The sequence below is a fragment of the Lutra lutra genome, chromosome 11 (assembly GCF_902655055.1).
Source record: "Lutra lutra chromosome 11, mLutLut1.2, whole genome shotgun sequence".
Lineage (NCBI taxonomy): Eukaryota > Metazoa > Chordata > Mammalia > Carnivora > Mustelidae > Lutra > Lutra lutra.
The window spans coordinates 81593600-81737778 of record NC_062288.1 but is presented as its reverse complement, the minus strand read 5'-3'; the positions used below and the strand labels follow the sequence as shown (position 1 = coordinate 81737778).

At 37.1% G+C, this 144179-nt stretch overlaps 1 protein-coding gene across 4 annotated transcripts; it reads right to left on the bottom strand.

Annotated features, from left to right (window-relative positions):
* Positions 1-23570: 23570 nt before the first annotated feature.
* Positions 23571-141428, bottom strand: LOC125080849 (uncharacterized). 4 transcript variants are annotated; one of them, XM_047694995.1, is made up of 7 exons: positions 141303-141428; positions 140247-140295; positions 130375-130468; positions 82267-82458; positions 59316-59424; positions 52940-53019; positions 23571-24113 (listed from the first exon to the last, which is right to left on the bottom strand). In XM_047694995.1, the coding sequence occupies exons 1-7, from the start codon at positions 141333-141335 to the stop codon at positions 24053-24055; spliced, it is 618 nt and encodes a 205-aa protein (XP_047550951.1). In that variant the 5' UTR covers positions 141336-141428; the 3' UTR covers positions 23571-24052. The 4 variants fall into 4 exon arrangements, 1 of the variants encoding a protein (XP_047550951.1); XR_007121510.1 differs by lacking the exons at positions 23571-24113; positions 52940-53019; positions 59316-59424 and adding exons at positions 89950-90044; positions 91247-91397 and having other exon boundaries at positions 82332-82458; positions 130275-130465; positions 140243-140295; positions 141303-141334; XR_007121512.1 differs by lacking the exons at positions 23571-24113; positions 52940-53019; positions 59316-59424 and adding exons at positions 89950-90044; positions 91247-91394 and having other exon boundaries at positions 82332-82458; positions 130375-130465; positions 140243-140295; positions 141303-141334.
* Positions 141429-144179: the final 2751 nt, after the last annotated feature.

The window sequence follows — 144179 nt, the reverse complement described above, 5'->3', positions numbered from 1 at the left end:
TTTTCATAGTATTTGTTCTTCCAGTCCATGTGCATGGAATACTTTTCCATTTCTCTCTGTCTTCCTCAATTTCTTTCATGAGTACTTTATACTTTTCTGAGTACAGATTCTTTGCCTCTTTGGTTAGGTTTATTGCTAGGTATCTTATGGTTTTGGGTGCAGTTGTAAATGGGATTGACTCCTTAATTTCTCTTCTGTCTTGTTGTTAGTGTATAGAAATGCAATTGATTTCTGTACATTGATCTTATATCCTTATACTTTACTGAATTCCTCTACAAGTTCTAGCAGTTTTGAAGTGGAGTCTTTTGGGTTTTCTGCTTAAAGTATCATATCATCTGCAAAGAGTGATAGTTTGACTTCTTCTTTGCCCATTTGGATGCCTTTAATTTCTTTTTGTTGTCTGGTTGCTAAGGCCAAAACTTCTAGTACTATGTTGAATAGCAGTGGTGATAGTGGACATCCCTGCTGTGTTCCTCACCTTAGGGGAAAAGCTGTCTTCCCCATTGAGAATGATATTCACTGTGGGTTTTTCATAGATGGCTTTGATGATATTGAGGTATATACCCTCTGTTCCTACACTTTGAAGAGTTTTGATCAAGAAAGCCTGCTGTACTTTGTCAGATGTTTTTTCAGCATCTATTGAGAGTATCATATGGTTCTTGTTCTTTCTTTTATTAATGTGTTGTATCACGTTGATTGATTTGCGGATGTTGAACCAACCTTGCAGCCCTGGAATAAATCCCACTTAGTCGTGGTGAATAATCCTTTTAATGTACTGTTGGATCCTATTGGCTAATATTTTGGTGAGAATTTTCACATCTGTGTTCATCAAGGATATTGATCTATAGTTCTCTTTTATGATGGGGTTTTTGTCTGGTTTTGGGATCAAGGTAATGCTGGCCTCATAAAATGAGTTTGGAAGTTTCCCTTCCATTTCTATTTTTTGGAACAGTTTCAGGAGACTAGGTATTAATTCTTCTTTAAATGTTTTGTAGAATTCCCCTGGGAAACTGTCTGGCCCTGGACTCTTGTTTGTTGGAAGATTTTTGATGACTGCTTCAATCTCCTTACTGGTTATGGGTCTGTTCAGGTTTTCTATTTCTTCCTGGTTCAGTTCTGGTAGTTTATATATCTTTGCTTAGATATCTTAGAAATTCATCCATTTCTTCCAGATTGCCAAATTTGGTGGTGTATAGTTGCTCATTATATATTCTTATAATTGTTTGTATTTCTTTGGTGTTGGTTGTGATCTCTCCTCTTTCATTCATGACTTTATTTATTTGGGTCCTTTCTCTTTTCTTTTTGATAAGTCTGGCCAGGGTTTTCTCAATCTTATTAATCTTATTAATCTTTCTCAATCTTATTAATTCTTTCAAAGAACCAGCTCCTAGTTTCATTAATTTGTTCTACTGTTCTTTTTGTTTCTATTTCATTGATTTCTGCTCTGATCTTTATGATTTATCTTCTCCTGCTGGGTTTAGGCTTTCTTTGCTGTTCTTTCTCCAGCTCCTTTAGGTGTAGGGTTAGGTTGTATACTTGAGACCTTTCTTGTTTCTTGAGAAAGGTTTGTATGGGTATATACTTTCCTCTCGGGACAGGCTTTGCTGTGTCCCACAGATTTTGAACAATTGTCTTTTTCTTAAAGATTTTATTTATTTATTTGACAGACGGAGATCACAAGTAGGCAGAGAAGCAGGCAGAGAGAGAGGAGGAAGCAGGTTCCCTGCTGAGGAGAGCCCGATGTGGGGCTCAATCCCAGGACTCTGGTATCATGACCTGAGCCGAAGGCAGAGGCTTTAACCCACTGAGCCACCCAGGTGCCTCAAACAATTGTCTTTTCATTATCATTTGTTTCCATGAATTTTTTTTCAATTCTTCTTTAATTTCCTGGTTGACCCATTCATTCTTTATTAGGATGCTCTTTAGCCTCCATGTATTTGAGTTCTTTCCAACTTTCCTCTTGTGATTGAGTTCTAGCTTCAGAGGTTTGTGGTCTGAAAATATGCAGGGAATGATCCCAGTCTTTTGGTACCAGTTGAGACCTGATTTGTGACCCAGGATGTGATCTATTCTGGAGAATGTTCCATGTGCACTAGAGAAGTATGTGTATTCTGTTGCTTTGCGATGGAATGTTTTGAATATATCTGTGATGTCCATCTGCTCCAGTGTGTCATTTAAGGCCTTTATTTCCTTGTTGATCTTTTGCTTGGATGATCTGTCCATTTCAGTGAGGGGGGTGTTAAAGTCCTCTACTATTATTGTATTCTTGTCAATGTGTTTCTTTGATTTTGTTATTATTTGGTTTATATAGTTGGCTGTTCCCATATAGGGACATAAAATTGTTAGATCTTCTTGTTGGACAGACCCTTTGAGTATTACATAGTGTCCTTCCTCATCTCTTATTATAGTCTTTGGCTTAAAATCTTATTTATCTGATAGAAGGATTGCCACCACAGCTTTCTTTTGATGTCCATTAGCATGGTATATTGTTTTTCAGCCCCTCACTTTAAGTCTGGAGGTGTCTTTGGGTCTAAAATGAGTTTCTTGTAGACAGCATATTGATGGGTTTTGGTTTTTTATCCATTCTGATGCCCTGTGTCTTTTCAGTGGGGCATTTAACCCATTTACATTCATGGTAACTGTTGAAAGATATGAATTTAGTGCCACTGTAATGCCTGAAAGGTGACTGTTACTGTATATTGTCTCTGTTCCTTTCTGGTCTGTTACTTTTAGGCTCTCTCTTTGCTTAGAGGACCCCTTGCAATATTTCCTGTAGGGCTGGTTTGGTGTTTGCAGATTCTTTTAATTTTTGTTTGTCCTGGAAGCTTTTTATCTCTCCTTCTATTTTCAATGACAGCTTAGCTGGATATAGTATTCTTGGCTACATATTTTTCTCATTTAGTGCTCTGAATATATCATGCCAGTTCTTTCTGGCCTGCCAGGTCTCTGTGGATAAGTCTGCTGCCAATCTAATATTTCTACTATTGTATGTTACAGACTTTTTGTCCCAGGCTACTTTCAGGATTTTCTCTTTGTCACTAAGACTAGTAAGTTTTAATATTGGATGACAAGGTGTGGACCTATTTTTATTGATTTTGAGGGGGATTCTCTATGCCTCCTGGATTTTGATGCTTGTTCCCTTTGCCATATTAGGGAAATTCTCTATTATAATTTGCTGCAATATACCTTCTGCCCTCTCTCTCTTTCTTCTTCTTCTGGAATCCCAATTATTCTAATATTGTTTCATCTTATGATATCACGTATCTCTCTAATTCTCCCCTTATGGTCCAGTAGTTGCTTGTCTCTCTTTTGCTCAGCTTCAATATTCCCCATCATTTGATCTTCTATATCACCAATTCTCTCTTCTGCCTCATTTATCCTAGCAGTAAGAGCCTCCATTCTTGATTACACCTCATTAATACCTTTTTTAATTTCAGTTTGATAAGGTTTTAGTTCTTTTATTTCTCCAGAAAGTGATTTTATTTCTCCAGACAGGGTTTCTCTAATATCTTTCATGCCTTTTTTGAGCCCAGCTAGCACCTTGAGAATCGTCATTCTGAACTCTAGATCTGACATATTACTGCTGTCTGTATTGATTAGGTCCCTAGCTGTTGGTACTACCTCTTGTTCTTTTTTTTTGTGGAGAGTTTTTCCACCTTGTCATTTTATCCAGATAAGAATATATGAACAAGAGAATAAAATACTAAAAGGGTGGCAAAGACCCCAGAAAAATATATGCTAACCAAATAAGAAGAGACCCCAAATGGGGGGTGGGGGAGAAAGGAGGTAAAAAGAAATAAAAATACACACACACACATATTATATAAAATTATATATATATTAGACTGGTGAATAGAACAGAGACATCCACTTGATTTTGGGTATATTTTGGTCTCTTAGAAGAAACTACCTCCCAAAATTTTAAAGAAAGAAAAATATATATACAAAAAAGAAAAAAAAAATATATATATATATATACACACACACACACAAAAATAAGGGTAAATACAATGAAGGGATGGAATATGACTATAAAGATGAAAATTTAAAAATAATTCTAAAAGAGGAATTGATAAGATAAGTTGGTTGGAAAAAGAAAGAAGAAGAAGGAAAATAAGAGGAGAGAATGTGCTCAGGCTGGAGACTAGAACAAAACCATAGGTTTTGTTTAGGGTATATTTTGATCTATTAGAAGAAATTGTATCCCAAAATTTTTTAGGAAAAAAAGACCCTTATGTATACAAAAAATAAAGTTAAATACAATGAAGGATAAAATATGACTATAATAAAGGTTTAAAAAGATTTTTTTAAAGAAAGGTATTGTTAAGATAAACTAGTAAAAAAACGTTAAAAGGGGAAAGAGGAAAAGTTAAAAAAAATTTAGAATAAGGGGCGCCTGGGTGGCTCAGTGGGTTAAAGCCTCTGCCTTCCACTCGGGTCATGATCCCAGGGTCCTGGGATTGAGCCCTGCATGGGGCTCTCTGCTCAGCAGGGAGCCTGCTTTCCCCTCTCTCTCTGCCTGCCTGTCTACTTGTGATCTCTCTCTGTCAAATAAATAAATAAAATCTTTTAAAAAATAAGAATAAGAAAAAAAATAAAATTAAAAAAATTTAATTTAACTTTGCAAGACTAAAGGATCATAGGGAGAAAGCCATGAATTCCATGCATTGGTTTTACCCTAGCTCTGGAGACCTACTGTTCTACTTGATCAGTAAGCTTGGTCTTGACTGGATGTTCTTACTGATCTTCTGGGTGGGGGGCTGTTGTAGTGATTCTCAAATATCTTTGCCCGAGGTAGAATTGCACCGTCCTTGCCAGGGGCCAGGCTAAGAAAGCTGCTCGAGTTTGCTCTCGGGAGTTTTTGCTCCCTGAATGCTTTCTGTAGAGCTCTGGAGGACAGAAATGAAAATGGTGGCCTCCTAATTTCCAGCCCAGAGGAGCCAAGACCTCAGGGCCCCACTCCTCAATGCACCCTCGGAGAAAAGGGGTCAATCACTCCTGTCTCCCTCGTCTCAGGCCGCGCTGTGGGCTCACCCAGCCTGTGACCGATTGTTTCTCTCGTTGGCGCATGCCCCAATTGGAGTCTCCAAACCCAGCAGATTCCTGCCTCCAGAGGAAGGTGAGTCTCCCTGAATCTGCCACTCGTGGGGTCTCTTCTCAAAGAGCAGTGGCCTGACTATTCCTTGGATCACAGTTTATGGTAACCCTGAGCTGAGAGCTTACTCCTCGGCTCTGTCTCTGTAGTCAGCTTTCCCGCTCTAATACCTGGGTGCTTTGCCATACTCAGATGCCCCTGATCTTACAGTGACTCCGCAAGTCCTGAGATCATACTGTCCCCACAAGGGCTCCACCCCTGCTTAGCCTCTAGAGTGATGTCCATCTGTGGAGCAGACTTCTAAAAGTTCTGATTTTGTGCCACACTGCTCCATCACTTGCAAAGAGCCGGCCCCTCCCCTCCTCAGTCCATCTTCCCATCACTTCAGATTCACTTCTCTGCATGTCCTACCTCTGAGAAAGTGGTCAATTTTCTGTTCCTAGAATTGCTGCTCTTCTTTTCTTTGATCTCCTGTTGAGTTTGTAGGCATTCAGAAAGGTTTGATAACTCTCTAGCTGAACTCCTGTGACCTAATGTCATTTCAGTCTGCTATTCCTCCGCCATCTTGCCTCTCTCCTTCATTTGTGTTTTACTTATGTCCGTTTCTGTCTGGAAAAAATTATTTGCTGAGCTTTTACTTAGAAGATAGTTCTGGTGAAAAAAGTGTAAGCAGGACTTTTATTTTTTAGGATGGTTGTGTTATTTCCTCTCTCCTTTCAGTATATATAGGTGCACACAGAAAAAAATGGACTAGCTAAAATTTTCAGATAATAAACCATTTTTATATTTTCTCATTAAATATAACATACCCTTTTAGGATCCTGATTATTAAGTAGCTGTTATAAATTTCTTCTTCTATGTAATCAATAGATTATGAAAGTAAAATTTCTTAGTGGAATTATTTTCCTATTGATTCAGAATTAACTTAAGCACAGAGGTGGAGCAATAGGTGTAACACTGATCACAAAGTATAACATGATTTAAAAAAAAAACTAATAGTTCATATTTTTATAAATGTCCTCTTTCATAAAAAATTACTCAGAAAAAATACTGTATTTTACAACATATCTATTTTATTAACTGATACCACAAGCATGCATGATACATGGGTTAGTGTCCTACTTTATGACAGTCTTAAAGACAATCAGTTAATTGATTTTTAAATTGATTCAAAAGCCCTTTTTGATAGTTATGGAATTCAATAAAGCTAACATTATTTAAAGCAAGGGGGGAAAGTGGATTTAAATCTCATTTGAAATAGCATGACAAACCCCCATAGCTTAATGAAAATAAACTTGGATGCAAGTTTTAGCCTTCCAGTGGAAATCTGCCAAAAAAGCTTTCACTAGATAACAATCACTATAATTACAATAGCAACTGACAATGGTTTAAATACGACCCCCCCAATACATCCTTTTAAAAATCACAATGCTCTTAAACAGTAACATGGTCAATGACAGGGTTATGGGTATGAGGGTAGGAAGCCAGGAAGGATGACAAGAATGGGGAAAGCAGGTGGCCAGTACAAAGACCACCAAACCTGCTGGGATAATTTAGGTAATTAATTTTGTCCTTGAATTGACATGATTGTTTTAAATTTGCCATATTTTGCCACCCTATTATATTTTACCTATAATTTTAAAAAACTTTTCTACGAGTTGATATGACTAGTTTGAAATTAGGGCATTAATGGTATTTTGCTAACATGGCCCCTCGCTTTATAATCCTTTGGTTTGCATTACTCCAAACTAGTAATCAGTTGAAATATTTAAAAAGAAAGCTTACAATTTCAGTAACAGATGTACTTATTTTTCTCATTAAATTTAACACATTCTCTGTGTATGCCTACACACATAGGTATACAGGGTATACCTATGTGTCACACACATGTATACACACATAGGTACACACATATATACATGTATGTATTAATACAGCCAAACATTTGTTTTCTACTTTGTCTTTTCATGTTCCATGAGTTCTCCTCAAGTACAATCCTATCTTTTCTGACATTCTATATTTTAGCTTAGTTTTAGAATCTCCTATACAAAAATGCCTCTTTAATTAATTTTATCCTATTCTGAACCCCTGCTTCATTTAGCATTTACATTCATATTATTTACATAGACTAATATTGTTTTTTACTTGCTCTTAATATAATTATGGAATCATTTAGGTCATCGAGGAATTCTATTTTTTTACATAATTTAAAACACTTATACTTATTTATAGTGATTTAGTATCATAAAATAAAGCACTGCATTTAGAAGCAAAATGCTTTTTCTTTCCCATAGAAATGTTAAATTAGATTCTATCATAACAGTCACAAAATTTTGATGATGTTTAGCTTTTAAGGAATTTAAGAATAGTCATTTTTAATGAAGAAGTCCTTCAATTTCAGAACAAGAAAGAACCAGTTCTGAAAATTGAGTTTGAATGTACTAAAAGTGGGAATACAAATAGATCAGATGGCCAATTTTTTTTTTTTTTTTTTCTGGGAACATCCCAAACTGCTTTCTGTTAATATTGATATATTTATAAACACTTTCAGATAAAACCAAAGTTAGAGCTTATAATAGTCCTTTCTAGCTCTAATAAACTTAGGCTAATACCAGATAAAAATTTCTCAACAAGGGCTCCCAGGTGGCTCAGTCCTCAAGCATCTGCCTTCAGCTCAGTTCATGATTCCAGGGTCCTGGGATCAAGCCCCACAGTGGGCTCCCTGCTTGGTGGGAAACCTGCTTCTACCTCTCCCACTCCCCCTGCTTGTGTTTCCTCTCTCTCTCTCTCTCTCTCTCTCTCTCTGGCAATTAAATAAATAAACAAAATCTTAAAATATATATATATATATTTCTCAACAAAGGCAGTACCGCCCCCTAGAGGGTATTTTGGAAATCTGTGGGAGTTTTTTAGTTGTCACAGTGATTGGAGTGGCAACAATTATGATTAATGAAAAGGTGCTAAAGTTTCTAGATAACCTGTAATGAATAATACTGTTCCACCCAAAAGTTCTTCACACATCAGTACACAAATTTGGGATATCCCGCTGAACATTACTGTAGATGAAAAACTTGCTTATAATTGTGTCCACCTGGAATGTATCTTCATTTTACATATAAAGATTTTCTACCCAGTTTTAATTTACACTAAATCTTCCAGGAATGGGAACTACCATTTACCATTATGGAAGATTGTACTGTGTTCTGTTTAGAAATTTGGAGTCATTCCACATTTTAGAAAATCCCCTTACCAACCACACTAGCTCTCTAGCTGAGTTGCAGTAAAGCATATCTTCATCAGCCTGCCTTTGCAGCTCTCATATTCTGATGATTCCACATGTCATTGCAAACACCTAATCCTTCATATGTCACCTAGTGTTGTCATGCCTGAATGGTAACAGACACACAGAGTAGTCTGTTACAAATAAAATTATTTCATTTTGCTTTATAATAAATAATTTTTATTTTCCCTTTATATTACCCCAGCATGATTGTTTTTAACTGTGTATACATGTAGGTTGTATTGCCTACAAATTTCATTCCAGGAGAGTAAAGCGAGCACTAGAAAATATTTGTTTTAGTAGCAGGACATTGGATCTAATGAGGTCAAGAACCACTAGATATGATGGGAATGGCAGCTTGAACCTCCCTTGGAGCTTCTAAGGTCAACATTTTGACTGCTCACATATTCCTTTTCTAATAAAGGGATGATCTGGGAAGTTTGGAATTCATTTAGTGGCTAAAGTGAATAGGAAAATAGAGCATGAGAGAGTTAGTTGTGATAGTTTCTTAAGGGGGCGTGGGTATGAGTACAAATAAAAGACTCTGGAGTTGGTCTGTCAGTGAGTTTACCATGGCGAGCCTGCTAGTACTGGGGGAAGATAGGGTGTGTTGATAGAGGCAAGCTCTCTGGGTTTCCCCTGCAGACCTTTTGAGGGTAGCAAGGAGTAGAATGAAAAGGCTGTAAAAATGATATGTGATTTCTCTCCTGTCATTCTATTGATGCTTTACATTTTCTATGATTTCTTATTATTGGCTTTTTATTGCTCTTTGTATATTATTCATCTAGCAGGCTAGATAGACAGTTTTGCTATTCTCTTTTCCAGTAATAGTCTCAATGCAAAATCTTTTTCTCTTTACGTTATCCACATCTTAAGCTCTGTATTTTGGTGTTATGTGACTGGAAAAAGCCTTCAAAACCTTTTAAAAAGAGCAATGGCAGGGGCACCTGGGTGGCTCAGTCTCTCTCTTAAATAAATAAAGTCTCTAAAAACAGAGGGGGGAGCATGTGGGTGATGTTCTTTCACATCCACTTCATATTAAAGATTACCCATTTCTTTTACTTATGAAAGACAGTTTGGATATGTATAGAATTATTAAGGTGCCAAGTCTGTAGGTGTATATAGAAACATGTTCAAATTAAAACATATATTTGGGAAAGAGAGAAGAGTGTGTGTTTTCTCATTTGGTGGATAGTTTCAAATTTGTTTCTCCTTAGAATTAAATATTTTTGATGAGATGTTTTTGATGAAGTTGTCTAGAATGTGTTTGACCTTTTTGACATTCTTATTTTAACTTCAGAAAAATGAGTTTGAGTTGTATTCTCTGTTGTTCCTTAACTATTTCTCAAAAAGCCTTCTTTATACCCATGAATAGTGCTTAACTTGCATTTCCATTTTCTTATCTATGATGTTTTTTCTCATTAATTTCACGTTTTGACTTTTCCCTGTGCATTCTAGGAGGACTCTTAGATCTTATTCTTTTACTATACACTGTCAGTTCTAACCCATCTGCCTTATCTAGGCTTTAAAATTTGCTATTGTGGTTTTATTTACCTTGTAATTCTTCCTCATGTCTCTTATATACCTTTATAACTCATTCTTTTATCCATTTATCTCCTTGGGGATTTCTGCTCCTGTTTAATAAACACTTCCCTCATGGTGGGGAGGGGGCCAAAATACCCTTCCCTTTATTCTTGACTGATGAGGATCAACAAATTTTCTAATTTTTATTTTGAATTTCAGGACGATTATTTCCTGGGAGTTGCTTTTTCTCTAATACTTGCTGATGTTTCTGATTTCTTATTTGGGGACGTTTTCCTTTGTGCTTTTTGTTTTTCCATGGGTCCCTTGGTTTTTCTGGCCTCCACTGGATTCCATGCAGTGCTTGTAGGATTCCTGTCTTATATGCATAAATGCATAGATATAAGCAGTTTCTGTTTCAATTCCTGGTGTCTGTAAGGTTTTCAGTTAAGACTTAAGATAATTCCCTACAAGGTGTCCCAGTGCTGTGATGCCATGAGAGGCACAATGCATAAAAATCTGATTTCCTCCAAATGGACCACTCTTGGGCAGCAATGTGCCATGTAAGTTACCACATGCTTTCTGCACAGTTGTTTTCTGGAAAGAGAAAGGGAGATGTATAGATGATAAACGGCCCTCTAACTGCCCACAAAAACCTCCATCTTGCATTAGAAGAATGGCTGCTAAGTTTCCTGTTTAGAACAGTCCTTTTTCTTATTCAAGGGCCAGAGTGTGGCAAAGGGATGAAGCAAGGCCCATTTATATGGCCAGGTTTTCTGTGTTCTGAATATAAACTATGGGTGGACAACTGAGTGGATATTTCATTCATATTCAATCAAGTTGTAATTCATAAAACAGGCCTACCAAATTTCAACAATAATTTTAATATCACAATTTTCAGTGTAGTGAATTTTCATTTTGTGTATTTTCATAGGGAAGGTGTTCTTTTGAGAGCAGTGAGAAGAGAATATTGTACAACATGCCACAGATCATGAGGGTCTGGGTGTGGGTCACAGCTGCATACATTCTGTTTTTGGAGATGGGAGGTAATGATTTAAATTTTCACACACAAACATGGAGGTCTTGTGAGAATGAGATAAAGGTGTTTATCAGGCAGCTTGATCTCTGGGACCTCACCAAAAGAAATGATAACATTGGAGGCATGGACTTAGGAGTCTTAGTATACATGTGACAGTTGAAGCATAGGGCTAAGGACAAAAGCCTATGATATACAAATCTTTAATTCATTAAAAGCAGTTGGAAACAGAACCAAAAGTTGTGTGATAAAATCTAAGAGAAAAGAGAACTTCAGAAAGACCATATTTTCAATAAAGTCATGAGCTGAAGAGAGGTTAAAAACAGGATGAACCCAAAATATTTGACATTTTAAAAATCTTGGTAATGTTTTAGAGTATAAAAGGAGTCATGGATACTGAATCCATAATTCAGTGAATTGAAGGTGAATGAAAAGCGAGGTCGTGATTGTTCAGTGTACTTGTAAGAAATTTGTCTTTGGTGGGGGAGTAAGATAAAAGTCTACAGAGAGGTCACGAACCTTTTTAGAAACAAACAAATAAAAATAAAACCTCACAGCACAGAGAGGTTCAGTCGACGATTAAATGTACTCAAAAGGTTGAAAAGTAAAAGGACTGAATGTGTTGTCCTTAAAGTCTGTTTGTTCCTATCAGAAGAAACAAAACAGTCAGAACTGACTGATTGTATTGGGTCTCTGCAATGTTTCTTTTTTTAGCAGTATAAGTGAAGACATGCATAACTATGAAAAGGTGGGCTTCCAACAGATGGAAGTGGTTAACAGCGTGGATTCAGGAACTAAACTACCTGCAGTTGAATCCTGGCTCTGCCACGTACAAGCTGTGTGATCTTGTGGAAGTTAAATCTATCTTAACCTCTCTGTGTTGCAATCCCTCATTGTGAAATGGGGAAAATAATTATACCCAACTCGTTGGTTAAATGAGTTAATATTAGAACCCTGGAAGAAAGTAAAAGTTATACAGTGCTTATTAAATAAATAAAAATCAATTATCAGTCACACCTATTATTTAACCTATTAGGTTGGTTTAATAAGTTAATTGACTAGCAATTTTCATTAAGTTTAAGATTTTTCTCAGAAACGATTAACTTGGATGGTCTATAACAAATATAGTCATTGATATTTATTTAAACCATTAATTATATTTGCCAAACCCAAAACTCATAAAAGATTTTTGGAGAGCAAAGGCAGTTTTCTCATGGTCAGCATAGCTTTTTAAAATAATTTCAAGCCTACAAGAATGTAGCTGCAAAAAGAATACAAAGAATTTTTTTCCTGAACCTTTGAGAGTAATTTTCCAATATCATATCCAATTAACCTTGGATACCTCAGTGACATTTTCCTATAAACAAGAAAATTCTCCTACATAAACATCCATCAAAATGGGAAGATTAACAATGAAACAGTACATTCCTACTTCTACCATTCCTTCTACAACTATCAGTTGATATTCTACTGTAAGGAAAGGCTGTTTCTTCTCATCTCTTTGTTCATTTGTTTTATTTCATCGGTATGGACTCATGGATTCCTATGCTGTTGGATGGGTTATAAGTAGTTACTACTATTATTTCTTTTAATGCCCAAATTTTGCCCAGTTTGGCCAGTGGGAGCTCCTTTAGGCTGGCCTTGTGTCCTTTAAACATATATCCATCATCCTTAGATCACACTATCCTATTTTCCAACACAATAGAGCCTGAGTTCATTTTGTACCAGCCATTTCTCCAAGAAACTCTAGTTTCTTTTAGTGGAGCATAGTATTTAGAAGCCAAAATCTGGTACTGTGTATGCTTACTGTGATTGGGGTGTCAGTGCTATGCACCATTTCAGTAGATCAAGCTAGGAAACACACACACACACACACACACACACATATTTTTTTCTCCATTTACCCATGCGTATTGAAAACAGTTCTAATTCCAATGCACCACACCAGGTTCATCCTTTCCATCTTTATAACTTTATAACTTCTTTGGCAATGAGAAACCTAGCTCCCATTGTTCTGAATGTATTTATATATTTTATCAATATCTCCTATGTAACATATCTCCACCAGATCACTACCCTGGAGGACCACTTTTCTCACTTGGGCTTCAAAGTCTGGCCACTTTCCTTACTTAGGCTCTAAACTCTGATAGTAGGATCACCCACAGTTTCACCTGGAAACCTTGACCTCATCCTCTGGCTTTTAGAGTTAATTATTCAGAAAGGAAAAAGGAAGGAGGAAGAATGAAAGAAAAGAGAGCAGAAAGATAAGCTGGAAGTACAATCAATATACTTTAAATGTGGGTTTCAAGTTGCAAAATTAAAATGTCAAGACTGTATCTACTTTAAAGAAATTCCATTACTAAGGCTAAAAAATGTTCTTATAAATGAAATAATCAAAATGCCAGGGCATACAATATCTCAAAAGGGCACTACTTAACAGTATACATTTGATCTTAGATAAGGACTCCATTTATTGCCCATATAATTCATAATGCTAAGTATCTGCAGTAACACTTTATACTTGTTATGTTTGACATTTTCACTAAAGTGGCTAAATCAAATACCTGGAAAATCAGCTACTGTGAAGTTAGTCAACGATATATCGAGCAAACGAGGATTTGCATGAGGTAACTATTTCTAGAATTCTCTTAGTTCCTTACATCATCCCGGGACCATGAAAGAAATTTCTTTGATTGACCCTACCTAGCTCTGAACTCACTATAAATAAATTATTGAGTCTTTCCATCTCTGTAAAGTACCAAAGAGCTCTTGGGTATGATGCATTTTTAAAATTTCAAGAAAATCAATTTCTTTTCATGACAGATTACTAATAGCTTCCACCCTTCTTTTTAGGGAGCATACATCTCTAGTAACACAGGAAGTAACACACAAATTGACAGAATGGTGCCAGGTCAGTAGATATTTTTATGCTCAACTTGAATTAGCAATTTCAAAAATATTTCCTTCTCTCTTTCCTTTTGTGTTACGTGTGCTACAAACATAGAGTAGCTATGCACAGTGTCCCATGAGACAGCTCCAGAGATTTTTACAAAGACAGTCTAGAAAGTGCTCCCTAAGGTAAGACTGATCTCAACTAATCTTTTTTATCAATTTCCTTAAACTTTGTATTCTTTAGTATTCTAAAGCCAAGAATTCTTTATCCATAGCATTATCATTTGTCAACCTTATTATCAGCAAGTTTCTGATAGCTCAGGAACTTAATACTGTTGAAATACTTGTATTAGAAATCTTTAGCTATCAATCAGAGCTTCATCAGCTTTAAATTCAATTTTAGCCAATTTCCTCTTTAAGTCTTGTTTTAAAACAACACTTGAGGAAGATTGTCAATATATTTTTTCCTCATGTAGTCACAGCAATATCCTTAATTTGTTATATGTGGAAGCTTAAATATATGTATTCTAAACTCTGGCCACCAGCTTGCTTTTCTGTTTCTAGCTGTTTTATCGCTTCCCTCAGGTTGCTTTGATGTTCAGTTACACAAACCCCAAGCTCTTGATCTTTCCCCATCCTCGATATACTTCTGGTCTTACTTTATTTCCTACACAGTCTTGACTCCATGATTGATCATGTAAAGTAAGACTCCCCTCTTTCTTGTCCATTTGGCTTATATACCTCCAAGAAGAGGAAAAAATCCACATTTCCTTACTCTGCTTGCCATAAGTGGTACAGGAGAAAAAGGCATATACAACTTCAGACTGGTGCAAATACCAATGTATGTTTTGTAGGTTTTGCAACTTCATTTGATCTTACAACACCTTTCATTCTTTTATATTATTTCTATTATAACATCTCCAATTTTTCTAAAACATTCCAAAATGTTGACGCTGCCCTCATAACATCAAGAAATTATTTCACTGAGAAAACAAGTACCAGATAAAAAAATGACATTGGGTCAAATTTGACCTTCAAATTTGATGAAGGTCAAGTGTATGACCTTCATCATACATATGCTATTACTCCTCCTTTCCTCCACTCTCAAGAGATCAGTTGGTACCCCCTCCATTCATAAGTCATCCGCCTTTTCATGCCCTGATTGCATGGTTCCTGTTTCCTCCAGCACCCTGCTCTGGTCCCCACCTATAACTCTTTACTACTTATTGGCTTTTTCTCTCAGGTTATAGAGATACTTAAATCTCTATTCTCTGATAAGCAAACAAGCAAATGAACAAAACTACCATAAGCGTCTGTGATTCTATCATTCTGTCTAAACATTGCCTTCTGTTTCTTTCCTTTCTCTGCTAAGCTCCTCTGCTATTCACTCCTTTTCTGACAGCCTCCTTTTATTTATTCCACAAATGACCTTGGAAATGCCACCACTGTCCTGCTAATATCCAAGGCCACTGGATATGTCTTGGCCTTCAACTTACTAGACTTCTTTGAGGGTCTTAAGGCTTTGTGCTACTGTCTCCCATGTTGTCAATTCTCTACTGCATTATCTAGCAAGCTACCGTGCTCTCCTATAACTTCTCTTCCTACCCTTCTTATTATTAGTTTTCTGATTCCTTAATTAGGATTTGTTCTCTAAACACCCCTTTTATGCTGCTGTCCAGTAACCTTACATGGGTGGCTTTTATCTATTTTGGGGACATCTGGGTGGCTCATTTGGTTAAGCCTGCAACTCTTGGTTTCTGCTCAGGTCATGGTCCTGTGGTCATGGGATAGAGCCCTGAGTCAGGCCCTGCACTCAGCCTGGAGTCAGCTTCAGGTTCTCTCTCCCACTCCCTCTCCCTCTCCTTCTCCCTCACTTTCTCTCTTTCAAATAAATAAATAAAATACTTTTAAAAAAAATTTGTATTTGGCAGAGCACTGGAGGTTAACAGAAAAACATCAAGGATAGTGTTAAAATGTGGTGTTTACACAGAAGATTACTTGAAAATAATAACTTCAGTGTTTTATTTATATGTATTTTGCATTTTTCTGAGTGTGTTACTATGAAAATATTTTTTTAAAAAGCAGGAAAGAGAGTAAAACACAAATTTCAGCATTGTAATTACCTCAGGTGGAAAAACAGAGTGATGTCCTAGGAGAAAAATACTGTTAAGTGCAAATATAGCAGAAAAACAACATTGCAAAAATAAATTGTTATTGTTTAGAAAGAAGTTAAAATATATGTTTTTAGATTAAAAAAAGGAAATTAAAATGCAGTATGCACAGATGGATTTTATTTTTATATATTTTTTTTAACTTTTATAAGAAATACTACTTGGTGATTAGGGAAAAAAGTTATTTTAAAGATTCCACGAAATATATTATGATTGGAAATGTCATTAAAGTGATGTAAGAGTATATATGTTGAAAAGCGTATGAGTTTAATTTTTAATGTTAATCCCCCCCCCCAAATTCTATTACATATAATCTGTGAAGAGATCATGTAAAATAGTACAGCCAGCTGGAATTCTCTAGGTTAAAAACAAAATCAACAAATTATTATGCATCAACATGGCAAAGAAAAAGTGTTCTGATTTTTACTTTAAAAATAAAATTGGATAAAAAGAGTAGTTATCAAAAGTTATCAAAAAAAGAACATTTCTAGTTTTCCATTCATGCTACTTCTAAAGCCAAAATGAATCAGTTACTTCTTTCCCTGATCTGAAATTCATATCAAACAGAAAGAAGATTATTTGGTGTTAAGATAGAAAAAGTCCAATCAAATCTTTGTATATTCTGTAAAGAAAATTGCTCCATTACCTTATTTGTTTTCTCCCATCTGTGTCAAACAAAATCAGACAAATCAATGGCAGTCTTTCATTTTTGTTTTTATTTGTAGCCATGTACTGTAAGTTAAAAGTGATATATTTGGTGGTGTTCTAGAGCAGTGAAGTCTTGGAGGGATATTTTACTGAGCCTGTTTCCTCATGCGTAATATGACTATAATGATTACTACCTCATAGGATTGCTTAAAGGCTAAAATAAAATATTGTAGAAGAAAAAACGGAATTTTTAAATGATTAAAAATGCTAGAATTTGTTTGCTATAATTATTCAAGTCTTGACAGTCTGGAATTCAATAAAATAATTACTTCGGAATCAAGAAATAAATTATGTGTATATTGAGAACTCTTAATATAATTATTTGTTGCTCATACTCCACCAGCTTTTTCTCTGGCCTTTAGTGAAAATGAGAAAGTTTATGGCAGCCAGAGAAAGTTAGCACAGAGAAAATAAGGTTTGATGAAACATGACAGGCTGACTCTGAACTCTTTTGCATCCACTCTGAGGGTATCAAGAAGATCTCTGTATAAAAACTGTAGTTATTACAGTCTTCACTGTTTACAGATAAGAAAACTGTGCGTTGAAGAGATAACGAGACCAAGCCAAAGTTAATATTCCTGGCAGGTGGTTGATTTTCTGACCCCTAAACAAAGAATCTGAAAAGTCAAAGACTAACCCTTATTTGCAGAATAAAAAGAAGAGTAAGTGGAAATGTCAGATGACAGAGCTATGTAACTAGCTGTGAATTTCGTATGTATATAGCAGGAATAGTAATAAATATCTCAAAAGGTTGTTAATATAATTAAATAAAAGTATTTAAGTAAAAGGGCTTGGTGGAGTAACCTGGTTTATAGAAGTTGCTCAATAAATATTCCTTACCTTAGTTACATAGGTAGTTGCTGCCAGTTGTACAAATACAAAGTCTAATTCATCCTGGCAAAAAGAAGCTTTATGTAGAAGGATACAATAAGCAACATTGCTTCCCTCTTTTTGTCCAAGCACCAAAGTCTTCAAGTAATATTCAGAAAAGTCTATCCAAGTGTGGCATCCTTATAACATTCTATGTTTCTTACCTCAGAATCGGATGAAGAGGAATGATTTTCAATAAGTGACTAATTGAAAACAAGCAAACTTACAGTATGAAGTTTAAGAAAAAAAAAAGAATTGCCTATTACACCCAAGCAAAACTAAGATATACTGTTCTGAGCATTTTGATATTACCTTTTAACTGTTTCCCACTAAGGAGCAGGTGCTATTTTTAGACAGTGTATTTCACTAGTCCACTTTACAAATATTTATTGAAAACTACCTTGTGCCAGATGTTCTTCAAAGCACTTGGGATCCATCAATAGGTAAACAGAGAAAGATCACTGCCCTTGTGGAGCAGGGGTACTCCACATGAGAGCAGTGTGATAGAAAATGGGAAGCATTGTGGGAAAAGGAGATAGAGAGCAAGTTAGGAAGATTAGGAGTGCTGAACATGGTGTACAGATTTCCATTTTAGCGAGAGTGATCATAAAGCAAATGAAGACTTGAAGGACATGAGGGAGATAAGTTTGCAGATTAACTAAGGGAACACCTGCCAAGCAGCACAAGAGCCCTAAAGCAGGAGCATGACCATTATACATAGAACATATGTGACCGGTGCATTAAAAAAAAAGTGACAGAAATAAAGTTATGGAAGTAAAAAGATTCTAGAGCACAAAGGGCTCTGTAGTCCAAATGAGAACTTTAATTTTTACTCTGTGAAGTGGGCAGAGAAGTGGCATGCTTTTAGGTTTTATGAGAATCATCCTGATTGCTGTGTTGAAAATAGGCTAAAGATGGTGACTAACATAAAATAATATAAAAGAATTTTAAACAACAAAAAAAAAGAAAATAAGCTAAAGAAGCTATGGAGCTAAGGGCAGGAGAGAGGTCACTTAGAAAAGAAAGCTATTATCGTAGCTCAGAGGAGAGATGATGTGTCTTGGATCAGGGTAGTAGCAATTATGGTGAAAATAAGTTGAATTCTGGATATATTTTGAAGGAAGTACCAACAAATTTGCACAGATTGAAAAGGAAGCATGAAAGAAAAAGAAGTCAAGAAAGACCATGGTGATATTGGCCTGAGGAATTAGAAGCATGAATTTACCATCTACTGAGATGAGGAAGGCTGAAATTGGGATAGACTTGGGAGAAAGATCAGGTAGGCTGGGGAGAATTGAGATTTGGACATGTTGAGGGTTAGATATTTATTAGAAATTCAAGTAGAGCTAATGGTCAGATAATTGTATATTAAAGTCTATTTGAGAAATGAATCTGGGCTTGGTAGATACATTTTGGAGTCATTGTCTTTGAAGTGGCAGCATTTAAAAGAATGTAGGTTGACTGAAGAGAACCACAGACAGAACTCTGAAACCCTTTAACTCAGGAGGAAAAAGAGGAACCTCAGCATAGGGAACTAAAAGGAGCAACCAGTGAGGTAGAAGGAAATGCAATGTCTTGTCAACTCTATAAAGAGATTGACCATTTGCCACAGTTTGCCTGCAGCACTGCCAGTTTGTCACTATTATCCCACTTTAATTATTAATAGTGTCAACATGTTACTCTCAGAAGTATCTCATTTTAGATGATAAAGTGTAATATTCAGTTGTGGTATATGCACATAGATCAGATTAACATGAGGAATGAAAAGAGACAATTGGATGGAGAAACAGACAGGTTATTCTTAAACATCCTGCTTTCAGTAGAATATGGTGCTATGGTCTGAATGTTTTTGTCCTCCTGAAATTCCTACGTTGAAATCCTAACCTCCAAGGTGATGGTATCAAGAGGTGGGGCCTTTGGAATCTGATAAGTCAGGAGAGCAGAGCCCTTATGAATGAGATAAGCCCCAGAGAATTTCCTAGCCACAGCTACCCCATGGGGCACAGCAAGAAGTTGGCTATTTACAACCTGAAAGAGAGTCTTTGCCAAAATCTGATCACACTGGCACCCTAATCTTGGACTTCTGGTCCCCAGAAAGGTGAAAAAAAATTTTCTGTTGTCTGTGATATTTTATTACAGCAACATGAAAAGGCAAGGAGATATGTGGACCAAATTCTGATTAGAGTTAACTTAAGAGAAATGGAAAGTAAGTCATTCATATCACTTCACCCAATAAGAAAAATTACAAAGGCAGGATAAAGAGAAAAAAAATTGGTGTGAGAGCAAGGGAAAACTATGCAGTGGTAAAGAATTATGGGCCAAGGTCCAAGACACTATAAAATGTGAGTTTGATGTTTAATGTCACTTTTCCCGCAAGAAGTAACTGCTGGTGGCAGAAAAGGAGATTGGGTAACTGAAAAGCTGAGCAGTGCTCATGACCTACCTTATATGTTAGATGAACAAAGACTGGAACTGAGACTTCACCAAGGGGAAAGAGGTCTGATACAGTTCTTCACCTGTGAGTTAAAAAATGCAAAGTATTGGGACCAGGAGCAAGATGGCAGAGAAGTAGGAGACTGTTTCAACTGGTCCCCTAAAGTGAGCTAAAAATGCAAAGTATTATCCCTCACAAGAAACTGATTTAATTCTATACCTGAAACTGGTTTGAGATGTTCCCTTGTTACTGACACTCATAACCATCTACTAGAGAAACATAAACTTTCACAAGGAAAGAAGATAAAATCATACCATCTTAAATTATGTTTATTATTTTCCAAATACAATATGCAAAACTTACTTAAGAATATAACCAGGCTGACATATCAACAACAACAACAACAAAAAAATGGAAACCAGAAGGTTGAGAGAAAATAAACACCAAGCTAGAATTCTGTAACCAAAGAAAAATCTCCTCAGGAATGAAGGCAAAATAAGGATATTTTCAGACAAACAAACACTAAAAGAATTGATCACAAAAACTTAATACCTAAGTGAAATATTGAAGAATGTTTTTCAAGTTAAAGATAATGATACCAAATCTATGTTTAGATTTAGAGGAAGAAATAAGGAACAGTGAAGTGTTAAATATGTGCACAAAGTTAAATGAATATTGGTTGAGAGGAATACCGTTAGTAATGAATATGTTTACAAAAGCACACAATGATAACAGAAGGTAAGTCAGGAGGATGGAAAATCTTAAGGTATTCTAAGATCCTTATATTTTCTGTAATAATCATAATGATGAAGACATCTGTCCACTAGAAAATTATAACATAGCAGCAATCATATTAAAATTTGAAAGCATTAAGAGGAAATGCAAATGCATTAATGCAAAAGCATTAATAGAAATGCAAATAATACACTTTTCTTAGTAATTGATAGAACAAGCTGACAAGAAAAGTCAATATGAATAGAGATTTGTACCATAATAAAAATGTTTACCTAATTGGCTCTGTTGAACCAAAACTCCCAAAACTGCACACTACAAAATCTTTAAAAAAAAAAAACCCAGGGGTGCCTGGGTGGCTCAGTGGGTTAAGGTTCTGCCTTCGGCTCAGGTCATGATCCCAGGGTTCTGGGATCGAGCCCCGCATCAGGCTCTCTGCTCAGCCGGGAGTCCGCTTCCCTTCCTCTCTCTCTGCCTGCCTCTCTGCCTATTTGTGATCTCTGTCAAATAAATAAATAAAATCTTAAAAAAAAAAAAACCCAAAGACTAAAAATGACCTCTTGCTAAGAAAATAGCAAGTATCAGTAAATTTCCAAAAATGGAATCACAAAGGTTCATTCTCTGACTACAGTTGAATTAAGCTCAAATTCAATACAATATAGTAGAAAGCAGCCAATAATTTAGAATTTTAAAAGTATATCTAAATACCCACAAATGAAAAAAACAGATCACAAATGGAACTTGGGAAATTCAAAAATTGAGTCAAAACCCATAGATGCAGCTGAATCTGTGTTCAGAGGAAATTTATAGCTTTAAACTTATTTGTTAGTAAAGAAGAAAGACTGTTCTATCACAATAAATTGAAAATGTAACAACAAATTAAAGCCAAAGAAAGTAGAAGGAAGGAAATAGGAGGTAAAAACAAATGAATTATTAACAAACACAAGAGGGAGAATCAGAGTAAAAAATTGATTCTTTGAAGATTCAAAACTGATATATTCCTGGTAAAACTGATCAAGAAAATAGAGAAACAAATAGCCAAATACAGGTGTTTCAGTATTTAAAAGTCACAAGATATTACAGATGACTTCACTTTAATATATTTTATGTATTAACTAAAACAGATAAAGCCCTTGGGTAACCAAGAGATTTTTTTTTAGATTATTTATTTATCTAAATAAATTATTTGAGAGAGAGAGAGAGAGGGAGCATGAGCAGGAGGAGGGACAGAGGAGGAAGGAGAGGAAAGAGAGAATCTCAAGCAGACTCTGGGCTGAGCACAGAGCCTGATGTGGAGCTAGATCCCATGACCCTGAGATCATGACCCTAGTTAGACCCTAGAGTAGGATGCTCAGCTGACTGAGCCACCCAAGCACCCCCCCAAAAGAGATGGTTTATAATCCATTGGTGATGGCACTGGCTTTAGACTTTATCGACTGTAATGGGTGAAAAAATAGAGTATGTGAATGTAGATTTCAGTTTAAGTTTTTGTCCTGTTCTGGTTTTTTGTTCTAGACTTGTTACCTATCCAATGATTGCTATGTCCTCTTTGCCTGCATTAAGACCTTCATTTCTTTATGTGTTCTTGTTACTGAGTTTCCAATTTTGCTTTAATTAAGAAATAAAAAAATAATAAACATTTGTTTATATGGGACAGGTGGTGTGATGGAAGCTGGAGGAGCTATTACAAACGAGATCTAATTTATGCACTAAGGTGCTCAAATTCCAGTTGGAGTAAAAGTGGGAGCTTCAGGAAATCAGAGAAGGATTTAGGAGGTGATGCCTGACCTGAGCTCTAAGGGACAAAAAAGAAGAGTAAAAAGAGTGAGTATAGGACAGAACATCCAGGCAAATTAAATGTGTTCAGAGGCCCACGGGTGAAAGCAAATCTCAAGGTCTGGAGACACAAGCACTTGCAGGCAAAGCTTACTTTAGATGCATATCTTACAACAGCTTTCCTCCTCTCTAATATGCTTATTAAATATTTAATTTTGATTTATTGTGGAGCTGCAAGTGAGGACTCTGGTCTTTATAGCTAGTTGGCTTCCTTTAGCCTGTGTTCTCTTTAACATTCGTGATTTTTTTTTTTCTTGTGGCATATGGTGAAGGAGACAGATTTACATATTTCTTTTCTGCAAAAAGTCATTTTCTTTTTTGAGTCGAAACTGAAAATATTACATAATGGCATCTCCTATTTAAGTACAGTAAAAATGCTGTTTCTTTATCCTTGATGCCTCCACTTTGAAGCTACTCAAGTTTAAATACTTAAAAGTGAGTATCACTTGGAGTGCACAAGAATTCGGGCCTCTTATCTTCCTCTCCAGACAGATGTCTTTATTAATTTGCAGTTTATACATTCAAATTTGCAGTTTATACATTTTTAATTCAAAAAGCTCTTGACTCTTTTATGGGACAAACAGGAGACCACAAATATGAATCAGTCCTCTATATCGAGGACTGACATCCCATGGCTTTGCAGTCCTCACACTGTCTTCTCTATCTCCAGGAGTGAGTTGTACTTAGAGTGCCCAGGCAAGTTAGCTAATGCACAAAGTAAATGTGGTTTTAGAGTATTTGCAATTTACAAAAAAAAACTGTCAAATATTTTAAAAACTTATAAAAAAGCAAAACCCATCATTTTGATAAGTTTTACTGCTTCATTAAAAACACTAGAGTCCAAAAATGGAATTCTGTCATTGCTCTAATTAAAATATGATTATTTCTACCTACGTTGACAAGTGGGCAACATTTATGTTATGCCTTTCCTGTAATTTAATTGATCTTTCAAATCTTTCTATAGAGGCTTTGGGTTGCTAGTCAGAAAAATTACTGTGAAACTTATGTTGCCCTGCCAAATATAAGACCTTGCAGGTGACCTATTGACATGACAGAGATTGACAGTACTATATAGCTCATATGTAAAAGAGTACGAATGAAGGGAAAATCTGCCTGTTTTTTTTGTACCACCTTTTGTTAGAACATGGGGTCTGCTAGATTTTCATTATGGGGAACCTCTTTGTCATTGCTTGTCATCCTGTGACAGAGTAATTCAGTCTGTAATCAAATAAGCCTGGAAGTCATTTTTATTTATGTATAACATGGTAAAATATGGCTGTCTTGGAGGATAAGAGAATGAAACAACACAAACTTTAGCTGGTGGTTTTTAAGAAATCTGTTCTTGCATGTGTGCCATCTTTTATCTTATTGTTACATTCAGATAATTTCTACTGTCTTGCCTACCAGCAGAAAATTCTTCTGCCTTCGTCCTTAGTCAGCTGCCTCTCTCTTCAAATCAGCTGTGTTTCGTGACTTCTTATTTCCCGCCATAAATGCCTCTAGGGAAAAATATGCACAGCCAAAAATGAATCCAAGACCTGCAAAAGAAAAAAATTGCATGATTTCTCAGAACTGTCCTTTGTTTTTCTATCAGTTTTATCACTGACCTTTTGTTATCTTATCAAAGAGACATGAAGTTTTCAACTTGATAATTAAAAACACCAGTTATGCTTATTATTAAACTTCCTTTTGGGTAGTACTAGTAGCCTGTGACTACTTGAAAGAAAAAAAAAATTTGGCCAAAAATCATGCCATCAAAACAAATCAAGTTAAATGTCAATTAAATGAGTCTAAGAACAATTTTTCCTTTTGGAAAGAATAGTCTACTTCATTTCCTGTCTGTAAATGCAAAAAGTAAATGTTTAACAATATTTACCAAGAAATAAAAATAGGAAAATATTCCGGGCAAGCCCATAGATTTTCCCATACAAGAGATTCTGTAACATTTTTGAACACTGACATTTCTTTTCTAACATAAGTGAAAGTTTTTGCATACAAATTCAGTAAGATTCCTCTTATTCTGTCACTGAGAATGCACATGATCAGAAAATACAATAGTGCGATGGCTCATTTGGCTCTAGCTAAGCATTAGTTTCTGCTCTTAGAAGAAGGAGATGCCCTTCCTTGGATTACAGAAAGATGTGTGAAAGGAAATTAAAGGGGGGAAAGTCATCTACAGAGTCCTGCTTAGGCAATATGCTACTGAGCTCTGGTATCTTCTAGAACCCAGTCACTTCCTAGAATACCTAGCATGTGTTCAAGTCAAACACCGGTCAGAAACTTCAGATGCTCAGAGACACCTGCAAAAAAGAAACTCTGCACAGAAAGTCTGAGATCTCCAAGGTTGCAATCAGCCTGATTTGAGAAAGATTGGCAAATCCTTCACAGGTTTCCTCTTATCATGGCTGCATGCTAAAATGCTAAATAGGAAAACTGGGCTGTCAGTTGCCTGTATTTGTCTGCCAGAACCTTGAAATTAGGTCATGGCCACCAGGGAAAATTCCTTCTCCAATGGCAGGCTGTATGAACACGTTAACAAACCCAGACAGGAGGAAACACCTACTGAAATATGCTAACTGAGGGCAATGAGATACACTATTAAAATGACATCAACTTCTGATTGCAAGATCCATTTCAAATACGGAAACAAGGAACATGGCTCTAAATGTCACACCTTGCTTTCCATCCTGTCCTTGAAAGAAAACAAAGAAGAACAAAACTTCTTCCCAGGTTTCCAGCTGTTTCATCAAACAACTTGAATTTTAACTTTCTAAGTATAAAATTTATTTTAATGAGCATGCCTCCTGACAGTTTTATTAAAGTATTCTAAATTTTAGGATTCCACTTTTATGCAAGGGTGACAAACCTGAGAGATCATTTCTAAACCTACTTCTACCCACAAGACAGCATAATTATTTTATTTGAATTATAAACACTTATGAAAAAAGCTCGAAATACTCCTAATATTTGGATGCACTATTAATTCATAAACAGTTACATAATAGTCATTTAGATTATGTATAAGAAGGGGTAGCAACAGTAGCCATGACAGTTAAAAATGACCTTTGCCTATGCACAGCAGTACAACCATCTATCATGGATGGGGGGCACTTTGGCTCAGTTAAGGGTCTTTGCATCCATCAGAGGTGAGAAACTATTAAATACATAGGTATTATTTTTTAAAATATTTTATTTATTTATTTGACAGACAAGAGATCACAAGTAGGAAGAGAGGCAGGCAGAGAGCTTCCTGCTAAGCTGAGAACTCGATGCGGGGCTTGATCCCAGGGTCCTGGGATCATGATCTGAGCTGAAGGCAGAGGCTTTAACCCACTGAGCCACCCAGATGCCCCAAATACATAGGTATTTAAATGATTAGGACTTTAAATTGTAAACTTGAAAATTGTCATAATGAATATGTCAAAGCATAAGATTCTGATTGAGGCTGTTCGTGACCAAAGTTTCATAATTTGACATATTTCAGTTAGAGAAGGCCAAGATTTACAGGACTTTAGCAACAACCTAAACTTAATTATTCTGAATCCTAGCCCACTATGCAATTTTATTGGAATAACAGCAAAGTAGCTCTTGATAGTTAAAAAAAAAAAAAAAAAAAAAGCTTTTAGAGTCTCCGGGATTAGTAATATAGAGTCTGAAAAATAAAACACTTTAAAGTTCAGTTTTACTCATTGTTTATCAGTGACTCAGAAAAGAACACATAATCAGATTACATGGGAAACAATTGATCTACAGACTGATGTCTGAAAGCTGGGACCAACTCTCAGCCTGAAAAGAATTTCCAAACTTCTCCAAATGGATTTTTCATTTTATTATTCTTTAGATTTTTCCTGTTAAAAAATTGATAAATGTCAACCATGGTGTTTTCATATTCTCCCAAGCCCTCTTCACTGGATCGGAAGGCAGACAGTGGGAGTTACCATATTTGCACTGGGATACTTAAATTTAAAGATGTTATCTACATTTCTAATATTTACATATTGTGTTTATTAAAAAAAAAAAGCCTACTGTGAATCTCTCCACCTTCTGGTGTATGCAGTTTTTAATGAGGTGGTTTTGAAGCTTCTCCTTATTATTTTTCCTCCCCTGAGCACACCTTTTAAGAGTTCCAGTCTCACACAAGTAACCACTACCTGGGTATCTTCACCAGTATTCTTGCTTCGACCTAAAATGTATCAGATCTGCACATCTTCTTGTGTTTCCTATCAGTGGAATGAGTGGTACAAAGATATAATAGAAAGGGACTATTAATCAAAGATGCTCAACAAACTAACAATGGAGCATTCTAAAAAGTGGAACTCATTTCCCTTGCCTCTTCCTGGGAAGCAGAATGTTATTTTCTTGCTGAAAGGTGCAGTGATTTTTTACTATTGAGCATCATCCCACACATACAAATGGCAAACCTAACCCACTTGACCCAGTCTATTCTTAGCCATTAGGTTGAACTGGAGGGAAATGTGACATTAATAAAGATCAGAGTACATGGAAATTGATGTCAAGAGGGCATCCAATCAGTAGTAGGTTGTAGGACCATGAAATCTGGTATTAACTTATTAGCTCTTATAAGGTTGGAATGAAAGAAATCACTAGCCATATAATACTTTATTCTTACAGACGGGTATATTTGGTGGAATGAAAGAATGTTGAAATTGTCAGCAAAGAATACAATTTTGATCACTTACTGATTTATTTCTTTGGAATAAAAAGAGGGAGAACACTGCTTATTAAACTTTTCCTTTCCCGTGTTACCAAATAAATTATTATACAGGGCTTTGACATTAAAAAAAAAAAAAAACCCTAAGAACACTGTAGAGTTCTTTATTTTTGAAGCATTCAAAATTAAGTTCTTGGAGTTGAAATTACCAAATAAGTACCAGAGTCGACCTCCTTCTACAATCATGGTAAAGAGTATATTTGTAAAAGTAAGATAGCAGTGCTAGAACTATTCAGTCTCAAGACCCCTTCATACTTTCGAAAAATATGAGAATCTCAAAGAGGTTTGTTTACAAGTGTTATATAGACCTATATTTACTATATTAGAAATTAAAACTTATACTTTTACAAACCTCCTTAATTTCTGGTTTTATAGAAAATAAGTAGATCCTTGTATCCACTTTTGTATTTCATCTGCTGCAGTATCACATGTCATGCAGTCTCTGGGAACTTCTGAGAGAAGGAATGAAAAGCAGAAAATGCCTTATTATTATTATGAAAAGAGTTTTGACTTCATAGTCCTCACTAAAGTTTCTCAGGGATCCCTGGACCACATTTTGATAACTTCTAGAGTAAAATGCTCAATTAGATAAATATCTCCATGTTTTCAAGTATAATTACTATTTCTTAATTAGTAAAGCATTTTAAACATGTTGAATCATTCAGAATGCTATACAATAAACATTGTAGTAAATATCAACAGATTGCTAGATTTCCTGCATATTAAAGTATAATAGTCCCCTAACCAAAACCACTCCATTTTGTCCCTCCTCAGTGACAAAGCTGTGAGGACTTCCTTTAAAATTTCCAATTGTCTTAGACTCCTACAGAATCATAGTTGGAAATTAAATATTTATTTAAAAATACATGGCAAATTGGTGCCATCAGTTATATAACATTTTTAAAAATGGATTTTAGCTATCATAATACCATCTCTGTACCACTGAAAAACTGTGTATGAAAAAGATATTAATTTGGCGTTTGGGCAATGAGCCAAACACAGATGTATTTTGAAAAGCCTACACTAATTCCGTAGTTCAAAGGGGTCAGTGGTGCCTTTGTTAGAAACCACTTAAGTAAAAGATCCATAAGATATACAGCAGAACATAGACACACACACACAAATATACATACAATGATACACATGTGTATGCATATATAATCTTTAATATCAATTTAAAATTTTGAAACTGCCTCAGAATGAAACTTGCCATTATGAGGCAATTAAATGGGGTATAAATCCTTTGGAAGAAGAGATGACAAGGTAGTATCACCAATTCACAATCTGTGAATCCATAAACTCAATGATCTTTCCAACCCTGGTGGCCTCTCTTCATATCTCACTAGAGAATTTATCAAAGAGCTAAAGAAAAAAACATTAATAAGATACATGGTTGGTGTAGGAAAGTGCCAAAACAGCACAGACAGACAATGAAAGCCTAACTGTAGTTCACACCCCAACATAGAAAAATAATTAATGGAGACTCTCTTGCTTGGAAAAAGTTTAGTTTCTTTTTGTCAATTTGATAGGAAGTCATAAGAATCATCTTGTCATTCCTGTTCCTGGATTATAGATCCAAATCCTTTCTCTGTGATTGGCAAATACTACTTCTAAACATATTGCTTTCTGGTTTTACATTTAACTACTACAAAAAAAGGAATACAAAAGAAAGTCCTAATAATATCCATAAAGTTATAACCAAACATGACCCATGGACAATAAGCAAATAAACAAGTAAATAAAGAAACTGCAAAATATATTAAGAGCTCCAGGAAAAATACAGGACACTGTGAGAGACAATAATAAGATGAGAGGCACCTACTTACTTTTTTTTTTAAACACTGAGAAATTTTCTACCATTCTCTTTTGAGAAGTTTCTTATTGAATTACAATTAACATGCAGTGTTATCTTAGTATCAGGTATACAATATATGAGCCAACAATTCTATACATTACTCCGTGCTTATCATTATAAATAAATTCTTAATCCACTTCACCTATTTCACCCATCCCCCACCCAACCTTCCCTCTGGTAACCACCAGTTTGTTCTTTGCATTTAAGGATCTATTTTTTGGTCTCCTTTTTATTTTGTTAGCTTGTTTTATTTCTTAAATTCCACATATAAGGGAAATCATATGGTATTTGTCTTGCTCTGACTTATTTCACTTAGCATTATATCCCCTAGGTCCATCCATGTTGTTGCAAATGGCAAGTCTCATTTTTAATAGCTGTGTAATATTCCACTGTGGATGTGCGTGTATATATACACATATATTTACCACATCTTCTTTATCCATTCATCTATAGAAGGACACAGGCTGCTTCCGTATTTTGGCTATTGTAAATAATGCTGCAATAAACATAGGGGTGCATGTATATTTTGAAAATAGCTTTTTCGTTTTCTTTGGGTAAATACCCAATAGTGGAATGATTGAATCATATGATAATTCTATTTTTAATCTTTTGAGGAACCTCCATACTTATCTTCTACAGTGACTGCAACAGCTCACATTCCCACCAACAGTGCAGGAGGGTTCATTTTTCTCTCCCACCTCCTCTCTCTTTCTCTCTTTTTCTCTGTATACATGTATATGTATATGCATATGTTCTACATATATTTCTAGATATATATAAACATACATAAAACTTACACATTATTATCTTAGTTACTGGCTACACACTAAATTTATTGTGTCCCCTCAGACTCTTAAACCGAACCCCCAACTCCCAGCATGATAACATTGGGAGATGGTGACTTTGGAGGTAATTAGGTTTAAATGAGGTCATGAGGCTGGGGCCCTCACAACAGCACTATAAGGAGAAAGGGACACTGGAGTGCTCTCTGCCTGTGAGGACACAGAGAGGAAGCAGCCATCTGCAGCCAGGACGAAGGCCCTCACCAGATTCTGATTGTTACTGATACTCTGTCCTTGGACTTCCAGCGTCCAGAACTGTGAGAAAATAAATTTCAGTTTTTAAGCCACTAAATCTAATGTATTATGTTATGGTAGCCTAAGCAGATTAATACATTATTCATATTTCCACTTTCTTATGAACTTTTGAGATGAAGTCCCAGAGATGATAACCCCTCACCACTAAATATGTCAGTGTGCATCTCCTGAGGAAAAAAGGATTTTCTTTTCTTTTTTTTTTTTTTTTAAAGATTTTATTTATTCATTTTACAGACAGAGATCACAAGTAGGCAGAGAGGCAGGCAGAGAGAGAGAGGAGGAAGCAGGCTCCCTGCTGAGCAGAGAGCCCGACGTGGGGTTCGATCCTAGGACCCTGGGACCATGACCCGAGCCGAAGGCAGCGGCTTTAACCCACTGAGCCACCCAGGCGCCCCAAAGGATTTTCTTTTAATCACAGCATAGTTTCAAATTTCAGGAAATTCACCACTGATACAACATTATAATCTAACATACAGTTCTTAAGAAAATCTTGCCAATTTTCTCAGTCACATACTTTATAGAAATTTTCTCTTTTCAACCCAGGAACATGCATTAGATTCAGTGGCATTGTATTTTTAGTTTCCTTTAATGTGGAATTCCTTAGCTCTTTTTGTCTTTTATGACATTAAGATGTTTGAAGAGACAGTCGTCAGTTTGTGTTTTTCTGGTTGTTCCATCATGATTAGATTTGGATTATGAATTTTTAAAGGAATATTACATAAGAGATATTATGTCTCTCTTGGTGCATCATGTCAGAAGGCACCTTGTAATATTTTCTCCCATTTTGATCATTTGCTTAAAGGCATTTTGCCCAGATTATTTTGTTGTGATTTTCCCTTTTAATTTCCCTTTAACTACTAAATATCCTTTAGGGAGAATCTTTGAGACTATATAAAAAAATCTGTTGCCTAACCAAGTCTCATTAGATTTTTTTTTTAGCATCCATTGATGATTATTGCTTAAATCAATTATTACTATGAAGGTTTCAGGATAGTGTTTTTTTCTAACTGTATCATTACTTCTCCATTTATGTTTCACATTCCTCTGAAAAGAGCATTCTTCTCTATTTACTTTGGAGTTCAAATTGTGGGGCTACTTTGGGCTGAGGAAACAGAAGAGGTTTATATCAGAAGGTGATGATGCCTCTATGAACTGAAGGGTGAACATAATCCAGGAAAGATCATTGTGGATATGGAGAGCTGAAAGTGTGAATATTCTTTGCTGCCCAAAGTTTTGCAATAGAGCTCTAATTAAATCACCTGTAAATTAAACACCTCAGAGAAAAGCAGTAGACATCAAAAATTTTATTTAAACAGCTAATTAATTGAAAGCAAACCAAATTTTCTGTGATCACAGTTTGAGTCCAATATGCCCAAGACAATCCTAATTTATGTCTATTTTCTTGGCATTGTAATAAATCGAAGCCCCCTTTCCCTACCCTAAGTCCCAGTTTGGGTGATAAGTCTTATGATTTCCCTTGACCAGAAACTCTAAGAAATAAACAAATCATGATAAGTCTTCCCAGGGAGAAGACTTGTTTGTGCCATCAACACACAAATTCATAATCCAAAACACATTTAACTGAATGCTTTTCTCTTTCAGGTTTTGGAAACTGAATAGTTCCCTTCCCATTTAGTCGTTGATTGCATCATCTGCTAATTCCTACAACAAAGAAGTGTATTTTAACTCAACTGAAATTTTTGTTATTACATTTTACATCCATCCCCTTATCTCGGTGGATAAAGATGGCCACTGCACTATATACAAGATTCGTTTATGTGTGTGAATTCTCTAATAGCCATAATCTGATTTCTTGGTAGCCGGGGCGGGGGAGGTAACTACATTGAAAAATAGGGTGAGAGAACCAATGCAATACAGTAGAAAAGAACAAACTAGGAGATAATGTTAAAATGCTTTAGACAGCTATAAACCTGGGATGGGTTACTTTACTGAGTTAGCAACTGCATTGGCACAACTGTAATTTAACCTTTTTTTTTTTTTTTTTTTTTTACTTTCCTTTGATATTAGGAATGGCTGAATGAACAAGGCCATTTGAATGGCCTCTACATCTTTGGTAAAATTATGACTGAAGGTACTTTCTTTATATGAAGACTGTGACATCTCTCTTAGACATCAGAATCAGCAAAAATGTTAGCCCTCTTAGTAAGTTATCATGCTTTCTTTTATTATCTAATGAGATTACTATAACATAATGTTGCTTCTCTTTTAAAGTAGCTACCATAAAATTTGGAGGAAAGTTTTGGTTTCAATTACAGAGGCTTTTCCAAGTCAGTGTTTTTGAATATTACTCTCTTCCTTCCTCTCCTTCTTACACAACCTATTATTCATCATTTGTCCCTGGATATTGTATCTGTTGTTAAAATCCTTACTGTAAATAACCAGCTTTGTGACAACGTGGATGGACCTAGAGGGTATTATGCTAAGTGAAATAAGTCAGACTGAGAAGGACAAATACCATATGATTTCACTCATATGTAGAATCTAAAAAACAAAACAAATGAAAAAACAAAAAGCAGAATCAGACTGATAAATGCAGAGAAAAAATGATGGTTGCCAGAGGGATGGGAGTGGGGACATGGGCAAGATGGGTGAAGGGGAGTGGGAGATAAAGACTTCCAGTCATAGAATGAACAAGTTATGGGACTAAAAGGTACAGCGTAGGGAAGAGTCAATGGTGTTGTAATAGTGATGCATGGTGACAGATGGTAGCTACACTTGTGGGGAGCATAGGGTAACATATAGAAAAGTTGAATTGCTATATTGTATACCTGAAAATAATGTAACACTGTGTGTCAACTATACTAAAAAAACAAACAAACAAACAAACAAAACTTTAAAAAAATTCAGGTATGTGAACGTTAAATGAAAAATTAATTTTAAGTAATGCTTTTTCAGAGACAAGACACAAATGCCACAGAAATTCAGTTAAGTACTTTATAACATTTAGAAATATACATATACATATGCATATATGTGTCTATACATATATAACATGTACATACATATTAATACACATATATGTAAATAAAGAAATACATGATGTTTTGCAATCTAGTGAAAACTCTTATGCACTAACTAGCCACTACTGGGCGGAACTTGTACAATGACAAACATCCTAGATGAGACTCCCCACTACTTTGTACATTGTCACCATGAGGAAATAAGCATATAACAGTTGTTTTATCTATTGAGGACACTTAAACCATGCAGAGACTTAATGACCTATGCCAGAGGTCAGTACACAAAATAATTCCATGTAAATGCACACTGATGAGGTAGAAACTGTGAGTAAATTGCAGGGGCTAGTAAATTGCAGGGGCTAGAAGCAATTGGCTGTTGGTAACCTTTTCCTAATTGAATGAAATCGAGTGGGAGAAGCAGTTCAGCAAACATGATCTTGGATTCCAGTCATTTTTGCAGGGATCACAAGAAATAGAACCAAGCCAGACAATTACATCAGGAAAGAAAATCATGCCCCCCGCCCAAAAAAAATTCTCATTTAGGACAAGCAGTTAGAATGAATAATTGAAGGCTGAGTGAATGAGGAAAGGAGAAGTAAAAGCAGAGCTCAAGGTTTAGGTTTTTCTACTCTGAGACCCTGAAGCACCCTCTCTGCCATGAGCCTAGTCCTGACCTCTGGCCCAGGAAGGAATTCATAGGTGTGAAAACCATTTTCTTTTAAGCCCAGGTAAAGAAAACAGAAGACACAATTAACATTTACTATTTGGTCATAGAAGTTACTCAAATATCGGTATTTCTTTAACTCTTATTTCAGGACAGTGGTTCCCCAATTTTTCTGTACCATGGGATGACGGAGTGTACTTTTTAAAAAGGTGTTGATGTCTGCCTCCTATCCCCAGATTTTCTCATTTATTTAGTATGAGATGAGACCTAGGCCTTGGAATTTTAAAATACTCCCCCAGGTGATTCTAATAAGCAGCAAAGTTTGGGAACCACTGGTCTTGATTAGGATAAAAACACTCACCTGCTTTATGGCTGGAACTCAGCCTGTTTCTTTGGTGCCCTGTAGCTTTCTCTTGGGACTTTAGGGGCCCATCCACACTTTTACTAAAGGAAAAACCTGATGTCCCCACCATGCGGCCATGTTTATAAAGTCTGTAGAGCTTGACTGCTTTAGACCGAATGTTTGCACTCCCCCAAAATTCTGATGTTGGAAGTTTTAACGCCCAAAATTATATCAGGAGGTGAGGCCTTCGGGAGGTGATTAGGTCATGGGATCAGAAACGTCACGACTGGTTTTAGGGCCCTTTTAAGAGAGACCTTAGAGAGCTCTTCCTCAGAATCTCCTTCTGCCCTGTGAGAACACACGGTCTGTGACTGGAAGAGGCCTGTCGGCACCACTGGTTCATGCCGGCCCCTGGTCTTGGACCCCAGCCTTCAGAATTGTGAGAAGTGGGTTTCTCTTGTTTATAAGCCACCCAGTGTCTGGTACTTTTGTCATAGCAACTGTAATGGACGAAGACATTTACCTAACTTTAGCTTTTGTCTGAGATTTCTTAAACACAGAAGTATGAGCTGAAAGAAAAGCTTTGTTATTGCTCAGTAACAAATTTGGGAGAGAGAAATGAAAGAAAAATCAATTGCACAACAGTAAAAAAATAAATTCTGAGGTATGCAAATATGGAATAAGGAAACTATCCTTTAAAAAATCAATGTGGGATGCCTGAGTGGCTCAGTCAGTGAAATGACTGCCTTCTGCTTCGGTCCTGATCCCAGGATCGTGGGATCAAGCCCCGAACCCTTTCCCAGTGTCCCTCCCCCTGCTCATGCTCTCTCTCTCTTTCTCTTTATTTATAAATAAATAAAATCTTTTTTAAAAGAGTTAATGTTAACAGTGCTGCAGTAAACACAGAAGTGCTAATATTTCTTTAAAATCCTGATTTCAATGCTTTTGGATAAATACCCAGAAATGGGACTGCCGGATCACATGGTAGGCCTATTTTTTTATTTTTTGAGGAATCTCCATGCTGTTTTCTATAGCAGCTGCACCATTTTGCATTCCCACTCATAGTGTGCAACGGTTCTGATTTTCCATATCCTCTCCAAAACTTGTTGTCTTTTGTTTTTTAAAATAATAATCACCTTGATAGTGAAACTGCTTAAAACCATAAGATTGAACAAAAATCAAAATGGCCGCTTCAGCCATTTTTCAGTTTTTTAAAAAAGATTTTATTGATTCATTTGAGACAGAGAGAGAGCACGAGCAGGGAGAGAGGCAGAGAGAGAAGGAGAAGCAGACTCCCCACCGAGCAAGGAACCTGATGGGGGCTCCATCCCAGGACCCTGGGATCATGATCTGAGCCGAAGGCAGATGTTTAACCATCTGACCCACCCAGGTGCCCCATGAAGTTCGATTTTAACCTTTCTCCATTCTTCTGCAAATCTCCCCTCCTCCCTTCTTGATCTGTTTCTGGAACCCGGTACCACTATAAAGGCATGACTGAGGAGGCTGGCCTCAAGTGTACAATTCCTATCAAAACCAGCTCAAGCCTGTACTTCCCTATAAACCCCCAGGCCCTTCCTCCTGGAGGGCTTGCAGGTTTTGGAAGGCGGTAGCCTCCTTCACCGGGCAAAGCAATAAAGCTGTTGTTCCTCTTGTTGGTTCTGTTGGCTCCAAACCACGGAGGTTGGTTTTGGACAACAATAGGTGCCTGCCACTGTCATTGTAGTTTTGGTTTACATTTTCCTGACTGATTAGTGACCTTTGCCATTTGATGTCTTCTTTGGAGAAATGTCTATTCAAGTTTTTAATCCATTTTAATTGGCTTATTAGGTCTTTTTTTACTATTGAGTTGTAGGAATTTCTTGTTTTTTTAAATTAACTCCTATCAGTTATATGCTTTACAAATAATTTCTCCCCTTCCATAGGTTTCTTTTTCATTCTGTTGATGGTTTTCTTTGCTGTACAAAAGCTTTTTAGTTTGATGTAGTCGCACTTGTCTGTCTGCATTTTTGTTGCCCCAGCTTTTGGTGCATATCCATGAATCATTGCCAAGACCAACGTCACAAAACTAGATAGTTTCAGGTTTTACATTTAAGTCTTTAATTCATTTTGAGCTGATTTTCATGTATGGTGTGAGATAAGGATCCAATATCATTCTTTTGTATATTGATGACCATTTTCCCAAATCTTTTCTTGAAGAGACTATATTTCTGTAAGACCTACATGTCCATTGATAGATACATGGATAGAGAAAATGTGATATATACACGCAATGGAATATTATTTAGCCTTAAAAAAATAGAAATAGTGCAATATGTAACAACATAGATAAACCTTAAGGACAGTATGCACAATGAAATTAACCAGTCACAGAAAAGCATATACTAGTGAGTCCACTTATATGAGCTATCTAATAGTCATTCATAGAATCAAAGGGTTCGAATGCTGTTTGTCAGGGTCTGGGAGGAGGGAAAAAGGAGAAATCACTAATTAAAAGGCATAAAGTTTCAGCCAAGCAAGAATAAGCTCTGGAAATCTCTATAATATTGTATCTTGAGTCAGCAATAATGTATTATACACTTAAAAATTTGTTGAGGGTAGATCTCATATTAAATGTTCTTTTTTAAAATAAAAAATTAAAATTATCTAACAAAAATTCAGTTAAAAGAATGTATGCTGTGTTACCTATATTAAACATTATCTTCATGAACCCCAAATACAAATACACTTAAAGAAAAAAAAATGCTCGTAGCTTCGTAATTATATGTCAGCGCTCAAGTGCCATAGCCCAAATCAATCTGTCTCTACAGAGAGCTGGCTCCATCTTCTCCTTTCAGCGCCATACACAAAAAAATTCTCCCAAGCATTTTATTTGTTCCCATTTCTCCAGAGCTCCTCTCTTCCTTCAGTACTTCATTAACTTCTAAAGATTTGGCTGTTACTTCTTGACAAATGGTTTCCCAGTCTGAATCCCTAACAACCTCTTACCCTTCTGTTTTTCCAACCACCTGTGTACATCTTCACTTTGATGTCCCACAATGTTATAAATGTGACCTCTTTCCTTCACCCTTCAGACTAGCTCCCTTTTCTAACTTCAGTGTTTCTGGTCATGGCAAAATTCCCTACCGTAACCAGGTTTGGACAGTTAAGTCATCTCAATTTTTCTCTCCTCTTTTACCTCACTATCTATATCCTGTTGGTCAGTAAATCTTAACAACTCTACTTCCATTATATAATTTCATATACATCCCCATTTCTCTTCTCCTTCTCATCACTTTAGGCCCTTAACTCTTGCCACAAATAGTGCAGTTGTCTAATGAGTTTCCCTTGCCTCCAGTTTATATATTTCTATCAGATTAATTTTTCCAAAAGATATTTAGTCCTGTTACTCTCCTGCTCAAAAACTTCCCTAGCTCCCAATTACCTGATGCATAATAGTCCTAAAGCACCTCTACAAAGTGGCTCTCATCTACCTTGCTGGCCTCATGTCATGTAATTTTGCACTTAAACTGAATTAATTATTTAGGATATGTCCTATAGTTTTGTGTTTGTTTTTTTTAAGTATGGCTCCAAGTGTACCACTTACTCTGCCTGAAGTGCCTCCTCTTCCTTTCTCTGTAAATCAAGACACAGCTTAAATTGAACTACCTTATTGAAGAAGTACATCTGAATTCCTTCATCCAACTCTTCCTGGACCCTGTGATATGCCCTAGTGAGCAATATAACATAAGCATGGTTCTTTCCCTCCGGAGCTAACAGCCTTTTCACTCTAGTGCAGTGGTCACTGTAGCCTCTGAACTTCTGTACTATAGTACATCTTTCCCATGGTACTAATTCCATAATGAATTTTATTATGGTTATTTGTGTATGAATCATAGAATTATTCATCAAATTGCTTTCACAACTGTTTTTACACAGTATTCAAGAAATACTGGTTAAATACATAATTCTAAATAAGTGACATTTAAATTCCATTTACTTTTTAGCAATTTGGAAAGACATTTTTCTGAGCTTAACTTTCTAAGGTATGGATATGTTCTTCCTAAATAACTAAAGACATTAATATTATTTCTGGCTTTCTGAATTTTTTCCTGATGCATTGCAAATCTTGCTAAAAAACTTGCATGTTACTAATGCAAACGTGTTAAATATAAAATTACCTGGAAACAAAAACATATTAATCCGAACCTATATATTTCTGCCAATCAGCAGTGTCCTTCCAGGTCTCACTGCAAATGTTATTTACCTAATTTCTGATTGTCACAAAATCAATTACTGATTGAGTTGTTAATAGGTCTAGGAACTGAAAAGAGAAAAGCTGTCAATTGTTAACAAGACTTCTTACTTTGTAAAGGTTAGAATTTAGAATACTTAAGAGTACATAGTATCCCTTTAAAATTATCCTACATAGATCCATTATTTTCTTGCAAGAAGCAAGCTTACATAACCTATTAAGGTGATTTTAAAAAGAAAATAAGAGAAATAAAAAGGAAAGCTTTGGCTTCATCAGGGCCCAATTATCTCTAGTGAATATAAAAATGGGTTGATTTCCCAAAAGAAATGTACTTACTCTCACATCTAATGCCTGTCCTTTTGCTCTGAGATGAATCCATAATGGTTAATCAATACTTTCAGCTTTTTCAGTTTTTCACAGATGTGACAAAGGATCTGGATAGTATAAGTATTCAGTGATGAAGTTGGATCTACTAATTTTTCATTGTAACTGTAACAGCCAAAAAAAACCAGGCCACATTTTTCCACATGACCAGTGTTGGATGTCCAGAGAGCACTCAGTACTTCTGACTATAAAAGACCATCCTTCTTCTCACAGAGGCATTGACTCACCAATGATACATGGATGAATGCTCTTTGTAGGAAATCCAAAAACCAGTTTAGAAGCTCCTTGCCCCCAAAATGAGCATGATACCATCCTTATCAATGTCATTGGGAAAATTTGTGATTTTCACCCACCTTAGTCTCCTCCCCCAGCTCAGCACCACACTTTAAGAGAAAATTCCCAGCTCCCAACTTCTCCTTGGGCCAGACATCAATGGTCAGACTTTTCAGGGGGCTGTCCAAGGACTGGTTTCTGTCTCACTCCACTCAAACCACTGAAAAAAACCCCCAGCATACTCTAGAGGCCTGGGGTCTTCTGAAAATTAAAGAGAGCTGGGTGACCTGTAGCAGCTCCAGAGAACCTGCAGTACTGCAAACAGACACCAGAGGGAACAAGAGATTAAAAGCTCCTGAAAAAAAAATCTCAGCACATTTCTCTAATTTGGAATTTGCATGTATTAAGTCTAGAGAAAACATATACACAGAAAAGGTTCAAGGAGCCTGGAATCTCAAGGAAATGCAAATTAAAACAACAATGAGCTACTATCATACAACTATTCGAATGGCCAAAATCTGGGACACTGACATCAAATGCTGATGAGGATGTGGAGCAACAGGACCTCCCTTCATTGATGACATGAATGTAAAATGGTATAGCTGCTTTGGAAGACAGTTTGGTTGTTTCTTATAAAACTAAACTTCCTCTTATTATACAATCCAGCAATCATGCTCTTTGGTATTTACCCAAAGAAGTTGAAAACTTTGGTCTATGTAAAAACCTGCACAAGAATGTTTATAGCAGGGGCACCTGGGTGGCTCAGTGGGTTGGAGCCTCTGCCTTCAGCTAGGGTCATGATCCCAGGGGCATCGAGTTCTCTGCTCAGCAGGGAGCCTGCTTCCTCCTCTCTCTCTCTCTGCCTGCCTCTCTGCCTACTTGTGATCTCTGTCTGTCAAGTGAATAAATAATATCTTAAAAAAAAAAGAATGTTTATAGCAGCTTTAGTCACAGTTGCTAGAACTTGGAAGCAAGGAAGGCTTTAGTAGGTGAATGGATAAATGGTAGGTACATCAAACAATGGAACATTATTCAGCTCTAAAAAGAAATTGAGGTATCAAGCCATGAAAAGACATGAAGGAAGCTTAAAGGCATGTTACTTAGTGAATGAAGCCAATCTGAAAGGCTGCATATTGGATGACTCCAAATCTGTGGCATTCTGCAAAAGGAAAAACTCTGGAGACCATGAAAAGATCAGTGGTTTCCAAGGATTGGGCAGTGGGAAGGATAGAAAGGCACAAATAGGCAGAGCACAGAACATTTTTAAGACCATGAAAATATCTGTATGATACTAAAATGATGGGTATGTGTCATTATACATTTATCTAAACCCACAGGATGTATAATACCTGGTATGGACCCTAATGCAAACTATGGACTTTGGGTGATGAGGATGAGATACTGTAGGATCATCGGTTGTGAAAACAAATATACTACTGTTGTGGTGGATGTGGATAATAAAGAGGCAATGCATGTGGGGGACAGGGAGGAATATGAGTACTTTTTGTATCTTTTCCTCAATGTTGATGTGATGCCAAAATGGCTCTAGAAAAATTCTTTCAATAACTATATCTATTACAATAATGGGTATGCAATCTAAAAAAATGTAATTTGTGATATCAGTAACTTAATATGGGTGGGGGATAGTAGTAGTATAGGGTTTTTGTATACAATTGAAGTTATCAGTTTAAAATAGATTATTATAACTAAGATGTTTTTGTACCCTCAAAGTGAACACAAAGAAAACACCTATGGAAGGCTCAAAAAAAGAAAATGAGAATAGAATCAAAGCATGTAAAAAAAAAAAAATCAGAAAAGAAGATAGCAAGAAAGGAAAGAGGAGACAAAGAAGCTACAAGACAGAGAACAATTACCAGAGGCAATAGTAAGCCCCTCTCTATCAATAATTACTTTAATGACATAAAAAAATCTAGATCTATTCCCAGGTTGTGATTTTCTCCTAGAAGTCTTATTGTTTTAGCTTTTAAATTTAGATCTATCACCCATAACAAATTAATTTTTGTAAATGGCACATTGTAGTGGTTGAAGTTCATTTTTTCCATATGGATATCTACTTGAAAAAGCTTTCATTCCTCATTAGCACAAATGAGTAGTCTGGTGAGTTCCTGAGTGGCTCAGTCAGTTAAGCATCTAACTCTTGATTTCATTCAACTCAGGTCATAATCTCAGAGTTATGAGATTGAGCCCCTAGCCTATACCCAGCATGAAGCCTGCTTAAGATTCTCTCTCTCCTGGGTACCTGAGTGGCTCAGTCCATTAAGCATTTGCCTTTGGCCCGGGTCATGATCTCAGGGTCCTAGGATCGAGCCCTGTGTTGGGCTCCCTGCTCAGCGAGGAGTCTGCTTCTCCCCCACCCGTCAATAAATAAAGAAAATTTAAAAAAAAAAAAAAAAGATTCCTCTGCTGCCCCTCCCCCACCTCTGGCTCTCAAAAAAAAGGAAGAAGAAGCAGAAGAAGAAGTAGTAGTAGTAGTAGTAGTAGTAGTAGTGGTGAATGGTCTGTGTAAGTGTAGACCTATTTTGGGACTCTTTAATAGTCCACTGATATTTGTCTGCCTTTATGGAATACCATAGTAAGTGGTAAGAACCATTGTCTATTGATTAAATATATTTTTGGATCAGCCTAGATATCGAAAATGGTGTTTGGGGTCAATTTTCTTTGGCCTTTCACAGAATTGCCTTAAGTGAACTATGCTTTGGTATTATGACACTGGCCTTCATCAAGGAACAGTTATTTGAAACTATGATTTTTATCATGAAAATGTTAAGTGCATTATACTATCTCTCCTTTGTAAGCCACGGTAGAAAGGTCTTATGAGTTTTAATAACAGGAAAAATAATATGTCTGTCCCCCTCTCTAATCGATCGGCATTCATTTTATGGAGCTATACATTCTGACAACTAGGAAGGTAAGAAACTATTTTATTGATTGATTAAAAAATTCCATAGAAAACCTTATTGTACAATCCTATCCTTTGCTTGTGAACTATCCTTACTTTAGTACCTTATTTTTCAAACTTTATTATCAATTTTCTCCTAGTTCCCCACTCATTATATGTACGTATGCAACCCAAATCAAATCCCTTTTTGGAATGACCCCAGAATCTAAATAAAGCACTACATTCACTGTGTCTTTGGAAATAGGTTTTGCATTTGAGAATAATAGCATTGCATTTAGTTTAAATTTATCAAAATCTAAATGGGAGCCCCCATCTTTTTGCTTGCTATCTATGAACTAATGAACAAATGGGAAGGTAAAGCAAGAGCTTAGTAGTTGTATTATGTGTGTAGTAGTTTGTGTCAGTTTCCTCCTTTTCTCCTTTTGACCCCAGCTGGGCCAGGGTCTTTACTTGTATCTAATTTACAGTACACAGATAAGCTGCATTGTAAAGGAAAAGTGGTATGGGGCTCTGCTCTTACACCGTTAACTGACTTCAAGGGAATTTCAAGGGAATTCAGCTGATGCCTTTTGTAAGAGGAGGAAAAAGAGAGCAAGAGCGGGAGGCCCATTTATGTGCATCAGAAAGTACTGATGAGTTTGTAGTATCCCACTGTTTCCAACTTTCGCCTGGCAGGCAGGGTGATGCAGGCTGTAGTAAATGACACCTTTCTCATGTTTCATCTTTCTAGTGTCTCATGTTTCCCAACCCATATAGAGTACTAACTTCAACAATAAGATATCTGAAGTATATTCCCAGAAATAGCTATAGAACTCTTTCTAATGTAATGCCTGTTTTTCTATCAGGCACTACGGACCTTTCTTTCATTTGAAAAGTTACTAATTATCCTCTATTTCTTGGCATTGCTCTATGTGTTGGGATTAAGAAAAGAAATAAGATATGGATCTGTAGATGAAAGGGCTTGATTCTGCAACAATCCTCTGCCGTCTTGACTCTTCTTCCCCATCCTTTCCACACTGCAAATCAGTTGTTTAGCTTTTGAGAACTGATCATTATGCCTCTGGGGTACCAAGCAGGTGAAATGTATTCCATACAATGGAATGAAATTAATCTAACGGTTCCCTTTCAGTCTATGAAGAAGAAACTGAAATTACACAGGAAGGATAAAATTAGTCCATTGAATTATAATCTCTCTTATCCCTAGGGAAAAGAATTTTTGAGCAAGCTTAAGCACAAATATGGCCAGGAATACAAACATAACAAAGATAATATTTCAAAATTGTATAATCCAAGTAGCAGTATTCTCATATATAACTTTTCACTACATTCCAATCAGCAAAACCACATAATATATATGGATACTACTAAAATTCTCAAGGTATTCAAAAAACTTCTGAAACTGACAAAGGAATTCTGTAAAGTTCAAGATACAAAATCAATGGTTAGAAATCTGGGTTGCATTTCTATATACCAAAAATGAAGCATGAGAAAGAGAAATTAAGAAAACAATCCCATTTAAAATTGCACCAAAAATAACAAGATACCTAGGAATAAACTCAACCAAAGAGGTGAAAGACCTATACTCTGAAAACGTGAAACATTGGTGAAACAAATTGAAGATGACACAAAAGAAATGGAAAGTTATTCCCTACTCCTTGGATTGGAAGAACAAATATTGTTAAAATACCTATAGTACCCAAAGCAATATAGATTTAAAGCCATCCCTATCAAAATACCAATAGCATTTTGCACCAAACTAGAACAAATAATCCTAAAATGTATATGGAACTACAGAAGACCCCATATAGCCAAAGCAATTTTGAAAAAGAAAAAACAAAGCTAGAGGTATCACAATTCCAGACTTCAGGTTATACTACAAAGCTGCAGTGGTCAAAACAGTACGGTCCTGGCACCAAAGTAGACAGATCAATGGAAAAGAACAGAAAAACCCAGAAATAAACCCACAATTATATGATCAATTAATCTTCAACAAAATAGGAAAGAATATCCAATGGGAAAAAGTTTCTTCAACAAATGGTGTTGGGAAAACTGTCAGTTACGGGCAAAAGAATGAAACTGGACCACTTTCTTATACCAGACATAAAAATAAATTCAAAATGGATTAAAGACCTAAATGCGAAAACTGAAACCATAAAAATCTAGAAGAGAGCACAGACACTAATTTCTGTGACATTGGCCATAGCAACATTTTTCTAGATATGTTTCCTAAGGCAAGGGAAATAAAAGCAAAAATAAACTATACCAAAATAAAAAGCTTCTGCACAGCAAAGGAAACAACAAAATTTAAAAGGCAGTCTACTGAATGGGAGAAGATAACATAGAAGATATATATGGCACTTCTCAGTTTTTTTCCGGGTTTATTGAGGTATACTTGACAAATATTATATATAATTAAGACATAAAATATGATGTTTTGATATATGTATACATTGTGAAATAATTACCACAATCAAGCTAATTACTATATGTCACCTCACATAATGATTTGTGTGTGTGTGTGTGGTGAGAACACTTAAGATCAACTCTCTTGGGGCGCCTGGGTGGCTCAGTGGGTTAAAGCCTCTGCCTTCCGCTCGGGTCGTGATTCCAGGGTCCTGGGATCGAGTCCCGCATCGGGCTCTCTGTTCAGCAGGGAACCAGCTCCCCCCCCCACTCTCTCTCTGCCTGCCTCTCTGCCTACTTATGATCTCTGTCTGTCAAATAAATAAATAAAATCTTAAAAACAATAAACTCTCTTATCAAATTTCAGGTATACAATAGAGTATCATTAACTGTAGCTAACATGCCATATATTAGATCTCCAGCAATCCCACTTCTACATAGACACCCAACAGAAATAAAATCAGTATTTCAAAGAGATGCCTGCAATCCCATGTTTGTTGCAGCCTTTTCTCAATAGCCAGGACATGGAAACGACCTAACTATTGACAGATAAAAGGACAAAAGGATATGGTATATATATATATACAGTGTAATAATATTCTGCCTTAAAAAAGGGAAGGAAACCTACCTTTTGCCACAACATGTATGAACCTAGAGAACACTGTGCTAGGTGAAATAAGCCATACACTGAAAAAGAAATACCGCATTAGCTCACTTTTATGTGGAAAGTAACAAAATTTAAGTCATAAAAGCAGTGAGTACCAGGGGCAAAGAGGTGAGGGAAATACGATACTGAATCAGTTCTGATCACAGTCTTAAAAGCTGACTTCAGCAAACTCAAAGATAAATCAAATGATGAAAAGGATGAGTTATTGGTCACAAAATTTTTGGAAAATGTGATAAATGCTTAATAATTAACTACTTTAGAGCTTAGTAATTTGGGTGAAAAATAAAGCCAAAATATGCAAAAAGAAAGTATCCTAGAAAGTGTTGTAATAGATATAGCCATCTCATAAATTTGGAGACAAGCCTACTATCATTTTAGCACTCCCAGCTCACTAACATAAATAGGGCTCAATAATTGATTATGTTTAGAAAAGTGCAAAAGTGAAACCTTTTAAATATACTGACAGTAGTAACAGACAACTGAAAAGAAATAAAATGAAAGAAAAAAGAAAACAAAATACTCAGGCATTAATTTTCTTGTGCTTGTCCTTTATTTAAAGTCTCTCCTTTCATCTTTAAGTTAAAGATATTATCTGTAAAAGCACTCTGAATAACAGATGAATCAGAGACAATGGCATGAATATCAGATTAGTATTTAGTCCACATGAATATTTGCCAAAAGAATGGCAATGAATTAACTAGTTTCTTCACAATATATTTAGCAGAAGCACAGTACATAGCTATTGCTTCTTTTTTAAACTACTGCTTATTAACTTTTATTTTTTTTTATTATGTTTAGTTAGCCAGCATATAGTACATCATTAGTTTTTGATGTAGTCTTCAATGATTCATTAGTTGTGTATAACACCCAGTGCTCATCACAATATGTGCCCTCCTTAATACCCATCACCCAGCTACCCCATCCCTCCACCATCCTCCCCTCTGTAACCCTCTGTTTACTTCCCAGAGTCCAGAGTCTCTCAAAGTTTGTCTCCCTCTCTGATTTCTTCCCACTCCATTTTCCCTCCCTTCCCCTATGATCCTCCATGCTATTCCTTATATTCCACATATGAATGGAAACCATATGATAATTGTCTTTCTCTGCTTGACTTATTTCACTTAGCATAATCCCCTCCAGTTCCAACCATGTCAGTGCAAATGGTGGGTATTCATCCTTTCTGATCACCAAGTAATATTCCATCATATATATGAGCCACGTCTTCTTTATCCATTTGTCTGTTAAAGGGCATCTTGGCTCCTTCCATAGTTTGGCTATTGTGGACATTGCTACTATGAACATTAGGGGTGCATGTGCCCCTTCTTTTCACTCCATCTGACATCTGTATCTTTGGGATAACTACCTAGTAGTGCAATTGCTGGGTCATAGGGTAGCTCTATTTTTAATGTCTTGAGGAACCTCCAAACTGTTTTCCAGAGTGGTACCAGCTTGCATTCCCACCAACAGTGTAAGAGGGTTCCCCTTTCTCCACATCCTCACCAATACTTGTTGCTTCCTGTCTTGTTAATTTTTGCTGTTCTAACTGGTATGAAATGGTATCTCATTGTGGTTTTGATTCATATTTCCCTGATGGATAGTGATGTTGAACATTTTTTCATGCGTCTGTTAGCCATTTGTATGTCTTTTTTGGAGAAGTGTCTGTTCATGTCTTCTGCCCATTTCTTGACTGGATTATTTGGGTTTTTGGGGGTGTTGAGTTTGACAAGTTCTTTATAGATCTTGAATACGAGCCCTTTATCTGAAATGTCATTTGCAAACATCTTCTCCCATTCTGTGGATTCCCCCTTAGTTTTGTTGACTGTTTCCTTTTCTGTGCAAAAAGCTTTTTATGTTGATGAAGTTCCAAAAGTTTATTTTTGCTTTTGTTTCCCCTGCCTTTAAAGATGTGTCTTGAAAGAAGTTGCTGTGGCCAATGTTAGAGAGGTTACTGCCTATGTTCTTCTCTAGGATTTTGATGGATTCCTATCTCACATTGAGGTCTTTCATCCATTTTGAGTTTATCTTTGTGTATGGTATAAGAGAATGGTCTAGTTTCATTCTTCTGCATGTGGTTGTCCAGTTTTCCCAGCACCATTTATTGAAGAGAGTGTTTTTTTTTCCCCACTGGATGTTCTTTCCTGCTTTGTTGAAGGTTAGTTGACCACAGAGTTGAGGGTCCATTTCTGGAGTCTCTATTCTGCTTATTAACTTTTATAATAGTTGGTCCATGTCATAGGAATGAAAAGTACATCATAGGGAATTTATTCAATGGTATTGTAATAGCATTGTATGGTGACAGATGGTAGCTACACTTGTGGAGAGCATAGCATAACATAGAGGGTTGTCATATCACTATATACATATGTGTGTATACACTATGTAACATTGTGTATCAACTATAATCCAATTTTTTAAAGTTTTTAATTAAATTTAATTAGAGCTAAAAAGAATAATAGTTGACCCAAAACAGAAAACCTCAAAACATTATTATTTGGTGGTGAAATGAGGCCAGAGGAAAGCTGGTCTTCATTCCATTTTTCTGAAGAAAACAAAGCATATTTTAAAATAAGGAAAACAAACAGAAAAAAAGAATATATCTTCTTGGTTTAGCTAACAATTTGATTTTGTGAATTCAAAAGCACTGATTTCTTACCTACTTCTACAAACTGGAGATCCAATAGTAAGTGAGATACTCTGCCCTCAAGTAATTTAGAATCTACTGAAAGACATGGGTGCTTATGTAAGGACTCTGCAGTAGAGCTAATGTAGAGCATTATGAGATCAACGTGGAGAACCACAAACACGTTTTATAAAATCAGGAAAGACTTCATGACTTTCACACTTAAGCTGAAACCTGAAAGCAAGTATTAGGTCGGTTACACAGCAGAAGAATCAGTAAATTTTGACAGCTAACAAGTGCCAACCACATGATCCCTTGAGACAATGTGCAAAATAATAAAGCATATATAAATTCTATTAGGCATCTCAGTGTTCCCAATATTCGATCATTGCACTTTGTGGTACTAACAATAGTATGCCTGCTTCACGAACTATTGTATAGGCGTTAAAATGAAAATGATTATGGTAGATTTGTACTGTGTTCACTTGAGCAGGGTACATATTTCCATTTTCTGCACAGTTCTGAGTTAGGCGTGCCAAAGTGGGCCCTTTTGTATGAGATTTGGAAAGTGAAGTAAAGTCATGGCATCCTTGTTCTTTCCTCATGGGGAAGGGCTGTGTGGACGACCCCGTGGTTTTGCAGCTCCTGCTTGAGGTCTGGAGCCAGCCATAGCTCCTCCAGCTCCCCGTGGTGCTCCTTCAGCAACATCTCCAGCCCCAGGGCCAGGTGTGTGTTTTGCTATTGAGGGTGGATGCCTGTTTCTCTTTGCAGGTTCTCTCCATCTTCAAAGCTGGAGGTTTGGGGGCTGTGTGAAACCAGTCTTAGTTCCAGCCCAGTCTCTCTCAGTCCCAGCTCAGCCAGATAGGTTCCTAGAGAATTCTGCTCCTCCTCTACTTTATGGCTCTCCTTCTTTCTCAATGACCTGCCCTGCTAGCTTCAGGCTTTTGCACCAAAGGACGGCTTCACATAGACCATCTGTCCTGCCTTCTCAGTTGCGTAAGATCAAATCCTTATAATAAAATGCCTTCTTATTTTCTTCTGATCAAGCCCTGACTGCTATAGTGATGCTTTTTGCATTCTGTATGACAACATTGGAAAAAGGATCATGGCATAATATTAAGTTAAAAGCATCAGCATGCAAATGTTATGTAAATTTTAATTCAGTAGTTTAAATGTAAATGGATCTAAAATTCACCAAAATATTAAGTGTGATTTTATTTGGAAAAGTGGGACAATGTGTAAATTTTTGTCTTCTTTCAGTATTTCTACTTTTAAAAACTGAACATTCATTAATTTTAAAATTTAAATCAGCCACAAAATATAAACTTGTTTTTGTGACAGTAAATCTTTAGAGCAAAGAAAAGGCAGTCACCTAACCATGTGATTATAGGTTCTCTTTATTCACATAAATGCATCCTCAGGGCTTTCTAAATGGTGATATTAAAAAACATAGGAGTAGAAGGAGTTGTAAACAATTAGAGTTACATTTTCAATATGTTCTGCTAAGACTCAACCACCAAACTTCATGAATGCTAATTTGAAAAACTGGGTCATATTCTCTAGCACAACTTTATATATCTTTTCTGGGGAAGGATGTAGGTTTAAAAGACTTATAAACAAACTCACTAAAAACTGTATGTTTAAAATGTAAATTTAAGCTTCTTTCAAATATATACACATCTATCTTATGTTCTATACCCACAAACACACACTCAAATAAATTACTATTTCCAATACCTAATTCCAAATTTTGAATAAATTCAATAATATTTTTACTTAAAAATTATCCATATAGACATATATACACTAATAATTTTTGAACTTTGAAATAGGTATTTTAAGCAATAATTTTTTTGTATTTTTACAGCAAGTCACTATTTACAAAGAACTTATATAAAACCGTGAAAAGATATTGTTGGAAAATGAAACAAGATGGGATCGGGAGGAAGACAAACCATAAGAGACTCTTAATCCTACAAAACAAACTGAAGGTTGGGGGGGCAGGTAGGGAGAGGGTGGTTGGGTTATGGACATTGGGGAGGGTATGTGCTATGGTAAGTGCTGTGAAATGTGTAAACCTCGAGATTCACAGACCTGTACCTCTGGGGCTAATAATACATTATATGTTGATAAAAAATAAATAAATAAAAATTAAAGTTAAAAAGTTTTAAAAATATGTATACAAAACAAACAAAAAAAAAGATATTGTTGGGTTTCTTTGAAGATTTTATTTCTTTGTTTGCAAGAGACAGAATGAGAACAGGAGCAGGGGAAGGGGCAGAGGGACAAGCAGGCTCCCCAGTGAGTGCAGAGCCTGACCTGGGGCTTGATCCCAGAACCCTGAGATCAGGCCCTGAGCCGAAATCAGACGCTTGACTGACTGAGCCACCTAGGTACCCCAAGACATTGTTGCTTTTTAATCCTTGAAGATACTGAGGCCCAAAGAGATTAAGAAATGAGGTTAGGGTTCTACTCATACGTTATTGGCACTATTATTGACTTTATAAAAATCATTTGGTTATTTACAAGAGCGAGCTTCCTTGACACCTCAAAAGTTAAAGGAGGTAACCTTTAATAAACATTCACTTGTCCTGCAACATACTTGTTTTCTGCTATTAAGCAAATCGATTTTTATAGTTATTTGATACATAGACATAATAGTACTATTTATACTAATGAATGCATTTGATATTATTAATGATACAAGAATATGAATTTGTCTTTGTAATCAAAATTAATTATACATTGGTATCCCTAAAGGATACAGACCACGAATATAGATTCTTTCCTATCAGATAAGATCTATGTAACTTAACAAAAAAATTGATTTAGGGGCGCCTGGATGGCTCAGTTGTTAAAAGTCTACCCATGGCTCAGGTCAATCCCAGGGTCCCAGGATTGAGCTCAGGGGGAAGGCTGCTTCTCTGTCTTCCACTCCCCTTGCTTCTCCCTCTCCCACTCCCCCTGCTTGTATTCCCTCTCTCACTGTCTCTCTCTCTCTGTCAAATAAATGAATAAATAATAAAAAGTCTTTTAAAAACAGTTGATTTAGCTCTCTTTGCCAAAGGATTAAAGATTACTTTGTCAAGAAGGCCTTAGCCTAGTGCACTGTTTTAGTGGAAGAGTTTGGGAATGCTCTTTACAGTGAGTGACCAGGTTATCTTTACACAAGTAAGATAAATATTCACAGATGTGTACTTTGTTTCTATAAATCAAGAGCATGGTGTGTCTGTTCTTTCAATTCAATCACCTGGTGCAGAAGTAAACACATAATAGCCAGCCCATGTGCCAAATCCAGCCCACCACTGTTTTTGTATGATAGATGAGCTAAGAAGTTTTTTCATTTTTAAATGCTTGGAAAAAATTAAAGAATATTTTATGAATCATAGAAAGTATATGATATTCAGATATCAGAGCCCATAAATAAAATTTTATTGAAACCTAGGCCAGCTCATTTTTAAGTATTGTCCCTCATGAGAACAAATTAAGACATGGTAATGGCTTCTCTAAGTACAAGTTCTACAGATGAATGACAAATGTAAGTTAGACATGAATTATTATGTAAGACATTTCTGATAAAATTCAAAAATACTTTGTTACACTATTAAAAATATTCCCACTAGACTTGTATTCACATGGAAGAGAGGGAAAGTAAACATTCACATATAATATATTTTTCTTAAACAGTTAATCTTAGAGGTAAAATGATAGATTTTCATTATGGAACCAAATCAGATACCCTAGCTTTTATCCCTTCCAAAGATTTGGAAATCTTTCTTTTCTACAGACTAAATGCAGTATGACGTCTCTCCCTGTTCCATTTCATGACCTAAATAAGGTTAAGAGGGTGATAAATTCTGTAGGTCACTAAGCAAAGTAGGCCAAAGAAAAAGAGAGAAAGAAATTAAAAATAATGATAAGAAAATTACCCCTGCTGTGATACCATGAGATGCTGAAAAAACTCTCAGCCCTTGGAACTGTGGTCATGACAACCTATAAACTCAACCTTAGTCAGTGACACCAGTTTGAAATTGTATCGCCATTGAGCTGAAATAAAATGCTAAACTGGATGAATCCCTTTGTTCCCCATAGCCGCAAGTTATTTACTTATAGTTCATTGCTGTAGCTGTTATGTTGTAGGTGTTCCTCCTACACCGCTAGTTTGCTGAAAGCTCTATACCAAACAATTCCAGGCTTATGTGAGCTCCTGGATTTCATTAAGGAAGATTTCACCATTGATATCCATGGTTTGTAACCCTTACCAGATGCAGAGGAATATTCAAGCAAAGAATTGAGTACTGGGGCATTTCAAGTCTTTAGTTACTTGGTCAGTCTAAAGTCCATTAATGAAAAGCAAATGCAGTTGTGTTTGTACTGACACTTTTATTCCTAATTTAAGGATCGCTATGGGTTATTTTTTTGTTTTTCATCAGTCTTCTATAACACCCAGTGCTTATTACATTCCATGCCCTCCTTAATGCCCATGACCCAGTTACCGCATCCCTCTACCTCCCTCCCCTCCAGCAACCCTCGTTTTGTTTTCTACAATTAAGAGTCTCTTGTGGTTTGTCTCCCTCTCTGATTTCACCTTGTTTTATTTTTTAAGGATTACTTAATGTTTTTAAATGATGATAATGCCTTTGTTGACAAGCCTCAGCCCATCATAGTTAAACTTTCTAGACCTAGCACAGTAATAAATCAGAATTTACTCTTTTTTTTGCTACTAATAAGCAGATTATTTTAATTTTTTTATATGTGTTGAAGTTCACAAAAGATACTATTGTTATAGTAATGTTGCACTATTACTATATGTAATGCACTGTTGAAGACTTAATTTTCATTATCTTATTTATAACATAACCTTATGATCTAGATGCTATTATTCCCATTTTACACATGAGAAAATAGAACCTCATGAAGGCTACTTTAGTTTGATACTCTAATAGGTATTATAGGTAAAGTAATTAATCACTATTAGAGTCAAGATTGGAATCTATGCTTCCTGACATCCAAAATTGTGTTCTTATCCTCCATTATGCCATCCTGTTTCCCATGAATGGAGACAAATAGGTTAGTAAAAAATTGCCTGCAAAGATTTATTGTATTTTTGTCTGTTTATTAACAGACATCAATATTATTACAAGAGGCGAAGCAGATGTTTTTGTGAAAGGAGCAGAGGCTTTGGAAGCAGGCTTACCTGAGTTCGATCCTGAACTCCTCATTTGTAGCCTGGATATAAATCATAGTACTTGTTATCTTTAATACCTGCTTACTCATCTGCAAAATAGAGATGATAGTAACTTACTTTGAGAGTTTATGTAAGTGTTAAATAAGGTGATGTATATATAGTAGCTAGGACAAAAAGGGCACAAAATAATTACTTTTTCCTCCTGTCTATTTTTTCAACTATGCATAACTTCTTTTCCATAGAAAGGCTGACCTAATGTCTCAGTCATTCCTTATCATGAAGAATCCAGGTCCTAGGTTAAATTCAAATGTAGATTTTTCATATTTATCACAGGTTCATTAAACACCATAGTAAAATTAAGTTTGTATTTTTTTTAAATCACAGGAAAAGCATTGACCTGAAAATCCTTTGAAATGGTAAAACACAGCCCAACAATTCTGGATGTTTATTAAAAACAACAGTAACAATTCTGGCAAAGGGTATCCTAGAGGAAAGAAATGGAGTACAAAAACCCAAGGGCACACTGGTGTGCTAGGCAGTATACATGGAGGAGGAAAAGGGAAAGGGAGCCACTCAAAGCAAACCTCAGATATTCCAGTTCAAAATCAGACCTGGGAAGAACACATACTTTTCCCATGCCTTTCTTTTTTTTTTTTTTTTTTTTAAGATTTTTATTTATTTACTTGACTGACAGAGATCACAAATAGGCACAGAGGCAGGCAGAGAGAGAGGGGGAAGCAGGCTCCCTGCTGAGCAGAGAGCCTGATTTGGGGGGGGGGCGCGGGGGAAGGATCCCAGGACTCTAGGATCATGACCAGAGCAGGGCAAAGGCTTTAACCCACTAAGCCACCCAGGCGCCCTTCCCATGCCTTTCTGATGTTGATATTGGTGAATCTTTTTGTCCTGTATTTATGTGTTACCTTCCTGGACCTTGGACAGATGTGATTTCTCTAAGAATGTTTTGGTGACTCCTTTTTTTTTTTTTTAAGGTGACTTCTAACTTTATGGGTACTTTTTCACTCAAAAAGAAAAACAAAATCTGAAATATTTCACACCAAGTCTGTAATGTAGTCAACTAGTTCAGTGGAAAAAGTCGGGTTTACAACATAGGAAACAAACAGTAATATTGGAATATGATTGTTTTTATTATTACTTTAAACACTAAGAAAATAGAGATATATAAAGGTATAATGCTTATAATGCTTACATTTAAAAATGGAAGTATCAATAGTAACTGGCTATTCTAAAGTTGAAAATGATTCAGATTACTCTGGCTAATGTTGACACTTTTCATTTTTTTTTTTTTATGTTAACACTTTTCAGATATCGGACTTGAGCAGCATCATATATCCCAACTCATGTAAATCATGTAATTTCTGTTAACATTTGCCAAGGAGAAAAAAACAGAAGTATTTTAAGAAATAAAATCAATATTATTTATTAAAAGTTTTAGATTTCCCCCAAATTTTCTTAGCTTTATATTAAAAATGCTTAGTTTTATATTAGAAGTCTTTTATTTAAGAAGTAATTCAAAGTAGGTATTTATAACATGTTCACTTCTTTGATTATAACTTTTTTAAAAGAGAAGAAAGAAGGAAATATATTCTAAATTTTATATACATACACAAAAATATGCACATATACATATATAAATAAAAGAGAACACATTTCAGATTATATATATTATAGGTATATACACACATAAATGTGTGTGTGTGTGTGTGTGTGTGTGTGTGTGTGCGCGCGCGCGCACAGACATAGGTTTCCTTGACTGGAATAATTGGTACAATTATAGTTAAATATTCTTAGAGAAAGATATAGCCACTTGTTAAGTAGAATTATAAAATCTATTTTAAATCTTTTATATTTAAAAAGCAAATGTGAGCCATCTGCTACTATAAAAGGCACTGTGAGGTTTTGAAAAATGGTATTGTCTTGATCCCATGCCCTCTCCAACTTCCTAAATCTGTGAGTCTGACCTTGGTTACATTACTTAACTTCCCTTCCCACCCCTCCCCTCCTCTTTCCTAACCTCTTCTCTCTCAAATATTTGTTTGAAGAGAAAATGAGACAAGGTATATAAAATGCTTAGCACATAAAAGGCACTAATACATGAACATATACGGGGGTGCCTCAGTGGCTCAGTCAGTTAAGTGTCTGACTCTTGCTTTCTCCACAGGTCATGATCTCAGGGTCATGAGATCAAGCCCCCTCTCAGGCTCTGCCCTCAGCACGAAGTCTGCTTGAAATCCTCTCCCTCTGCCTTCCCACCCAAATGCATGTGTACTCTCTCTCTCTCTAAAATAAGATAAATAAAATTTTAATGCGTATATATACATGTGCAACATGGATATATGTGTGTGCGTATAAGAACATAGACAGTGGAATGCTTACAAAAATTGTAATTGGGGCTGCTTTTCTCTCCAGGGTCTCAGATGAAGCTTGGAGTGACTGAAAAGGCAAAGAAGCAGAGCATAGCTTTGGATGGACTCATGAATGAGCAAAAGAGGTAAGTGGAACATACATTAAGCAAATAGTAATATTATAAATTTATATCACAAAACATCAACATATGAAATATAAATGTATGAAATGCTCCAATGAAGAGAAAATATTATAAATTTATATCACAAAACATCAACATATGAAATATAAATGTATGAAATGCTCCAATGAAGAGAAAACATTTGTCAGACTAATAGAGCAATAAAACTCCACTCCATGTTGCTTATAAAAAGTTTGGTAACAATGTGGGTAATGGGAACTCTCGGGTACTGCTGGTGAGAATGGAGAATAAGACAACCAGTTTTACAAATGGTTTGGTGCTGTCTTAAAATCAAATAGAAGCCTGCCTTTTGATGCAGCAATTTCCACCCCTTGATACAGACCAACAAAAATGTGAGTATACATTTTTTCATAACAACCAGATGCTAAGAGAAAAATAAACTGTAGTCTTAGAAATTAGGATCATGCTTACCTTGGGAGTCATTAAATGGAAATATTCCCTTCATAATAAATCACTAACATGCATAATCATTGTATACCCTTTTTTCTGCATCTGTTTTTCTTTATTAAAACAACCTTAAAAATAAAATATAATCATTAAATGGTTTTATTAAAAGACAAGGAAATTTTTACTGATTAATTACTGATAAATCAGGGTGTGTATTTTGAGTAGCCTGATGAGAGTGGGGTGGTAGTCCTTGTTTGCTCTATTTAGTTGTGTTTTTTTTCTACAATAGAAACTGTCTTGCCCAAGACAATATGACACATTCAGACAAGAGTCAGAAAGGGTAAAGGTACAGAGAAGCTCCATGTAATTATATTTTCTTTGTGTAGAGCTAAGTGGCCTTTGGAGGAATGAAGCTATAGGCTAGGTCTTCATGGTCATGCACTAAAGCAAAAGTATAAAATGGGCTAGATACTAATCCCTCATGAATGTACATTTGATCAGTGGTATTGTACATGCTTCATGTCTAGCATATTGAAAAGCCAAATAGAAGGCTGAGCTTATGTTTTATGAACACCCCATAGAGCTATGCTTTGCAAGAGATGTTTCCAAATGAGCACTTAAACTGGGCACTTATGTATACTTAATTATTTGGCATGTATAACTAAGAAATACATTTTAAATGGTTAAATCACTTTTGTTTTATTGAAAAATAGTTATTTTCAAGTATATCTTTTAAAAGTTGATCTTTTCCTTAAGAAAATATTTTAGCTCCTTTTTTTTGCAAGAATAGGCCTGTCACTTTTATTTTAAATATGTATCTGTTCACATTGCAATCCACAAGAAGCCCCAGGCTTGCAGATGCTCCCTGACAAAGAATAAATGACTTTTTTCACTACTGAAAACAACTAAAATGTTCACTCCTTTAAAAATTAAAACAAAACAAAACAAAAAAAGCTCCATAATCATCAGTGATCATAATGAGGATTTCACAGTTTCGCCAACAGTCATTGTATGGTTAGCACATATTTTGAATTAAGTAGTCATATGTGCTAGATGGCCTGACAGTGTACAAAGTAAGTGCTCCTGATCTGCTTTTCACGATATCACCAGATAAGAAACATGTACTTGTCTTAAAATTCTATAGTACCTGGATTCAATTCTCTGGGTTTAAATGATCAACCTAATAATTTTGAATGCAGCTTTGGAAAAATTATTTAACCTTATTTCTTTGGATTCTTCTGTCTATAAAATAAAAATAAATACCTCCAAATTTGTTGTAAAGATTTAAAAAAGAGAGTCCATGGGGTGCCTGGGCAGCTCAGTTAGTTGAGTGTCCAACTCTTGGTTTCAGCTCAGGTCATGATCTCAGGGTTGTGAGATGGAGCCCCGGTTAGACTCTGTGCTCAGTGGGGAGTCTGCTTGAGATTTTTTTCCCTCTCCCTCTTCTCTTCCCTCCACCCTTTTTCTCTTTCTCTCTCTCTCAAATAAATGAATAAATCTTAAAAAAGAGAGAGAGAATCCATGAAAAGTGCTTAATACAGGGTCTTGTAGTTAGTAAGTGCTAAATAAATGTTAAGTATTATTATTTTTATTAACTTACTGTATTGTTCTCAATACATTATGTTATTTTGTGGTAGGTTCAGTTCCCCAGAATGTATATTTTGTTCTGCTCTTGTAGATTAAGAAAATCTTTTGAACATCTTTTCCTGAATTGAGTAGGTGGCTCAAATAATCAATTAAGATATATTCTAATTGTTTGATGGACAAATCAGTATTTTCCTGCACTATGAATTCTGACAGGATGGGCACTGTGTTACTTCATTCTTTTTCATTCATTCATTAGCAAGGGTGTCTTTATTGTGAATTATAAGGAAGCTAGGAATAAATATAGAATCAATTATATGCTAAAAGTCCTTACAGTCCAGTGGGAGAAGCAAAAACATGTGAAACTAGTTAATAGAAAAAATAAATATGTGATGACTGAAGTCAGTTCAAAAATAATAGTATCTGATGAATCCACCATTTTATGGTTGGAGAAGGAGATTCCCAAACTAAAACTCATGATTTACAAAATCCCTCCTGATCTTCTTGTATATTCCATGCCCCCCCCCGCCTCTCTGTTGACTGAACCCTTATTCCCTGACTTGTTTTGTAGCTTTTCCAACTACTACAGCCCTGCATCCTGCTTTGCAGTCATGGCATAGAGAGCATTTGCTGCTTTTACTTACCAACCATCTATTTTCCCCCACTTTCTGGTAACAGCTTTCTTTATAATAAGAACACTGAAACACAAATTACCCCCCAATCTGGTCAGAACAGAAAGCTAACGAAAATGATGCCGATTCTCAAGAAAAATTGGGGCTTCTATATTAATTATTTTTTATGTTACTAGAATATTTCTTATTGTGGTAATATATCTGTAATTTAAGATGGACTGTTTTAACTATTTTTAAATGTACAGTGGCTTTAAGAACATTTGCTTTGTTGTGTAACGATCACCACCATTTCTCTCCAGAATTTTTTCGTTTTCCCAAACTGAAACTCTGTCCCCATTAAACACTAACTTGCCTTTCCCCCTCCTTCTAGCAACCACCATTCTTTTTTCTGTCTCTAAAAATTTGATGATTCCAGGTATCTCACAGTGGGATCATACAATATTTGTCATTTTGCAAATGACTTATTTCATTTAGTATAATGTCTTCAAGGTTCATCCCTGTTGTAGTGTGCGTTGGATTTCCTTCCTTTTTAAGAGTGAGTAATATTCCATTGCATGCATATACCACATTTTGTTTATCTGTTCAGTGAACACTTGGCTTTTGTCTACCTTTTAGCTATTGTGAATAATGCTACTATAAACATGGATGTACAAATATTGACTTATGTCCCTGCTTGCCTTTCTTTTGGGTGTATATCCAGGAGTGGAATTGCTAGATCATATGGTAATTCTATATTTAATTTTTGAGGAATAGTCATACCATTGTCCACTGTAGCTACACCATTCCCATCTTCAGTGGCTGGGGGGGGGTCCCAATTTCTCTCCTCACCAACATTTATTTTGGGTTTTTTTTTTTGATAATAGGTATCCTACTTGCTGACTAATAAAATATTTTTATTATAGACAGAAACACGGTGTAATTTTTACCTCAGACATATAGATATAGAATATACTTGCATAAAAACACCTAAACAAATCTAACAAAAATCAATAAATCTACCTGGTATTTTATGGATATTACATGCTAATGTTTTGATAGTTTTATGATTTGATATTAAGTTGCTGTTAGTATTTTATATATTTGATTTTATTTTTCATTGAAGGGTCTAGAGTTAGTCTGTAGTTTTGGTAATAGAGTCACAATCCTTTTCTTATTTCATGGAATCCTAGAACAAGAAGGACCTTGAAGTTCACTGTTGCTAATCCAGCTTGCTAACCTTACAAACCTGTAGTTTTGAAATAACCAGAAAAAGGAAAGGGAACAGTGAAACCAGGAGGCTCCTTATTCTTAGTCTTCCCCCTGGGGCTTTCTGCTCTTCTCCAGGACTGTGTCAAGAAACATCAATAGCACATAATTAAGTATAGATAGAGGTACAGGGGCTCAGGAAACAAAAGACAACAAATCTAATTTTGTTAACATGCTCTTTAGCAAATATCTCTATTGGCAGAAAGAAAAACTTAATGTGTAATGAAGCCTTCACCTTCATGGATGTGGAATGCCTACAGATCCATTCTGTGTGGTTTATGATGACGTGCATTCAGTTGATCTGAAAGGTCTCATTACAACCCCATCTGAGGCTCATCCATAATGCTGTAGCTATGGCTGAAGTAAGGCTGGGAGTCCTGAAATCCGCCCCATTATAATACATATTTCAGTTCATAAATCCCAGCTCTTTCTTGCACCCCCACTCCAGAGGCTGCTTTTCACTTCCTCACTAAATTCACCGGAGTGACAGTAAGCCACCCCATCCATCATTCACCTGCCTCACCACTGAGGCGATAAATCTTCAGCTCCCCCCTGAAAGTCTGACACCCAGTGGCCCTCCCTCTTCTGCAATTATGATGCTCCTGCAGCCTCTTATGATTAGAATTTCTGATTATGCCCAAATCATGTGTGCAGCAAAACCCGCATAACAACTTGCTAACTTCTTTTCATTTCAGTATGACTGGTCCATGCTTTTAAAAAATGACTTTAATGGGCCTCATCCTGAAAGGACAATGCCATGTCCTTTTAGTGTTAACACACTGTTCATTTTGCCCCATCATGCCCATTTACATTGAAAGTTGTTTTAACCCCAGGAAGATAGCCTTGTCTTCGGAGTGCCATTTGCCTTATTGTCTCAGAGGCTTTGTAAAGCTTGCCTAGGGATATTCTGCATTTATCTTGGTTCTAAATGTGGTGAGTATAGTGATCCAGACTCAAAGCATATGGATGGAATGGAAAAATGTTTTTATATAGGAAAATAACGTCAACTTGAAATATAGATTATTTGTGTCTTATATTTTATGAGTAAAACAAAGTTTACTTAGGTCTTGAGGACCTAAGTGTACATGCTGGTAACAGGGATGATTAAGATCCGGATAAACTAGAACAGGATGTTTGGCCCACAACTCTATAGTATCTCCTGAGGATTTTAAGTTTTATGATTAATTTTTCATTGGTTTTCATATAACTTATTTATATGATTATTTGATGCTCTATTATACTTTAAAAGAAACATTTTAGTGTGATTGTCCAAGAGAAGAAAATGATATAATCCTGCTGTGAAAAATGCCAGAAATCTGAAAAGCACATTTTTGACTCTATGTTTATACCGCTATTAAAACTCAATATAGATACTCAAGTTGACTTGAGTGTGATCTGTATTTATATTGAGAAGTACTTTTCAACTATAATATTGCTAAATCAAAGATAATAAAAAGGAAACATTTTTTTTCAATTTCTTGAACAAATCACATTGCTTTCCTTAAACAGAATAGCTTTTACTGCCACAAGAAAAAATGCCTGTTATTTGAAATTTATTTCATTTTTAGGAAAGATGATCTCCCTAATTTTGAACTCTTGGTACCAACCAACATCCAACTTCCTAGAAAATAATGTTTTTTAGCGTTTAGGAACAGACCCCTGACTTATTCAAAATATCTAGAGTAATAATCATTGGCAGATGAAGGAAAAAGGCAAGACTCCAACCTCCCTCCAAATGCCTGGGTTGTAAATACACATGAAGAATGTTCTCAGACATGCAGAACACAGTTGATTACAAACAGTACTTGTGACTCTGGATTTTCATGAGGTCTCAATAAAATTGCATCTCCAAAATATCATAGACTGTCCTCATTCACATACCATTGTTCTGCGTTCCAGTGTAAAATGGGAATATGGGGATTAACTCAATTAAAATTGATATAAACACTGAGTTTTATTACCAGACTATCATAAAGCAGATGGACAAGCATATGTGCTTAGTTTTAATTGTTCTAAAGATGGTACCTAATAAGATGCTTTGAGTCAAATGTTATTTAAAAATATCATTGAACATGTTTACATATTTTCCTATAGATTTCCTACCAATCTGAATTTCCTTCCATTCTGTTGAGAAACTTGATAAATAGTAGCAACAGATAGGTGTTTACTGCCTTAACCCAGAAATCCTAGAATATCATCTTCAAATCCAACTACACAGTTCCAACGCAGAAATCTCTTCTGCCGTTTCCCTGACAAGATCACCTGGACCCTGCTTAGAAGAAATAGAGATTCACTCTTTCATGAGTCTGTATTGGAACCCAGGGCCTTACTGAGTAGCTTAGACGTTCAGTCTTCTCACTGCCATCAGCAACTTCTATGCCATAGCTCTTCAGATATTTGAAGAGAACTACTATCCTTTTCCTGAGTCTGGAAGGTGCTACAGTATTTCAGGGGCAAGTTAACAAGGCTAACTAGAGTCAGTCCTGGAAGAAGGAAATGAGTATCATGAAGAAACGCCTGGGTGGTGTTGCACGATGCCCGGACCACTGTTTCTTGCGAGTCCTTAGTCGTGTTCTGCATTATTCTGATGCTGGAACCCAGGCTGAATTGCAAAACCCAAGGTCTCTTGGGACAATAAACCCCAAGCCCCTCAGAAGAACAGCAAAGCAAAACTCCTGAGTTTGTGTTCTCATTCTTTAAATCAGTTAACAGACTTTTACTTGGTGTCTGTATTATCTTAATTCTAAAACATGCATGGTTTGCACTTTCTGAGGCCTTAGAGAACCGTCGTGTTTTCCTGCCTAGATGGTTTCACATATTACACTAATCAGCCTCCTTGGGCCAATATAATTATGCAAAATTAGTTGGTACCTTTATTTCTTGGCCTCCTCCCCTGGAGTCATTTAACTTTGAAGTTTATTGTCTTGCTCCAGCATTAGTATTTAAATAATAAATGCAAAATTCCTAGGAGAATTCATTAAGAAATATCTACAAAGTACTTTTAAAAACCTATGATAAATGCACTATACAGCTCTGAGTGAGAAGGGCGGTATCTGAAGTCAGCAAGATCAGCTGAACCGGGCCTGATGATCAATATAGTGACAGACAAACATACAAGAAAAACAAGCCAGTAGAACTTTTTAAATGCATCCAATAATGATCTTGCCAAATGTCTGCTTAAAACCCCAGTGACTGCTTTCCATGAGCCCCTCCCCCCTTAATATGGCTTCTAAGACCCTCCAATTCCCTTCTGCTTCTCCCGTCTTATGTCTGACCATTCCCTAGCTATTGTGCTACAGTCAAATTAGCTTTGAGGTCAAATGCACCTTGCTCTCACTTGCTCACTGCAGTTCAGGATACGTTTTACTCACTCTCCTCACTCCACTGCTCAGGCTCATTTATGATTTGCTACCTGACACTCTCCTTTAGGTCTCAGGTTATAGGTCTTTTTTCCATGAAGTTTCTTCTTGAACCCTTTTATACTAGCTTAACCGTTCCTTCTGCTTTTCTAATATAATGCTAATAGCTGTGTACTGCCCTTCCTATTTGAATTGTCTGCCTCCCACCCTCCTGGACTGGAAGCTCAGAATATCTCATTTCATCTTTACATGCCAAGAATTTAGCCCAGTGCATGGCAAAAAGTAGAGTTCCAGTAAATGTGTGCTACGTGAATGAGTGAATGAGTTGCTATCAGAATGGCACTAAAAAAAATCAATCTGTGCCTTAGAACACACACACACATATGCACTCACTTATTCAATGTTTTCTTAAGTTTCAGGATATCTCCCTGCTATTAGAAATAAAACTTATCTTCCTTAGATAGGTATTAATTTATGTAGTACCCTATTCTGACATTCATTATTGAAATAGTTGAATCCTGAAAAATATCAGCCACCTAATCAACATTTATGTAGAATCTATTAAATATTTAATTGTGAATTAAAGAAGTTTTCTGGCTCTAAATCAGTGAGGATGCAGAATAGCAGTTGAGTACCTTCAGTGATGTCTTAAGGTTTACAAAAAAATGTAACAAGTTTAGTAGCAAAATGGTAACTGCTTTGTAAGGGCCTATTTAGCCAGAGTGGCCCCACCTTGGTTGAACAGCCATTTTGTTGTTTATGCAGTAAAATTCAAACTGACCCTGCCCCGCCCCCCAGGGGAACTTACTTAAAAGCGAGTCCGGGAAACCAGTCCCAGGTAACAAAGCCCAAATACAAGGGTGGGTCAGGTCAGCTGGAGATAACAGTCCAATGCAGGGATGAGTTGGGTCAGGTGGAGACATCCAATCAGTAAAGCACACATACTGTCTCCCTAGATACCAAGGAGTGTGGGCCCTGCCTTTTGGGTGCCAATTCTGACTAAGGTGATAGGCTAGTTCAAATAGCTACTATGGGGTGAATTGTAATTCAATTGGCCACCCGTGTGGGACCTAGCATGACTGTGCAGCTTTCTCTGTGTGTTACAATCTCATTGGTAACCTGCGTGTGGCCAGGCTCAACCACATAGCCTTTGCTCTATAAAAGTTAGTCTGTAAGGCAGGGAGGGATCGTGTTCTCTCTGTAAGAGGCGCCCCCGAACAGTCGGTTTGATTCTTGATGCTTGGTGCGAAATAAAGCTTTTGTTTGACCTTCGCTTTGTATCAGTCTTGCTCCTTTGATTACGGACCTAACAGTAGTATGTGGTATATGCTTTGGGCTCGTGGGGTCTATACTATAACTCTACCAGCATCACAACTGAATTATATAAGGAGATCAGAGAAGGTCCCCCAGACTGTGGCACATTTGAATGATCCTTGAATAAGACATTTTTCATTCTATGTTCCTTCTTTCATAATTTTAGGTAATATTCTAAAATCTAAATATGAAAAAACTTCCTGTTCTTTGGTTTCTTTAACGTATCTCCTCTGTTGTTCCTTTTTTCCCCCCCTTAACTAGAATTATTTCAAGAGTATGTTCAGAAGTTCACTTTTTAATGATGCTCCAGTTTCTGTTCCCACCCAAAAATCACATTTGCATGTACCTTCCTACAGTAAGGTCTTTGCCTATTATGCCCTTTTAGATCATTTGCTTAATTCCTCCTTATCTTTCAAATCCCAGCTAAAATATGCCTTCCCTGACCACCTAGTCCCCAGCGAGGTCACACACCCCATTAAATGCACTCGCAACATATACCTCTCTCCCTAGCATTTATCAGTACTTCGACTAAATGTCTAATGGAGTAATTTTTGTTTATTTTCTGTCTTGACCACCACTGTCTTCCCAGCACCAAGCATGCTACTTTACATAGAGTAGGTGCTCGGTGGATGATTACTGAATCAGTGAAGAGATGCAAGAATGAACAGTTCAGCATAGGGAAATACATCTATTAAGAATTCTGTCATTAAGTAAAAAGATTACACAGCGGTTTTAGAAAATTACACCATTTTTGTTAATAAAAACAAAAATTAAATGTCAGGATATCTACAAAATGTTAAAAAGTAGTATTTCCAAGGGATAAAATTAAGGGAAATTTTATTTACTTCTTTTTTAAAATTTTAATTGTATACATTTTCTATAATTAGCATATATTATTTCAGAGCTAAAATAAAGAGCCTTGACCAACTGCATGTATTTTTAGAAGTCCTTTTCCTTATTTGGTTTATATCTGCTGTTTATTTAAATCATAGATATTAACTTATTCATTTAAATTTAAATGTTATCTCCCCAAACTGGCATACTACAACTACCATCTTACAGTGTATCAGGCTTTACAAGCTTTCTGATATACCCTCACTTACTCAGCCTTCTCAAAGACTCTAGAATATTAGCAGAACAGGTCTTGTTCCCATTCTACAGATGAACCTGTAAATCTTCTGCTATAATGATGTTTAGTAATCTCTTCCTTTCCCACTGCTATATCCTCCAAGGTTCTTACCACTAAGAAGTCCTTACTCGTGTCAAAATCAAGACAGGTGGCTGTTTATGTTTTTTCACCTACTCTTTGAGGTATGAATTTGTCTGAAAAGTGAGTCAAGATTTTATCCTATGCTCCATGTCAACCATTTTGCAAGAACTATTGAGAGAGTTGAATTTTCTGTGATTGTGAACTTTCTCATTCATTCAAGAAATACTGAGCAATTTGCAGTGTGCTAGACACTACAGTCAAACATTTCACTACAGTAAACATTTTTACTGGTTTCATGGAACTTGCAGTATATAGAAAAAGAAACACACAAGGAAATACGTGACTAATTTTGGAAAAAGCTGAAGTGGAAAAAAAACTCAGAGGTGATGAAAGAGAATAGTAAGAAGGACTTCACTTAGATTGGAAGGGTGAGTAAGGGCATTTTCAAAATATGAGTGAGCATTTTCCAGGTGAAGAGTGGGAGGAAGGGTGTGTCAATCAGAGGGAACAGAGTGAGCAAACACCCGGTGCAAGACTGGCCTGAGCTGAAACAGGGGAAATAAATTCTAGCTCTTCTTTTTCCAAAAATGAGCATTTTACTGTATTCACAGGAATCAGCCATGATTTATCAGCCTTTGTTATGATGCATTAGCCTTCATCATAAGCCCTATCATTTACCTGTTAATAATTGTAAGATGAGTTACCTTCTTACATAAAAAAGCCAACTTCACCTTGTTTATTATCCTCACTTTGTGCACTGTGCAGTGAAAATTGAGATTGTCATTGTGATATAGGAGACTGTTTCTTAATTAGCCGATTACTAAATTATTATCCTTATTATTTATCTTCAATTTTTTAAATACCTAGAACCTTTTATCTATGATTCTGTATAGAGAGTTAGTGATAAGTAAGTTCCTAATTAAGAAGGCAGGCAATTTATTTATGAAGAGATGAAATGATAGTAGTGAAAACTTAAATTGCTATGGAAATGCCATAGTTAAAGGATACTGTAGCAGATTTTTGAAATATAAGAAATACTACCCAATTATATGTTTGGATTTTCATTTACTGGAATCTTATCACATATTGTCAATGTACCTTTCTCCATTATAGCAGAGGATATAAGCACAAAGTCATACAGTGAGGGAAATGGATGGCACTCAGGAGAGTAACTCAATCCAGATGACAGAACTAGATAAAGGAGTCATTTCTGTATAGCTCTCTCCATATTCTGAATCCATGTAAGAGATGAGAATCCCAAGGGAGGGCACGTAGCGGCCATCTGAGCTTGGGGAAAGGAAACCCCTTTGCTGTGTATTACAGAAAGAAGAAACCAGCAAGGAGAGAAATGCAATCACAGAAATGAGAGTACCCCCAGAAGCCTCTGTGGAAGTTGAACTTCCAGACAACAGCAGTCAATGGTGCTGCGAGAATTTCTGCACTTATTTATCTGTCTGCTAGTGGAGGGGTGAAAAAACTGAAAAATTCTCATTGGGTTGGATTTAAAGATAATTATGGTTATCTTATAGATACAACTTTCCAAGAAGACAAATCAAAATTTAGACACGTGTATTTGAGTGTTTATTTAGCTACATCAGTTATATAACTGACACATATTACACACCAACCAATGGAATATTCACTTTGCCTATAGACTGTAAAATGCCTACTATCAGCACGACATATTAAGAAAATATTTAGACTCAAAAGCAGCAATGTGGGGCTAACCACGGGGGCCTTTTTATAGCTCAAACATAGCTCTTGCTTTGAGTATATTTGGTATTGCTGCTCTTATTAAACCTATTAAAGCATATGTTTGCAGCACATCAAATATATACAGTTTTAAACAAAACTGAGTATGTCTGAAAAACCAGTTGCATTGTGCAGATTTGTTCTCTAAGGGCATAAAATACATGGGTTGTTTGTAACATATCTATTTGTTCTTTAGGAATCAATTCCAGTTAAGCCTCCTGAGTCTTTTTTTTTAAGATTTTATTTATTTATTTGACACAGAGAGAGAGAGATCACAAGTAGGCAGAGAGGCAGGCAGAGAGAGGGGGAAGCAGGCTCCCTGCTGAGCAGAGAGCCCGATGCGGGGCTTGATCCCAAGACCCTGGGATCATGACCCGAGCTGAAGGCAGAGGCTTTAACCCACTGAGCCACCCAGGAGCCCCTAGCCTCCTGAGTCTTGATAAGTCAATTTTAGGTATGCTTTTGGAATGTTCTAATGCTCTGTGATAAATAGCCTCAACATAGGGATCTTTCCACAAATCTTTCAAATAATATCATATAGACCATTTGTGAGAGTTAGCTAAATTAATTTGACCATGACTAAAGCCTGGATTTCCTTATTTATGAAATTAAAACATTTATTTTCTCTTGGACACTACTAATATCATAACAGTTTTCTTTCAGAAGTATTATGGGTATGGCCACATCCGTCTTCTCTATAATACCTGGTTTATATGTGTCAGATAAGAATCTGTTTTTAGAAATGGTCTCATTCCAGTTACTTCCTGTGCATTCCCTCTAGGGCATGGAAGCTATTTTTGAAGACTGAAACCATGGATGTTCCCATAGGGCTGAGTCTTAGGGAAATCTACAGAAATAAGTATTTGTGCAGCACGAGCTAAGCTTCTGGAGTGTCATTATACTCTGGGGAGAAGACTTTGTTTTTTAAAAATCTGATTATGACCATTTCTGATTAATGACGGTAGAAACTTATTTGCATACACTAGAAAGGTAGAACTATGTATCAGAAATGGTAAACTTTTAGTGAGCCTATACTTTTTAACACCCTACTTTTCAATACTTAAGGCAGGAATGCCAAGGACTGCCAGCAACTTTTCATGTCATAATCATGCCTTAAATTAGAAATCTTGGTAGGGTCTGCTTGACATTGTTTTGCAATTCGAGTTCGGCATTTTAACTAGCATTTTCTCATGAATCTTAGTGTGTTAACTATATAGACAGAAACCTTAGATCATTAGTCTAGTTAGTTCAGTTAATGAAGAATACATTTCTAATGTAATAAAGTCATTATCCCCTAGAAGCCAATTGCCTTTGTTCTAAGGCTACAGTCTACACTGAAATAATAGCATTTTTTTTTTTTATCGTGTATACCTTTAGCCTCAAGGTAAACTTCCTTGAGGAAATGCGGGTGACAGTGCTCAAACCTATCAACATTAGTAAAAAAGCAACTCATTTCGTATATTCTTTTAACAATGTATGGGAATTCTATCTTCACATAAAAAAAAAGTAGGCAATTACTGATGTCATTGGCTTGTAATTAGATCAGTTAATCATTGATTGCTTTTGCTTGTAAAATTATCTCTCTATAAAAGTATATTTGTGGGTAAGAAAGATAGAAAAATGAAAAAGACACTACATCAGGGAAAGCAAAATTGTAAGATTAGAATAGAAGGGAACTTGGAAATCATCTCTCCTCGTCTCACAAAAAGGAAGACTGAGGACTAAAAAGAATGAGTGACTTATCTACTGTCACTAGGATTATAGGGAAAAAACTAAGAATCATTGATGACTCTTAAGTTTATATGTCAGTTTGACTGAGCCTCCAGACATTCTTTGAATGCTTCCATGATGGTGTTTTTAGATGAGACAAACATTTAAATCAATGGACTTTCAGAGGGAAAGGATCAGTGTTTTTAGCCTATAGTTGGATACCCAGAGCACATAAATGTGTATGGTTATTCATCCCTCCTGCCTGTCCTGTTGCTGGTCTCACTCAGCTTGTCTCCTTTGAAGCATATCTCTAGCCTCACCTTGACCATGACACTTTTCTTTTGGCTACAGCTTAGGTGGGACTCTCCCTTCTCAAACCTCTTTTTCACTTTTAGCTCTTATCTCCCAACATTTTCTGTCTGAGTCACTTAATATAGTATTTAATCCTATAGTGTTATTCTTTAAAATGAAAGAGAAACATTAATTCTTAAATAGTGTGCCTGAGTGACTTCATCCGTTAGGGATTAATCGTATAAATGGTGTCAATATGGGACTCAGAGGACAGCAGGAAGCATGATTATAGAAACACGAACCTAGGGGCGCCTGGGTGGCTCAGTGGGTTAAGCGTCTGCCTTCAGCTCAGGTCATGATCCCAGAGTCCTGGGTTCATCATCGGGTTCCCTGCTCCGTGGAAAGCCTGCTTCTCCCTCTCTCACTCCCCTTGCTTGTGTTCCCTCTCTGTCAAATAAATAAATAAAATCTTAAAAAAAAAAAAAAAAAGAAAAGAAACATGAACCTGGACTCTTCTTCTAGAGAATTTAGGTAAGTAGAGTATAAGATATGAGGAACCCAGAGCTTGGTAGGGGTACTGACATGTTCCCTATCCCAACAACTGGAGCACTATATCTGAATATGTGAGGGTACACAAAGTTAAAATCATTTCCCAGGCCCACCGCTAAAGAGGGTCTTGAACCTTGTACACCAGGGAGGGTGGGGAGGGATGAAAAAAAGTTGGAATATCAAAGGGTCTCGATTTCTGATGCAAGAAGATTTTAGAAAGTTGGAGCATACATACATCACTGTCAAAATTAGTAGAATGAGTATGACAGTTTGGTTTCCCAAAGGAGAGTAAAAATGGAGAACACTTTTAAGGGGCTTCCTTAAGTGTTTGGTAGAGCAGACTGACAGAGCAATACTTTTCATAGCTGGGCAGATAGTTTCCATATGGTGCAGATGCAGAGAGCTGCAGTGGTCTCTCCTGAGAGTCCAGCTGAAAGCCAGTGGAGAGCCTTGACAGGATGTGATGGTGACAGAGTGGGAGGTTGTAGTGTGGGGACTTGGAAAGGGGAAGCAGTGGTGTGGTCTCCCAACTAGAGGCAGCATGGAGCGGCAAGCATTCCTGTAGAATCGGTAGTAGCCAATAGGGATTTGGGGTGAATGGTGGAATTTAAGGACCCAGACTGGGGAAAATATGGTATCATCTCAAATAAAAGTGAGAGTGGGGAGTGTTGGTGGAATTAACAAGCTGCTCCCATGCGACATGCGAAAGAGTTCTTGGTAAGACACCCCAAGGAGTCCTGTGCTGCAGGTTTTCCGCAGCCCCTCATCTGTTCTGTTCTTAAAAACACCCATCTCTAAAGGCAAAGCCTTTTAAAACCCAGCACTACTTTCCAGCCCTGTGATTCCAGAGGCTTCCAGGGAAGTATTAGATAAGAAGCAGCATAACTTTAATTTGCCCGGAACTTCGTTTTAGAAAAAGGCCCCTTTCTATCTTTGCTTCTTTCTGGCTCTGCTTAAAAAAATGAGGCATGATTACTGAAGTGCTTCTGAAAAGAACTCCGCGGCCTTGCATTCTAATTCCTTTGGGTGGAATTTAGGAAGAAATATGCAGGCGAAACCTCACTTTTCAAATTTGCCTTGTTTGCATGATGCTCACGTAGATCACTTAGTATCAGTTACCCTATTAACCGCAGCTGCTCATTGCACACTATCTAAATGCCATCCCAACATGCAATTTGGAGCATTTGCTTTCTGGTTTTGCTGCTTTTCAGTTCTGAAGTGACACGTGTCTCTGATAGAGCCTTTGGCTCTTTTGTCATCAATGATCATGGGGCTCAGCGTCGTGGCATTAAGGAAAGGCACAGACTACACCTCAAATAGAAACACCTCAAGATGTTAAGTTTTGTCTGGAAACGTTACCACATCTCCCATTAACATCCTGTTTCCCTCCTCAAAACATACACCTGAGGTTATTAACTATTCTATAAAACTTAGATATGTAAAATTAAGCATTAGAAAAATGCCAATACTTGAGATTCTAGAGGAAAAAAAAATGAAGAAAATTCTAAAAAAAAAATTTGGAGAACATAAAACATCTGATTCATCATTATCATTAACAAAACATTTCTCAGGTTGAAGAGTGTAAAAAATATCGATTATAAAGTATAGACCTTTTAATATTCCTTGAAACTGTGACTTCTGTCTTGTTCATACTCCTCTGCCCCGTCATTCATTCTGACAAAGCCAGTTGCCATGTTCTGAGCTGCAAATGGGCCCATGTGGCAAAACCCGAGGGTAGCCACTGGCCCACAGCCAAAAAAGAGCTAAAGTCATCAGTCCAAGAGCCTGCAATGAACTGAATTCTATCAAAACCAACTGAGAGAATTTGCAAGCATATCCTACACCAGGAGAACCTGGAGATGACTGGTCCTAGCCTATACCTTAGAGCCTTTTAAGAGGCATTGACCTTGAGCTAGAGGACCTAACTGAATTGTGCTCAGATCTATGACCCACAGAAACTCTAAGACAGCAAATGTTGTTTTAGACCTCTAAATTTGGGGATTAGTTGGATACACAGCAGTACATAATTTATACATATTTGATAAAATGTTCCTTGTAGATATTAATCTTCCCCATCTCTAAATGATATCACTCATTTGGAGAGTTAATCACAAATTATCTTACATTGTTTTCTTAGTGCTAATTGGTCATTTTCAAATGGTGTTCTGCAGAATCCTAAGGGATTTGTGTGTATGTGTATGAATATGAGTGTGTTTGTGTACATGGCATGTGTCTCTTTAGGGGAAAAGTTTAAATGATGAAGTTAAGTGGGCAAGGCTTTGGGTATATTTCCCCTGCCTCAACTAGAAGAGTTCTTCCTTTACCTTCTAAGTATATTAGGATATGGTATAATATTTATTGGGAAGGAAGGGTGCTATTTTTTTAAAGATTTTTAAACCATGGATTTAAATATTTCATGCATTATGACCAAGAACTATTTCATACTTTAGACAGTCTGGGATTTTCCTTCAGGTATCCAAATCTAAAGTTTCCAACCTAGAGCTTTTAAATTCCCCTTTATAAAATATACTCAAGTAAAATAAAACTACAGAGTCTGTAAATCAGGCAACAGTATTACCACTTTACAACTTGAAATTGTGATTAGAATGACAATAAATTTAGGGAATAAAATTGATTCTAAGCTTGAGTGACCATTTAAACTATAAAATAATAGAATCTCAGAATTGAAAGAGCTCATAAAGGTTATGATTATTGAAAATCCCCCTGAAATATTCACCTTTCTATGAGCCTTTTATGAAATGGCTAGTCTATTCCTGAAAAACTATAATACCAAACTGGGGCTTAAAAAACAACTTTATGACTTGGACTGAAATCCCTGGAAATCCAGAATTTTGGCTCATACATCCTTAAAAAGAATTCAGTAAGCTTAATGTACAGGTAAAGCCACTGCCTCTGGAAGTAAAACATCCTTTAACTATAGTAGGGTACAACATAGTACATTAATTCATTCATTTATGCTTTTATTTATTCTTCTCCACAGCTCATACAACTTTTCAGAAATGTTGTCTACAGGGACACCTAGGTGGCTCAGTCAGTTAAGCATCTGCATTGGGCTCAGGTCATGATCCTGGGGTCCTGGAATTGAGCCCTTGGGATTCAGCCCCTTGTAAGTCTCCCTGCTCAGCAGGGAGCCTGCTTCTCCCTCTTCCCTTGCTCCTCCCCCCTGTTCATGCTCCCTCTCTCTCTAATAAATTTTAAAAAATCTTAAAAAAAAATGTTGTCTACATTCACCCACTCTTCTCCCATTTCTCACCCTTCTAGGTATTACTCAACACTGCACTCTCTCTTTCACTTACACCACTCCAGTGAAATAGCTCTTGCCAAAGTTAACTCTTTTATATTGACAGTATTTCTTCCTGAAACACTGTTATGCATGTTTCGACACTTAGAAATCCAAATCATCAAGATACACTTTATCAGATATTGAAGGTAAAAGGAAACGAGGGTCAGACATAATTCTTAAATGCTTTGTTTTAATAATCTGATTACCACCTCTTTTTTTACCCTCATCCCAAGGAAGTTTTTAGAGTGCTTGCTTAGATTTTCCCCTCTCCTTAATATCTCTTTGACCTCATTGTGATGATTTCAGGACTCTGTAGAGATAGAACCTCTCCCCTCACCAAAAAAAAACAAAGTTTGCTGAGGAGAGAGGAAAATTAGTAGAAACATAAGGAAATAGAGAGCGGAAATAAAAGTAAGAGTTTTGATTGGAGTTTGAAAGTGAGGAGTGACATGAGAAAGTTCTGGGCTATGGTATATAAGAGATTTAATTAGCAGAATAGTGAAAGGGATGTTAAAAAGTGTGTGTTATCAACTAGACCTTAGTGTTCTAAAAGAAGGACCAAAGAAGATCAAAAGATGAAAATTAAAAATTGCTTTTTGTAGGTGTACTGTATACTCTTTCATGTCACCTACACTGAAACTTGTAGGATCTTAAGACTGATTCAGGTAAGCATATTATTCATACACTTATACCAGGGTAAGAAGTACCCTTTTCCTTGGTCCTGTGGTTTGAGATTTCCCTACTCTTTTCTCTTCTGGGCGCATCTAATCTTCTAGGAAAAAAGCCTGTAAGGCTAAAATAATGGACCACACAGAGCCATAACTCCCAAGCTCTGAGTACACTGAACACTGTAACAGCCTGTCCAGATTTCATCCCATCTGGTTCTAGAACCTGGGTGGTTATTTTTTGTGGTCCTGCCTTCCAGAAAGTGGTTATAGCAGCTTTTGTGGCCCAAGGAGTGGCAAGAGACATCTGTTCACAGGAGAGGACAAGATGGTGTTTGATTATGGAGCTCTAGTTTTGTGCATGCATACAAGGCCCTTTGTAATGTGGTATGGAGGCAGGAATAAAAAGAGAAGGGAGGCCGGGCCATAGACTGAAAAGTCAGGAACTGGGGCCAGGGGATGAATCACCTCACATGCACCTCTAAGAAATCCAAAGATTTAAAATTCGAACATAGGTTCAGAAGGTAGTCCATATTTGACAGCTTGTCAAGTTGGTTTCTAACTTTTAAATATTTAATATTTATCTTTAAAAATATATTTAAATGTTAATATAACTACTTAATACATCATTTAGGTGTTCATTTCAAAATTTTCCTCTGGGCCCTGCAGATGCTAGGTGTAGGTTTTTATGTTATTATTATGTTTTGAGTGGTGTGAGGAAGGTAAACAAGATGACAGGAAAGAAATCTGAGGCAGAGTTTTCTATACATGGAGGTGTGAAACAGACTAGCATATTTGTCTAGTTTACAAATCTCTGCTTTTTGATGGATTATTTAATCCATTCACATTAATATTTTTATCAATGTAGTTATATTTATATGGGCCATTTTATTTTTTGTTTTCTAAGTTTCATTTCTTTTGATTTATGTTTTTCATATACTGCTTACTTTGCACTAAGTTCATATTTTCCAATGTATCACAATATTTTCTAAATGATTTGTTCACTTTTATGAGGTTTTGGTTTTTGGTTTTGGGTTTTTTTTTTTTTGTGGTAGATCTAGAGTTTACCATATACATCTTAATTTATCTGAATCAGTTTCAGAATCATACCAACTTAATTGTAATGACATATAGAAACATTTCTCCTATACAGCTCTATTCCCTTTCCCTCTTTTTTGTGTTATTATTGTTGTCCATATGATTTTAATGTTATGGACCTGGTAATACCATGTTTAATTATTACTTTATCATCTATAGTCATTTTCTTAGTCCATTACAGCTTTGCTCCTCCTACCTCCTTTGTGCTGTTATTGGCAAATATAACATTTCTATATAAATCTGACAATATAATACATATTTTTAATATAATTTATTTTTTAGGTCAGTTGAGAGATGGAAAGAGAAAATTATCTATTAACACTGTCTTTAATAATTACAATTACCTTTACTAGTGCTCTGTTTTTGTGCATGTGTATGGATTCAAAATACCCTCTGAAATCACTTGCATTTAGCCAAAAGACTTTCCTTTAGTATTCCTAATAAGGCGTATCAGCAAGAAATTCTGTTTTGTTTATCTGGGAATGTCTGTGTTTAGCCTTCATTTTTAAAGATAGCTTTGCTGGATATAGAATTCTTGGTTAACAGTTTTGGTGAGGTGTTTTGTTTGTTTGTTGAGTACTTTGAATATGTTATCCTACTGCTTTCAGGCCTCCATTGTTTCTGCTGGAGAAATCAGCTGTTAATCTTTTGGGGTTCCTTATAAGTGATGACTCTTTTTTTTTTTTTTTTTTGGCTTTCAAGATTTTCTCTTTATCTTTGATTTCTGGCATTTTTACTGTGGTATATCAGTTTATGGATCCTATTTAAAACTTTTTTATTCTACTTGGAGTTTATTGAGCTTCTTGAATATATAGGTTAGTGTTTTTCAAAAATGGGAGGAATTTTTAACCATTATTTCTTAGAAAAATTTTTCTAGCCCTTTCTTTCTCTCTGAGTGACATCTCCACTTTAGGAACCAAGCATTTAGTGAGAGAGTTGGGGGAGGCAGTAGCCTGAGGTCTTCTCTGCTTACCTCTCCTCAAGAGCCAGTGAAGGAGTGACAAAGACCCTAATATTGTCAGCAGTTCCTTGCCCTAACTAGAGCCTTCATTCCATGAGCAGTGGTTTGGCAAAAGGGAGTCCCACAACCACACCCACCTGAAACTTAATATCAGCAATAGGTAACTGTGGGCAGGCTGAGAAATGATGATGTTGTATTCCTCCCAGGTAGAAAGCCCTTTGGTAGCTAGAATAAGAGAGAGCCTTTGTTCTTGGCTGCATATATCTAAAACAGAGTGTCTGCCTCACTGAGCAGAGAGGAGGCAGAAGGGAGGAGTCTTGACTCAAATATTGCAGATTCATGTTTTTCTTACCAAATTTTCAAGAATAAATGTTTCTTCATTGGCCATTTTCCCTTAGAACCATTTTCAGAAGCTCAACATGGTTGATTTTTAGAAATTTTACACCAATTTCACCGGGAGCAGGTCTGCAGAGCTCCTTACACTGTCATGCCAGATCAGCCTGACATATTTGGCTTGTTACATGATCAGGCTGTCTGATGCTGCTGGAGCATCCAAGGCATGTGAGTTATTGTGTAGATGAGTCCAGAAGAGGCAGACATGGAATTTATTCTTTTAGTAATAAATAGCTACTGAGGGATTTTCAAAAGAAATAGGAGCAAATTTGCATTGTAGAGCAACGTATAAAAAAATGAAAGAAGCTGATGTGAATTTTCCGTGTACTTTAGCACCTGTGTCTCTCTCTACATTGAGTTCTACTGATATACCAGATCATGATTTAATATGAAAGAAAAAGAATAGAGAAGAAAGCAAGAGATATTGTTGTTACATTATATATTAATGCTTCTATTGAATATTACACACTTTGGGAAGGACAGAAAATAAATGATAAAAAAGGAAGGCTAGAATTCATTTAACTAGCCCAGTCTGGGAAATGCTGTGTAGTATATGTGTCTTGGATATTCCCAGTGCAAATTAGCATATAAAAGACTATCAGAGGGCACCTGGGTGGCTCAGTGGGTTGAGCCACTGCCTTCAGCTCAGGTCATGATCTCAGGGTCCTGGAATCGAGTTCTGCATCGGGCTTTCTGCTCGGCAGGGAGCCTGCTTCCCTTTCTCTCTCTCTGACTGCCTCTCTGCCTACTTGTGATCTCTCTCTGTCAAATAAATAAATAAAATCTAAAAAAAAAAAAAAACTATCAGAAGTTCCAAAACAAAGAAATTTGCTTAACTTTGCTTAACAATAGTTCTCAAACTTATTTACCATTTCAGGCCCTTTTTCATGTATCAGCTGTAAACTGTCCTCAGCACAGGTCTGTGATGAAATATAGTTTAGAAAATTAATAATATTAAAAGATTTTTAAAGGTGAGTGACAAGTTTCCTACTCATAAAATATTCATAAAATAACTCATAAAAATGAAATGAATAATTATGCCTAGTATTAATTCTAAGGGAAACAGTTATACCCCTGGGGAAAATAAGAAAGTCATATACCTTTTGAGCTGTCTATGAAAAAAGAAAAAAGAAATCTACTTGAGACATTTATTTTTAAAATCTTTAGTAGTGTTAAGTTTTCAATGTTTGAAGATTAATTTAATTTTTAAATATGGTCCAGAATTATTCAGTGACTGAAGGATAAGGTGAGTGCTTGAGTGGGATCATTTTAAATTAGAAAGTGCAATGTGACTGTGAAGTAATTAGGTAGATTTTATATGTCACAACAAAAGTTAATCCTAAACTTATTTCCAAAGGAGGGATTTTTTTAAAGAGCCTTTGTAAAATATCATTAGTATTAGCATATTTTCTCTTAGAGTAATTATTTTGAAGGGCAACATGTACATTTTGCTCATCTGAAAATTAATGTAGGAGATTTTTAAGTTGAAATAAGAGAATAAATGTAGACAAACTTACTCCCCTCATCCTGTATCCAGGGAAAACACTCAGAGTATAAAATCAAAGAAAAAATACTGTAAGGTTTATATATCATTTGCTACAACACTGCTGAATTGCTTAAAAGTAATTTTAGCTAAGCAAATGAAGTTGGAACTTGAAAACAAACATGTACCACTTAGACTCTAAGAAATCCCCAAATAAGAACCTCTTGCTATCTATTAAGTAGAATGATGCAATGTAGAGTCAGAACTGGCATAAGTGTCATGGAAGGTTCCAGGGTGATAGCACAGAGAATCAGGGAAGAGAGACTGAGCAAAGCTCATGACCACATGTCATCCTATTGCTTTGGTAAAGGGACTATTGACTGAGAAGCACAGTGAAGGAGAAGTGACTGAAGATGTTGTGGCTTAAAGGGTTTTGGTATAAGGGCAACTCTTGAATGTCAAAAACTGAAGAAAAACTATCTACTCAACCAAAGAAATAACAGAGTTCATGTATACATTCTAAGAAGCTCTGCAAGGATCCAGATAACTCTTCTCTCTCTCAACCCAAAACTATGCACGTTAGCAGCCAACAGTTACTAAAAATTAGAGATATTTTATTATAATAAAATTAAGTCTAATTCTGTTTCTGAGCTGATATCATGCTTATTGGTTAAACACTTGAAACAACCTATTGAAAGAAACCATGACCATTATCTCCACTGTTACTTAATATTTTCTTGGAAGTAGGGGCGCCTGGGTGGCTCAGTGGGTTAGGCCGCTGCCTTCGGCTCAGGTCATGATCCCAGGTCCTGGGTTCAAGCCCCACATCGGGCTTTCCGCTCGGCGGGGAGCCTGCTTCCTCCTCTCTCTCTGCTTGCCTCTCTGCCTACTTGTGATTTCTCTCTGTCAAATAAATAAATAAAATCTTTAAAAAAAAATATTTTCTTGGAAGTAATAGCACAATTAGAAAAGATAAAGAATGTAGAGATGTAGAAATTGAAAAGAAGAAAATAAAATTGTATTCCTAGAAAACTCAAAAGAATCAACTGAGAAAGTGTTAGAAATTATAACAGAACTCATTGGGGTGGATAGTTTGAAAATTAACATGCAGAAATCAATACCATTCATTTGTGAAAACAACAAGAAATTGGAAAATATATTGGAAGAAGAGATGCCATCACAATAGCATCAAAAAAAGATGAATTACCTGAGAACAAACATAACAAGATTTGTAGAAGATCAATATGAATAAAACTTTACAATGCTATATAAGAACACAAAAAGAAGACGAATAAATGGAAACACACACCATGTTATTGAAAACAAAACTCAATATCACAAATATGTCAGTTTCCCTAAAGTAAATCAAAAGTGTAATATAATCCCATTAACAATATGAGTAATATTTTTAAACCATATAGAAGTTAATTCTAATGTTAATGTGACCAAAAAAACTAGAAAGAGAACCCAGGAAAACTCTGGGAACTCAGAACGTGGTGGGGGACCAGCCTTATCAGATACCAGAACATGATAAAGCTAACCAAAACAATGGGGTACTGGCATATAAATATACAGAAAGAAATGAAGTTGAAGAGAGAGCTAGGACAATGAAAAGATAAGTCACAGTCTGGGGAAAAAAAATTGCAAAGCATATCTCTGATAAGAGACAAGTATATAAACTATAAAAAGAAGTCTAAAGAATCGGCAATAAGAAACAAACCACCTCTCCCCAATATGGGCAAAAGATCTGAACAGATATTTCACTAAAAAAGCTAGAGAGATGGCATATAAGCCCATAAAAAGATGCACAACAGGGACGCCTGTGAGGCTCAGTCAGTTAAGCATCTGCCTTTGGCTTAGGTCATGATCCCAGCATCCTGGAATTGAATCCTGCTTCAGGCTCCTTGCTCAGTGGGGAGCTTGCTTCTCCCTCTGTTTCCTGCTTGTGCTCACTCTCTCTCTTTCTCTGACAAATAAATAAATACAATCTTAAAAAAAAAAAAAGATGCACAACATCATTCATCATTAGGGAACTGCAAATAAAATCCCAATGAGATACTGCTACAGCTCTACAGGAATGGCTAAAATTAAACTCTGACCATACCAAGTGTTAACAAGAATAGGAAGAAACTAGAGATTCATATGCTGCTGGCAGAAATGTTTAATGGTGCAACCACTTTGGAAAACAGTGTAGCAATTTATTTTAAGTTAAATGCATACTTCCCATATGATTAATCTATTCAACTCCTAGATATTTACCCAAGAAAATGAAGTATAAGTCCATCCAAGCACCCGTATATAAATGCTCATGACAGCTTTATTTGTAATAGCCAACAACTGGAAACAGCACAGAATTCCATCAACAGGTAAATGGATAAACGGTGATGTGTCCTTACAATGGAACCCAACTCAGAAATAAAAGGAAATGAACTTTTCTACAAAATTCCTGACTGGTAATTTAAAAAACTACAAAGGTCATAAAAATCAAGAAAAAACTAAGATTGTCAGATCCCAGAGGAGACTAAGGGGACATGAAGACTAAGTGCCATGTGGTTTCCTGGATTGGATTCTGGCATATAAGAAGAAAATTAGTGGAAAAATAGTGAATTCCAAATAAAGCTTATAGTTTAGTCATTAGTGATGTAAGAATGTTAATTTCTTAGTTTTTTTTTTTTTTAAGATTTTATTTATTTATTTGACAGAGAGAGATCACAAGTAGACGGAGAGGCAGGCAGAGAGAGAGAGAGAGGGAAGCAGGCTTCCTGCTGAGCAGAGAGCCCGATGTGGGACTCGATCCCAGGACCCCGAGATCATGACCTGAGCCGAAGGCAGCGGCTTAACCCACTGAGCCACCCAGGTGCCCCAATTTCTTAGTTTTGACCAAGGTACCACAGTTATATAAGAAGTTAACATCCAGAGAAGCTGAGTGAAAGGTATACCAGAGCTTGCTGTACTATCTTTGTAACTTCTCTATAAATCTGAAATTATTACAAAATGAAAATGTTTTTATAAAGTTTTATAAAGAAATGAACTATTGATGACCATTATATCATGGATAGATCTCAGTATCATTATGCAGAGTAAAAGAAGTCAAATAGAAACTTGTAGATATTGTATGATTACATTATAAAACTCAAGGAAGTACAGACTAATGTATAGTGACAGGAAGGAGATCAGTGGTTGCCTGCAGTTGGGGAGGGGAGCAGGAAGTGGCAGAAGGAAGGAATTACGAAAGGACAAGAAGAAAGTGGGGAATGATGGATATATTCATTATTGTGATTATGATGATGGTTTCATGAATGTGTATATATGCCAGATCTTACCAAATTCACATTTTATATAATGTGGATTTTTTATATCAGTTATACCTTAACAAAGCTGCTATAAAAAGTTTATTTAAATATTTCTTTTGCGGGGCACCTGGGTGGCTCAGTGATTTAAAGCCTCTGCCTTCGTCTCAGGTCATGGTCCCAGGCTCCTGGGATCCAGCCCGGCATCATCAGGCTCTCTGCTCAGCAGGGAGCCTGCTTCCCTTCCTCTTTCTGCCTGCCTCTCTGCCTACTTGTGATCTCTGCCTGTCAAATAAATAAATAAATAAATAAATCTTTAAAAAAAATTTTCTTTTGCAATTTAAGGGAATTATAGACAAGACAATGAGAATAAAAGGCAAAACTAAGGAAACAAATTTAAAAGAATAATACAAGTACTATGGAAAAGAAACACATGTTAGAAACAACAAAAGAAAAGGAAGTGAATGGAACTAAAAATCGCTGGGCTAAAAATAAAAGCCATCTCAGTATACTTAATGGAACATTACATAGAAAATAGAAGCTTCTATGAGTCCCCACCCACACCCCCACCCCTGGAAGCTTTATTGAGGTAAAATTGACAAATAGGAATTTTATATTTAAGATGTACAACTTGGTATTCATATATATATATATGAATAATATATTATACATAATATATATAATATGTAATTCATATAGATATATTAATTAGTGGAAGTGTGGTGATTATTTCACTATATATCACCGCAAATATATATATATATATATATTTATTTTATAAATATATACATTTATATATTTATATATTTTATAATATAAAATATATATTATAATATATATTTATATATCACAAATAAATATTTTATTATATATTTATATATAATTTATATATAATATAAATTAATTAATGGGAGTGTGGTGATTATTTCACTATATATGATGACTCTTTAACCAATTATTTCATGATTATTTGAAATAATCATGATTGTTTCATGATTATTTCACTATATTTCATATATTTCACTGTATTTCATCATATATAGTGGTTATTTCACTATATATGATGACTCTTCAATTATTTCATGAGGAGGTTTGCAACACTACCAACTATCAAATGTCAAGATACCCCTTTTGACTTTTGTGGAAACTAATTGTGGTGATACCACCTTGTTTTACCATCGTTTCATCTTGAAATTGGTTTTCAAGTTCCTAATTGCAGTCTTCAAATCTTAATGGGTACAGCATTCCAGAGAACAATTATGCAGAATACCAAAGGCCCTTGACATAATTTATGGTTCTGGTCTTTCTAAAATGGCCCTCTCTGCCAATGGAAAATATACTGAAGAAAGAACCATGTACTGAGTCTTAAAAAGGAAGTTTTCTAGGAGAGCAGTGAAACCTCCATCAAAGAACTGGCAGAATGTATTTGAAGAAATCACACTGTTGTTGCCACCAAGCAGAGCCAGCATGGGCTTTCCTTCCAAAATGTGTTTTGATGGCATGACATACACATCAGGAAGGCAAGAAAAAGTTTATTACTCACATAGTGAAGCTGCATTGGATCCAAAGCAGTCCCAAGTTGGCTTGAGAGTGGGCAGAGAAGGGGAACTGGCTAGGAGTTTTATCATTGTGGATGGAAGACTGGAATGAGGGTTTCCTTGTGTAGGCTAGGACTTGGGAGGTTGAAGTCTGCTGGTACCAAAAGAGGGAACGTCGGGCTTTCTTATCAGTTTTTCTAGGTATGGGGGCAAAAGGGGAATGGAGGATATTGGGATTTGAAAGCTATTAGCGAACTTTAAAAATGGAGTTAGAGGGGCGCCTGGGTGGCTCAGTGGGTTAAGCCACTGCCTTCGGCTCAGGTCATGATCCCAGGTCCTGGGTTCGAGCCCCACATCGGGCTTTCTGCTCAGCAGGGAGCCTGCTTCCTCCTCTCTCTCTGCCTGCCTCTCTGCTTACTTGTGATTTCTCTCTGTCAAATAAATAAATAAAATCTTAAAAAAAAAAAAAGAAGTAAAAAATGGAGTTAGATTCTTTATTACACATACAAAAATAGGCAAAAATAGCAACACAGTATTTTCCAACTGCCTATAGGTCATTATCCTATATATCCAGTGAGTGCCCTGGATAATTCACAAATATCTCAAGCCAGCTTATTTGGTTCTTTTCCCTCAAACCAACTTCTCCTCTGTTCACAATGTTATTTAATGATCCACCCAATTATCCAAAACCAGTTACCTGAGAGAAGTCTCACCCTTAATAACTGTGGGGCCTGGGGATGAAATTATAAATGGAGGCTCCCAGCCTGAGGCTCACTCTCCTCTCTTCCCAGAGAATACTTAAGTGAACTAAGGATGGTACCATCCTATGTCATCTTTGGCTCTATTTTTTCTATTTCTCACCATATTAAATTGAATACTAGGCACTATAAATTCCACCTCAAAATATATTTCTCAAGTTTGTTGCATCTTCTCCATGTGCCCTTATGCATTCAGTTCAGGATCCAAACTTCTCTCATTACAAATATTTCCATGTCCTTCTAATTGTTCTCCTAATAACCATCCTCCAGACCACCAATTGGTGGCCTTCCCAAAATGTAAGTCTGACTATGTTTCTATGCTTAGTGCCTGCAGTGAGTCACTGTAATCTTTATGATTGAATCCAAACTTGGAACAGTGTTGTTTCTTGGCATGGTTTTCCCCAACTCACACCCTTGCTTCTGTCATGTACCCCCAACCTCAACAGTACTGACAGCCTAGTTACAGTGATAAACTCTGTTAATTCCTGCCTTTTTGCTGTATCTTTCATGCTGATGCCCCTGCCTAGAACTGTTCCCAAACTTCCTCTATGTGGCCTCCATGGGCCAAAGTGCTGTTATCTCTTCTAAACATGGTAAGGGTTCTCTTCCCTGAGAAACTTTCCTTGTTTCCCAGAATTACCAACTTCTTCTCCACTGCTACTTCAGGAAGTCAAATATGATGGCATTTGAAGTCAGAACTAGACTTGAATTGGGCTTGGGTAAGAAAATTAAATTTGCTAAGTCTTTTTTCTTAAAAAAGAAAAAAACATCTACCTCTTAGGATTTCTATGATTACTAAATGAGATGATATATGTGAAGTATCTAGCACAGTGCATAACACATGGTGGGTCCCTAAGAAATAGTAGCTTTTGTATTAATTGATTAATTTTGTATATATGTACACACATACTCACACATCTCTATTGTTGCATTCCATCTTGAGCTTTTATTTTTTGTAATGCATAATAACTGGGCAGTGAGTTCTCTTGTATAAGTATTCAATAAGTATTTGTGACATGAATTGCTCTCCTGTAACTGAAAATGTGATCAGCATGTGGGGCCACAGCCCCTTTCTTGCTTTGTTTTTATACTGTTGTTGTTCAGTATGTGCAGCTGCTGCCTTCAGGGCCTTTTTCTGTTTATGGTCTTGTCTTTTCAGTACTGATGTATTTGGTAAAGATGAAAGCATAAATGTGAATTTTTATTTTACATACTGTGATGCACTCTCTTCAGAATTTCTCATGTATGACTTTCTGAAGAATGTGATGATTTTTAGACCCAGGCTGAAAACCACTTCAGCTTCTCAAAGGGCTTCATTTTTTTTTAAGAACCATTTAATACAAATTATTTTAGAGTAACGAAGACTGTGGTTACCAAAGCCTGAATAATATATTTAAGTCCTGACGGAGAGCCATAATCAAGCAAGTGTCCAAAAAATCAGTACTTACTATGTGCAAAAATAAGTATTTACTATTCCCTGTTAGGGAATAGGTTCCAGAACTATTCATGAAATATGAATATACATGAAACAATTAAAGAACAAGTAATAGTTTGTGAGTTTGTCTTTACCCATTTCAAAGAAGGAAGAAATCAGCATGAACTTGAGTAGTCACGGAAGCTGCATCATAGACCACTAACTCACCCCATATTGGAATTGGCCCCAGATTGAGTCATGATGTTTATATAGCAGAAGAGGAAAGGGAGATATCTGCAGATTGTTGACAGCGTGACTCAGTGAATAGAGAAAGCTGAGTATGGCATGTACAGATAGAAGTAGGAGGGTTCAACTGAGAGAGGAGTGCATTGATGTGTGTGAGCATGGTGGCCTGGGTCTGGGAGTGAAGTCGAGTTGATAGATAGGATGGAAAAAAGGAATAGACAGCCTTGAAAATCAGACAGAGTAATGTGAATCTATGGATTAAGTAACAAAGTTACTGAACTCTTAAGTAAAGCAAGATGAAGAGTGTGCCTTCAAAACATCCACCTCACTGTCTAATGGATTAGAGATAGGGGAAGCTTAATGCTGCTGAAAGAATAGGCTAAATCTGAAGGACACTTCAAAGGCCTATGCAGGAGAGGGAAACAGAAAAGAGGAATTTGAGTTTGCTAGCCTGTGAAAAAGATGTTTCTATGGACAAAGTGAATAATTAAGATGGAGAATTAGGATGGTTTCCTTGTTTTTTGTTTGTTTGGTTGGTTGGTTGGTTGGTATTTTTGGTTCTGTTGTTGTTTTGGAAAGGCCAGTATGCAAATTTAGTTTTAATCAAATAAACATTGGAATGGTGATAGAATAATGAGTAGAAAGCCCCAGAAAAGAGTAGTAAGCAATACGATTAAGGATAGAAGTAACCTTATATCTGGGGCTTCATATTTGGAAAGTTTGAGTGGATGGGTGAGAAGCTGTAGCTAACTCCATAAAAGTAAAAGAGAGATAAGACAGCTGCTGTTCATTTTTTGAAATGGAACAACTGAAACAAATTCTGTAAACTGACTCTGAGTTTGGTTCCTGTACTCAAGCTACCATTAGTAGATAGTCCTACACAGAGGAATATATCCTCAAAGTAACAGGTGTTTAAAGCAGACATGTGAGTGTCCAGATTTAGGTGGGAATGCATTTCCTAATTTTAGTCCCTTTGAAAATATTATGGGGGCACCAGGTGGCTTAGTTGGTTAAGCATCTCAACTCTGGGTTTCAGCATAGGTCATGATCTCAGGGTCATGAGAAGGAGCCCTGTGTCAGGCTGTGGCCTGACACACTGCTTGAAATTGTTTCCCCCTTCCTCTTCCTCCCCTTCTGCTCCTCCCCCCAGGTGCATGCACTTGCTCTCTTTTTCTTTCTCTCAAATAAATAGATAAATTTATTTATTTATTATATTTATTTATATTTAATATATTTATTAAAAATAAAATTAAAAGTAGGAGGGCCTGGGTGGCTCAGTTGTTAAGCATCTGCCTTCAACTCAGGTCATGATCCCAGAGTCCCAGGATCAGATGGAGCCCAGCATCAGGCTCCCTGCTCAGCAGGAAGCCTGCTTCTCCCTCTCCCACTCCCTGTGCTTGTGTTCCCTCTCTTGCTGTCTCTCTGTCTTGGGGTCAAATAAATATTTTTTAAAAAATAAAAGTAAAAATATCATGGAAGAGGTGGGCCTTTACATTCCATGGAAATGCAGTTAGTGAGGAAACATTCAAGAAGATCCCACCACACAGTGGAGTCAAAATCAAGTTTAGTACTATCTTGATTCTAGAAAAGAACTTGAATTAGCAATATGCACACAAAACTCTAATCATTCTCCAAAGAAATACCTTAAATATATCCTACCGCTTTAGCCTAAAACATTCTAAAAATAAAGACTCATTTCCAAATGCTTTTTAGTATTGCAGAAACTGAAGGCCAAAATCAGAAAATCCTGCAAAAGTGCCTTGGATGCTGTTAATGAAATGCAAAACAGATGCATTATACTACAACCACAAGTCTTCAGCAGATATGGCATTTATTCTTTTAATAAAATGGGCTTAAAGCATGCCTTTTGGATTCATTTTAATGTCTATAGATTTTAATGTTTGGGACAGAAAAAAATCTCTATGGCATAAAAGCAATTTATCATTTTAAACTCTTCACTAATATAATTGAGAGAAGCTTAGTTTTAAAAAGGTTCTTCAACTTTTACCTTGTACCTTGTACCAACTTTTTACAATCAAAATAAAGGCCAACCATTTATTTTATTAAGAGTAAGACCTATAACTTCAGATCCCATGGTCATTCTATAATACCCAACTGTCTCTGAATATCTGCTTCATTCCTTTCTCCTGAATTCCTCCCTTCAAGGCTGAGCAAGAGCCCCATCTAGTCCATGAAGCTTTTCCTAAACACCTATATATAGTACTTATGTGCCATTATCTCTCCCTTGTTTAAACTTATACAACTTACTATCTCATTTTATTGTATTATCATTTAATATATCATATATGTGTACATATATTACATACACACATATATACATCTATGTATTTGGATATATACAAATATATATACACATATATACACATTCATATGTATATATATGTACTATGTGTATATATAAAGTATGTAGTAGTATATAGTAGTATGTATGAATAGTATAAAAATTTTTTATAGTAGGTACAGATATAGTATGTAGTATATACAAGACCAGTGCTCTAACCCCTGAGCTATGGAGCCATATGTAGTATATACAGTATATAGTGTGTATATTTGACTTTGGTATGTATGAGATATATATGACACATATATAGTATCATATATATAAACGTATATAAAGAGAAAGTTACCATTTATTAAGTGCCGGGCACTAATACATACAAAATGTTATTCAGTCCTCTCCATAACCCTATAACTTGGTTATTAACATTGTTTCCACTTACATTAGAGGTCACTGAAATTTAAGGAAGCTAAGTAAGTTTCATACAGATTCACAACTAGTACTGAGCATTGTCGTTGGTATTAGAAATTCAGGCATAGAAGGTCATGGTCAGGCACGAAGCATAAAATCATCTGTTAATTCACCTCTTGGACATTTGCCAACACTTCCCAGACTAGAACAGAAAGTATGGAAAATAGAGAATGTTTCATAAAAGATAGCAAAGAAGAACAATCTGGGAACGGTATGTGCTATAGAAAATCAAAGGGCCACAGTTTTGTGGCAAAGGGTGACAGCTCATAGTGGCCTGCTCTTTTTCTTGTTGGTGGAAGTGCCCTCATTGTCAACCCCAGTAGCTAGGCACCACCAGGCCTTCCAACCCACCCACTAGCTTCTGTCCTTAACATGTCAAAAGCCACCTGATGTGTGAAAGTCAACAATTACCAAACTTTTGGTTCTGTGGACCATTAAATGTAGTATTGTCTTTTTTTTTTTTTCAAATAAAGATGATAGATGAAAAAACTTACTCTATATTAGCATAATTATTTCATAAGATAATAGATATTTTAATATCAGAAAGATGGAAAGGAGTTCATCTCAGAAAAAGGGATTATATTTTAAACTGAGAGAATTTAAGATATTTAAAAATTGTTACCTTTTTTTTCTATTTTTATTAAATTTTCACTTAGCCTTGGAGTGAAAAAAAAATCTGTTGTGAATTAGCACAAGACATTGGGCTTTTAGGGGAGCCCTTCTCTAAGCAATATGAATTAGGTTAGGATTCAGATAGCCATAGGACCAGAAGAACGCTCCCCTACATTATCAGTTAATTTTATGTATTACCTCTTAGAGCGGCATGCTTGGAAATGTCTTCATTCACAATAGAATCTCTCCTTTGGTAGCCATTTCAGGCAATGCACCAAGGGATCACATTTTTGTTTTATTAATTCAATCAACAAATGCATGTTCCAGTCAGTGTACTTCAGGCCAAGGGCCCCTCTAGTGCATTTCTGCCCAAGAAGATAGATCCTGCCCAAAAAGCCCCTGGGAGTCACTTAAGTCCATTACCTAGCTTGGTTTATGCTTCCAAAAACACACTCAGAATTTATACACATGACTGAAAAATCCTCACTACAGGACCTCCACTTTTTATTTTTTATTTTTCAGATGTAAAATGAACTAGAACGGGACTATCTCCAAGAGCTGTTGCAATTCTAAAATAATGTGGTTCTATAAACACGCCAGCATCAGAACTTGCTATTTATGACCGTGGTTGGATGCATCTCAGTAAGCACAGCAGGAGAGCACCCAACTTGAAAAAGAATACCTTCATTAATTAATTCTCCAACACCAGAATATGTGACAAGGTTCCCAGGCAGGATGAATCCAGATAGAAAATTTAAAACCATAAGAAACTGCTGAGATTGAAGACCATATAAATCATGCAGTGGTGTTGTGGGTGGGGCATGCTCCAGAAATTGCCCCCCATCTCATTTTTCCCTCCACTTAGGGAAGTCCCATTTTTCTGTTTTCCTGCATTTGCTCACAGAGGTGGCCTCTTGCCTCCATCTGTGTTTGCTATTGGGGGCAGTGCTTTAAGCCATGTCCACTAAAAGGGCACCCACAACAAACACCAGGTATTCATAAAGAAGCATAAATAACCTTCATAAACAGAATAAAAAGCCCCATTCCTCATTGGGAAGACAGGGCATTGTCTTTTTGACAGGGTTTACTTTTGAGCCCTGAGGACACCATTAGAGCACTTTTCCCTTCTTCCTGACAAAACCACTGAAACTGGAGTGGCAAACATTATTGTCTCGCAGTCGGGGTGCGTTAGAGAAATGGAAGGTGCCCTCGCCTGCTGACATGTGCTTTCCCCTTTCCTATAGCACACAATGAAACACGGAAATAAAAGCAGCTTCAAGATGAATTCTGTTTTCCTCTTCGGCCCTTTATTATAGTTGTATTGCGGGAAAATAAAAACATTTCCTCCACTTTAGTATAGGCCGAAGTCTGATGAACTGGAAATAGAGGGAGATCATACATGAAAGAGCTTAGGTGTCAGGTGGACCGTATGTGTCGGATACATGTTCTTTTGCCACTTAATCATAATTAGGGTAATAATTACGGTCCACTTCTCCTTTCTTGCCTCAGGAGCAATGGGAAGAAAGATGCTTAGCGATGTTTTTGAATAGAGAATAAAAAGCGGAGCATCTTTTAAAATATACTGGATTTAAAAAAAAAATTATCTTGAATGTCAGTGCAAGCCTAAAAATGGAAAATAGCATTTGTCTGATATCTGTTCATTTGTTTATAGGAAAACCCACAAAAGTACTTGTTTATACTAAATGTCAAAATCGAGGTTAGCAAAGATGCTTTTGTAACCCTTTAACCACGTGACTTGCCCAAATAGACAAGAACCTAATTTAAAATATATATATATTTTTAAGGTGCCAAACTTCAAAAAGATGTTCCCTGAGCACACAGAACATTCTATTCCCAATGAATCCCATATTTATTAAGGTTCTATTACTTCCAATTACTGCTGTGACTCTTCTGTTCTTGGCAGTATAGCAGGCGCTTAAATGAAAAGTTCAGAAGGAGATGTTGAAGTGTATTAAAAATGACCTGCAAAAGGTGACAACGTCAAGGTACCATGAGTTTCTGGAGAGTTCTCTGCTTTTTTTTTTTTTTTTTTTTAATTAAGAGTAGCTAGAGTTACTACCTGGAGTGTGAACACATAGACAAAAAAGAAATCCAAGCTCTTAAAATAGTGACATTCGGCAAGAATGTCAGTACTAGGAGGTAGAATGTGTCTTGAATTTCCTTATGATATCCAACTATCCAACCAGGGATTCAGACTTTAAAACATCGGCACCGAAAGTAAAAAAAAGTTAAGTCAATTGAGATATAACCAAATCTGTGGGTATTATATTTAGGATCTAGTGATTTGGGTGCATAGGATAAGGATAAAGCATATCTTACAACTTAGACATTAACTTCATAGAGACTAGTTTAGAAGATAAAAGTATCTCCTGCATAATACCTCCCTGCATAATAAAACCATAGTATCTCCCTGCATAATAAAACTGCTAGTGATTGTCCTTTAAGAAGTAAAGTGGCTGCCACTCTGACAGGTAATGGGTCTTGCAGTGCAGTTTTAAAGAACAATGTAATGACATCAACATTGCCAAAGCAGCAGTGATGCGTTGGAAAACCTTGTAATTTTCCATACATAGAAATAGCCTGAGCCTTTCTTACTTATAATCACCTTGGTTTGCTCAGATGTATCCAAAGCCCACCAGTACTTAACTGCCTTCCAGTGATTTCTGAACAAAGCCATTCTGAAGCAATTAATTAGGTTTCCTTCTCTTTTATCCACTTTCAGAACAAACTAAGATCACTGCTCAATTTCTTCTTGTTTTATATGTCTTCAGTCCCTACCATACCCTGAATACATTTAAATCATTCCTCCTGAAATAGATCTCTTCTGTCTATATCACAAGTAAAGTTGTGTCTATATCACAGGTTGTGTCTATAGCACAAGTAAAGCGAGATTCATGAACTTATAGGCAAATGCATATCATCTCAAATTTCCAACTATGGCTACTTTTTGAAATATGAGAAAATTATCTAGAAGAATTTAATATGGTTTAGTCATGCTGAACTTGCATAATTTGCACAGTTTTTAGTCCTTTCAATTTAACATCAGAGTAACTACCAGCTCAATAACTCATAATGTACCACCTATGATATGTGCATGCCTGTAGAAACCTCTGGAATATTAAAATCACCTGAATGGGTTTTTTAATTGTAATATCAGGACTCACCCCAGATCAATTAAGTCAGAATCTTTGGTGGGGATGGGAGGTAAGATTCAAGGCATTAGTACTTTTCAAAAGCTTCCCAGATGATCACATGTGCTGTTGAAAACCACTCTTCTAGGGTAGGTAAGGCTGTTTGGTACGGCAATAGTTCCTACTGTCAAGAAGAGAAATAACAGGGGCGCCTGGGTGGCTCAGTGGATTAAGCCGCTGCCTTCGGCTCAGGTCGTGATCTCAGAGTCCTGGGATCGAGCCCTGCATGGGGCTCTCTGCTCAGCAGGGAGCCTGCTTCCTCCTCTCTCTCTGCCTGCCTCTCTGCCTGCTTGTGATCTCTCTGTCAAATAAATAAATAAAATCTTTAAAAAAAAAAAAAAGAAGAGAAATAACAAATCATATTGCTGTTATTGTTACTATTTGGCTAGAAAATCATAGCATATTGGAAAAACGCTTCCTCAGTATGAAAACAAAGATCACTGTGTCATGAATTCTTCCAATGTATCCGTGAAGAACTCTGTCCTCTATTTGTAAGTATCCCTTGTTTAGAAGGCAAACTTCTAAAGGTGAAGGTAAAGAGGCAGCTTTATCTTTTCAGGTCATGAGCCTCCTCCTTCCAGCTTTAAACAGGACACCTTTCACTAGACCACACTTGCTGATAGACATCTGAAATCAATATTGTTGTAGACAGACAAATGTTCCCTTCAAAGATGTCCATGTTTTAATCCTCCAAACCTGTGGATAGTTACTTAATGTGGCAAAGGGAGTTTGAAGATGTGATTAAGGATCTTGAAACAGGAAGATTAGGTTGGATGATCTAGGCAGCCCCAATACAACCACAAAGTCCCTTATAAGTGGTAGAAGGAGGCCAGAATCAAAGAGATTTGAAGATGCTACACAGATGGCTTTGGAGATGGAAGAAGGGGCCACAAGCCAAGGAATGTAGGCAGCCTCCAGAATCTGGAAGGGGCCAGGAAACAGATTCTTTCCTTGAAGTCCTACAGGAAGTGTAGCACTGCCAACACTTGATTTTAGGACTTCTAACTTCTGGAACTATAAGGTAACAAACTTACACTGTTTTTACTTTTTCTTTTTCTTTCTTTTTTTTTTAAGTGGGTTACACACCCAACGTGGGGCTTAATCTCATGATCCTGAGATCAAGATTCACATGCTCTACTGACTGAGCCAGCCAGGTACCCCAACAAACTGGTGTTGTTTTGTTCTGTTTTATTTTGTTTTAAAGATTTTATTTATTTATTTGACAGAGAGAGGGAGAGAGATCACAAATAGGCATAGGGGCAGGCAGAGGCGGGGGGAAAGCAGGCTCTCCGCTGAGCAGAGAGCCCAATGCGGGACTGGATCCCAGGACCCTGAGATCATGACCTGAGCTGAAGACAGAGGCTTAACCCACTGAGCCACCCAGGCGCCCCCTGGTGTTGTTTTTAAGTCACTAAGTTTGTGGCGATTTAGTATAACAGTCATAAAGAACCTAATATAGACACGTTGAATTACGTCTAACATTGCCTACTCTGAGGATCCCTTTTACTTTTCTCTAGGCCTAGCACTCATTGCTTGATTTATTCAGAAAACTGAATTAGATATTGAACATACACATATATGCTTGCTCTCAAGGAGTTCACAGTTAGCTGTGGGTACAGAAACCACCACACAACAATTTAGCAAAGGACATGAAACAGGTTTGCAGGGTGCTCTGGAGTGTCTCACCCAGGCTAGTGAAGTTGTAAAAGTGTGCTTGGGGAGATGATACCTGATCTGTTTCCTGAAGCATAAACAGTAGAAACATTAGCAGGAGGTGAATGAGGTGGGAAAGTTAAAATTTAATAGGTAAGAAGTATAAGTAGAATATATAAGTAAAGAACTAATTATGTATTGGCAAAGAGTGTAAGTAGTTGGTATGTAAGTCTGTGTAGTATACAGGAAGGGTATAACTACTTAGTGTGTATGGCTGGAGCTCAGGTACGAAGTAGGCAGTGTTGAAATATGAGACGTGCTAGCTGCACACCCATTCAACATGCCACCATTTAGCAACACCTTACAGGTAGACAGCACATGCATTTTATTTAAAGAGCGAGTCACCTCCAAATAAAAAGGTAGTCCAGGAACACCCTGAATTAGTCCTCAGCTTGTACCTTGATTCTCATGCAAATTAAGCTTCCTATAGGCTTTCTGATATCTTAGGTTTTCAGATGCATTCCAGTAGAGCTGCCTCTAAATGGGATCCAGGCTGAGAAAGCTGAAAACCCTGTTCCACTATATATGTACGCCGTCTGGTCTCATTTGCTGTGTGAATGATATAAAGTGAAAGCATTTTGATGGGGCACGTGGGTGGCACAGTAGGTTAAGCATTGGACACTTGATTGCAGCTTAGGTCCTGGTCTTTGTGTCCTGGGATGGAGCCCCACGCGCATCAAGCTCCCCACTCAGCTAGGAGTCTGCGTCAGGATTCTCTCTCCTTCTGCCCTCTGTCCCTCTCCCCACTCGCTCATGCACGCATTCTCTCTCTCTAAAAATAAAATAAATAAATCATTAAAAAAAAGAGTGAATGCATTTTCAATTACATGGGCAGAGAGAAATATTGCCCCATTCCCAGTCCATTCTTGTCAGAGAAATAGTAATGGGAGTAATACTGGAGACAAAACTCTGTAACAATAACCAATTCAGCATCTCTGAGAGATGAAACAAGATTCAGATTACACATGTATGCATGTGCAGTCTTGCTCCCACCTCTTCTAAGCAGGTAAAACTTCCCAGGAGTGTGTCTCCCAGATTGTCTGCCATTTTCTCTTCCCTCCAGCTTACCTATCTTCTGCCACTAGACCTACGTTAGGATCTACCATCAAACCAGCCGCTGGAATAGGAGCTAAAAGTGGTCCATACTAGATTATACCAGAGTCTTAGTCTGAACCCTGAGGATGGTTATTTATATAACCAGCGATAATCAACATCTCCCATCATTTTTTTATATTTTTTATATTTATATATTTTTATTTATATATCCAGCTATAATCAACATCTCACATCCCACTTTCCTTCATTACTATTATACTTTTGGTACATGTCTCCCCTGAGGGATATTTGAAAGGAAAACGTAGGTCTTACACTTTCATCCACCTGCATTCAGAGAGTAAGATACATTTAGTAAGTCCTCATTAAAGATTTATTTAACAAATCCAGAGTCCTCCAAGGTTGAGGTTTAGATGGATCTTGGTGATGGGGTGTTAATCATAGAAAGAAACTACATGTTCCTTCTAGCAAATTAAGATTTGAATTAACTGTGGGGTTTGTGCTTTACTCTTAAAAAAAAAAAAAAGATTCTATTTATTTGAGAGAGAGAGAGAATAAGTCAGGGGAAGGGCAGAGGGAGAAGCAGGGAGCCCGATGTGAGACTTGATCCTGGGACTCTGGGATTATGACCTGAGCTAAAGGCAGATGCTTAACCAACTGAGCCACCCAAGCACCTGTGCTTTACCCTTCAAAAATTTGTCTATGTAGCATTTGGACTTCTTAGATGAAAACCCACTTGGTATCTGACTCCTCAGTAGCAAAGATTCTCATCACAGCTTCATTCGGGAAAAAATACTGAAACATAGGTTTGCCTGTCCTGCATGAATCCAGTTTTCCTAATGCTGAGATGTTATGATCCAGCAAAATATCTTCTCACCACAAGGCTGCTATTCTGACATAGCCAAAAGTTTCTGAGAGGGGTTATATGAAATGGTCAAGTCACTTTCAATGGAGCTTAGAATTTTCTTATTTCCTTCCTCTTGCTTGTGATGGCACTAAGAGCCTGAGGGAATTAGAAAGTAGATGTAACCAGGGACTGCTATTACTGATTCCAATTTATTAACTCAGGATTTTACGTCACCACAATACTTTAGAAATCATTTGTCCCACTCATGCATTTTACAGATGATGAAACCAAGACCCAGACAGATTAACTGGGTCTTGTCAAAGTGCCCACATCTTGAACTTGTAGATCTAAGACTTAATGTGGGTCTTCTGATCCCTCTCCAGAAATTTTCACTTCATTAAAACTATATATTTAAGGGATATTCTATATTCCTGCTATGAAACTGATAAGTTGACTATGGGCTGGTTCGTTTTAATCATAACCCAGGTGTTCCAATTACCTCCTTACGATTGTGTTGTAAGATACTACTCCAAAACTTGGTAGCTTCATTCTTTATCACCCATTGTTCTTTAGGTTCATATGTTCAGCTTGGGGTCCCTCTTAAAGTGACACCCATAGAGCACCTGAGGCTGGAGTCCAATCTGGAGGCTTCTTCACTCACATCTGGTACCTAGGCCATACCTAGTCTAGGTAGGCATCTGCTTTTCTTCATGTGGCTACCTTGAGCTTCCTCACAATGAGTCTTAGGGTTGCACTTTTTACATGGAAGTCATCTTACACTGGAATGAATGTTCCACAAGATCAAGGCAAAAGCTGCAAGGTTTTTTCTAAGCTCAGAAGTCCAGGAATACTACTTTTCATATATTGTGTATTCCATTGGTTAACCAGCAGTCAGCCCAGATTAGATTTTTCAATGGAAAGAGTAACAAAGAATTTGTGGCCATGTTTCAACTACTTATTTTCATACATATTTTATATACATAATTTTACATAATGAATGCCTTATTTTACCTAGAATTTTAAATCCCTGGAATGGTAAAATGCAGTCTCTAGTCAGGGAAAATTAGTAATAGTAGTTTTTCTATATATGGGGAATATTTCCTACCCCCAAATTATCCAAGGACCACTCTCCGAATGATTTCCCCAACACTGCTGACTTGTTTACCATGAGTTCTGCAGATAAGTTCCCATCTGCTTAGACAAAGTTTATCTAGTATCTCATAGTTATAATTACAGGCCCATTAGCTAACTGGACATTTGATATAAAATATATGCTATTTCCTCTGATAAATTAAAAACTGAGACTTCTCTAATCAGGGGTGTGCAGTGAGAGTTGACATATTCAGTTATAGTATTTCTTCCATTAAAATATGTTATATTGGGGCACCTGGGTGGCTCAGTGGGTTGAGCCTCTGCCTTCGGCTTGGGTTGTGGTCTCTGGGTCCTGGGATCGAGCCCCGCATCGGGCTCTCTGTTCAGCAGGGAGCCTACTTCCCCCTCTCTCTCTCTGCCTGCCTCTCTGCCTACTTGTGATCTCTCTCTCCCTGTCAAATAAATAAATAAATAAAATATGTTATATTTTTAACAACTCATGGTAAATCTGGAACAAACACAAAAAGCTAAGTTGACACATTTTGTTTTCTGTGAAGTATAAATTATATATACAAAATGCCTAGAAGTAAAAATATAAATGGTTTTCTCTGGTTGATAGGAATATGTATCTTTTATTTTTTAATCATCTTCTTAACCTACCAAGACCATAAATGATTCCTGTAATAAAATAATTAAAAAGTTTAAAAATAAGAGCTATAGACAAATTTTCAGGAAAAAAAATATTTCTGGCAGATTCCCTCCCTGCTGCAGTCCATACCATAGATCCAGCCATCTATGAGGATCCTTCACCAATTGTATTAGAACCTAACGTGTCCAAACCTGAACTCATTAAATCCCCCTGAAACCTCTTCCTCCTCTCCGTTTCTTTTTCCTCTTCCTTTCCTACATCCCTAGGCCAGTGAACTATACCACTAGCTACCCGTTTTCCTAAGGAAGACACAGAGTTTTCTGAATCCTCTCCACCCTCCTGTCTTTCACTCCTAGCCCCCCAATAGTGGATTTTATCTGCAAAATAACTATCAAATCTATTTCTTTCCATTTCTAATGTATCCAGGTCACTTCAAGACAAGATCACCTATTGTAGGGGGCGCCTGAGAGGCTCAGTGGGTTAAAGCCTCTGCCTTTGGCTCAGGTTATGGTCTTAGGGTCCTGGAATTGAGCCCCCTATGGGGCTCTCTGCTCAGCGGGGAGCCTGCTTCCCCTCCCCAACTGCCTGCCTCTCTGTCTACTTGTGATCTCTGTCTCTCTGTCAAATAAATAAAATCTTTAAAAAAAAAATCACCTATTTCTGTCATTGTCTCCCCATATCCTTCAAACTTGTCCCATTTCAACTCTAAGCATTAGGCAAATTGGTTTTTGCAAGATAGAAACCAGGACACAACCCACCCCTGCTTGAAATCATTAATGGGTCCTCTTGGATTTTAGGATAAATTCCAGATTCCTAAGGTGGTTGGCAAGGCTCTGTACAGTCTGGATTCTTCCTCATCTTCCAGCTAATCTCTGGCATCTCTTTTATCCTCTCTGGATCCAGTCATGATAAAGAATTTTCAGGAAGTTTGCTCTTATTTCTAGGCCTCTGCATATGGAATCTTTTCTTCTCTTTCATTTTCTAAAGGATACTCTTATTCATCCTTCAAACCCCATTTTATTATTAGTCATAACAAGAGTAATAATGATGGTCCTCATTTATTGTACTTTTATGTGCCTGGGACTGTATACATATATATTTTTTTTTTTCTCAGCAGATCCATAAGGGAGAATCTGAGGATACTGAGGTTAAAAAATGTAAAATAAGTTATTTATTACAAATTTCTTGCCTCTTAGCCATCATCTTTCTGGGCCACGAGGACCTGGGTTGGCGGTTCTGATCTTATGCCCCACTTGATCTCTCTCTCAGTTGTGACATTTCTTAAGCTACTGTCTCCTTTTTCCTGTTTGTTGTTTTTCTGTTTCCATCACTAAAAGTTCCTTGCATTCAAGAAGCAAATCTTATTCCACATTCTATTCTATATACTAGCACCTATCACAATGGGTGGCACAAAAGGCATTCAGAAAATACATATTTATTGATTTGATAAAATAATAAATGTTCTTTTCTCTGAAGTTTGCTCAGATTCTCAAAAGGTAGAAACTGTTAGATTTTATTATTTAATAACCTTCATCTGTCCCCCCTCCCCAAAATGTCAAGGCTTTGTGAAATTTTTTTTTTAAAAAGCTGCTTTTGACAAAAATGTTGGGAATGCCCTGCTCTCTACTTCACTCTTTAATTCAGAAAGATTAAAAATTGAATTTAATCCAGTAAGATCCCAACTGCAAGAAAAGAAAAACACATCAAAACCAAAGCTGCTATTTTGAAATTTGTTTAAATTACAAAATAGCCAAATTCTGCATAAGCTATGCTGATGAAACAAAAGCTCCTTGTTCTTTTCTCTGTGTCACTAGCTCTTGCATTATTTAGTGAAAAAGAACCTTCTCACCAACTGAGCCAAGTAACTTGCACTCATTGAGCAAAACCAAAAAAGGTGGGAATGATAGTTCATACAGAATTTCCGCATATATTATAGGAAAAAAGAGACCTGCACAATATGATCATATAGCAGAAGACCAGAGTTCTGGTTAGAACGGGTTATTACAATTATAATAACTCTGGTTAGAGTTATTACAAATTCTTCCCTGTTTAATTATGCAAACACAAGCCATTTAGCCTGTTGTTATTTTTTTTTAAATATAGAATGTGATATGTTATCCTGTTTGCCTCTGATAGTGTTAAGATTATAAAAACAACTAAGTTGGAAGTATTTCTAAAATTGTATAACAATGATAAGTAGTTGTGAGTTTTATTTAGTGCCAATACCTTTATTTAAGTATTAGTTTATTTAGGTAGAATCATAAAGGACATACCACATTTCATATTATGAAGGGTTTATTAATCATTTAGTGATTCAAACAAATTTAAATATAAGTCCTCACAAAATAAATTCTTTAAGATGAATTTTACATTCAGCATATGAACTTTTCTGAAATATCCTTTTTTTATTAGCAAAAACAAAACAAAGCAAAAAGAGTCATTTCCATCTTGCCAAAATGCAAATATCACTCAGATCAATTTTTATACTGTTTAAGTAAAATTTTTAAAATAGTAAGTCATGACTCTCCCATGATATGAACTGAGCGTGTGTCAAAGATTTTATTTAATTCATTAACTGGTGAAGAAGTCAGTAAGATATCAGAACCAATTTAAAGAGAATTTGAAGCATGGACATACATGTATATAGTCAATTACAAATGCTGAAACACATTTGGTAGTAAATACAAAGTAACTTAATATCCTATAAAGTAATAAAATGTAAAGCTCCTAGTCATCTTTTCTACAGAGGATAAATCACCCTGGATGGGAATGATTCACATTAGTCTCAGTTTCCTCCAATTTAGGATTTTACCTCTGCAGAGTCATAAATCACTCCCATGGCTGGAAAGAGGATCAGAGGTGTTCACCCCCTTCCTGGGGAAAAGAGAGAACTCTCCAGAGATCACTTGATAACACCTGACAGTCCCCTGAAAGGATACCCAGCAATCTCTTTGCCCATTTCCAAGTCTGACAAATTTTCCTGAAAATATCGATGAAAATAAAATATAGAAAGTTTGTGGCTGGTAGAAGCCCTTTTCTCCTTAACATATTTTTGTTCTTAAATACTCACAAGCTTAAATCTAAGCGATTACCAAGTTAGACTCTTCAGCTGCTTCAGGATATTTCTAAAACTAGAACTAGAACTAAAACTGGAAAACTAGTGGAATGTCTAGAACTAGAACTAGAAAATGGCTGCAAACTAATTATTATGTAAGTCCCTATAACAATACCATCTTTAAGATATCTGTAATTGGATCTTGCAGAGAAATAGCTCCTAAAATCAAGCATTTTAACACAGGATATCATCCAAAATAAAGATTTTGGTGTTGCTGTTGTTTGTTTTGCTTTCTGTTTTTTATATGTCCTGCATCGTAATGTGATTTGGGTTTGGTTTTACATCTACTTTTCCTTAGATCTCCCCTGCTGTGTAATCTTTGGTTACATTTAAAAAACATCAATAATTCAATTCCATCTGTGTTACCTCAGACAGCACAATTAATTGGTTTGGCTTTCTCTCCTGCTGGAACGTAAGCTCTATACAGCAGGGGCATTCTCTTATTCATCAGTGCTATACCCCTAGTGTGCCCACTAAGGAATAAGGGCTCAATAAACATTTGTTAAATGACTATGTTGGCTGATCTGCAATTTGGAATCATAAAAAGAAAAGAAAAGAAAAGAAAACAGGATAGACTTTAACTATTCTACTTTCATTCAATAAATATTATTCAGTATTTTTCACCTAGCATTTTCATCATGTATACATACAACACATAAATGAACACACATAAAGTTAAGCCTATTAGATAAAATAACTTCCATTCTACACGTTCCCATTGAGCAGATCCACTTTGATACTTAGCAATTGAAATATCATAATTTTTTTCAATTATCCTCTCTATTTTTAATAGACCGATAGCAAATTACTTGCTTATTATACAGTTTTCTAACAAGGCCAAAATATAAATGCTTTACTGAAAAACAATGAATTGTAATCTATCTTATTAATATCCTAAATTTTTCCTTTTTCAGAATTTAGTCCAAAAAGAAAGAAAATATCTATATAGAGAAAGTAAAGTTTTTTGCTTTTTATTACAGCTAAAATGTCCTGGAATTGGGGCAAAGTTAGATCTGTACTTTAAAATGTGACATGGAGTGTATTATGAATTTTAAACTCATAATGGCAATGCTTAGATAACCTAGAAAAATGGATAAATTTGTCAAAACAAATAACCTACCAAGACTGAATCATGAAGAAATAGAAAATCTGAACAGACCAACAACCATTAAGGAAATGGAATCAGTCATCAAAAACCTCCCAAAAAAGAGAACTCCAGGATAAATGGCTTCATATATGTTCACATTTATCTTAGCCATCCTTAATATGGGATTCTTTGTCAAAATTTGTTTGTTCTAATATAATATAGGTAGATTTTCTATTATAACTCCCTGGACTATAATACTCATGGAGTATTATAATACATAGTTCTGGGAAGTGAGCTTAGGGAGTGGAAAAGAAAGGCCTTTCTGAAGTTATATGAAATTTTTATCAATGCAACTTGGCTTTCTCCTCTCTGGGATAGGTGGAATGTCCAGGATACTGTTAGAGTTCAAATCTTCCCCCAAATAACTATAGAGTATTTCATGAGAGGGCTTTAGCTTTGATTGCTTCATCTATATCTCCCCACCAGCCACTCCTGCTCTCCCTCATCTGAAATGGAGAACAGTGAGGAAACCACCACAGTGACTTTTCTGCAATTATCAGACTACCTAAGAGCATTTTCAGGATGCTGTCAACTCACCTGCAGTGCTTCTTGCACATGGTAGAGGACATGGAGCTAGGAATCTCCTTTGAATCCTTGGATTCTGTCCTCCCTATCGCCTCTTGATGTTTAAGGCATGTAACTAAGACTTCCTTTGTTTTGTCATTGCTGGTGAATTTTCTATTCATTTTCACTATTTCCAGGTGTTTTTCATTTCATTAGATATTGGTAGTGTGTGTGTGTGTGTGTGTGTGTGTGTGTGAAGAAAAGAGCATTAAACATGAAGATTTCCATAAGGGTTAATAAAGAAAATCCATTGTCTATTTCTTACACCTAAAGAAACTGTCAGAATGTTTATATATATAAATGATTTTTCTTTTCTTTTCTTTTCTTTTCTTTTCTTCAAATGATTATATGTTTTGAGAATGATTTGCAGGAAATAGAAGGAAAATAAATATACTGCTACTACAATCACAGAAGGAAGGAAATTTTTCCTTGACATGAGCTTCATTTTAGGCATAGAGAGGGAGAGAGGCCATTCCTTTTGAATGTGTTGCTTGAGGCAGGCACTCACAAGTAGCAAAACTCACCAAATATTTGCTTATTGATTAAAATTCAAAATTTAAATTCCTGCCACTCTATAGAGCTCAAACTCAAAATATCCTAATTATAATTTTCAAGTCACTGAAAAATATTTACGTTACAAATAGCCTTGTATTCACATGGCACAGAAGCTATTCTATTCAGTTACTATTATTGGAATTTTTCCATGGCCCTGGGCATGCTTACCACTTCTTATTCATCACAGCAACTAAATAATAAACCTGTTTTTTGCAGTTTATCAGAGAAGTGCTGGCTATGTTCAGGAGTGAGAGAGAAAGAGAAGATGGTGATGGTGGTTATTAATAATAATTAATTATTTATACAGTGCTGACAGAGGTCTCATTGATGGAGAAGTCACAGAGTCAGAGACAGACTCTTCTCTGCCTCGAGGACCAAATTCTGAAAGAAAAGAAGTTTAGATGTGAAAAAAGGCTTTTCAAGCTAAGGTTGCAGCTTACAATTTCAAAACTTCTTTGGCTTAAGTTTTATTCTAAAAGGTTATTGAGAGCATATTCCCTACTGGTGACAAATGGTCCTCCAATATTACACAATTTAGATACAATACAGTATATCCTTTTTTCCCCCTTTACATTAACTTTGTTAAGGCAACAACTTAAAATCTGAATAGCTATACTAAAACATGCAGCTGTTTTTACTAGAATGTTAAAGATGTAGTTTGATTATAACTTTTCTTTTTTCATGTTTATCCATAATGAGGGTGGGTTTCATGAAACACAGTTAATAAGACCAAGATGAATGCTAGACCCAAGTGGTCTGAAAATAGTATTCCAGCATGTTTTTCATTAGCAATATCTACCCCAATGACAGGAAATTTAGAAGCTATGACCTCCCAGAGCCTTTGGGGTCAATAGTACTCTCCAAAGAAGATTCAGGGACGTGGGCACTTAGTTCTCTTAGGAAATACTCTTTAGGTCTTAATTATTGCCCAGTTTAGTTACTCCTGAGTAAACAAAAAATTCTTATAGCCATTTTGGGACTCAGGGATTTGCAGTAGGATAGAGGCAATAGAAAAGCAGGCAGCCGTAAGTCACGATCCTGGTTCATTCCCCCACAGTAGAAATGTGCAGAGAGGACTTTAAATAATACTGTCCTGTTAGAGAAGCTCTCATCTCTCAAAATTAAGACCCTATTCTATGGTTGGCCTTTTCAGGCTTCTTGGTTAAATATATTTAGATATTTTCCTAATTTTTATTATGGTGGTAAAATATACATAACAAATTTTACCATCTCAACTATTTTTGAATGTACAGTTCCAAGGTATTAAATACATGCATAATGTGCAAACATCATTACCATCTATTTCCAGAACTCTTTTCCTCTTATAAACTGTAACTCTGTACCCATTAAACACTAACTTATCATTCCTCCCTCTCCTCAGCCCCTGGCAACCACTATTGTATTTTCTGTACCTATGATTTTGACTATCCTAAGTACTTCATATAAGTAGATCTTATAATATTTGTCCTTTCATGGCTGGCTTATGTCACCTAGCATATCTTCCTCCAAGTTCATCCATGTTGTAGCAAATGTCAGAATTTCCTTTTGTTTTTTAAATTGAATGATATTCCATTGTATTTATATACCACATGTCAGTGGACACTTGAGGTGTTTCCATGTTTTAGCTATCATGAATAATGTTGCTATGAACATAGGTGTACGCATGTCTCTTTAAAACCTTTTCAGTTCTTTGGGGTATATACTCAGAAGTGTAAAGGACCATTCTATTTTTACATTTTTGAGGAACTGTTGGACAATTTTCCACAGCAACTGTACCATTTACATTCCCACCAACAGTGCACAAGTGACCTTTTCTCCATATCCTGCGTTGTGCTTGTTATTTCTCATTTTTTATCTTTTATGGTTAGGTTTTTTGTCTTCTTTAAGAAGATATCCTGCCTATACCTACTTTATAAAGATAGTCAACTTCTTTTTCCCCCCAAATTTTATATTTTATTTATTTATTTTAGTTTCAGAAGTAGAATTTAGTGATTCATCACTTACCTGTAAGTGATGTAACCCATCCCTCCATCCTCTCCAAAACTTTCAAGTTTTGCTGTTGATACTTAATTAAGTTTTTAACATATTTTATGTTTAGACTTTGATCTGAAATAAGAATCCAAATTCTCCACATGGATAACCAAATTTTCCAGCTACATTTACTGAAATATCTTTCCTTCCCCCACTGATTTACTATGCTACTCCTGTTGGATAGCTAAGTTTCATATACATATATATATTTTTTTTTCCCTCTGTTAAAAACTGGTCAGTTTCTTGCCTCCTTCACTGGTTTTATACCATCTTAATTACTATAGTGTTATAATAGACCTTTATATCTATCATGAGCCCTTCTTCTTCCTCTTCTTCCTCTTCCTGGGAGTTAGACACAAAATGATGATCTATAGTACTATTTCTTCCCTGAGGGCTGGGCACAATGCTAATGAATCCAGGGTTGTGCAGTCAGATCTGTAAAGAGACAAAGACTTCTAGGATCACAATCTTTACATCTAGACACTTGTCCTTCTAATGGCTGTCAGCTGTCATATGAGGTATAGAGAGGGGCAACTTCACTAAAACCTATTTTCATTATTCAAAGTATTATATGGCACTGTCAGCAGTGATATCTCTGGGCTAGATATTAGCACATTATCACAGTACAATGTGATGTTTTGAGTGGTTATTGGTTCCTGATTCTGGGGCAAGGCCTGGCAGAAGACAGTCTGGATGTTCCCCCAGGCATGATTTCTTAGCGAATGCTAAACTCTCTAAGAAAATGTGATCGACTGTTAGTGCATGAAGAATCAATGCAAGGGGAAATATAAAATATAAACAAAAATATAAAATTTTTCTTCTTACAGTTTAGAAATGTATTTTAGAACCCTAAAAAGCAAAAGAAGAGCGAAAATGTTCATTTTCCCAGAGTATGATTTCTTTCAAGCATTGAGCCTGCAGACCTGCAACAATTTACAACTGAACTAACATCTTTAATGTGTGAACTTGAGGCATCTGAAGACAAAACACATGCCCCAGATAAACGCCCTCAGAGACAAGCGTGTCATTTGGAAGACTTTCCCCATGAATAACATTACTGACACATGCCCTGACAGAGTCTGTCAGATGTTTTCATTTTCAAGTAAAAGAGAAAACCATCTGGCACCCAGAGGAAAGAGTCTCAGGTCACTAAAAGAGAAACCCAGTATTTTATTCCATTTGAAACTTGGGCAAATTCAAAGAAAAAAGGTAAATCTTTGATTACTAGAGTAATTTTCCACCCAAGTTATCAGAATTTTGATGGAGAGAAATGTTCTCTAAGACTCAAAATGCTCTTTTGATCTGAGGTAACTTAAAACAGACAACTATTTCCAGTAGTCTGTTAAGTAGGTAACACAGAAACCTGCCTTCATTGAAAGCCTACGGTTAAAGCAAATGTGGAGATTTACACATTCATGGATGCATTCAAGAACTGAGGGCCAGGTATAGGGTTAAGTGTTAGCGACGAAAGGATCTTGGTCCTTCCCTCAGAGATCTTACAAGACAGCAGGGGAAATACACAAAGACATTAAAAGCAATGTTAAGGGGCGCCTGGGGGGCTCAGTGGGTTAAAGCCTCTGCCTTCAGCTCAGGTCATGATCCCAGGGTCCTGGGATCGAGCCCCACATCGGGCTCTCTGCTCAGCAGGGGGCCTGCTTCCTCCTCTCTCTGACTGTCTCTCTGCCTGCTTGTAATCTGTCTGTCAAATAAATAAATAAAATCTTTAAAAAAAAAAAAAGCAATGTTAAAACAGATAGAAAAGGTCTACACAGAGGAGAATAAAGGGAAGGAACACCTCACCTCGCTCAGTGTCCAAAGGTGGCTTCTGGGACCAGGAATCTTTAAAGATTCACTCCACACAATTATTAATTAGACAATTTTCGTAACAACCCTTGAAAAGTTCTGCCACTTTCCAGATGATTTTTTTGCTCCTAGTACTTTTTTCATCTAAAAACATACTAAATAAATATGTTTTAAGAAGCAGTAATTTAAAATGATAATTGCAGGCAAAGATGCACATGTTTACTTAGCATTCAAGTCTGTAGTCAGAGACTGTCATATAGAACAAATCTGAATTGTGTGCCATATTTAGATAAGCTCAAAACCCTTCTCTTTGGGTATGTAAGTAAAGTGAGTAGGATGAACAGTTCAGACTTTCTGTGACTTTTTATAGAAAATACGCACATGCACTTTTTCCATAGACTTCAAAGCACTCTTGTGTTTTGCCTTTACTTTGCCCTAAAAGGTGATTTTCTGCACTACAACTTTGCTTTTAACTGCAATTTGAGTTCAGGATAACAATTGGCCTCATTAAGTTTGAAAATTTGATGAGCAAAACAATACAGAAGAATCTACAAAGAATAATTCATACCCTTCTGTCCCCAAAACTCACCATCATGTCTTAGTGTATACAATAAATTTTTAGTACATTTCATTTTATATACAATCTACATTTCTTTACTTGCAATCTTATGTTTTGCTTATATAAACTTGCTTTTGTTCTGTTATCGCTAAATATTTTTTTAAAAGATTTTATTTATTTATTTGACAGAGATCACAAGTAGGCAGAGAGGCAGGCAGAGAGAGAGAGAGGAGGAAGCAGGCTCCCCGCTAAGCAGAGAGCCGGATTTGGGGCTCAATCCCAGGACCCTGAGATCATGACCTGAGCCGAAGGCAGAGGCTTTAACCCACTGAGCCACCCAGGTGCCCCTGTTATCGCTAAATGTTTTATCTGTGAAAAGTGTTTGGATATCTTATGTTAAAATGGAATACATTGTGATCTTTCTCATTTGATTGAAGCCTTTTTTTTGTTTGTTTGTTAATTTAGCAACCTTTCACTTAGTAGCATGGTTTTCAGGAAAAAATTAAAGTTGCTCAGTGAAGGATAAGTGTACAAGCCTGAGTTAGATCTTAGAATGTTCTTTCAAGGAAGCCAGGAAAACAGAGAATTCAAATGTGTATAAAGAAATAAAGGAGTGGGAGAAAACTTAAGGAAGTCAGGTCAGTTCAGGTACTAATATAAAGGATGAATATTTTTTTAAAAAGAGAAAGGAAAATTTGATCATTTTTCCTGAGGGTATAATTTCAAAGTTTCAAGTAATAAATGCCATTGAAAACCAACTTTCCAAAGATAATTTTAAAAAGCAATATGGTAAGTGGCTGCATTGCGAAATTTTTAAAAATGTACACATATAGGATGAAAAGCAGAGGGAGAAGACTGTCCTAATGTCCAAATGTTATGTAAGTGAGTATTCATGCTCAGTATAACATTTCCAGGAACAGAATCAGACACAGATTCTACTTTTAGGCTGATATCTCGAACAGCTTAGTTGGAAGTGAAGATGATTTGCTCTAGGTAAACATTAGTTGGCTCAAAAAGTAGTTATAAAAATTATGAAGTCACTGATGCTGAACGTGCATATGAATAGTTTGAATAAAACTATTTTAAGAAAATGTGAGTTTCTTTTTCCATTCAAGATGATAAGCTTCTCTAGAATAGGTATCGGGCCAAACTTTCCTACAAGCACATTGAAGCAATTAGTAACTGTCGAAATAAATCGCATTGGCAGAAAAAGACAACATGAACTCAAAGCAGAAGAACAGAGTGAACTTGGTGACCTTCTTTTTGCTATCATGTATGAAGTGATAACGGACATGCCATCAATAGGGTCTGACGTCCAGTCAAGTTCCTATTTGTAGCGTGGTTGGCAGGGCAAAAGAGAAAAGAGCTGACTGGCCCATATTGGACTTCAACCCGTGATCTTGGCCTCTGTAACGCAGCGATCCAACCAGCTGAGCTCACACAGCCATATGCCCATCTTTACACTTGGCAGGAGAAACAACACCATGAGGTGCCTTTGTTTTTGTGCGATCACAATGAATAGGCCATTCCTTCCAACAGTGAGGAATTTTCCTCTCTAATTTTTCACACTTCTTGCAAACAATAAAAGCTAATTACTAGTTGCAGTAATAAGGATGACAACTAAAGTCTCAGCACTCAAACTGTTTTTCTATATTTTGGTGAGAATAGCACCATTTTTATGCCCATGTGAAAGAATTTTAGCAAAACCCATTGTTTGTCATCTTTGAAAGACATTAAAGATACTATGAACCTACTCAAAAGTTAAAGAATTGCTATCTTTTCATTTAGGCTTTGCTTCAAAGTGAAAAAAGGGGCCAGAAAGCTATTAATAGCAAAAGAAACGAAGAAGCTTAACATACAGACATACTTGACTCGTTCATCTTTCCTTCTTTTTGTTAAAATAACTTTTCTGGCTGTGTTTTTCAAGAGAAAAAGAAGTTGGAAATAACATTACTATTCAGTTCCATGAACTGGGCTTCTTGGAATCCAGTGTTGGAAAAGACCTTAAAAATAATCAAGTCCCACTTGATGGTGAGAACCTCAAGGTTCAGGGTCACAGATATGGTAAGTGGTAGAGCCACTCTGAGAAATATCTAGTATCAGGGCACCTGGGTGGCTCAGTCGGTTAAGCATCTGCCTTCAGCTCAGGTCATGATCTCAAGGTCCTGGGATCGACCCCCATCTTGGGCTCCCCACTTAGCAGGGAATCTGTTTGTCTCCCTGTCTCTGCCCCTCACCCCTGCTTGTGCTCTCTCTCTCTCTCTCTCAAAATATAACTAAAATCTTTTTTAAAAAATCTAGTATCAGTCACATTGCACAAAGACAATAAATGAAACAAGTTTAAACACTGGAATTGGAATTGGAATTGGGGTAAGTGATTGAAGACAAGAATTTCCCATGTAGTTCTTTGTTTACATTTTAATTACTTTATTTCACTTTCAGGCACTAAATATTTACCAATTAATTAGTATATGGTAGGCTACTGAATAAATACCAGGATAGCTACAATGAGGAAGACATTTTAGGACAGCTATTTTGGCTTCATGCAGCCATACAGAAGGAACAAACTCCAAGTGTAAAAGTATTCTGTGCTTGATAAGAACCCCTGACACCCATCCTGTCCTGGAGCCGTACTTCCCCTCTGAGACTCTGGTGGGTGAGACTCGTGGGAGAAACTGTGGGATGAACTGACCACCATCAATGGGCTCGGGTCAGACGGTGTGTAATAAAGAAACAGTATTTTCTAGGCTTTATAAAATTGGTCATATGCAAAAATAAAATTCTGTGTTTTCCCTAAAAATCAGCATTTATGATTGAGATTACTGAAAAAGCTTCTTCACAGTATTCCCACCATCGAAACTTAGGAACAATTTGAGAATTTTACACTCCACGCAGGTGACAAGTTAGTCGCCATGGTTCCATGGATTATGGCAGGTGACAGACTGTTGGGTCAGAAACAAAGTCATTTATTTCTCCGCACAGAAAACAACATACTCAGCGTATCTCTGTCAGTTCCCCTTACTTCCAAGTTCCACAGGGCCGCTGAGATTCCTGTACCGGCAGCGGGTTGCAATAGAGGAGAGAAAAGCCTGACCTTTGGGAAACGGAATCTTCTGTAACACACAGTGGGCCTGCCTGGTTTTGCTCTGGAGAGAGAGACACTATCTCTCTTCCACAGCTCTTCACAATCCTTGGAACAACAGTGGAGTGCAAAGGCAGTGCCTATGCTTGCCAGGTATGTGTCAGTGCAGGAACACCCGGGAGATGGCCCTGCCGAGTTCCCTGTCCCCAGTCTCTGCTTTCTCTAATGCATCTTCCTGGTCCTTAATACCTCTAGATTCACATCCTTTTAGCACAGTCGTGATTTTGTCAATCTCTTTTTCCATGGTTCTCAGCGCATTTGGGAATGTACTGTATGTTATCAGATCAAACCCTTTTAGCCTGACACTCAGCCTTGCCGCCCCCTCACCATTGAGCCTTTGCTCCAGTTTCATGAGAATTCACCTTTCTCCAAAAACAAGCCTCCTTCTCCAGCTCCACGCCTCATTCAGCTCCGGCTTGCTCCTCAAACGGAAGGTCATTCTCTTCCTCTGTGTCTGCTCTGTGTCCTGGGTTCTTCAAACGGAAGGTCATTCTCTTCCTCCGTGTCTGCTCTGTGTCCTGGATTCTTCATCCTTGCTGCTCCTCTGTGAGGCTTTTCCCAAAGCAGCATTCATTACTCTGCTCTCCTCTGTCCGCGTGTTGCTACTCCCTTGCATCTTGATCATGGATCTTACTTGAGTGAGTTGGGAATTATTATTCCTCCTGAAGTGGTCTCTCCCTTGCCATATGGCAATACCCCTAGAGGCAGGCACTGTTCTTTCCTTTCCTTGTCCTTACAGCATGAAACATGGTGTCTGGCATATAGTAAATCCCCTTTTATCCTGGTAATTGGACTGAATTTTATGCCATGACTTCCCCAAATCCAAAAAGTTAGACTGGCAGAGGTAAGTGGTTTTCTCCTTAATGTGCATCCTCTAATGAGAAAATTGCCCACAACTGTCCTCCACGCCGCTCGCTCGTGCCATTCTGTTTATTCTTTGCTCTTTTCTGCTTTGCCTGTTAAGTGTCCTCACCACTTACAGGTTCCAGGTGTCCTCACCTGTTCTTCTAGGTGTCCCTACAGGGCGCCCTGTAAGGGAGTCTGGTCTGTAGCAGACATAGGCTGTGATGTCTATCATTGTCTCTACCTACTGGCTGTTACCTGACCCCCAAGAGACTGTCACCTCAAGGTCTGTGTCCTTACACGTGTTTTATTGTTTTATTTTTATTCTGCATCTGGTTAGGCACAGTTCTTCTCATTAATTAATATTTCTCTTTATCATTCTTGTCCTGGTTTAGTCTAATTTGCAGATTGCATGTGTAAATCCTATAGGACCTGACTCCAGCGAGTGTGTGTTACAGCCATTGACATGCATGGGGCTAGAAGAACATTCTGGGACGAGAGCTGGAACCTCAGTGACCAAGGCTCAGAAATATTCTCTGAGAATAGTGGGATGTTGGGTCAAATCAAAGGAGGAAACCCAGTCACAAGCCCTACAGTTTCAGAAGAGCTATGACCAATCAGGTCTCCCTGGGGAAAGATGGAAATGTAATATATTAGTCTTTTTTCTTATTTATATGAACATAACTTTTTTTTATCTTCAAATGGGAACAGGAGGAACTAGATGGAGTAAGTGAGAAGCAGTCTGTGATGCAGGCAGAGGAACTAGGAACCTTTCATTTTGCCTTGACCTAGTGAGCTTGGCCTAAAGCGAAATCAGAACCCGCTGGAACCCTGTTCTACTAACTAGAGTTAGCTCACAGATTGACAGCTTACTTTTATCCACTCAAGTAACTCCGGAGATCCCCAGAGCAAATTACCCCAGCAGAAATTTAATAAGGTGAGTTTTGAAGGCAGCTTAGGGGAGTTGTGGGCTCAAAGCTCCTCTCTGACTTTCCAGGATGATTCAGGGCTTCTGATGATTCTATGCAGTCAAATCCCGGGTCCCTGCTCTACGATCACCTGACTGTGACCCTTCTGAGCAGGAAGTGTTACCTGGGTGCATGCATCCAGCTTCTCTGTGATTCTTAGCCATATTAAATCTTTGATCCATATTAAATCTCAGGCCATATTAAATCTTTTAAAAAAATGTTTTGGAAGAAGAGTCTGTAGAGTGACAGTCTACACATAACCAAAGTCTTTTTATGTTAACCTACTTCCAGAATAAATTTTAATAAGTTGATTCATGTGCCTTCAAGGCCTGGACCTAAAAGAATAGTAACTCATGAGTAGTTCTTCCTAGATTTCTGCTCTCATGAGAATTGAGGCAAAGATAGATAAAATTCCTATTACTTTCTTTAAGTGTTCTTTTTTTCAGATTGTGGTTCATTTCTTCTAGAAGACCTAGGTATATAAATCCTCAGATAATAAGAATCTAACAGAAGAGAGACTTCCTAAAGTGAGAGAACCCACTTTACCTCCTGATCTCCCTTGAAGGTGCTTATAATTAGCAAAATAGTTGTTTGGAATTGTTTTATTCATTAACCAATGTAGGAAATGCGATGTTAATAATGGGCAGATGTGAAGCCCTGTAAAGCAAAAGGATTTATAAAGTTACTTATTATATCTATATATGCCCAGATCTCACAAAATCACAAGTATACTTTTATAGCTGTCCTTGCAACTCAATGCCAAAGAAAAATATAGGGAAAATATTCTTAGGAAGGAAGAGAAGTGTGTTTACTCCATGCAAGGCAATTTCTTCTCTTCCTTCTACCACCGCATTCCATAGTAGCATGACTGAGTTCATGGCCTCGGACTGAACTCAACTACATCAGCCCTTTCCTCCTTGTACAGTTAGAATATGGTGACTGAAAAATATCTAAACAGCATCTCTCAAAGGACATGCGTTCTTCATCTTGGCTTGGATAACATCCAAGTCCCTCCTTCTCAAGCTGAGAATCTGTCATTTTACATGCTATCATCCTTGTCCTAAAGATTTATCAGATCTTCTCCCCAACTCACATGCCTCTAGGTTGATTCCTACCTATATTCAATTCCACTTTTACCAGCCATAGACTGTCATCACCATTTATGTTTGTCTGACTCCTTCCCTTCCCAGAGAAATTATAGTAGAAAGTTGGGCAATCTAGGAAGGGTATGGGAGAATGGAAACCCTGTACACTGGTTGTTACAGAGTAAATGAGAATTAACTCTCAGAAGAACCATCAGTTATATGAATCAAAAGTCTTATGATCAGACCAGCAATTTCATTTACAGTTATTGATACATAGGAAATAAAAAACAATATTCCCAAAGACAGGTCAATAAATGTAGCCTCAGGAAGTAGTAAATGAGTTAATATGTGTGAGACTTTCGTTTTTCTGTTAAAGGAGGAATGGGATACTTCTCTGTATGTGTGTGTGTGTGTGTGTGTGTGTGTGTGTGTGTGCATTTGTGTGCATTTGTGTGCAGACAAGGGAGTGTGTGTGTACTCTGGAGGAGAAGAAGAAAAATCAGACCAGTGATTGAAATAGCATTCTGTCTGTTCCTTGCCCAGTTCCATGCGCTGTTCGTGAGCTTCTAGAAGAGTAGCCTCGTTGCACGTAGTCTGAGACCAGGTTTCCCAGAATAGAGCCTGTGACAGGGATTCATGCGCTCTCCAGTAAAACCTCTCTGGTACTGGTGTCACCTCCTCAGCATCTCTGAGCAAGAAGGCAAATATAGTCCCTGGGGAAAGATCACATTCATCAGCTTTTAATCACAGCATTTGTAGAAGCTGAGGGAGGACTATAATTCCAGGACAGAGGATTCACCAGGAGAACCAACAGGATCTACTACTCTGAAATGCACATCTTACGTTTCTACCTGGAAAAGTATTTCATCATATCTGGAGTATGACCTGGGCATCTCTATCTTCTAAAAGTCCTGTAGGTGGTTCTGATGTACAACCAGGCTAGAAAACCACTGCCCTCAAATCAGAAGTTGAAGGACTGTTTTCAAGAAATGGCCACTGAGACTCTGGGTATAAGCGTTGCAGCCTAAGTAACCAGAAAACAAACTTTGGCTCAAAATGGGAACAGGCACATTCTGTCCTTTCTTTGGCAGAACATTGTCATAGTAGAGTCTGCAAAAAATGCAAAGGACCTACAGAGGTGCAGCGTGAGCTAGCTGAGAAGCAGCACCCCGAAGTTAACCAGCATTAGCAGCAGAGTCAAGACCCCTCGTTAATTTTCTGTGGCTGGTAAACTCTTGAAAATGCACAAGGGGAAGGACATATACTGACCTACCCCTGTATATAAGACTTCTCCAGGGCCTTCTGGAAATAATTAATGGGACTAAATCATGCAGGAAGGGGTTGTGACACATCATAATTTGAAAACTAATGTTAGTGCAATTCCATTTTCACTTTTGACTGATAAAACTTGAGCCATTTTGGATTCCACAATACTTAGGATAGCAAAGGCAAAAACAAAAATGGAAGTCTCAAGTTCTAAGAAAAAGGTATATAGATAATGCAAGTTTGTATACTGGAATACTGAGCAACCATCAAAAATCATGTTTTACAATATGTGCAGTGATATTTAGTGCCCTGGGGAGATGCTCCTGATACATTGTGAGAGTGAGGAACAACACATGCGATTCTCAGTAACAGGTGTTAATTGTGAATATTTATAATCTCTGGCACAATGAATAAATTTCTTTCCTGGGTTTTTCTGCATGTAATATGTATTATTTTAACAACTGGAAAATATGATCAGACCAGCAATTTCATTTACAGTTATTGATACATAGGAAATAAAAAACAATATTCCCAAAGACAGGTCAATAAATGTAGCCTCAGGAAGTAGTAAATGAGTTAATATGTGTGAGACTTTCGTTTTTCTGTTAAAGGAGGAATGGGATACTTCTCTGTATGTGTGTGTGTGTGTGTGTGTGTGTGTGTGTGTGCATTTGTGTGAGTAAGGAACATACATAAAATACAGCAAAACGAAGTCTGTAAATTTTCCCACCGGAAGACATAAGCTAGCCATCTAATACTGAATCTTAGCCAGGAGGAGTGCAGCCTATCTTGATAATGCCACAAAAATTCAGCTGGTGTAGATGCATGTAACCTTCATTACAAAAGAAAAGTAGCTGTCTGGTCCCTGAACACCTTATGAGGCACTCAAGGTCACAACTCACCTTCCCAGGATTGTTTCATGGCACACAGCAGATGAGAGGACTCATCCAAATAAAACTCAGAAAGATGGGTAATTCTAACTACCCAGAAGAGACCTAGAGTTTGGAAAGCTAATTAATTCCACATAACGGCCTTAGGTGTTCCCTCTTTGGCAACGTGCTTTTGACAGAAACAAAGTTAGATGGTATGATCTTAGTTTAAGTTGCATAGAACAGATAATACTGACATATCACTCCCCAAAATAAAAAGAAGCTAAGAAAAGCTTCTAGAAAAGAAAATTGCAACTAGGGGTGCCTGGGTGGCTCAGTGGATTAAAGACTGTGCCTTCAGCTCAGGTCAGATCCCAGGGTCCTGGGATCAAGCCCCACATCAGCTATCTGCTTGGCGGGGAGCCTGCTTCCTCCTCTCTCTCTCTCTCTGCCTGCCTCTCTGCTTACTTGTGATCTGTCTGTCAAATAAATAAATAAAAATCTTAAAAAAAGAAAAAAAGAAAACGGCAACTAACAATGATTAGGACTGTGTATAGCCTTGGACTTATCACAAACCCTGGCAGCTAAAAGATAATAAAGCAATACTTTTTCCTTTAAGGTGCTGAGAGAAAATTATTTTTAAACTGGAATTATAGAACCACAGGACTATCCATCAAATATGAGGGGACAATAAAAATACTTTTAAATATGTAAAATTTCAAGTTATTTTCCATGCACCATTTCTCAGGAAGCTGTTGGAAGATGTGTTTCACCGAAATACAGGAGTAAATCAGAAAAGGAGAAGGCATGAGAGTCAAGAAACTGAGAATCCAATAAAAAGAAGAGTCAGAGCAAAATCTGGAGTACAGGACAGCCAAATCAACTCTGTGTCACACCCATAGAGCAAAAAATTCTGATTAGCAGCATGGCAGAGGCTTCAAGGAGCAGTTCTCCAGAACAAAAATGCAACCGATAAATGATCTAAGAGGTTGGAGGGTAGAGAAAACAAATTCATAAAGTTTGAATATTCAAAGAGAATTAAGTAAGTGTAAAAATAAGCCAATTATCTCCAGGAGAAAAACAAATAGAAGCCATTAAGGGAACAAAATAAAATCACAGAATGTCATTTTGCTCAAAGTAAATAATATTTATATTGTAATAAGAAAAAAACATGTGGGGGTTTTACCAAAATGTTTTAAAGTACAATGGCAAGGAAAGGACTAAATGAATCCAAATCCTCATCTCAAAATAAAAAATCCAATGATACGTCTGAAATTGGTAAATCAGCAAATAGCAGTAGCTAATGTTATCTACACTCATAGCGATAAATATCAGAAGGAACAACTAATGAATTGAAAGTCTTTGCCTATGGGGAGTCATTGCATATCTGATGGGAACAGGAAACTAATGCTTTTTATGACTTTCAGCACTATGTGATTTTTTTCAATTTTATTTTATTTTTTCAGTGTTCCAAAATTCATTGTTTATGCACCACACCCAGTGCTCCATGCAATATATGCCCTCCATAATACCCACTACCAGGCTCACCCAATCCCCCACCTCCCTCCAAAGCCCCCAGTTTTTTTCTCAATGTCCACAGTCTCTCATGGTTCATCTCTCCCTCCAATTTCCCCCAACTCACTTCTTTCCACCTCCCAATTTCCTCCGTGTTTTTCCTTATGCTCCATAAGTAAGTGAAACCATATGATAATGGACTCTCTCTGCTTCACTTATTTCACTCAGCATAATCTCCTCCAGTCCCATCCATGTCGATAAGAAAGTTGGGTATTCATCTTTTCTGATGGAGGCATAATCCTCTGTTGTATATATGGACCATGTCTTCTTTATCCATCGTCTGTTGAAGGGCATCTTGGGTCTTTCCACAGTTTGGCAACTGTGGTCATTGGTGCTATGAACATTGGGGTACAGATGGCGCTTCTTTTCACTACATCTTTATCTTTGGGTTAAATACCCAGTAGTGCAATTGCCGGGTCATAGAGTAGCTCTGTTTTTAATTTCTTAAGGAATCTCCACACTGTTTTCCAAAGTGGCTGCACCAACTTGCATTCCCACCAACAGTGTAAGAGGGTTCCCCTTTTTCCACATCCTCACCAAACAACTTGTTGTTTACTGTCTTGTTAATTTTGGCCATTCTGACTGTTGTAAGGTGGTATCTCAATGTGGTTTTGATTTGAATCTCCCTGGTGGCTAATGATGAGGAACATTTTTTCATGTTTCTGTTAGCCATTTGTATGTCTTCATTGGAGAAGTATCTGTTCATGTCTTCTGCCCATTTTTTGACATGATTATCTGTTTTTTGAGTGTTGAGTTTGAGGAGTTCTTTATAGATCTTGGATATCAGCCCTTTGTCTGTAGTGTCATTTGCAATTATCTTCTCCCATTCCATGGGTTGCCTCTTTGTTTTGTTGACTGTTTCCTTTGCTGTGCAGAAGCTTTTGATCTTGATGAAGTCCCAGAAGTTCATTTTCACTTTTGTTTCCTTTGTCTTTGTCTTGAAAGAAGTTGCTGTGGCCAATGCTATGTGACATTTTTTTAAAGATTTTTAAAAAGTTATTTACTTGAGTGAGAGAGAACATGAGCAGATTGGTGGGGGAGGAGGATGGTCAGAGGGAGAGGGAGAATCAGACTCTGTTCTGAGCAGGGAGCCCAATGTTGGGCTTGATCCCAGGACGCTGAGATCATGACCTGAGCCAAAGGTGGATGCTTAATCGACTGAGCCACCCAGGCGCCCCAACACTATGTAACTTTTTAAACTGTTTCCCCATAATGTTTTGTTACAAATAGAAATTAATTTAAAATGAAAAGATTCTTCAGTATTCACACCTCACAAACCTTTAAAGCAACAAATGAGTCATATCTACTTTATTTTTCATGTCAGTGCAAACTTATTTCATCCCTAAGATTTATCCACAGAGTATAGCTACACTCCTGCCTTGACAAACTGAGTTCATTCAGTAAGTTGAAAATCATACCAAGAAACAAAGCCAGCGCAAACATACTATATTTTTAAAAAATAGTTAAGTATATGTTAATTATTGTTCAGTAAAAAAGAAAACAATAAAAATAAATGCAATTAACTAATATATTCTATCAATAATATATATGGTGAATTATTCATACAAACACCTACAAATGAACTTGGACATTAAAAAAAAAGGCAAAATTCTGGAATTCATTGTGCATATAATGGCAAATAATTTTGAAAAGTTTATAATCAAAAACGTACCCTGGGGCATCTGGGTAACTCAGTCACTTAAGCCCCCAATTCTTGATTTCAGCTCAGGTCATAATCTCAGTGTTGTGAGATTGAGCCCCACAGTGGGCTCCACACTGGGCATAGAGCCTGCTTAAGATTCCCGCTCTCTCTCTGTCTCTTAAAAGAAAGAAACAAACAAACAAACAAACAAAACATACTCTAATAAAATCGATATTGTGGATGGAAATTAACCAGTGCTATTTTGGAAGATGTTGGTTCCTGCCTACCACCTGGAAGATATATTAAGCAGCACATGCAGCTGACTTCCTGGGCACCTAAGCTTCGATAGCTGACTTTGAGCCTAGCTATAGATTTAAATGTAATGCCTCCATCTTATTTAATCTTCACCCAGACAAACAGATATCTTAGTGTGTATTGGGATGTAGAGGCTTGATATACAAATCAGAAGTAAGCCCTGAAGAAAAGCAAAGAAGTTTGGAGTTTTCTCCCTACTAGTTCATTCACAATTAGGAATTTTATCATAAATATGAACAAAGAATATTTTGACTGCCCCCAAATCTGAATAGAGATATCCCCAACCAATATATATTCTAACTTTATAAGAATTCTAAGGGTAATACTGACCACATGGGATTTTTTCCCAGAAATGCTAGCTTGAGAACGCTACTCTTGCACAAGATGCAGCTCTACTTTACAAGGACTTCTTGAAAACATTCTGGTGATTACATCACAGGAGCTACCCCACCTGCTGCGTTTTCTGCTGCTGTAATTATTCTATCAGCACCAAGGCCCCTAGATGCCACTTTATTTGGTAGTGTGTTAAAAATTGATCTTGAATATTTAGTATTTTTCTCCTGTTGTATATATCATATATATTATATTGCATTATATTAATTGTATTCTGCCTATCAGTTGTTTTAAAAGTAGCAGTCCTCCTCATATCCAGCCCCCAGAATAAGGCATAAAAATTAAGCCATGTGAAGCTATCTACAGCTTGCGGTTTGGTGTCACTAGAACTATGAGAATGTTGCATGATTTCTGTCTTCAAGCGAGTTGATGTCTGTATTATTTAGAATTTTGTGTAGCTGATTGTGACCAAAAAATGTACTAATAGTGGCTTAGACAAGACGGAAATTTATTTTCTAATGTACAAATGAATGAATTAATAGGCAGCCCAAGGCTTGTAAGGTGGCTCCACAAACCCAGCAGAGACACTGCTCCACCATTCCTCAGTTGAACAGAATTGCTGCCAGAGCTCCAGCAGCCACATTTATGTTCTAGGCAGTAGGATGGAAGAAAAAGACAAGAAAGGGCAGAGGCACTACTAGAATCTGCTATGCAAAATTTCTGCTTATGTGACCCCATCTAGTAGAAAGAAAGTTAGAAAATGTAGTCTTTATGGAGGTCTGTGCCCAGCCAAGAGCCAGGTTCTCTCTCAGGAAAAAGGAGGGAAGAGATACTGGAGAAGACAACTTGCCATCACTGCCATATATGCATGCTTAGATGCTTCTCTGAACTATATTTATGAGACGATAGTAATAGTCATTCAGTATAAGCTCATAGAAATGCCTGCTGCAATGTCACCAGCATATACTGATGAGATTTTCTTCAACGGTGTGTCCCATTCCCTCACCTATCAGATGGTAACTTTATGCTAAAAGTACATTTTCATTGTCAGGTTTCAGTTTATTTCCCCGAATTTCATCTTTGAAAGACATGGAGAACCTTGTTTATATGCTTACAATGCAGTGTTTCAAGATGATATTATAGTTTTGCAGGGATAACAGAAACATTTTATGAAATTTCACTGCATAAAATACATTGAAGATTTCAGTAATCTTTTTTCTCTTTGCTATAAAAGTTGAACTCAAGTACAAATAAATGTCATTATATTTTTACATCTCCGGGTGACTTGGTGTGAGTTTCTGCACATTGCCGTCGGTCCGTAGTGTAAGCAGCAGGAGCAGAAGGAGGGCACCGACTGGAGGCACCCATGAGCTTTGCCTGACATTTTAATAAATTCAATTGCATATGTGCTCTCCTGGGTACTTGCTCAAGTGCAAATGTAACTCACCAGCTATGTGAAGGCTAGATCTTTTAAGAATTCTAATATAACATAGCCTTTATAGTTGAGTTTTGGCAGGAAAAGCCTTCTTTTTAGTTAGATATGCCCCCAAACTAGTCAGCCTAAAAGTACAAGGTAGCACACTGGTGGTTCCCAAGGTGTGGAAATTGTTACATAACCAATTTTGGAAAGTGTCGATTTTTATTGATGTTTTTAAATTGTTTAAAAATCAATCTTTTAAATAATTAAATCTAATATGTATAGATATTTGAAAGCATCTAAGATTCTAGAAATACAGCTTAAATAAATAAATGAATGCCATAGTTATAGAAAATAGGAATAAAAGAAAGAACGAAAGAAAGAAAATAACTATATTAACCCATTGAGGTTTCCCTTTTGCTTTTTTCTTTTTTTGCAATCTCATTTACCCACATAACCGTGAACAACACTGTAACCCTCAATTTTTCCTTCTTTCTTTTCTTTTCTTTTCTTTTTCTTCTAGAGACCAGACAATCTGAAGCTCAGAGACATGATAGAACATTCCCAGAGCCACACAGCACAGGTGAGAACGAAACCAAAGAAAGTATGAACACCTGCTTCTCCACCACCTGGTTTCATGCCCCCTAAATTATCTTAGCACTTTGCAAACATGCTGTCCTGAGTCTGCCTGTGACAGACATTACGACTTGCAGTAGAAAACTTGGCTCATGGTCTTACACTTAACAGAGAAGCACGCTCGTAGAGCAGACACCTTGTGAAGAGAGAAACTTCTTGTTATTTGAGAGCTCTCTGCCATGCTCCACTCCAGATGAGTGCACTCGGAGGGGAAAAGCAACAGAGATCAATGAAATGAAGCCTCTCGCGTGCCCCTGGTGTGATTTTTAAAAGACGAACTAAATGTGGTTTTTTTGCTATTGTCATTGGGTCTGATCTGGATGTTATCTCAGGCTCTGGCAGCCCAGCTCATTAATCCAGACCTGTTACACTGAATTGAAGTGTTGAAAGTAAAAGATGGCTTGGAACAGAGTGTTCTCAGGGAACAACAGGTTGAAAGAAATTTTGTAGACTCTCAGGAACCACAAAGGGTGCCAGTGTAACCAGGGAGTAAGAAGGATGCTAGCTCTCTTGAAGGCTGAACTACTTTGGGTTTTCTCTTGCTGTCCTGCTCTGCTGACATTTCAAGTGGACAAACATTGTCTTCCGTGCATCCCTGCTTCCTCTAGGATAGTCTAGTTACTTCCCTCCTTCTTTAAGAGCAGTTGCCCTATACACTAATAGAACCAGAGGAAAGCTATTTCTTAAACAAAATAGCACTGCAGTGTGATTGGTTTACTATTTTATGGCCTTCAGAAATATTCTTATTTCTCTTTTTTAAAAGATTTTACTTATTTATTTGACAGAGGGAGAGAGATCACAAGTAGGCAGAGAGGCAGGCGGGGGGAGGGGGGAAGCAGGCTCCCCGCCGAGCAGAGAGCCTGATGCGGGGCTCAATCCCAGGACCCTGAGATCATGACCTGGGCTGAAGGCAAAGGCGTAACCCACTGAGCCACCCAGGTGCCCCAGAAATATTCTTATTTCTAAAAGGAGATACATTGGAGAAGAAAAAGAAAAAAATTAATGTTTACTAAATAATGACTATGTACTACACCTTATCTTACAGAAACTCTTAAAGTAATCTATTTGGGAGTGTCATTAGCCCCATTAGTCTAGAAAATCGAAATCCAAAGAGGTTAAATTTTTTTTTTTTAAAGATTTTATTTATTTATTTGACAGAGAGAGGTCACAAGTAGACGGAGAGGAAGGCAGAGAGAGAGAGAGGGAGGGAAGCAGGCTCCCTGCTGAGCAGAGAGCCCGATGTGGGACTCGATCCCAGGACCCTGGGATCATGACCTGAGCCGAAGGCAGCGGCTTAACCCACTGAGCCACCCAGGCGCCCCAAAAGAGGTTAAATTTTTATCACACATAAAGTTAGTACCTATTAGTTGTATGTAAATAAACGAGTCTGTGCTTTTGAGCCTACACAGTGGCAATTCAATTTGCCACTGGGATGAATTGCTTAAAAAAACAATGGTAGCTAAGGGAGATACGAGCCAGGACATTCTAAACTGCTCTTCACCTCTGGCAATAAGTAAACGATACACCTGCGAGGTCCAATACAATAGCCACTAGCCACATGTGACTATCTAAATTTAAATATAAATTCATCACAATTAAATAAACTGGAAATCTAGTCTGTCAGTTGCTCTAGGCACTGTTCAAGTGCTCCCTAGCCACGCGTACTCTGGGCTGCTGCCTGGAACAGTACAGATGCAGAGCATTTCCGTCATCACGGAAAGTTCACTGGACAGAGCTCTGCTCAGCTCTTGTGGACATGGTGAGATGAAGTAATATATACCCTTTCTCCCAATTTTAAAGATCTGTAGCAATACCAAAATGCAAATAAGTTGTGTGTGTTTGTGTGTGTGCGTGAGTGTGTGTCTGCCTGCCTATGTTTTCTCTCTTGTAAGGAGAGGAGGGTTTAACAAGAAAGAGAAGAGAGAAATGAAGAACAAGAAGAGTCTTTTGGAGAATAATGAGGGCAATTACCACAGGCTCTGTTTTGGAGGGAGGGGTGATGCAAGGCATCATTGGAGCTTGCAGGAAATAAGTTCTTGCAAAAGTAAACAAACTGTACAAAGAAGGGTTTAAGAGATAAACTCCAGGGACTTCCACTTCTGGCCAAGATGAAGTAACAAGGAACCAATTCACTTTCCTCCTTGAAACAACCAAAACACAAACAAAAACAGACAAAATATATATAATCACTATTTTCAAGACACTAGACACCAGAAAACAAGAGTCAGTGATCTCTGAAAGATAGAAAGCAGACCAAATAAGCCTTACGGTTGCCCCAGGTTGTAGCTTAAAAGAGATTCAATGTCACAAATCAAGAAAAGGGAACCCAGGCAGAGCCTCACAGAGTAACCTGAGTTGAAGAGACAGAGAGGACCATCCTGGAAGACCAAGGCAAGGAGAATCTGTAAGAAAGAGAGAGCTGCCCAGAGAGAGAAATCTACAGAACTGCAGGGTCCCCTCCAGAATTCAGCAGAGTCCGCATTGACACATGCTTGTGAGGAAACTTCTCGAAAGTGTGTTGTGCCTTTCCCTAGACAGTTGACTTGGTGACCAACATGAACGAGGCAGGCGTCCAAAGGAGCAGCCGCTTTCTTCTAACCTGGTACAGGGCAGTCTTCTCTGCAGAGCTCCCTAACATGGCTGAAGCACACTATTGGGACCATTACCTCCCTCCCCTCTGCCCAGTCCTGCTGTCACCCCCTTCCTTTCACAGGTATTGATCCCTAATAAACATATGCATGTCAAACTCCATCTCAGCCAATGCTTCCAGAGAACCCAGCCTGTGACAGGTGACGATTCCAGATGACAGCTCATTTAAATCTGGTTTGAAAAACTATGTGGATGGTGGTGTAATTCAATGAGATGAGAATTAACTTTGAAAAAAAAAAAATGGGTTGGGTATATAAATGTGTGGGGTGGACATAGAGAGTCTATGTTATGTTTCAGATGCCTGTTAAATATCCGAATAGGGATTTGAAGACCTTTAGCTATGTGATTCTGGACCTCAAGGGATAAATCAAAGCCGGAGATAAAAATAGGAATATTACCAGCACTCAGAAAAAAGTTAAAGCCATGGAACTGGATGGAAAGTCTCCCAAACTGCTTGAAAACACACAAAAGATCTCACAGACATTATAACATATTTAATTAAAAAATTTCTTAAAAAAGTGTTCCTGGTTTTATGAATTTTGAGAAAAATCAGAAAATTCTTAGTTCATGTTCATTATCGAGGCAAAATTTTTGAAAAGTCCTACACTAAAAAGAGCTATTAGTTTTATTTGACTTGGAATTCTCTCTCTCTCTCTTTTTCTCTGTGTCTCTCTCCCTCTCCATATATACATATATTTTGCCATAGGAACGTTTTTGGGAGGAAATCCATTAAAACTTTTTTTTCCTGAATCAGTGTGAAATTTTTATCTAGACTGATGAGGGAGCAGAAGGCAGCTGAGAGCAAAGCCCAAGTGGACCCCCTGCACCCCACCCCCACCCCAGTCCCAGGTGGGATCTGTGTGACATTCCTCAGGCACTCCTGGCTACCCTAAAGCTAAGGGAAGGAAAGACAAATGGTTGACTTCTAGAGATTACAGTCCTACACAACAAGAGTCTCCTGAAGTTTACAAATATCTTAGTGATTTATAAGAAAAAAAGTATTTTTATCAATAAGCTAACTTCCAGAAGGAAATTCCCAACTGTCTTAACGGGAAAGGAAAATCAAACTTAACTTGACAATGGCAAGGCCTCCAGTATCTTGTAGGTCCTCTTTAGCGTACAAAAATTCTTTTGAAAACCTCCCTTTTCCCTTATCCCCAACTCCCAAGTGTATAATCAGCTACCCCTCACAACCCCAGTGCAGCAAGCTCTTTCTGCCCATGGGTCCTGTCCCGGTGCTCTCATAAAACCACCGTTTTCCACCAAAGAAATCTCAAGAGTTCTTTTTTGGCTGTCATCTCACCAAACCTCACCTATATTCCAAAACTATAACATAGACTTAAAGTCCAATCTAGAATTTTCATTTTGACTCAGAGAACATAAACAATTAGAAGACTACATTTTAAAGCGCCTGGGTGGCTCAGTCGGTTAGGCAACTGCCTTCAGCTCAGATCAAGATCCAAGGGTCCTAGGATGGAGTCTGGAATCTAGCTCCCTTCTGAGCAGGGAGCCTGCTTCTCCCTCTCTCTGCCCCTCCACTGGCTTGTGCTCTCTCTCTCTCTCAAATAAATAAAATCTTGAAGAAAAAAAAAAAAAAAGACTGCATTTTAAAATTCTACAACATTTGCCTCTATCTATATAGACTGTGCTTCCTGGTCTGTACTTTTTCAAAACTAAAACTGTCATGTCTGAACCTTGATATTTCTGATTTTGTTTTTCTTTCTTTCTCCTTCATCATAGCAGAGCCAGATTGTATGTCTAAAAATAGAAAGAGAGAATAAGCCACAGGGACACACTGAGAGTTAGTGGACAGTGCACTATTTTATCGGTCAAATACCCAAGCATCAAGTTCTGCCTTTAACAACTTAGAGATCCTGGCTGAGTCACAAACCTAGACCTCAGTTTACTCAATGTAGAGAGTGGAAGGTGAACAGATGAACTTCAGGGCCCTTGAAGCTACTCCTGTCGGCAGCTTAGAACTTCCAGCTCTAAAACTGAACGAAATGAAACTAATGACAGCGAAGAATAAAGAGAGAAAAGTACACTTCAAGGCTTTTCGTTGAAGAACAGCAACATCTAAACCTTCTCCTTATTCTGCAGCACACTGTGGTCATTTTATTAACACCTCTGACATAGAGAATACAGGATACTCCTACTTAGTGTCTTACTAGTTGGCAGCACACATTAAAAAAAAAAAAAAAAGATTACTGGCTAAAATAAAACTTGCAGACTGGTAGATTTACATTCTTCATTATTTTATAATGAAGAGATAATCTACAACTGCTTTCTGCTTTAAACTTCGTGTTTTCTGGAGCTCTGGAGACACCCATATTTGTTGCTGCTAAACATAATGTAAAACTCATGGATTAATGAAATAATTTTCCTTAAGCTTCAACAGTTTTCATAGGAGGCCTGGTATTAACAGCGTATATGCTCTAATCCTTTCAAAGAGGATTAATACTGGAGAAATGTGAAGAACAGACATATAGAAAATAAATGGCAGATCATAGGATATACAACTTTAAATCCGAAAGCCCCGAGAGCCATGAAAGGCTCTATATGGAAATTGAGATCACTTCTGAATAGAATTCATCAATTACAGGGAAAGGTTACTCTAAAAGTGTAAAACATCTACGAAATCTTCGTGTGTGTGTGTGTGTATTGTGTGTGTGTGTATATATATATATATATACACACGCATATATATATACATATGTATATATATATATATATATATATTTTTTTTTTTTTACACAGAGAGAGATCACAAGTAGGCAGAGAGGCAGGCAGAGAGAGAGGAGGAAGCAGGCTCCCTGCTGAGCAGAGAGCCCGATGCGGGGCTTGATCCCAGGACCTTGGGATCATGACCTCAGCCGAAGGCAGAGGCTTTAACCCACTGAGCCACCCAGGCGCCCCTATATATACATTTTTAATAACAAAGCAGGGTTCTGGCAGGGGGAGTTTTCTCTATCACTTTTTTATACTTCTATGATATATGGACAGTCTCAAATGACATACCAACTATGATCTATCAAGTGAAATACCAGAGACACAAGTGCAGATCTTGTCCATGCAATGCAGACATAAAGGTGAAAAATTCATCCCCGTGCTGCCAGGAAACAATTGCAAAAATTAGGCTAATGTTCCCTGATGTCAGGCCTATCAGGAGGCACAGGTGCTGTGCTTGTTTTATTTTAAACTACAGTTTACATCCATTTGTCCAAACAACATTTACTCTGTAGAGAACCATGATATTTGGCACCAGGCAGCCTCTAAGAGGAACAAATGGTTCAGAGAATAAAAATTAAGAGGAGAGCTCATATATTCAGCAGAGAAAAATGCACACTAGCCAGCAGGGGGAAACCCTAGGCAACCCTCATCTAAATGACTTCCAGCAGACTTGTTCATTTTGGAAGAAGAATTATCAATGGAGAGCATTTCCAAAACCCAAGGTCAGAACTCCTTTTGCTAACAGAGAATTAGTGAATTCTGGGAGACACTCAGTGAGAAACTAATCCACTCTAGCTAGGTGAGGAGGGCATTTCTAGTTAGGAGGGGGAGAGCATTCTCAGATCTGAGTGGATGTAGATGCTAGCGGGAGGCACAGTGGAAGGATGGCCAGGATCCCAGAATGACATGGGTATATCTCTGCAGTGGAAAAGGCCTTAGACCTCAGGCAGCTGTTAAAGAAAGAAGGAATAAAGTTCACAACAGGCAAGGATGGGTTGGAAGAGGAGGAGCTTGCCCAAAAGATGATTTTTAGATGATACTTAACAGACTTTAAGGAAAAATTGAGTATTTTCCGTATCTTTTTCATAAGCCAGCTGTGCAAAATATCTCATTAGCCAATGTAAATAATGGAACTGAATTTAGCATTAGGAGTTTCAAAGAAAATATTTTAACTCTAAGTAATAGGATTTTTAAGAAGGTATACTTGTATTTTCTATTTCTTCTCTCCAAAATGTATAAGCAAAGAGAACTAATATATAAAAGCTTTCTATTAAAGTCTTAGACTGTAATGACAAAATAATTTCCTAGGGAAAAAAACCATCTCTACTACATGTAACCCAGTAGAATTCTCAATCATGTTTCACAATTGTGACATTTATAGAAATATAAACTGGAAATTTGGGGTTTTGTTGGAGCAAGAGGTAGCACAAAATTGTATTGTAGTATATTATATTGTGTCATAGCATATCATAATTATGTTTTTATATCAATATTATATCATACCAATATTATATTACATTTTATTATATTATATATTCAGGCATTCTCTGCTTCTATCTTGATAAAGCCTGAGATTTATACTAGAGAAAATAAAAGCTGGCAGATCTTTCTCCATGTGAGCACCTAGAGCGGGGGTGTGATTTAATAAGCTACCATGTGAGAGAACTAAAGAATATATTTTGATAGAAGGGAGTGACCTTCAGGGTTTGGGAGAAGTTTTCAAATGGAAAAGTGTTTTTCACCAGAAACAAAATAGTAAGTTAGAGAAGATCTATAAGACCTGCCATTCATCTGTGCTTGGGGAAAAAGTAAAAAGCCAGGCAATAAAGGTGTGAGAGCCTCTGCTGCATGGAAATGACTGTGTGTGCTCTGCTAAGAAAAGATGAAGGGGGCCCCTGAAGCACTGACAGGAGGGCAGAGGGCAGACAAACAAACATCCCAATAAGGATGAGCCCTCAGAAAGCACTGGAAACACCAAACACACACACACAGAGAAAATAGCGCTAAGAGAACTTCCTTATATGTGTACAGTACTTTAAATACACCATCTCACTTAGCTTTTAAAAGAAATTAGCTCAAAAGAGACTCTGATCTCTTTTGCCCTAAGGAAGAAACATTATCCGGAAGAACGCAAGTGATTTGTCCAAAGTCACACAATTTTAAAAGTTCAGCTACTCAGTCTTGGTATATTCAGCATTTAAGAACATTCAACCCTTCGAAAGCTTAAAAGCTCTTTATACTAAGCCATATATAAATATACAGATTAATAAAATTAAATTCTGCAATTACTTTTTTTCAAATTATTTATTTATTTATTTGACAGAGGGAGAGAGAGAGAGAGATCACAAGTAGGCAGAGAGGCAAGCAGAGAGAGAGGGGGAAGCAGGCTCCCCACTGAGCAGAGAGCCCGATGCGGGGCTCAATCCCAGGACCCTGAGATCATGACCTGAGCCGAAGGCAAAGGCTCAACCCACTGAGCCACCCAGGCGCCCTCTGTAATTACTTTTTTAGAAGGAATGCCTTTTCTGTTTCCGGGGTCCGCAAGGAGGGATTTTCCCTAAGCACTTTCATATTCCTTTGCTCACCCCAGCAGGTGACAGACTTCTGACTACAAAGCAGGCCTGAGTGTGGAAAGCTGAACTTGTTCCCTGCTCAGCCAGATGGTCAGATGGCTACATGAGGCTTCTGGTCACTGGCAGGGTGGGTCTGCCTGATTCTGGGTTTCAGTTAATGGGCCAAGTTGACTGTCATGCGAAGCTCTCTGTTCAACTTTGACTCTGTTATTAATAAGAGAGTTAAGAGTGTTATCTTGAACACTGTAGTTTTGACTCTTACTTCTCAACTTGTTGTTAATCCCAGATGAAGGAGAGGGAGGCCATTTTTTTCAAGATCCACTCAGAAACCCCAATGCTATCGATAATGCTTCCATTCGAAGCATGAGTGACATTATGATTTCAGATTCAGGTATCAGGTTCTGATAATGGTGGATTGAGTAATTTGACCCAAACTCAGAGTGAAAAAGCTCATTATATTTTCTTAAACCCCCTCAAAAGGCTGGAAGCATTAAAAAAAAAAAAAAAAAAGGAAAGCAGGGGTGCCAGGGGAGCTCAGTAGTTAAGCGTCTGCCTTTGGCTTAGGTCATGATCTCAGGGTCCCGGGATCAATCCCCGTATTGGGCTCCCTGCTCAGCAGGGAGTCTGCTTGTCCCTCTCCCTCTACTCCTCACCCCTGTTTGTGCTCTCTCTCTTTCACACTCTCTCTATGCTTTCTCTCTCTCAAATTATAATAAATTTAAATTTAAATTCAAAAAGTGAAGCATTACCTTGAGACTTAGGAAAATAAGCCCAGAAATTTGGATCTCATCGTCCCTTGTGGATTCCAAAAGAAATGTCAGAGAGGACAGGAGACTGAATTATACCTTTTGAAGACCTTCTTAGGACAGAGGCATCAAAATTAGATTCAAAAGCTTTAAGATTCAGAGGGAAGGACCAAAAGACTGTACCGTAGGATAAATGTAAATCAAAAGTCATTAGGCCCTTGGGTAGACTGCAGCTGAGAAATGAATTACTACAGTCCCTTAAATAGAATTGACACAATTCTGCATCACCAGAGCCACCAGATACCTAGAAGTAGCAAACGTAAATCTTCTCTGGAGAGCAATAATCATATAATAGACCTTAAATTAGTTCCACAAACAACTTCATAATAATAATAAGTCCCAATACAATCAAAAATAGCATAGCACAAATTGACAGAAACCCCCCCCAAAAAAAAACGGAAAAGTGAGCAAAATTATGTATTAACAATTAAGAAAAGAGCTAGCAGTTATGAAAATATACTTAAAATATCTAGTAAAGGGTGAAGTACAAATTTAAAAAGAGATAACCCCTTCATCTATTGGATTTTTATAAATTTAAAAAGGTATCATTTCTCTTCTTGGCAGGAAAAATCAATAAACTAAAAATAACTGCAGTTAGAAATGTTAAGTTACAACAGCCCTTTTGGAAAGGGATCTTCTAACATCTATTAAAATTAAAAATATGCTTACTATTTAGGTCAGCCCACTCATGGGACTTTATCCCATAGAAGTAAAACTATCTGTTTATAAAGATGTATGTTAAGGGTATTTGCTGGTCCATTCTTAGTGGCAAACAAACAAACAAAAATTTTTTTAAAGGAAAAGAAAAATGAAAAGATGCTAAGTCCTGTGGAACATATCAGAATGGCCAGGAGTCACAAAAACGGACTCAAAAATCTCTAGTCAATGGAGAAATGTGTCAGTTTTCATAAGCTATACAAGTCATTTCCCAGAATTCTCTTTCCCATATGGTCACACCTTAGGGATGGCCACAAGACAAGTTTGCCCAAGATTTGAAAGCCAAAAAGGAAGCACTAGCCATTACCTTCTGAAAATCTGGATAGGTGGCCGGATACCATGACCGCTTACATGTGGCATTGCACATGGCTCCCCTTGTAGGCCTGGGGCAGCTGCCAGATATGCACCTACTTCGACTCCATGGAATCTGCTCTTGAGTTTCTCTGACTCCTGGGACAGGCACTTGTGCAATTCCATGGGGAAGGTCACCGGGTTTTGCTCCTAGATCAAACACATAGCCACGGTTAAAGGCAGTAAATAGCAGATGTGAGTTCCGGATTGACCTCCTAGATTCTAGTTGGTCTCCACTGTTTCCTTATTCTTCCCTGCTTTATTTCTAGCTTTTCTTCCTTACCGCTTGTCCTTCAGACCTCCCTCACCTGCAGGCGCGCTCTATGCAGAGATAACGCACCTCCACAGGCTTCAGCAGGTCTAATCACTATAAAACATCTCTTTTTGCATATCATTTATGGCCATTCTGCTTCCCTGATCAAACTCTAAATGATGCAGCTCCTGTAATAGGAAATTGGCAGATGAAATTAGAAACAGGGGAACACAATGATACAAAAAAAAAATTATAACAATAAGTCTATGCAAAATTATGTGTGTATAAATATTTTTAAATTATATATAGAAATACATACAGAAGTTGAATTATTTTCTTCTTGTAGGCCATTGATAACCTTGTACATGTTTAATCACATACACCATATCTAAGAACACTACTGGAAGTGATGTGGTGAGACGTCCAGTATCCCTTTTCTCCATTTCTCGAACTCTCTTTATCTGGATCCCTAAGGACTCAACTAATGAGGAGACATCCAGGCTTTGTGTGACCTTAATCATATACAATTTGGGGATGCTTTCTTAGGGAAAACAATACAAAATTGGGTCCTAAAACAAATATACATGTTTTGGTGAGAAGATACGAAAATCACAAATTTTAAAAAGCTGACAACACAAATGTCACAAAATCTAAAAAAGTTAAATAACATTTTTATTAATTAACTCCCTTATACACTTCTAGGTTGCATTTTAAGATACATGCCCTTTGATTACCTCCTCATATGCATCAATTTTGCAAAATCATTTTCTTTCTTTTTTTTTTTTTAAAGATTTTATTTATTTATTTGACAGAGAGAGATCACAAGTAGAGAGGCAGGCAGAGAGAGAGAGGGAAGCAGGCTCCCTGATGAGCAGAGAGCCCGATGCGGGACTCGATCCCAGGACCCTGAGATCATGACCTGAGCCGAAGGCAGCGGCTTAACCCACTGAGCCACCCAGGCGCCCTGCAAAATCATTTTCAACAGAGTGACTAGGGAGGTAATTCAGTCTTCCTCTAGCCTGGTTGATAGAAATGTATTTGTTATTTATTATTGATGGTTTAGCTTCACAATTCATGTCATGTAAATTTTTTTTATCATGTAAATTTTTAAGATTGCTGTCAAATTTGAAGAATCTACTATCAAGTTTCTTTTACACATGAGACATAAAATTTTAAAGTCATGAAATATAAGCTGTAATATTTTAGAGCATATCAACATCTGTTGACTATTTTTAAGAACTGAATTGATAGCACTTAAAACCTCCCTATTGTTGATGTCACTGAGTCCGTTGTTTCGTTGGGGATAGAGAAGAACTCTTGGAAGCTATTCCTTCACATACACAGCTAAAAAATACTTATACACAATGGGGCCACAAACCATATAGATATAATCCCATTAAACTTAAATGTGTCATCAAGCCTGTGGTCACTCCAATGCCACCAGCATAAGGGAAAGTAGAAAGTAGACCGAGTGGAGGTTGGAATGGTTAGAGACTCTGGTACTGTGTTTAAATATTTTACTGTATAAATATTATCAAATACATGAACACATTGCCAAGTTCCCTCTTTCTATTTCATGTGGACGTGATAATCCTGAAGCTTAAATTTTGTTAACTTCACGGTAAATCATGGTAAAATCTCTGTCAAATATCAAGAATTTGGCAAAATCAGATTCAACCCAAGTGGCCTAATTCCTAATCCCTAATCCAGACTTTCCTTCTTATTCTTTTCTTTTCTTTTTTTCCCCTGGGAGAAAAACAAACAGTTGCTTCAATATAAAAGTCTTTCTCTCACCAGTTCCAAGGCAATGAAATGTTAGAGTTTGGTGATTCTGTTAATTCTCAGAAATTAATTTTAGAAGTTTACAATAAAAATACATACTGGACCAAAGTGGTGTTAGGAAATTTGGATTCAGTAATTTTGGTCAAGTCAACTTCTCTGACACTCACTTCTTATCCACAGAGTGAGGATTTCGATAGATCATCACTAAATTCCTTTTCTCAGCCTAAGTTTCATAACCATAAGCCTCATTGCACAGCAAAAATTCCTACAGTTTCCTGCCTTACCTCCTTGATGCCAGTCTCTCCACTTCCCAATTTGTCCTCCACAGCCCACTCGAAATTAGTATCCTGGAAACGTTCTTTAACCGTCTTATTCTACAACATAACAATATTATTTAAGTCTTTCATGCTACAACATTAATGTATTCGGCAATCCAGGAATTTTCTAGTGAGCTTTAATCGTTTGGGGCTTATAACATATGATTTATTCTATATCTGCCTTCCTGGAATTTGAGAACAAAGAAAATATCTCAGTGTCACAAGTGTCATGAGAGCAAAAACTGTGGTCTCAGGAAAGGCCAATACCATCTCTGTGTCCTTTCACTGAGTTGTCACACTTGAAGCAAATAATAAAAAGCTGCTTCTCTTTTCTTTACACCGCAACCTTTGCACAAGACAACTCCCAGGAATACAATTTGCTCTAGTCCAATTGCCATGGGTGATGGCATCTTTTTTTTTTTTTTAAAGATCTTTTATTTATTTATTTGACAAACAGAGATCACAAGTAGGCAGAGAGACAGACAGAGAGAGAGGAAGGGAAGCAGGCTCCCTGCTGAGCAGAGAGCCCGATGCGGGGCTTGATCCCAGGACCCTGGGATCATGACCTGAGCCAAAGGCAGAGGCTTTAACCCGCTGAGCCACCCAGGCGCCCCTGTGATGGCATCTTAATTAGAAGTGGTAATTGGATTGCCATTCAGAATGAAATGACAAGAGGAACACCTAGGAAGCAGATGCCTTTCACTCTTCTGTTGCAGACCACTCCGAGGCTTTCGCTGCCTCTCACCCCGGGAAGCACCCCAACAGACCCAGCAGCAAGTACCCCATCTTAGAGGTCATGCCACTGCTCAATATTAAGTTGAACAATACAAAGACATTCTTCTGTGGGATGGCATAGTAATATTAGAGGGTTTCTGCTCAGAGTTTTAGAACAGCTGGGCAATCAATTTACGTAATGGAGAAGGGATCCATTTGATTGATTAACACGGAAACATTATCAATTCGTCCAGATCTTGTGTTTTCACTGAAATAGCATTTAAGTGCAGAGAGAGAAAAAGATCCATAGAATTTGCTAGATACTGTCTAAATTACATTCTGATTCAACAGACTAGTTATGTCCTTCACATACCTCAACAACAACAACAAAATATTTTCTGTGACCTGTTGACACCTCAGATTTGGGTATATTCAGGTTACAGATGAACATAAATGACTCAATGACCTCTGTTGTTCTCAACTTAATAAATCAAAGTTTTATGTACATATATTGAAAATATTAATGTGATGAGGAACAAATTAGGTAAGGAGAAAAAGACATATGATTTATATAATCAATTTCTCATTTTCACTGTATGGCATTGGAAGATGTACAATTCTGGGAACTAAATATTCATTCAACTTTTAAATCTTAGTTTTATTTTATTCTAAATGTGAAAAACTATGAATTAGAAGAAAGTTTGGCAATATAAATTCGATTTTTGCAAGGTAGACTCTCATGCCACAGAATATATCAAAGAGCTACCAGTTAATTTTCCTAAAAAATAGCCAAATAGTTTCAACTATTAGTATTAGTGTAATTACTATTAGTGTAATTACTAAGGGAAAGTTCAACACAATAACCTAAGAATTAAATTATCAATTTGAACAGTTACCAAAGGCAATTTGGCAACTAAATATTGGTTTTGGCAATTAAGAGTTAGATTAATAATCTGGTATTTAAAAGAAAATTTTAAAAGCAACAATTGCAAAGCATGTAGCAACAAAAATTTCATGGGCCTAGAAATTCAGTCGCAAATCAGACTACTATGCAAAAGTTAAAAGGTAATAATCCCCCATTCTGTTTCAGTTTGCTTTCAAAGTTTTGAAATTATTTTCCTTTGTGTGAAGTATAAATCTTCAGAGATTCATCTCATTAAATGTTTAATCAAATAGATTGATAAGGGACACCTGGGTGGTTCAGTCAGTTAAGCGTCTACCTCCTGCTCAGGCCAGGATCCTGGGATGGAGTCCCACAACAGGCTCCTTACTCAGCAGGGAACCTGTCTCTCCCTCTGCCTGTTGCTTCCCTCCTTGTACTCTCTCTCTCAGACAAATAATAAAAGCTTTAAAAGAAATTGATAAGTAGATAGATTGTTATCTAGAATGTTCTTTTTTTTTTAAAGATTTTATTTATTTATTTGACACAGAGAGAGAGAGATCACAAGCAGGCAGAGAAGCAGGCAGAGAGAGAGGGGGAAGCAAACTCCGGGCTGAGCAGAGAGCTGGATGCAGGAGGCGGGGCTGCATCCCAGGACCCTGAGGTCATGACCTGAGCAGAAGGCAGAGGCCCAACCCACTGAGCCATCCAGGCACCCCTAGTTCTTTATTTCTAAATATACCAAAAAAATACATTTGCAGAAATTATTTATTTCAATTTTCCAATATGTTTTTAATGAATGTCTTTGCTAAACATTTTTCCTTGCATCACATTTTTTCCTTCTGAGTTCATTATTTTCTCTTGCTCAATAATGCCCTTTAGAGAAAGTTTAATGATATTTTGTGGAAAAATAATATATTTTTGTCTTTAAATGTACAAAAATATGGTTTTTTCACCATTGTTTTTGTTTAACAGTTTAGCTGGATACAGATTTTTGTCATCTTAATTACATAAGATCCAATCTATCCAATCGAAGTGATTTTTTGTTTATTTGTTAAACATGGCATTTAAGGTACTCCTTGAGTGTAAGGATTAATGTCACCCTTCAGTTTGGGAAAGTGTTGGCTTTTCTCTCTCTCTTAGATTTTACTAGAGCATCTAAATCTATGTTCTATTTCTCAGAACTCCATTTCTTTATCTGCTTAAGCTATATTATACATGACTTTCAAAGTTCTCTGTAAGAATTTTTCTCTTCAGCTGTCTCAAGAATGATGTGTATTATGGATCGTTCATTCACAAGTACCTGTTTTTGTTTCAGTATTCCCTTCTTTGGTTTGATGGATATTTCTTCAAGAATTTTAAACTTATATATTTAAAGTACTTCCTAGATTTATTTAATTCCTTCTGTATTTTCAGAAATGATTTTTTTTTCTTTTCTTTTACTGTTGCTGTGTTCATGTGTTTGTTTGTTTGCAGGGGGGGGGACAATCCATATCATGGGTTGGATGTCCTCAGGTGCTTTGTCATTTTTGTTGGTATGTTTCCTTTCCATGGATTTATTTTTCTTTCTCTCTCCCATTTCTCCTTTCTGCTTGGGCAGTACTTAAATAGGTTTGACTCAGCTCCTAAGGATCCACAAATCAGAAGCTTATTTTATATCTCTTCAGGGACTTCACATTTTCAGAACTGTTACTAATATCCATCATTTGTCTAGCTCCTAATCATTTAGGATTCTTTGCTTCTCTCTTCACCATTCATGAAACTGTTATTACCTGCATGCAACCTTACACAGGAGAATCGAATTTGCACAGCTTTCATTTATGAATGTGGGAATACAGACTCTAGTGCCCTCCTCTTGTGGGGTACATTCAGTCAACTTTTCCCTGAGGCTCTGAAATGTTTAACCCAGTTGCCATCTGTAGGTGCCAGCACCCTGTGCAGTAAACGGCCTTACCCCACTTTGATACCATGGGCTTGGCCATTTCTGATAAAAGAATTACACACACACACACACACACACACACACACATACACACACACACACACATATGTAAAGAATTGTATTTATATATGTATTTATAGACATATGTAAATAATTATATTTATATTATATGTGTGTGTGTGTGTATTTTTTGTCAGAGAAAGAGAACACAAGGAGGAGGAGCAGCAGGCAGAGGGAGAAACAGGTTCTCCACTGAGCAGGGAACCCAATGTGGGGCTTGATCCTAGGATCCAGGGATCATGACCTGAGCCAAAGGTAGATGCTTAACTGACTGAGCCACCCAGGTGCCCCCATGAGTTTGTTGTGATAAAGAATTTGACCAACCTTTGTTCCTGGTTCCTGGGAAGGAAACTCTAAATCTTTGGATCTCCTAAGTTTTGGAGGTATCATTGTTATGCTAATTAAGTAATTCAGGGTTCACCTTTGGATAGCTTCAGGATGGGGACTGTTTTTGTTGAAAAAACTAATCACATGGTTAGAAGGTTGGGGCTGTGAGCCAAAATATGATATGAACCTGATCTCCCAAGGAGAGACAAAGGAGGTTTAAGATTGAGTTCAAGGATGTGGTAGACAATTCAATCAGCCACACCTATGTAATGAAACTCCAATAAAAACTCTGGAAGCAAAAGCTCAGTAGAACTTTCTGGTTGATGAATACATGGCTTGCCAGAAGACTAAAAAGCCTTGATTCCAAAGGAAGGATACAGAAGATCTACAGTCCCTCCCAGACCTTGCCTTACGCATCTTTTCAGTTGGCTGGTCCTCCTGATTTTACCCTTTGCAATAAAACTGTAATCATAAGGAAGCACTTTCCTGACTTCTATGAATCATTCTCGTAAACTCTCAAACCTGAGGGGATTATGGGAACCACCAACTTTACACCCAGTCGGTCAGAAATATGAGTTGCTTAGAGACCCCACTGAAGTTGTGGCGGGCATGTAAAGTGGGGACAGTCTTGGTGAGGACCCTGTCTTTAAATCTGTGAAGTCTGACACTAGCTCTGGGTGATTAGTCTCAGAAATGGTTTTCAGCACACCAGTCAGCACTGGAATAGTTGGAACTGGAATAGTAGAAATTGAACAAATTCTTACTCTTTTTAATCAAAAAGTATCACTACTGCACCAGACACAGAAGTATTTTATAAAATCTGCTTTGGAAAGTTTAGGATAAATAGAAAAGCCAGGAAGAAGCGTGTTCTAAATTTTAGTAGCTGGCTGCCCCCTACTGACACTGTCTCAGTCACTACTAGTTTGTGAGTCTAAAAGCTGATGGATTCGCTTGGTTTTGAAACAATGCTATAAAACTGAAAATCTCTCTGAAGCTTGTTTCCATTATTGATTTAACTCAGTGGTCTATTCCTTGAAATTTAAAGGCTACTGGAATCCTTCAGATATCAGTCAGCTGAGCTTTGAAATAAAGAGGCTGCGGCTCATTGGTAAATAAAGTCTAAGGTATATAAAACTCAATCAGTCTCTCTAAACTTCATTCAGGTAAGACAGCAAGAATTAGTTTCTTTCTATGTGATCTTTGGCAAGCCACTTTAAAATAGCAAGTCTAGGGGCACCCAGGTGGCTCAGTGGGTTAAAGCCTCTGCCTTTGGCTCAGGTCATGGTCTCAGGGTCCTGGGATGGAGCCCCCCATCGGGCTCTTTGCTCAGTGGGGAACCTGCTTCCTCCTCTCTCTCTGCCTGCCTCTCTGACTACTTGTGATCTCTATCAAATAAATAAATAAAATCTTTTTTAAAAATTAAAAAAAAAACAAATACATAAAATAGCAAGTCTACATTTCCTTACCTACAAACATAGTTTACAAAATGTTCTCTGAATTCTCCTTCACCTAACGTAATTTTTTCAAGAAGAAAGGCATCAAGGTACTTAATATATCAAAACAGGATTAATATATGATATATGGGAGCAGGTAAAAAAATTCCCTACTTTTTCAGTTCTCATTTTTTAGAAAATTGTTTTCTTCATTGTGTCGCAGAGATAAGTCTGATATTATATTCCTCAAAGAAGTAGAGCAAAAAGATAAAGGTGAAGTGGCTAGGAGGAGGAGCTAGATCCTGGTAATTCATCCACCCTCTGAAGTGACAAAGATTCAGTGCCTAAGGTGTTCAGCAAACTCTGGTCTCGAGTTCAGTAAAGAGTTGGCACGATGGTTCCCAGACAAATAATACAGGTATCCTGGGCAGGTTAAAGGAGCTTGGCACCAGGAATAATGCTCAGCAATGCTCAGAAATCCAAGGAGTCCCATCATTTAGAGAAATCTGTCCTCAGGAAGCAGGGACCAGTTCTTAGCGGGGTTCTGGGAAGCTTCTCTTATTAGTGAAATGTGATTTAGAAACTGTAAGGCAAATAAATGAATTTAAGAGAAATGTATGGTTTCAAATTTCTTAGATGGAGAAACTAAAGCCTTTGCCAAGGAAAGGGACCCATCAATGTTAAATAGCGATCCTACAGGATCCAAGAAGAGAGAAGAATGAGCTGTTACTTGGAGAAAAAGGTAGACCCTAAGTTTTCATCTTTCATACACTAGTTAAGTTGACAATTAAGATGATCCAAGGCACCACTTTGCAGTACAGGAGTCAGCATTGAGCACTGTGTCCTTAATCATTTGAAGCAGAGACACTGTTGTAATGCCTCAAATTAGAACTGCCTAGAGGCTGGAGATGGGTTGAGTTGGCAGGTAGTGAAGTCAGTGGGCCAAGCTAGGGGAGATGGGGAAGGGAGAGGGAGAGGAAGTGATGGGCGGAGACCAAGACCACTTGGCAGGTTTTATCTGGCAAGAGTGCAGTCTGCATCTATTCAGAGAATTTTCATGGAGCTGACGTGTTGAATTTCAAACAGTTTTTAAAAGTGTTCCTTAAAAAGTGAAACATTTCCCTCAAATACTATGATGATGGGAAATGGGGAAATAACCACCCAGCAATCTTAATAGTGCTGAATACTATGAAACAGTTATAAAATATGCCCCAAATAGGGCTCTATGCATTCCTATTTAGGCACCAAATGAACTCCAAAAATAGCCCTAACAATTACCACAAATCTGATACAATGTGTGCCAGACCTCAGCTCTGGCAAATTATTAGGTTTCAAAGTGTCTCAGTTTGTCAGGTATAAGTCCCATATCATTGATACTTCTTGGAATTCTGGAATATTTTCATGATTTACAAATACATGCACATACATAACAACAAGCTTTTATGGGGTTTAGAAAAGAGTTTTCCTGACAGCAACCGCAATGGTTCATTAAAAATGCTCTCATCAGTTTAGAGTGCGAATCTCATTTATGTCGGAGTGTTACAAATAAATCTACATGTGCAACACAAGCTATTGGTTAGGGAAGCACAAAGAAAAAGGTGTGCAGTAACCTTCTAGAATCTATGTATCAAACACATTTGCAAATGGCATGTGCTGATATAGGGAGAAGTGTGAGATGTTAGTGACATACAGAGACAGGGGAGAAGGATGGAAAGCTGGATCGCTCGAGTCGAAGCAGAACTTCACACCAGCATACACTCCAGATGATCAAAGCTATATGGTTAAATAATTATTTTTTTATCACAAAATTACTAGAAGTACCTCTTCAAACAGTATGGAGGAGTAGATGCTTTTAAGGAACCTCTTGCTATAAAACAGCTAGATCCTGGATAAAACATAATTTTTATTTTTCATAAGAAGTAAGAGAAGTTGGCTAAGTGCCAACCGATTCATCACAACGTAGGAGCTGAAATCAGAGAGGGAAGTTTTGAGAACAAGCAAAAAGCCAGGTTGCCCTGAAGGCAAATGCTGATTAGTTGAAAACACCAAACCTAAAATTCTGAGATTGAACCAGCGATGGTAGAGGGGCTGAAGTGGCTCCAGATGAGGCATGTTCCCCGGCTCCGGCAAATGCAAACACAAATACCATCAGGATGGAAGCATCTTTAATTTAGTCAAATAGGTTTTCTGTATGAAAAGATCAACCAAATATGTACTCACCTTCAGAATTCACCAGCGTGCAAGAAAATAAATTATCCTGAGAAAGAGCCTGCAGAAACAAACAAGCATGGCTAAAATAGCTGTCAGTGTGCCTAAAGAAATTAAAAACAAACTTGGAAATAAGTGCAAGGATATTTGCCCTGAAGATATTTGAAAAGCAATGAACTATATCTTTAAGAAATGAAAAATGTGATCAGTAAAATTAAGAACACCAGTGGGAGGAAAAAAGATATTTTTCTTGAATGTCTTATTTCTTTATTTAAATTTCATTTAAGATGTGCCAAAGAGAGTACATGATTTAAATAAAGATTTCACCTACGGTGAAACATGAGTGGTTCTAGCACAAATGCTTGATGCTCAATTAACATACATTGATTAGAAGTAGTCAGTTGATCAATGAAGTGGGAAATTGCTATATATACATCTAATTGGAGTTCCAGAAAGAGAGGAAAGAAAAATGAGGTAGAGGAAATAATTGAACAGGTGATGACTGAGAAGATGACCAAAGAAATGATATTAATTTTCCAGAAATAATAAAAGATTCCAACTGAAAAATTCAAGAAGAATAAGTGAAGGGAAATCTACTTCTAGAAAATAGTAAAGTAAAGCTAAGCACAACCAAATAAAAATAAAAAATCATCCAAAAGAAAACCAAAGAGCAGAACTAGAGAGAAAATACAAATTAACTTCAGAGAAGGAAAAGAGAGCAGTTGACTTCTTACCAACAAGCAAAGCCAGAAAGTAGTTAGGGTGTATCTTCAGTATGCTGAGAGCAAATAATTGGCAAGCTAGATTTATATATTCAGCAAAAATATCCTTTAAGCACAAAGAACTAAAGATACTTTCAGACAAATGAAAACTAAGAAGTTAATACCTATAAACCTACATCAAAGAATAGATATACTTTAAAGAAAAGGAAAGTAACCCTAGATGGAAGATTGGAGATGAAAGATAGAATGGCGAGTATAAAGAAAATGATCAATTTGTGGATGTATTATTTAGAATAGTCTAGGATACATTATGATAACAGTTAACCCCCAAAGCTCCATAGCTTACCATAGCAAGATCTGTTTCCCACTCAAACTCCATAACCAACAACAGTCACTAGGAGAATCTGCACCATTTCATCACTAAGGGATGCAGGCTAATGGGGTCCCCCTCATGTAGTCATATACCTGAAAGATGTAGCCTCTTGAGAGGCTGTGGTTGGGGAAGAGAGCACATGGGAAGCTTATTTGCTCTTTTCTACATCATCTCTCTGTCAATTATCGTCTATCAATCATTTGTCAGTATCAGTCACCAGTTGTACTCACAGCCCATTAGTCAGAATTAGTCACAAAACTCTACAAGAGAGCAGGTAATGATATTAAAACATTTAAAACAAAAACTTGTTCAGGGGGGATCCAGTCTTCTCAAATGCTTCTGTTATTTGGGAAAAAAATAAAGATATTGATCCATAGAATCATTTCTTCTTTTACATCTCTAAATGAAAACTCAGGCAGGTCCCCTGAGTTTTCTCTTCCTTAGTGGGTAAATTAAACTGTATCCAGTTACAACACATGACAGAGAGGCTGACTTAATAACTAAAATGCTCATGGCCATAGAATTGTAAAATGTTAATCTCATCATAAAATCCTATATGGGAGTTAAGACAGTGGGAATAATCAAAATTTCTTGTTTCCCATCTTCATCCCCCATATTGCACACTAAGATCCTTTAGAGTTGAGGTTTGGGGCAATCATAGGGGTAAGAGAATAGGAAGGTTCTTTAACTGATACAGCACTGGTGATCTTCTGTTTTCTTTTCAGGCTTTAGAAATATTTAAATTGGGGCACCTGGGTGTCTCAGTGGGTTAAACCACTGCCTTCGGCTCAGGTCATGATCTCAGGGTCCTGGGATAGAGCCCCGCATCGGGCTCTCTGCTCAGCAGGGAAACTGCTTCCCACCCACCCTCTTCTCTGCTTGCCTCTCTGCCTACTTGTGATTTCTCTCTCTGTCAAATAAATAAAATCTTAAAAAAAAAAAAGAAATATTTAAATCTGAGTTTCTGTTTCTTGACATTTAGGGACACTCCCTCACCTCCACCTTCACTGAGTATCTGGAAGTTTCTCACCTGCAATCCCTTCAGCAGGGTAAGTTTTGCTGGGCCCTTATTTGGTCCTTAACCACTAGGAATTCTATAAGCCAGAATTTTTGCTTTTATTTTCTCTCTATAAACTCAGAATCCCAAAGGAGCAGAGCTATTTTGTTTTCAAAAGGAATTAGGGGTATCCTGATGTTTTCACAGTTTTTAAAAGAGAGAAAAAAAAAAAAACAAAACAGATTTTCTGGTCATTTTCTATATCCACACACAGCATAAGCCAAAAGAGTTTTTATTTTTTGATGTGTGTGACAATATTAACTTTTGAGTTGAAAGATCCATTACTATAACAGGTGGCAAGCAAGAACTTGCCAACAACTACCTGACACTACTTGAAAAATAATTTCATAAAATTCTAAGAATTTCTCATAGCTATAATAAACATCCTAGGTGTTCTAGTTTTTGTTGCTGTTGTTATTCTAGTGTTGAAATCTCTTTCTCTTTTGTGAAAACTGCAATTACCACGAACTGAGCCATCTTTGGCATTTTGTGTACATCATTCCTACTCTTTAAAACAGAATTAGAAGTGAACAGTAATGAAAAGAAGCTATTATTCCATTTTTTAATAAGGAAAGAATGAGTAATAAGACTGCACTAGTAAATGGTTGCATCAGGATTTCAGCCCAGGTTCCTGTGCTTCCTAAGTCCATCGACTTTAACAACCACATCATGGTTTCATATACTTTTATTATTTACAGTGATAAGTACCTTGGCTATATGCCTAAATATGGCTTAAATTTTATCTTCATAGAATATCTTATTCATTCATTCATTCAAGCAGTATTTATTGGGTGTCTATCCCTCCAGTAGTGCTATTCTAGTCATTCAAGATGACTAAGAGAGAGCAAACAAATGAACAAATAAATATATATCAGGTGGTAATAAAAATGCTAAGAAGTAAAGTAAGATAAAGCATAATAAGTACTAAAATGGGCTGGAATGAGGAAGTGCCTTAGACCATGTGGTTAGGGTAGGGTTCTTGATATAATGACACTAATATAAATAACTCAGCAAATAAAACTGGGTATGCAATTATTTGACCATAAAATATGGCCATTTATGTATGAGGTGGAGGGTCGAATCAAGGATGTCTTCTTGAAAATGGATTCCTTTTGTACAGAGGTGATGGAATAGAGTCTGTAAAAACAGGATAAATAAAACAGACAATGGAGATTAGCTGCCACTCAGGAGTAGGGGTGTCTGACATCTGATGCCCTTTCTTTATCCCTTGCCCTGTAGAAAAGCATGAGAGACCATAGGAAAGGCCATTAAAGATTTCTGTGTGTCTTTGAAGTTTTTGAAAAGGCAGCAATAGCTCAAACCACTCTTCCCCTATGATACTCCACTTCTGTAAGATTGTCTGTTTCAAATCTTTTGAGAAAAAGATGGCAAACGGGGCACCTGGGTGGTTCATTTGTTTAAGCAGCTGCCTTCTGCTCCTGTCGTGATCCCAGGATCCTGGGGACTGAGCCCCTGGCAGGCTCCCTGCTCATCGGGGAATCTGCTTCTCCTTCTCTCTCTGCCCCTCCACCCTGCTTGTTTTTTTTCCCTCTCTCTCTCTCTCTAAAAAATAAACAAAATTTTCATTTAAAAAAAAAAAAGATGGAAAGCAGAGGTCCTTATACAACTGCCATTGTGCCTTTTTCATATAATAAAAAGGGAAAGTTGGGGGCACTTAGGTGGCTCAGTGGGTTAAGCCTCTGCCTTCGGCTCAGGTCATGATCTTAGAGTCCTGGGATCGAGCCCCGCATCGGGTTCTCTGCTCAGCGGGGAGCCTGCTTCCCTCTCTCTCT

Excerpts from the sequence above, each read along its gene's own strand:
- LOC125080849 (XM_047694995.1), bottom strand. The coding sequence starts at position 141,335 with ATGGAGTTTGAGTGGGAAACAGATCTTGCTATG. Across the intron at positions 130,469-140,246 it reads CACGCTGGTGAATTCTGAAG|GAGCAAAACCCGGTGACCTT; the intron begins GTGAGTACATAT and ends TGTTTGATCTAG. Across the intron at positions 53,020-59,315 it reads CAAAACTACAGGTTTGTAAG|ATGAGTAAGCAGGTATTAAA; the intron begins GTTAGCAAGCTG and ends TCTATTTTGCAG.